The sequence below is a fragment of the Rutidosis leptorrhynchoides genome, chromosome 6 (assembly GCF_046630445.1).
Source record: "Rutidosis leptorrhynchoides isolate AG116_Rl617_1_P2 chromosome 6, CSIRO_AGI_Rlap_v1, whole genome shotgun sequence".
NCBI lineage: Eukaryota > Viridiplantae > Streptophyta > Magnoliopsida > Asterales > Asteraceae > Rutidosis > Rutidosis leptorrhynchoides.
In genome coordinates, this window is record NC_092338.1 from 256,259,915 (window position 1) to 256,404,093 (window position 144,179).

Here is a 144,179-nt window from a genome sequence, read left to right on the forward strand (position 1 = left end):
AGCATTTGATATGATTCTCAATTTGATGGAATTAATGTACATGTTATTTGTTAGTTGACTCTTAAAACTGTTCATCTCATAATAAGTAACTCCTTAATACAATTTATATAATGGTTATCAAGTGGGGATCAACTAATATAGCATTTGATTAACCATCTTCATCATTCTTTTATCTATAAACTAATAAACTAATTTCATTATTGTTTTCTCACATGCAATAATTTATATGTTTTTACTCTAAGATTAAAAAGTGACATTGCAACAGGTCTTCATGACTTTTTTTTTCTTTTTTTTTTTAAAGGTAAGGCTCCAAAGTGAGGTTGGTGAGGATTGAACGAGTCTCCTCTGCATTTTTAGCTTTTTTGCTATGAAAACATGGATGAGGGATGTTTCATAAGTCAACAAGTGTTAATCTCATCAAATGTGAGTTTTTAACATGACAGTTTATAGATAGAAGAATTGATAAAGATGGTTTGCTCAATTTGAATGAACTATAATGCGATTATGGTAAACTTAGTCTCTTTTAAATGATAAATATTCATATTGATTTTTTTTTGTTCAGTTCTTGCTGGATTCTTTTTTGTATCTATGATATCAAAGTAATTGGGTACTTTAGAAATAGTAAGGATGTCGATATATTCATGTTTTATTTTTTTCCAGTATGATGAATGATGATGGTGGCATGGTGAACAAGCCTCAGGTTACTTACATCATTTGCTTCCTATGACACTATTTTTTCTATTTTTAGGTAATTTATGCAAATTTTTGTTTACAATTTGATATGAACAAGCCTCTGGGATCTGTTGCTGGTTAGCTTACATATGGTACTAATTCTAAACCTACTGTTCAATGCTTGAATGAAACAAAACATGAAAACATTTAACTTTTTTATATCTTGATGTATAATTATCCATAATTTAATCAATGATTGTATAATTATATTGTATGTTGTCTGAAGTATTTCCAGATTTAGTTCTATCCTCACCAATAGTTTGTATCTTCCATTTTGTGAAATATATTAAAGACGAGAATTTAAAGAAGGTTGTGACTTATCGGCAATAAATGGTTGGTGACTTATTCGCAATTTTGGAGGCGATTAGGTAAGATAAAAAATTAATTTTCATTTGTATAATGTTCTTTATTGCCTTGATAAAATGTGAAGGTGTGAATGTAGCTATTGGGATAGTAGTTCAGTGATGAGGCGGATGGGCTGTAATGACATCGTTTAGATTGGGAGGGTCGGGTTAATATCGAGGGTAAGTGCTCTGTAACAATTATTTATACATCTTTAGTCTATGCTTTTGTCACGACCCCATTTCGATCCCGGAATGTGACGTGATAGGTGTCCCAGTTATAGTTAACGATTTCTAAAGACGACAGCGGAAACGTTTTTATTTCAACATACAAGTACAAGTTTTGAGTTACATGTCGGGACTTAAAAGTAATGTACAACAATTACAACCAAAATATAACAAAGTACAACACTTAAACATAGTGCATGATGATTTATTTTTAAAAGACATCCCGACATCCTGACGACATCCCAAAAGCCAACCTGAAAGTATGCGGACTCCTGCTTATGGACCTGAGAAAACACATGCTTAAAAAGGTCAACAATAATGTTGGTGAGATCATAGGTTTAATGATATAATTGTATGGACCATAAGATTTTCAAGTACAAACAGTTGTAAATATATTCTATATAAACATGAGCTCCCGATATCGAACTTAACAATCAAGAACCCGAAATCATGTAGTCTCACTTAGCTAGAGCTACAAAGTCGAAGGTTATGCATGAAGCGACTCGTCCTAATCCATCCGGACGAAGTCCATATCGATTTCAAATGATTCACAACAGTTGGTTACATCGCGAGGTACTTGACCTCTATATGATACATTTTACAAACATTGCATTCGTTTTTAAAAGACAAACTTTCTTTACATCAAAAGTTGACGGCATGCGTACCATTTCATAACATATTCAACTATAATTGACTTAATAATAATCTTGATGAACTCAACGACTCTAATGCAATGTCTTTTGAAATATGTCATGAATGACTCCAAGTAATATCCTTAAAATGAGCAAATGCACAGCGGAAGATTTCTTTCATACCTGAGAATAAACATTCTTTAAAGTGTCAATCAAAAGGTTGGTGAGTTCATTAGTTTATCATAATCATTCATTTTCATCGTTTTAATAGACCACAAGAATTTCATTTCCAGTTCTCATAAATATACGTCCCATGCATAGAGACAAAAATCATTCATATGGATTGAACACCTGGTAACCGACATTAACAATATGCATATAAGAATATCCCCTATCATTCCGGGAAATCCTTCGGACATGATAAAAACAACATCGAAGTACTAAAGCATCCGGTACTTTGGATGGGGTTCGTTAGGCCCAATAGATCTTTATTTAGGATTCGCGTCAATTAGGCGTGCACTAATTCTCAAAATTAGTGATGTTCCTTAATTCTTAGGCTACCAAGCAAAAAGGGGCATATTCGGCTTCGATCATTCAATCATATAATGTAGTTTCGATTACTTGTGTCTATTTCGTAAAACATTTATAAAAATTGCGCATGTATTCTCAGCCCAAAAATATAAAGGGTAAAAAGGCAAATGAAACTCACCTAATGTATTTTGTAGTAAAAATACATATGATTATATTGAACAATGCTGGGTTGGCCTCGGATTCATGAACCTATATCATTTATGTATTCATTAATATATAATCGTAATCAAATAAATATATATTATTATTAGTGATATAATTTTTATATTAATAACTTATTTATATATTTCATTATTTAATTAAATGTATTCATTTTGTATATACAATAATTAAATATACTTTAGTGTAATAATTCTTTTGTTTACAAAACACTAGTTATAATAATTTTAGAATAATTATACTGATAATAATAATAATTTTCATAGTACTAATAATATAAATGATAGTATTAATAATAGTTTTTATTAAAATATAGATTTAAAGTAATGATACCTTTAGTAATAATTATATTAATTTTCAATAATAATAGTACTTGTTAATGATACTCATGTTAACGAATGTGCTAATGTTAATAATAATACTTACATCAACATTGATAATACTAATATTTTAAAATGATACTAATACTATTATTAGCAAAAATACTAATAAGTTTTGTTATTTTCATAATAGTAATATTATTCCTAATAATAATAATGATATCAATACTTAAATGATAATATTATTAATGATAAACACATTAGTAATATTTAATAATAATAATATTATCAATAATGACATTACTTAATAATTACTTAATTACAATAATAATAATATTCATAATCTTAATAATAATAATAATAATAATACTAATAATACTAATAATAACAAAAAAAAAATAATACTAATAATAATAATAACAATAATAATCAAAATCATATTAATAATAATGTTAATAATTATAATAATAATCATTATAACAATAATAATGGTAATAATAATAATTTGTAATAATAATAATAATAATAATAATAATAATAATAATGATAATAATAATAATAATAATAACATAAAAATATTAAAAGGGCTACCTTAATGAAGTGAGCCTCAAAAAAATAAAAGTCCCAGCACGGGCTCGAACCCGAGACCTCTCGCTCACCATAACACCCATTAACCATCTGAGCTACTGCTCCTTATCTAATTTATAACCCAGCCTTATTTATTTAAACTATATATATTTTCTGTTTTAATTTCACCTTCTTCCTCACTTGAATTCAAATCAATCCAGGTTTCAAACCAATTCACAATAATTTATCGTTGATACAAAAACGTTTAGAGGTTGACTAACTAAATTAAAACAGAATCAAAACAAAAGAAAAAGATGGAACAGACATTCGATGAACAAGACTAAACCCAAAATCAATTTCGAATTTTTAAAATGTTTAAGACTATACTCATAACATTAAAAAGGTTTTAAATCGTCCATGAAAACTTTCTGAATCACCAATTAAACATAAAACATCAAAACCAGCTCAGATTTCACGATGAACAAATATGTTGACTTTTGAAAATTAAAGCTTTGACTCGATAATTCGTACTCGTTTCAAAGAATTGGAATTTGAGAATTTGCAGAAAGTTCGATTGAAAAATTCCTAACATAACTACATTTTTACATTTTTAAATTAGTTTCAAAATTGAAGTTTTCGAAAAAAAATCAAGAACAGAGTCGTAACAAGGTTTCAGCTCTTTTCTGGTTTAATTCAATTGAAAAATAATGCAGTTAAAATTTATGATTGATATTTTATTTTAGTAAGTGATATAGTATATCTTAACAACTTGTAATGCTCCCCTTAAATGACAATCTGGTGTCGACAGGTATTATTTCAATCAAGGACCGAATAAAATTAATTAAACTGTAAAGATAATTAGATTTGTACGATTGAAAGTGATACGTAACCGATTGGGGACAGAAACAAAAACGTAAAACAGTTTGATGGATATCTGGATTTGAATCGTACGAATATTTTGATTTTTAGTTTATATAATAATTACTAATAATTAATAATAATAATAATAATTATATTAATAATAATAAAAATTAATAAATAATAATATTACTAATAAATAATAAAAAATGATAATAATCATATTGTTAATGTTAATAATAATTAAATGTATTATTTTCTAATAAATATTAATAACACTAATAATAATTATATTAATAATCATTATAATAATACTATATAATAATAATAATCTTAACTATAAAAATGGTAAAAATATTATTCATAATACTAAAAAATACTAGTAATAGTAATAATAGAAATAGTACTAATATCAATATAATATTAAGATTAAGGATAAAAATAAAATAAATAAAAAATAATAATGATGATGATAATAATACTCTTAATTAAAACAAATAATAATTTTTGAGTAATTATGTTGATAATGATAATAAGAATGATAATAACAATAATAATGATTTTTAAATTATAATATTAACATAACAAATTATATGTATCAAAATTCATATCTATATATGTTATATATAACAACACTAATAATATTGATATAAATGCTAATATTAATATAAATAATTATAATAATGGATGTAATAATAACATGACAATTATATTGTAATTTGTAATTAAATTTAATATATTAATATCACATATTAATAATTATGTAATATTTGATAGCTATTTATATATTGAATTTTTAATATTTATTACAATATACATATAATAATGTTTTTATACATAAATCATATATATATATATATATATATATATATATATATATATATATATATATATATATATATATATATATATATATATATATATATATATATATATATATATATATATATATGATTTATGTATAAAAACATTATTATAACAACATCATTATCTTATATACTATTTTATATCTCTAATTCAAACCATTAATTTGTATTTTATCATTTCAAATTATTGTATATATATACATATATATATATATATATATATATATATATATATATATATATATATATATATATATATATATATATATATATATATATATATATTTTTTACAACAATGGTTCGTGAATCATCGAAGATGGTCGAAGGGTAATTAACTACATGAATATAGTTTCAAAATTTTCGAGATTCAAAATTACATACTTTGCTTATCGTGTCGAAGTCATATAAAGATTAAGTTTAAATTTGGTCAGAAATTCCCGGGTCGTCACAATGCATCCGTTAGCCTGAAGACTATGCCGGATGTGAGGAGTCACCCTCAAATAGATCTATCCACATTATTCGCGTTTACCTTAAACAAGTAATTAACGATATCAGAATCGGGGTTTAAGCTAAGTCATAAACTCAACACAATAGAATATAGCTTTAAGAACTTATGTCCATAATGTAAAACATAAAAGAAGCATGTTTCTCATCCCAAAATAATAAGTTTGCTAAAAGCTAGTAAAATGGGACTATGATACTCACAGGTGATGTTATGCGGTATAAAGCTTGGATTTATGGTTTAAGTACTTTGATGTACTTCGAGCTCGGGACCTAAATACATAAGTTAAGGTCAGAGGTGTGTTATTACTAACATTAGTAATACTAATGATTTTATTTATGTTCAAATGTAACATAGTGTACTCGGCTTTTAAAAGGCGGTTTCTCGGTTTACAAGTTAAAGTTTTTATGTGGACTGATTTTATAAGTAGTTTTAGGAGTTGATTTTCTTATTTAAAAGTAGTGATATAAGGTAATTCTTATTTTATATGTGAATGTATATGTGTTAGACTTCTAGGAATATAAGATTTGTAATTTATATCATAAAAATGAATTTTATAGAATTATTTTACTACAAGTGGACTGTTTTAACTAGTTTAAAGTTTAATACCACTAAAAATAGTAAATTAACTTATTTGGACTTATCCTTTTGAAGTCTTACTCCAATCTAGTTATCTATTAGTTCAAAAATTCGTTTTGCTCAGAAAACATCAGTTGTATACGTTTTTTATACAGTCTAAGTGACAACAGTTTTCAGTAAGTCTAAACCCATTGTCTAAATGTACAAGGCCATATCTTAATCATTTCTTAAGCTTTTTACATAATTCCAAAGCCTAACATGTTCTATTTTTAGTCTTCTTAACAATGAATATTTCGTAACTTTTCATATGTAGTTGTTGGTACCTCATTTTTGGTGAAACATGTGTGTTGGACAGAATCTGTCCAAATCAGTACCCATTAAAAGTAAAAATACAAAATAAATACTTAGACCACTTTATAATTCATGAGATTTTTACAGAAAGTCTAGGACTCATAAAAGTTTAAGAATCTCAAAAATTCCAGTAGCAAAAGTGAGTGTAAGTATTTTCTAAAAATTCCACCAAATGAAGACTGACTTGGTCCTTATTAAGGCTAAGGACTAGCTAGTAAACTTAATACATTTTATCTATATGCCTTTTCACTTTAAGTTTATTTTAGGTTGTTAAACATATGTAAAACATATTTTTAGTTATTTATGATCAAGATTAGAGTTAGCCATGTAATCATCATTGAGTGTTTTTAACACTCTAGATTGAGCTTTTACACCCATTTCTCTTGAAAGTAACTTAGTAAAGAGTAAAAGAATTGTACTTGATGATTATACCTTGAGTAATGATGATGTATGAGTTGATGAAGATGAACAATGAAGAAATAAATGGCTGAACTTGAGAGGATTTAGTGTGATAATTGAGTGTGTTATGAGAGTTTAAGAAGCAAAAGGTGGTCTTTTGGTGAGGATGTTGTAGTCGTGGCACAAGGAGATAAAAAGGGAAATATGACAAGCCAATTCTCATGCAAGCTCATGCAATTATGTTTAGTATCTTCAAGACATAAAGATAAAGTAATTGCATGTGTTTATGACAAGTATGTATGGAAGATTAATTTAATTAAGTACTTGCACATGAAGGTGATGATGGTGATTGACGTGTGGTTTAGAGGAGAAAAGGAGATGTTTAGTAAGCTTAGGTTGAGTGAGGTTTAGAAATGTGTCCATACATGTTTAAGACAAAGGAATGCTCATGATGATGATGATTAAGTTGTGGCACAAGGAGGAGAACAAGAGAAGATGACTAATCAATCTTTACTTAGTTAATTATGCATGTGAATGACAAGCGTTTATGACATGTTTCCATGTAATTAAGACTTAATATTATAAATAATTAATTAGTGTTAGTTAGTCCTATATTAATTTCAGTTTAAGTGTAAGTATATACCTAAGTGTTAATGACCTTGATTAGAGTTTAGTTAGTGGTTAATGTTGTGGTAGTTTGGTAACTAGATGTATTAAAGATTCAAGTCTTATAAAATATCAAGGTAATTTAGTTATATACCTATATGTATATTAGATATGTATATGAAATGTCATAGTCTTTTATTTGTAGTAACATTATGAGCTATAGTTTAAATGAAGGTATAGATTCATGAATACTTATGAAAAAGACCTATAAAATTTATAAAAGAGTAAAAGACTCAAGACATCAAATTTCTTATCGTGTCGAAACTTAAATCATTCAAGTTAGGTTAAGAAAACCTAGCCGGAAAAATCTTGGTTATCACATTACCCACCCGTTAAAGAAAATTTCGTCCCGAAATTTTAGGTGGTACCTGATGTTTGTCTGATATCAGTGAAAAGATGTGGATACTTCCGCCGCATATGGTCCTCCCGTTCCCAAGTAAACTCCGGTCCTCTATGAGCATTCCAACGAACTTTGACAATCAGAATACTACTATGCTTCAAGCGCTTAACTTCGCGATCCATGATTTCTGCTGGTTCCTCGATAAAATGAAGTTTATTGTCTATACGAATCTCTTCTAATGAAATAACGAGACTGTCATCGGACAAACACTTATTTAAACTTGAGACATGAAAAGCATCATGGATACCACTCAATTCTTGCGGTAGTTTCAAACGATACGCTACAGGACCAATCCTTTCAATTATCTCGAAAGGTCCAACATATCTCGGGCTTAGTTTTCCTCGCTTCCCAAATCGAATCACACCCTTCCAGGGAGACACTTTAAGCATGACTTTATCTCCTACCTGAAATTCTAAGGATTTTCTTCGACCATCAGCATAGCTCTTTTGTCGGCTCATGGCAGTCTTCAATCTCTCTTGAATCTGAAAGATTTTCTCGGTAGTCTCATGTATGATTTCTGGACCAGTGAGTTGTCTATCACCCACTTGACTCCAACATAGAGGTGATCTACATTTTCTACCATAGAGAGCTTCAAATGGTGCGACTTTAATACTCGCGTGATAACTGTTATTATATGAAAATTCTGCTAACAGTATATATTTATCCCATCCATTACCAAAATCAATAACACATGCCCGTAGCATATCTTTTAGGGTTTGGATGGTCCTTTCACTTTGTCCGTCAGTTTGTGGATGGTAGGCGGTACTCATGTCCACACGAGTTCCTAAAGCTTCTTGTAAAGATTGCCAAAATCTTGACGTGAATCGACTGTCATAGTCAGATATAATAGAGACAGGCACTCCGTGTGTTGAGATAACCTCTTTCAAATATAATTGTGCCAATTTCTCCATCCTATCCGTCTCTTTCATAGGTAGGAAATGTGCAGACTTAGTGAGACGATCGACAATCACCCAAATAGTGTCGTAACCACTCACGGTTCTCGGTAGCTTCATTATAAAGTCCATGGTTATTCTTTCCCATTTCCACTATGGAATTTTTGGTTGTTGTAACAACCCTGACGGTTTTTGATTCTCCATTTTGACTTTCGCACAAGTCAGACATTGGCTCACATAAGTGGCAACGTCAGCTTTCATGTTAGGCCACCAATAAAATTCCTTGATATCATGATACATTTTCCCAGTTCCAGGGTGAATTAAGTATCTCATCTTGTGTGCTTCATCTAACACAAGTTTTCTTAATTCACCATACTTTAGTACCCATAGACGTCCTGCAAAGTATCGGGTCCCATCACCATTTACTTCAAATTGCTTAATCAATCCTTTAATCGCCTCATCCTTCCAACGTTCCTCCTTCACAGCTTCTAATTGAGCATCTCGGATTTGCGAAACAAGATTTGCATGAATAGTTATATTCAGTGCTCTAACTCGAAGAAGTTTAATCTTTTCCTTTCGGCTCAACGCATCGGCAACCACGTTAGCCTTCCCAGGATGATAACGAATTTCGCAGTCATAATCATTCAATAATTCAACCCAACACCGTTGTCGCATATTTAATTGTTTCTGATCAAAAATATGCTGAAGACTCTTGTGATCCGTAAATATAGTGCATTTAGTTCCATACAAATAATGTCTCCACATTTTAAGGGCAAAGACAACAGCTCCCAATTCTAAATCATGAGTTGTATAGTTTTGCTTGTACACCTTCAGTTGTCGTGATGCATATGCAATGACCTTCTGTCGCTGCATCAAAACACCTCCAAGTCCTTGACGCGAGGCGTCACAATAAACCACAAAATCTTCATTTCCCTCAGGTAAAGATAATATGGGTGCAGTAGTTAGTTTATGCTTTAATTGTTGAAATGCAGACTCTTGTTCCTTTAACCATTCAAACTTCTTTCCTTTGTGAGTCAGTGTAGTTAAAGGTCGCGCAATCTTCGAAAAATCTTGGATAAACCTTCGGTAATATCCAGCAAGACCTAAAAATTGTCTCACTTGAGTTGGAGTCTTAGGAACTTCCCAGTTGCCAATAGCCTCGATCTTGGCAGGATCAACATGAATACCTCGGCTACTAACCACGTGACCCAAAAATTGTACCGACTGCAACCAAAAATCACATTTTGAAAACTTGGCGTATAATTGCTCTTTCTCTAGCAATCCAAGAATTATCTTCAAGTGTTCTTCATGTTATTCTTTACTTTTGGAGTAGATCAAAATATCGTCGATGAATATGATAACAAACTTGTCCAAATACGGCTTACACACACGGTTCATGAGATCCATGAATACCGCAGGTGCATTAGTCAAACCAAATGACATGACTAAGAATTCGTAATGTCCATATCGCGTCCTAAAAGCTGTCTTAGGAATATCATCCTCCTTGACCCTTAACTGATGATAACCAGATCTCAAATTAATCTTCGAATATACACTAGATCCTTGTAGTTGATCAAACAAATCATCGATCCTCGGTAGTGGATACCGATTCTTAATCGTCAATTTATTCAACTCTCGATAATCTATGCACATCCTCATAGATCCATTTTTCTTCTTTACGAACAAGATAGGAGCACCCCAGGGCAATGAACTAGGTCGAATAAATCCCTTATCCAACAGTTCTTGTAATTGGTTAGACAACTCTTGCAATTCTGAAGGTGTTAATCAATATAGTGGTCGAGCAACAGGTGCAGCTCCCGAAATTAAGTCGATTTGAAATTAAACTTGTCTATGCGGAGGAAGACCAGGTAAATCTTCAGGAAAAACTCCAGGAAAATCCTTTACTACCGGTACATCCTCAAGTCACTTCTTCTCCGACTCCATCTCCTTTACGTGCGGCTTGACATCCTTTCCTTAAATATTTTCGAGCCTTCATGCAAGAAATGATGTTGAGTTTAGTGCCACTCTTTTCTCCTTGAACTACCAAAGTTTCACCATTCGCGAGAGGAATACGAATGGATTTCTCCGCGCAAGCAATGTCCGCATGGTTCTTAGATAACCAATCCATACCAATAATAAAATCAAAACTACCTAACTCAACAGGCATAAGATCGACTTCAAATAATTTATTAGCTAATGTTAGAGCACAACCTCGAAAGATCTTATCTACTTTCCAAGTTTTGCCATTAGCGAATTCTATGATATATTTAGTGTCTAAAGCAGTTGGAGGTACGTTAATCACGGTACTAAAGTCCTTAGAAATAAAACTTCTATCAGCACCACTATCAAATAGTACATAAGCAATGCAGTTGTTTAGAAGAAATGTACCCGTGACTAAATCAGGATCTTCACGAGCTCCTTTTGCCGAGATATTAAATGCTCTACCTTTTGAATTTCCATCCTTCTTGGCATTCGAACACTGATTCTTCATGTGTCCTACTTGTCCACATCCATAACAAGTCTTAGGTTTGTTTCCAGTTGGCTGTGCGAGATTGACTCTACAATCTTTGGACATATGCCCCACCTTTTTTCACCTATCACAAATAATAGTACAAGCTCCATAATGATGCTTATAACATCGATTCCAATAAGGTTTCTTGCCATTATAATTCTTCTTGGCATTAGCATTCTCAAACTTGGTGGTATATTGTTTCTTCTGGTGAGAACTATTTCCTTGGTTCTCATTCCACTTACGCTTACCGCCTTGAGTTTTTGTATCCGCTGTTTCTTCTGGGTTTTCATGACGTGTAATCTGATCCATCAGACTGTGTGCCATTCGAATAGCACTTTGGAGTGTTTCTGGTTTGGATGACGTTACATTACCTTGGATTTCTTTCGAGAGTCCCCACACATACCTTTCGATCTTCTTTGCTTCAGTAGTAACTAACTCCGGACACAATAGGACAAGTTCTAGGAATCATTTTGTATATCCCGTAATGTCATTCCCCTGAATTTTCAAATTCCACAATTCCATTTCTAGTTTCTGAATTTCGTTTCTTGGACAATACTCGCTGATCATCGCTTGTTTGAATTCTTCCCATGGCATTGCATACGATGCGTCCATTCCTGCAGGCTGAGCATAATTGTTCCACCATGTTAGGGCACCATCTTGAATAGTACAAGTAGCAAACTTTACTCTATCCGTATTTGCACAGTTTCTTATTCGAAAGACTGACGCGAGCCTCTCAAACCACCTCATTAAACCAACTGGTCCTTTTATTCCAGTGAAAGTTTGAGGTTTGCAGTTGGAGAACTCCTTATAGGTACATCCTTGTGGAGCATTATTTCCACTTGAACCTCCAGCTTGACTCGCATTAGCTTGCACTCTCCATACCTCAGCAGCGGCTAAAGCTTCATTAACCCTTTGACTAATCATCTCGTCAACTTGAGCGTCAGTAAAAGTCCTTCGTGTTTGCATTATCCTTCATGATAATTAAAAGAGACCATCAATTACTTAGAGTAATATATACAAAATAAATAGTAGTGATTGTACATAATGGCACAATTAAGGAAATGAACTAAACTTCATAATAATAAAAGCCTTTTCCATTAGCATTTTATAATTACAAAACTTGGGTAATATCTACCCATTACAGTTCACTTAGATAATTTGCTAGTACAAGTTAAGTCACTACTACTATTCCTATATATATATATCCGATTAGGTGATAGATAGTCAAAATTTACTAATGTCATAGAACACTAGTAGGGATCACTACAATCTCCCAAAGCAATCTAAGATCTCCACTGGCGATCTTGAGCAAAAATTTGCAAGTCTGCTGAATGCATCGCCTCCATAGCACCCAACCTCGAATCGAAATCAATCATGTTACGCTCCATTCTATCAACATTACCCGCATATCGCTCCATCCACTGCCTAATGAGCTCTACCCTAGCATAAAGGTTATCATAGTCATCCCTAAGCCCATTGACAGAAGCCTCTAATACCTCTTGCTTATCGGAATCATACAATGTCTGAACAGAATGAAAAACCCTAGAGATACGGTTATCAAGAAGGCGAATTCGAGAAATAACGGTAAAAAGAGTGTCCCTAACAGTTTGGCCAGTCAAGACATCAACACCTCCTCGGGAAGGTGGAACGTGCACCTCATGATAAGGTGTAACTTCCTCATGTACCCAAGAGGAAATCATGGTTCTAACCCAACCCCAACGTCTCCAAAACGGCTGGTAAACGTTCGCGTCTTTGTCGGAGCTATCATCACCAGTTGAGCTTGAGTTCGCTATCGGGTCGGGATAGTAGTTGGAAGACATCGAGCTTTGTGAGGCGGCCATCTTAAGTCATCACACAAAAACATACAAGTTAACATATAGAAGTTTCGATAAGCAAAATGACAACAAAAGACTAAAATACGTGAAAGACGAAAAATGACTCCGTTATAGACCCGACTCACTAATGCATCCTAGAATCCTAGACACACTAATGCAGTCCTGGTTCCCTATAACGTGGGCTCTGATACCATGTCTGTCACGACCCCATTTCGATCCCGAAATGTGACATGATAGGTGTCCCAGTTATAGTTAACGATTTCTAAAGACGACAGCGAAAACGTTTTTATTTCAACATACAAGTACAAGTTTTGAGTTACATGTCGGGACTTAAAAGTAAAGTACAACAATTACAACTAAAATATAACAAAGTACAACACTTAAACATAGTGCATGATGATTTATTTTTAAAAGACATCCCGACATCCTGACGACATCCCAAAAGCCAACCTGAAAGTATGCGGACTCCTGCTTATAGACCTGAGAAAACACATGCTTAAAAAGGTCAACAATAATGTTGGTGAGATCATAGGTTTAATGATATAATTGTATGGACCATAAGATTTTCAAGTACAAACAGTTGTAAATATATTCTATATAAACATGAGCTCCCGATATCGAACTTAACAATCAAGAACCCGAAATCATGTAGTCTCACTTAGCTAGAGCTACAAAGTCGAAGGTTATGCATGAAGCAACCCGTCTTAATCCATCCGAACGAAGTCCATATCGATTTCAAACGATTTACAATAGTTGGTTACATCGCGAGGTACTTGACCTCTATATGATACATTTTTCAAACATTGCATTCGTTTTTAAAAGACAAACTTTCTTTGCATCAAAAGTTGATGGCATGCGTACCATTTCATAACATATTCAACTATAATTGACTTAATAATAATCTTGATAACTCAACGACTCGAATGCAACGTCTTTTGAAATATGTCATGAATGACTCCAAGTAATATCCTTAAAATGAGCAAATGCACAGCGAAAGATTTCTTTCATACCTGAGAATAAACATGCTTTAAAGTGTCAACCAAAAGGTTGGTGAGTTCATTAATTTATCATAATCATTCATTTTCATCGTTTTAATAGACCACAAGAATTTCATTTCCAGTTCTCATAAATATACGTCCCATGCATAGAGACAAAAATCATTCATATGGATTGAACACCTGGTAACCGACATTAACAAGATGCATATAAGAATATCCCCTATCATTCCGGGAAATCCTTCAGACATGATAAAATCAACATCGAAGTACTAAAGCATCCGGTATAAAAGCTAGTAAAATGGGACTATGATACTCACAGGTGATGTTATGCGGTATAAAGCTTGGATTTGTGGTTTAAATACTTTGATGTACTTCGAGCTCGGGACCTAAATACATAAGTTAAGGTCAGAGGTGTGTTATTACTAACATTAGTAATACTAATGATTTGATTTATGTTCAAATGTAACATAGTGTACTTGGCTTTTAAAAGGCGGTTTCTCGGTTTACAAGTTAAAGTTTTTATGTGGACTGATTTTATAAGTAGTTTTAGGAATTGATTTTCTTATTTAAAAGTAGTGATATAAGGTAATTCTTATTTTATATGTGAAGGTATATGTGTTAGACTTCTAGGAATATAAGATTTGTAATTTATATCATAAAAATGAATTTTATAGAATTATTTTACTACAAGTGGACTGTTTTGACTAGTTTAAAGTTTAATACCACTAAAAATAGTAAATTAACTTATTTGGACTTATCCTTTTGAAGTCTTACTCCAATCTAGTTATCTATTAGTTCAAAAATTCGTTTTGCTCAGAAAACATCAGTTGTATACGTTTTTTATACAGTCTAAGTGACAACAGTTTTCAGTAAGTCTAAACCCATAGTCTAAATGCACAAGGCCATATCTTAATCATTTCTTAAGCTTTTTACATAATTTCAAAGCCTAACATGTTCTATTTTTAGTCTTCTTAACAATGAATATTTCGTAAGTTTTCATATGTAGTCTTTGGTACCTCATTTTTGGTGAAACATGTGTGTTGGACAGAATCTGTCCAAATCAGTACCCATTAAAATTAAAAATACAAAATAAATAATTAGACCACTTTATAATTCATGAGATTTTTACAGAAAGTCTAGGACTCATAAAAGTTTAAGAATCTCAAAAATTCCAGTAGCAAAAGTGAGTGTAAGTATTTTCTAAAAATTCCACCAAATGAAGACTTACTTGGTCCTTATTAAGGCTAAGGACTAACTAGTAAACTTAATACATTTTAGCTATATCCCTTTTCACTTTAAGTTTATTTTAGGTTGTTAAACATATGTAAAACATTTTTTAGTTATTTATGATCAAGATTAGAGTTAGCCATGTAATCATCATTGAGTGTTTTTAACACTCTAGATTGAGCTTTTACACCCATTTCTCTTGAAAGTAACTTAGTAAAGAGTAAAAGAATTGTATTTGATGATTATACCTTGAGTAATGATGATGTATGAGTTGATGAAGATGAACAATGAAGAAAGAAATGGCTGAACTTAAGAGGATTTAGTGTGACAATTGAGTGTGTTATGAGAGTTTAAGAAGCAAAAGGTGGTCTTTTGGTGAGGATGTTGTAGTCGTGGCACAAGGAGATCAAAAGGGAAATATGACAAGCCAATTCTCATGCAAGCTCCTTCAATTATGTTTAGTATCTCCAAGACATAAAGATTAAGTAATTGCATGTGTTTATGACAAGTATGTATGGAAGATTAATTTAATTAAGTACTTGCACATGAAGGTGATGATGGTGATTGACGTGTGGTTTAGAGGAGAAAAGGAGATGTTTAGTAAGCTTAGGTTGAGTGAGGTTTAGACATATGTCCATACATGTTTAAGACAAAGGAATGCTCATGATGATGATGATTAAGTTGTGGCACAAGGAGGAGAACAAGAGAAGATGACTAATCAATCTTTACTTAGTTAATTATGCATGTGAATGACAAGTGTTTATGACATGTTTCCATGTAATTAAGACTTAATATTATAAATAATTAATTAGTGTTAGTTAGTCCTATATTAATTTTAGTTTAAGTGTAAGTATATACCTAAGCGTTAATGACCTTGATTAGAATTTGGTTAGTGGTTAATGTTGTGGTAGTTTGGTAACTAGATGTATTAAAGATTCAAGTCTTATAAAATATCAAGGTAATTTAGTTATATACCTATATGTATATTAGATATGTATATGAAATGTCATAGTCTTTTATTTGTAGTAACATTATGAGCTATAGTTTAAATGAAGGTATAGATTCATGAATGCTTATGAAAAAGACCTATAAATTTTATAAAAGAGTAAAAGACTCAAGACATCAAATTTCTTATCGTGTTGAAACTTAAATCATTCAAGTTAGGTTAAGAAAACCTAGCCAGAAAAATCCTGGTTATCACAGCTTTGATTATTGTATTTAAAATATATATTTATGTTTGATGGAAAACCGTGTGTACTTTTAAATTTTATAAACGCAGCGGAACATGAAAATAAACATCTTTTATTATTTATAATAAACTTTCAAGTAAAACATTCACACGATTAACAATCCCAACAAGATCCAATTACACCACTAATAATTGTCAACTAATAAATTCACAAAGAGGAGTTTAGATGTACCTTTAGCGAGCGATGCAAGAACGGTAGAAACAACTGTCCATGTCTATATTGAAACATATATTCAAAGTGTATGAATATCTCCATGGTTGATCCACACAGCACCTCAAACAACACCAAACGAATGCTAGTCCGTATATAACCTTAAAACAATATCAGTATATTGTTTTCACTTATCGAAAGCAAAATCAAGTTTATTTTGTTTAACTCCGTTGACCAAAAGAATAGAACCACACAGCATGTGGTGTTCGAAATCATTGAAAAATTAGAATTATCTTCTTTGATTTTATGTGAAACCAACATCCCATGATTGATTTGAGTGCTAGCCTTAATGAGCAAAAACATAAACACACACACAGTGTGTTGTAAATAAAAATGCAATTTTTAAAATACAAAAGTAGGGAAGGAGTGAATGAATTAATCAATGAATGAAAATGTGTGAAATGGTGGGCACATAGGATATTTATTTATTCATTTCTATCTCTAACTTTTCTTTACCAACACCCGTGACTTTAAAGGGTTAAAGGTATCAATTATTTTTGTAGACATGCGTAAACCAAAAGTCCAAGAGGCAACTAAATTTATTATATTTTATTTCATTTGTTTTCTTTTAACCTAAAGCCCATCCACTCCACTATTTAATAATTCAATGACCATTTATTTTAATACTCATATTAAATCTTTTTCTTTAATAAATTTAATTAAATCGTATTTGATTAAAGAATGCTTTTTAAATTGTAGGTTATAAATTATATATCAACAATATATAATAATTGGTGTCTAAATGCTAAAGTGTGTGACCCCATAGGCCTGTACATAATCGGTAGTATAGATTTGTGTTATGATATGCACACTGAACCAACAAACTCCCACTTGTGCATGACATAACATCTAGAAAACTATACAGACATATATTAGCGTCTAGCAACACGTCAATGCCCCCGAGAATATACAAGTGTTTGTTTCAAGTAAACGAACTATCATTATTATTAAAATGATTTTAATGATTGAGTGTCAGTCGTCCTTTTATTACTGATACTGAGTTGACATGAGACATAGATCCAGTCATTCTCATTTATCAACTAATTCTGTTTCTCGATCTAGAAAATTTGAATGTGATCACCAAGTTAAAATTGATCTACAATTAATATAGCTTGGACACGGCCTTGTAAATATCCACTCACTTTCATCGAGGGGCCCAGTGGTATCATACTCTCAAATAGAGGAATAAATCCCATTTTGATTATATGCGTTCGTCATGTACTTCACATCATACCTAATGATGGCCTTTATAACTACCTTGTTCAGGATAGCGTTTAACCATATCAAAGTATAATGTGTCACACAATCGAAAACCAACATACACACCTCAGGTCTAAGGACACAAAGACATAATCATTATGAGATTCACTATTGACGATGATCTATGCAGTGACATCTCATGATTGGGTCATTCCAATATTCATCATCAATGAATACACATGACTTTTGGCCTCAGCTAGTTAACTATTCACCATCAGTGAACAAAACCAAATTTTATAATAATCTTAATTCATGTTACTCCCATAACATGACCGATTATGGAGATTTAGAATAATCAACAATTATTCATGGATTAAACATGCTAATAGAACACGGTAATATAAATGAAAACGACCATACCGAGTATCTCAATTCATTTAGATAAAACTATTTAATGTTCCAGAGATATCCAAATACTAAATTACAAATGAAAAAGATTAGTAGCTTAACGAAGTCCAATATTACTAGCATGATCATCATGCTGATTGTGCATTAAGGGCTTTGTGAACGGTTCAGCCACGATATCATCTGGTTGAACCTTAAGAATACTAATATCATTCCTCTCAACGACTTCATGAATGTAGTCAAACTTTTGAAGAATGTGTCAGATGGATTAATGTTTATGTGATTCTTTCGCAAGTATAATACGCGACGAACTATCACAATACATTTTGATAGAAGATTTAATGTTGGGAACTACTTCGAGTTCAACGGTAAACTTCTTAATCCAGACAGCTTCCTGAGTAGCTTCTCAAGCAATAATGTATTCTGCTTTTGTTGTAGATTGTTCAACCGTGCTCTTCTTAGAGCTCTTTCAGTCAACTGTCTCGTCCATCATGACAAATACACAACCTGACTGGGATCGAGAATCATCTCGATCAGTTTGGAAACTAGCATCATGTATAAAACTTAATACTTGACTCCTTTTCCAAACCACCGTAAACCAAGAACATATCTTTAGTACTCTACGAATACTAAAGAATATTCTTAACAAAAATCAAATGCTCTTAACCTAGATTTTGTTGATAACGACTCGTCAAACTAAAAAATAACGAGACATCATTTTAGTACATAACATGACATATATAATGGATCCTATAGTCGAAATATATGGGATACATTTCGTTCATCTTATCTCATCATGTGTGATAAGACTTTGAGACTTGTTCAAGGATATGTCCTTTTGAACATGCAATTCTCCAAGGTTGGAATAATGCATGCTAAATCTTTACAAGATAAGATATGTACATTAATTCAAATCAATAAGCTATTTGAATCTATTTCTATAGATCATGATTCCTAGTATATAAGTAGCTTCTCCAAGATCCTTTATAGAAAACACATTTTCAAGCCAAGACTTGACATCTTGCAAGTTGAAATGCTATTTCCAATAAATAGTGTGTCATCAACATACAAGATCAAGAAGACTACTTTGATCCCACTAGATTTAATGTAAACAAATAGCTCATCTTGGTTTTGAGAAAAATTAAACTCTTTGATAATCTCATCAAACTTAAGATTCTAGCTCCTGAATGCTTGCTTTAATCCATAAATGGATTTTAGAAGTTTACATACTTTAATAAGATGCTTAGGATATATAGATCCTTTCGGCTGAACCATATATACGTCCTCGTTTAGGTCGCTATTTAGAAAAGCGATTATGATATCCATTTACCATACTTCATAATCATGAAAAGTAGATATGGCAATAAGTATCCTAATTTATAAAGCTCGCGATCAGTGGAAAAGTTTCATCATAACCTTTTGCCACGAATCTAGCTTTAAAAGTGTTTACATTACCGTCCATGCTAGTCTTCTCTTTGAAGACTCATTTACACCCCATTGTCTTACAATTGGGTGGAAGATCAATCAAGTCACATACTTTATTATCTTTCATGGACTGCATATTTGCATTCATAGTATCTCGTCATTTTTAGGATTCGTGATCTTATATGGCCTCACGGTAGCTAGAGGGTTCATAATCCTCTAGGTGAGGTTCATCTGAATTAATCAGATAATCAAAACTCTTATTCCGATGAGGAGTTCTACTAGGCATATGAAGTTCAGGTGCAACACATTCTGACTAACCAACAATGTGCTCAGATTCAACGTGTGGATTACTAGTGCTTATAGAAGGTATGTTACTTTGTGGTTCTTGAATTTGTTCAAGATCTACTTTGCTCCCACTAAATTCTTATAAGAGAAGATCTCTTTTTTAAGAATTCAGTAGACCGAGCAGAAAACACGTTGTTTTCAGCTTCATAGTAGAAGTAGTAACCCATTGTTTCCTTTGGGTATCCCATAAAGTGAAATTTAATACTTCAGGGTTTTAAATTGTTTGAAGTGTCATGCTTCACAAACCCAGAATTTCAAATAAGACAACTTGGGAATCTTCCCATGCCATACTTCATATGGTGTCTTTTCTACCTTCTTGGTTGGAACCATATTGAGTATGCCTGCAGCAGACTCTAATAAATAGCCAAAAAAGACGATGGTAGAGTAGTCAGACTCATCATAGATCAAATCATATCAAGTAAAGTTCGATTCCTCCATTCAGACTCACCATTGAGTAATGGTGTGTGAGGTGGAATGAATTGTAAGACAATCTCACAATTCTACATGTGGTCCAAAAACTCTTTACTCATATACTTACTTCATCCATTAGAGTGAAGTGATTTAATGATATTTCCAAGCTGACTCTTTACTTCATTTTGAAAAACTTTTGAACATTTCAAAAACTTCATGTTTATGTTTCAGCAATTAAAACATAACCATATCTACTATAACCATCGGTTATTGTAACGAAGTAAGACTTACCATTTCTAGACATTGTTCTAAAGGGCCACACACATCAATATGTATTAGTCCTAAAAGATATGTAGCTCTTTCACCTAAGTCGGAGAAATGAGCTTTTGTCATCCTTTCACATAAACATTACTCACATACATCAAATGACTCAAAGCTGAAAGGATCCGAAACTAATCATCCGGACGTTGTCCATATTGATTACAAACGAATTACAATAGTTGATAACATTGCGAGGTACTTTCCCTCTATATGATACATCTTACAAACGTTGCATTTATTCTTAAAAGGCAATCTATAGTTACATCCAGAATTGACATAATCGCCTGACATTTCATAATATTCAAATGACATAAACCGCCATTTACTTAATAATAGTCTCTATGAACTTCAATGACTCGAATGCAACGCCTTATGATATAAGTCCTTAATAGCCTCAAGTAGTATCCTTAGTACGAGCTAATGCACAGCGGAAGACTTAATTCATACCTGAGAATAACATGCTTTAAAATGTCAACATAAAGTTGGTGAGATATAGGTTTAATGCCGGCAGCGACATATATTTATATATAGACCACAAGATTTCATATATAAACATTTTCATAAAAATATTCTAAGTGGTTGAGCACTTGGTAACCATACTTAACATTCAATCACGTCGCATATTCCCTTTAATATGAAATCTTACTACACCGTACCAAGTGTAGTCACAAAACGAAGTACTGTGCAACCGTTGAATACTGGTCGTCCAGTCCGGTAGGGGTTGTCAGGCCCGATAGATCTATCAACAGGATTCGCGTTTACAATACCGCTGTAAATATTAGTTACCAAGCTACAGGGAAGTATGCCAGTGGTACAACTCAACGTAGAATATATTTTTCAGTTACTTGTGTCCATATCGTAAAACATAAAATACATGTATTCTCATCCCGAAATATTTAGAGTTTAAAAGTGGGACTATATACTCACCTAATGTATTTTGTAGTAAAAATACATATAACATCATTGAACACGTATAAGGTTGGCCTTGGATTCACGAACCTATATCATTTGCGTATACTTATCAATATTCATAGTTATATAATTATATATATGTATAAATTTATTAGTTAAATCCTTTTTATGAAATAAATGTATAGATATATATATATATATATATATATATATATATATATATATATATATTTTGTATATTCGTTTGTACATAAAAAAAATATCAAATTTCGTTATGTTATATGTATTAGGTATATTTATATATAAATATCATTTGTTTGTTACTATATGATAATATGTTAAGTGATAACAATATTTGTATAAATAATGATATTAGTAATTTTATAAATGATAACATTAACGATTTCTTTTATACTAATTCCCATAATAATGATAAAAAAATGGTAGTTTTTAATAAAACTTATAATTTAATAATAAGATTAATAATAATAATAATAATAATGATAATAACAATAATAATAATAATAATAATAATAATAATAATAATAATAATAATAACAACTAATGTTTATAATACCTAATCATAGTAATTTTTAATAATAATTATAATTTTTAATACTTAATGATAGTAATAATAATAATAATAATAATAATAAGAATAATAAAGACTACCTTTGATGAAATCATCCTAAAAAAATTATATTCTGCAGCTCCAGGGACTCGAACCCCCGTCCCCTCGAAACCCCGACACCCTTCCTAACCATCGATCTGTCAATGTTTTTATGTTTTAATCTCCCTTGTTATTTTTATAACCCGTTTACTTATCTGTTACCCCTTCATCTTCTACAACTCGACAACTGGAGATCCCCTCAACCACACATACAATTTAAATGACGTTTTAAAATTACTAAATTGAAACAGACCACATTTAATTGGGTTGAAATTGATTTGAACTAAATAAATAAAAAAAAAAATGCTGTAACAGCATATTATTATCGAGGATGAACTCGAAATTGCATCATGACTTAGAGACCGTTTTAGCTCAGGGTTTCTGAATGAAAAATGTTGCAATTCCTCTTTATAAACTATCTGAGTGATTAATTTAATTCAAAACATTAAAATGTTTACGAATTTCATTATGAACACTTGTTTAACTTTTTCTTTGACTTCGAAATTAAAAATCGTTAGGAAAAATCGAACCTTAAAACTTTGCAGATAGTTTAATTGGAAGATTTTGAACATAACTACATTTACACATTTTCAAAATTTATTCAAAATCGGTTTGTTGCTGTAAAGTTAAAGGAACAGAGGAAAAGGCTTCTGTATCAGCGGTTTGTTTCTTTTTTTTTTTTTAATTCGACAGATACAAGGGATGCAATTTATTCTTCTACATCTGAGGGAAAACAATTATGTATAAGGGATAGTATTCGGCAGCTGGGCATAAGTAAACAGAAGATGGATACGAAAAAGATTTTTGATAATGATGTTTTATAAAAAAAAAACAATCAACCTGTTTTGTGGCCTCTTGGATCGACAAAAGAAAATCACGGGAAAGCAGTAATCTCAGAAAAAAAACAGATCGTGATAATAATATGATACGTATAAATCTGATATTTATATTATTATGTTTAATAATTATAATTATAAATATATTAAATATAATAATATGTTAAATTTTATAATTCTATTAATATTTGATATTATTAATAATAATAAGAATACTAATAATATTAATAATAAGTATAATACTAATATTAGTGTTAACCATTGTAATAATAATAATTTTCATGTTAATAATACTAATTTGTATTATTTAGGATAATTATAATAATAATAATTTTTAATGATAATGGTAATATAATCACAATAATAATTCTTAATATATTTAATTTATAATACATAATTATTTACATATATATAATTATTTACATATATTTTTCGGTTTTACAACTAAAGGTTCGTGAATCGTTGAGCATGGTCAAAAGGTGATTGATTACACAAATACAGTTTTCAAAACTTTCGAGACTCAACATTACAGATTTTACTTATCGTGTCGGAAACATATAGAGTTAAAGGTTTAAATTTGGTCGGAAATTTCCGGGTCGTTACAGTACCCACCCGTTAAAGAAATTTCGTCCCCGAAATTTGAGTGAGATCATTATAGATAGTAATGAGGATGTTTTCATGATGAATATGAGGTCATAATGGAGTTTTATCATTATTGTTAGATATAGATAAAACGTTTCGATCATGTGAAGCGTACGAGTGAAGCTATCACGAAAGAGTGGAATGAGGGAATAAATATATTCGTTTCAACCGATGACGTAGTCACTATTGAATTCCGGGATTTAAGGGATTTAAAGAAAATCTTACGTAATACGATTTGGTTCTTCGGCGATCAGGATCTTCTTTGATTTAATGCGACAATCTGTTTCGATTCCTTTGTCGGATATTTCAATATAAATCCACTTCCTTCCCTTTCTTACTTCCATACCTCCCATCTTCTATCCCTTCTTCCTCAATTTATACCTTAGAGTATTCTTTAAAATGCTCCATCCCATTCTGATCCTTGATATACTCTTAATTTTCACATCTGTCATTCTTCTTTTTCATTTACCACCAGAAGAATCTATTCACTTCTACTATTTTCTTGGGATTATAGTGTTATTAATTCTCCCGTGCCTTTACGTGGCAATACGTATTGATATGCACGGTTTGTAGTTTCAGGGTTGCTATTGGGTTTTATATCTTCACTTATATTTCAATGTCCCTACTTCTGTTTTCTATAATCATTGTCATTCATAGTTAATATCTCCTCCCATTTGCTGCGATTTTTGTCCTAATTTCTATTTCGGGGCCTTGTCCCTTTTGTTTCTTCTTCCCGTCTTCGAGTCAAGCGAGCAATGGTCCGGAATTTGTAGGTATGAAATTTCGGAATGAACATAGCTGATGTTCTTAGAAAGAAATGGAAATGGCACGATTTTGATTTGTCAAATTACCAGAATATCCAGAAAGATGGAACTATCAAGATGATATGTTCTTGATATGTTTGGAGATTGGATAGAATGTAAGAGCCGTGTAACATGGCACATGATGATGGTACTGTGAATCATCACATTCCATTAGAAACTTAACATAACTTACTGTAATATAATGAAGTTGATCAAGTTTCATTATATTATACTAATTCATGCATCAGTTCCTAACACTACTTCAAAACATTCATATTTTAAATTCGGAGGTTTCAGAATTTAGAAACTAACACAGTTTCTTTTATGATGTGATACAGATAGCGCGAGAAGATAGATGATTTTCGATAAGAATAGTTATAAAAATATCTTCAGAAACATTGAGGATATTTATAATAAAAGATATGATAATATCTTGGAACTTCTAATGCCGAAGGATGATGATGAAGAATAGTGTCAGCAAAGGTTTTAGAGTAAGGAGTAGGGTATGTACTAAGGATTTCAGCAGGCACTGAATCTTTTAAATTCTTTGAAGTCAAACTTATTCTTTGTGATTTGTCCACGGCTTACTTCATAGTTTCACATAATCCGCTCTTTGATACTAAATTTTCTATTGAGTGTTTCCAATACTCCGTTCTTTATCATCAACTTTTGGCTATTAAGATCATCTACAACATGCTGCTTCGTCAGCATTCTCAAAGTTAACGGATCTGGGTCATCGGTTGTCAAACTGAGGTGATTTCAGGAGAATTGTGTTTTTAGATGGTTAAACGCTGATGGTGGAATATAAAAGATTCTCCGGTAACGACAGCGAAAGAATAACGTGTATATATATCGAAACTAACCTTTCTGAGAAGTCGAGGTTAACTTGCTGGAGCTGTGACAAAATTGGCTAATTTGAAAAGGGATTGCAAAGTTATTTTGGGTAATAATAACACTAAAGAAATTAACACTGCTGCGTGTTAAACGTTGACTCAGTCTCCGAGAGTCTTACAGGAGCATAAGTCTTTTCTTCCGTAGATGAAACGCGGTTGGTTCATCCTCTCGATTGAGGGGTTTTCAAGAATCATGAAAGATTTGAACACGCATTGTAATTGTCGAGATACAAATGAGGTTTAAGATGAAATCAAGTGGCAAGCTTGAAGAATTATTTAGTTTCATATGTTATAATCAATATTTTAATTTACTTCATTTTAATTGTCCAAAGTTAGCAGCCCAATAGTCCGATGGTTCAATGATTCATATATAATTTAATATATAATATTTGAATTAAATAATACGTATCGTGACCCGTGTACCGGTCTCGGTGTCGATCACAACTCAAAGTATATATATATTTTGGAATCAACTCCGACCCTGTATAGCCAACTCCCACCTTCACATATAGAGTGTCTACGATTGTTCCGAAATATATATATAGATGGGTCGATATGATAAGTCGAAACCTTGCATACGTGTCCCGTTATTTAAAGTGCGTAAAAGTAAATAACAGAAATTAAATGACGATAAATAAAATTGCGAGAATGTAAATTGCGATAAATTAAATGTTAATCAGTTAGCTGGGACAGTTAGCGTGAAATCCTATCACAATTCCAATTAATTAATTCGTTTGTTTCTAACACTTTTTATTTTTGTCCAATGTTTTCTTCGTTATGCCACTTGTTGGATTCTGATAGGTCAAAATCCAAATATGAAAATTGAATAGAAATGGTTATTCTGTGGTGAACGGATACGTATATCGGTAGTTGTAAGTAGGATAGTAAATGATCGTTGAATCAGATTCGAAGAATGTACAGTGTAACTTATTAATGTGAATTCTAAATATTCCTCGGGTACTACCCACCCGTTAAAATATTTTCATCATTAACAGTTTGTACAAAAGAATTTTTAATTACAATCTTTATGAAAATATACTTGCATATATATTTTCATCGGATGTAATCATGGATTTAATGAGTCAAAAACTCATCTGATTTACCGTTAATACTAGATTACATAACTTCTAAAGCATTAGAGATTACATAATCGCCAGGTCGAACGAAGATAAATGAGGTAAAACGATACGTAAAGCGAAGATAATCGATGTAGAACGATATATAGAACGAAGATCATACTCGAAGTTCCGATGAGGTTTTTGAGGTATGTGATGTTGATATCCGAGATACAGTTTGTGATGTTGAGATTTTGGGGGTGACAAAAGTACTGTCGGCGTTGTTGATAGTGATACAGATTATGCTGCTGGTGCTTGTAACCTTCGCACCGTATTTTCTAAAGCCACTACCCGAGCGCGAAGCTCGTTGACTTCTTCTATTATACCGGGATGATTGACAGTTGGAACAAGCAAATGAACAAGATTCGAAATATGGGATAGTATGTAATCATGACGAGATACTCTAGAAATGAGCGAGAAAATGGTGTTTCGAATAGGTTCGCCGGTAAGTGCTTCAGGTTCATCGTTAAGAGGACAATTTGGTGGATGGAATGGATCACCTTCTTCTTGCCTCCAGAAATTTAGTATATTACGAACCCATCCCCAATTCATCCAGAATAGATGATGGGAAATTGGTTGATCCATTCCGGTAACGCTGTTCTCGGAGCTCGAATGGAAATCCATATCGGCGAAGCTATCGAAGTCGGAGGAATTTGAGCTGGATGAAGAATCCATCTTGTATAGTCGGAGAAATGAATTTTTGGTTTGGAATAGATTATAGGAGTTGGGTTTGGTACTCTTCAATACATAATTTACATATGTATATATAATATCAAAATCCCATGAATTACGGAGAATCTTTGAAATACGTCAGGCAATGTCTATAGTAACAGATACGCTAAGATATGAATTTTGTCTATACACTATCGATGCACTAAATGCAGTAAGACGTGTCTAGACTTAAGAATGATAAGCAGGTAGTTCCCTAAGGATGATAAGCAGATGATTTCCGACTGGGATTGATAAGCAAAACTTTTGACAGGCAGACACGGTCAAAGTCCAGACTCACTTAATGTATCCTAACAACTACTAGTTAGACACACTAATGCAAAGCCTGGTTCGCTAAGACCAACGCTCTGATACCAACTGAAAGGATCCGAAACTAATCATCCGGACGTTGTCCATATTGATTACAAACGAATTACAATAGTTGATAACATTGCGAGGTACTTTCCCTCTATATGATACATCTTACAAACGTTGCATTTATTCTTAAAAGGCAATCTATAGTTACATCCAGAATTGACATAATCGCCTGACATTTCATAATATTCAAATGACATAAACCGCCATTTACTTAATAATAGTCTCTATGAACTTCAATGACTTGAATGCAACGCCTTATGATATAAGTCCTTAATAGCCTCAAGTAGTATCCTTAGTACGAGCTAATGCACAGCGGAAGACTTAATTCATACCTGAGAATAACATGCTTTAAAATGTCAACATAAAGTTGGTGAGATATAGGTTTAATGCCGGCAGCGACATATATTTATATATAGACCACAAGATTTCATATATAAACATTTTCATAAAAATATTCTAAGTGGTTGAGCACTTGGTAACCATACTTAACATTCAATCACGTCGCATATTCCCTTTAATATGAAATCTTACTACACCGTACCAAGTGTAGTCACAAAACGAAGTACTGTGCAACCGTTGAATACTGGTCGTCCAGTCCGGTTGGGGTTGTCAGGCCCGATAGATCTATCAACAGGATTCGCGTTTACAATACCGCTGTAAATATTAGTTACCAAGCTACAGGGAAGTATGCCAGTGGTACAACTCAACGTAGAATATATTTTTCAGTTACTTGTGTCCATATCGTAAAACATAAAATACATGTATTCTCATCCCGAAATATTTAGAGTTTAAAAGTGGGACTATATACTCACCTAATGTATTTTGTAGTAAAAATACATATAACATCATTGAACACGTATAAGGTTGGCCTTGGATTCACGAACCTATATCATTTGCGTATACTTATCAATATTCATAGTTATATAATTATATATATGTATAAATTTATTAGTTAAATCCTTTTTATGAAATAAATGTATAGATATATATATATATATATATATATATATTTTGTATATTCGTTTGTACATAAAAAAAATATCAAATTTCGTTATGTTATATGTATTAGGTATATTTATATATAAATATCATTTGTTTGTTACTATATGATAATATGTTAAGTGATAACAATATTTGTATAAATAATGATATTAGTAATTTTATAAATGATAACATTAACGATTTCTTTTATACTAATTCCCATAATAATGATAAAAAAATGGTAGTTTTTAATAAAACTTATAATTTAATAATAAGATTAATAATAATAATAATAATAATGATAATAACAATAATAATAATAATAATAATAATAATAATAATAATAATAACAACTAATGTTTATAATACCTAATCATAGTAATTTTTAATAATAATTATAATTTTTAATACTTAATGATAGTAATAATAATAATAATAATAATAATAAGAATAATAAAGACTACCTTTGATGAAATCATCCTAAAAAAATTATATTCTGCAGCTCCAGGGACTCGAACCCCCGTCCCCTCGAAACCCCGACACCCTTCCTAACCATCGATCTGTCAATGTTTTTATGTTTTAATCTCCCTTGCTATTTTTATAACCCGTTTACTTATCTGTTACCCCTTCATCTTCTACAACTCGACAACTGGAGATCCCCTCAACCACACATACAATTTAAATGACGTTTTAAAATTACTAAATTGAAACAGACCACATTTAATTGGGTTGAAATTGATTTGAACTAAATAAATAAAAAAAAAAAATGCTGTAACAGCATATTATTATCGAGGATGAACTCGAAATTGCATCATGACTTAGAGACCGTTTTAGCTCAGGGTTTCTGAATGAAAAACGTTGCAATTCCTCTTTATAAACTATCTGAGTGATTAATTTAATTCAAAACATTAAAATGTTTACGAATTTCATTATGAACACTTGTTTAACTTTTTCTTTGACTTCGAAATTAAAAATCGTTAGGAAAAATCGAACCTTAAAACTTTGCAGATAGTTTAATTGGAAGATTTTGAACATAACTACATTTACACATTTTCAAAATTTATTCAAAATCGGTTTGTTGCTGTAAAGTTAAAGGAACAGAGGAAAAGGCTTCTGTATCAGCGGTTTGTTTCTTTTTTTTTTTTTAATTCGACAGATACAAGGGATGCAATTTATTCTTCTACATCTGAGGGAAAACAATTATGTATAAGGGATAGTATTCGGCAGCTGGGCATAAGTAAACAGAAGATGGATACGAAAAAGATTTTTGATAATGATGTTTTATAAAAAAAAAACAATCAACCTGTTTTGTGGCCTCTTGGATCGACAAAAGAAAATCACGGGAAAGCAGTAATCTCAGAAAAAAAACAGATCGTGATAATAATATGATACGTATAAATCTGATATTTATATTATTATGTTTAATAATTATAATTATAAATATATTAAATATAATAATATGTTAAATTTTATAATTCTATTAATATTTGATATTATTAATAATAATAAGAATACTAATAATATTAATAATAAGTATAATACTAATATTAGTGTTAACCATTGTAATAATAATAATTTTCATGTTAATAATACTAATTTGTATTATTTAGGATAATTATAATAATAATAATTTTTAATGATAATGGTAATATAATCACAATAATAATTCTTAATATATTTAATTTATAATACATAATTATTTACATATATATAATTATTTACATATATTTTTCGGTTTTACAACTAAAGGTTCGTGAATCGTTGAGCATGGTCAAAAGGTGATTGATTACACAAATACAGTTTTCAAAACTTTCGAGACTCAACATTACAGATTTTACTTATCGTGTCGGAAACATATAGAGTTAAAGGTTTAAATTTGGTCGGAAATTTCCGGGTCGTTACAAAAGCCATTTGATTCCAAAAGTCCTTAAGAATGGAGTTTTGAAATGCGTTGTTTATATGACCAAGATGACAATGTCATAGATAGGTCTTATTCAAGCGTTGCTTGAATTGCATGGCGGTACAGGTATACATAGAATTCTCATTTGAAATCACACCATGCATATCAATTTCAAAAATACCATCACTTGGATAGGCATTAAGATAAAAAAAAATATTATCCTTAGAAATTGAAATATCAAAGTGCGTAAATGCAAGTTCAAAACCAGCATCTTTCAAATCATATTGCTCATAATACTAGGAGCATTATAACATTGTTTCAACAAAACAATAAGATCACTTGCAAGAGTAAGCTCATAGTGACCAATGGCTTCAACCAAAGCTTGATTCTCATTGTCCACTCGTAAATCTAGTGCGCCTTTCTTCAGTCTATTACTTCTTCTCATTCCTTTCATATTGTTAGGTGTGAAGGTCACAACCGGTTAACAAAGATTCAGGAATCACTAGAAAAAGTATATAACTGTATATGAAATATACCTGAGTTTGCCAGTCTTACCAGCATTTCCTTTTCTCATCTCATATTGGTAGATAGGACAACTTCCTTCTCCAATTGCCAATCTTTCTACAATGGAAACATTCGGCGTCTTTTGTTGGGATTTCCTTCTTGGAAGGTGGAATAATTTTCCTGAAAAATGATTTATCATTTCCTTCCACAAAGTATTCGGCTTATTCTTTTTCATCCTTTCATCATACTTCTCCTACTCATCGAACAACTTCCGATAAGCATTTTGCTGAGCAGCAGGAGCTGCGAAAACAGCAAGATCGGATAAGGGTTCTAATTTTGTTCCACTTCCATTCATGCTTGAGTGCAGTTCCCTGGTTGTTGTGCCAGTATAGGAAGTTTGAACATTGAGTTTATCCTTCTTCAACAAAGAAGGAAGTGTGTTTTGGTTTACGTTTTGATTATTTGACATCTACAACAGATATAAGATTCAATTTAGTATTTTCGATATTGAGCTTTAATAAATTAACTACCCAAGTTTTTATAATATTTTTAAAAACAATTAATTTACGAAAGCCTAAGATCTACATAGAGGTTCCATAGCCACATCTGTTGATCAGCTAGCAGTTATGGAGTCTATTGGTAGGTAGCGGGTACCAATTGCATTACAAGTGCAACTCTTAGATATTTATGGGACCTTGAGATATGTGTAGTCCAATGAACCACTATTATCTAATGGCATGTTTGTCCCATCCTTGCCTCGAACTCAGGTCTCACCGTGAATATGATTAAGTCGTCCAATTTGGAAACAGTGGAAATTAACGCTAGTCTCACTAGATCGAAAAATCCACCTCGTGGCTATAATTCAGCCTAGTCTCATTAGATCAGAAAAATAACGAGGAGTGTTTGCAAGCTCATTGGATGGCATGACTTAAATTTGACGGGTATTTTAGAAAATGTTCGTGTCAACGAATAATCATGCACACAAGATTCGCTACACTATTAGTTAAAAAACATTTTAACCAATTATATATATGTCAATCATGTTTATGCGTCTAGTTTGTTATTTTATTTTATATATAAAAAATAACAAATACACAAACTTGTATCGTTTTAAAACAGTTTTAAAAGATGTCGCCCATATATATTATTTGAGTTTTAAAAATAATTAAATCTAAACTCGTTAGAGTTTAACTTTTTAAAATCATCAATTTTAATCTTGAAACTTGTTACCGATTTTATTTGATATTTTCATAAAAAAAATATTTAGCATATATTATAATCAACAATTATATATAAATGCAAAAATAAAACACAACCATGCATCACACACACATAGCCTAGTCCAAAAATCCTATGCTTGATCCCATGAGCCGACATGGGATCAAGAGGTTAAACTAACGGTAATATCGTAGCTCCCACTTATTTCAAGAATCAAGTGAAAACTTGACAAACGCCATCATTGTCAACTTGACCTGTTCGCCATCTTCTAAGTCAAACTCCACGTTGTATCTTTATCTTTAATCGTCATCTTATTACATTTATTTAAAATTAAAAAATACAACTAATCTAATACTTTTACAATTTAGAATAAACGTAAATACAATACTATGAAAATGAAAAATAAATATAATACAACTTTGGCTTCAAAATGGCCTTTCCAATAAATACCCAACATGGCATAATATTTCCGTAATCACACATAGGTCGGGGCATTATGGCTATGTATGTAGTCACAATTTTAATAACTACATTATTAAAATCTAAGTATATGGCTTGTCCATGGTTACAATACATGTGTATAACCATGGAATACAACAATCAACAATTATAATAAATATTCAAACCATAATGATTAAATCTACAATTTAAAATAGTGATATTCTTTCAATCATATTTGTACGTCATGAGGTTAAGTCTAAATCAACCGGGTTAACTTTAAAAACCAAAAAGGTTTCAACTTTCACCAATACACCACAAAGCTAGATCTAAAGAATAAACACCCGACAATTAAAACGGTGTAAAAGCGGCTCGGAAACCACTGATGGAAAACCGTGTGTACTTTTAAATTTTATAAACGCAGCGGAACATGAAAATAGACATCTTTTATTATTTGTAATAAACTTTCAAGTAAAACATTCACACGATTAACGATCCCAACAAGATCCAATTACACCACTAATAATTGTCAACTAATAAATTCACAAAGAGGAGTTTAGATGTACCTTTAGCGAGCGATGCAAGAACGGTAGAAACAACTGTCCATGTCTATATTGAAACATATATTCAAAGTGTATGAATATCTCCATGGTTGATCCACACAGCACCTCAAACAATACCAAACGGATGCTAGTCCGTATATAACCTTAAAACAATATCAGTATATTGTTTTCACTTATCGAAAGCAAAATCAAGTTTATTTTGTTTCACTCCGTTGACCAAAAGAATAGAACCACACAGCATGTGGTGTTCGGATCATTGAAAAATTAGAATTATCTTCTTTGATTTTATGTGAAACCAACATCCCATGATTGATTTGAGTGCTAGCCTTAATGAGCAAAAACATAAACACACACACAGTGTGTTGTAAATAAAAATGCAATTTTTAAATACAAAAGTAGGGAATGAGTGAATGAATTAATCAATGAATGAAAATGTGTGAAATGGTGGGCACATGAGGATATTTATTCATTCATTTCTATCTCTAACTTTTCTTTGCCAACACCCGTGACTTTAAAGGGTTAAAGGTATCAATTATTTTTGTAGATATGCGTAAACCAAAAGTCCAAGAGGCAACTAAATTTATTATATTTTATTTCATTTGTTTTCTTTTAACCTAAAGCCCATTCACTCCACTATTTAATAATTCAATGACCATTTATTTTAATACTCATATTAAATCTTTTTCTTTAATAAATTTAATTAAATCATATTTAATTAAAGAATGCTTTTCAAATTGTAGGTTATAAATTATATATCAACAATATATAATAATTGGTGTCTAAATGCTAAAGTGTGTGATCCCATAGGTCTGTACATAATCGGTACTATAGATTTGTGTTATGATATGCACACTGAACCAACAATGTTTGTCAGTGGGGTGTTCAAGAATGGAATGTCATTCATAATAAGTTTAAGATATATGAGAAGGGTAAGGATGCAAGAATTGCTATATACTTTGTCTATGATTTTACAAGACATGACAAAATGAGCGAGTCATGTTGGGTTTTGTAAGTATGAGCTAGGAGCTATTGAAAATAAAACATGTTCAATCAACTTCATTTTATTATGATTACTTTGTTCTTTTACTAGGTACTCCTCAATGTAGTTGTTCCTTACTTATTCTAAAGGGATCAAAGGGTTCATGTGGTTTTATGTTCATTGGTTTCCCATCTTCATGTCAATATTCAATTTTCGTTATGGTCGCTTAGTACTTTAGAGCCTTTTGGATATATCTTATCATTATAAGGTTCAACTTGATGGGTTACAAAGTTGGTTTTAGCTATTCAAGTCTTTTACAATGCATATGCATGGAGGCTGCATTTTGGTTTTTATGCATAGGGTTTTTTAGTAGTATTTAGCATTTTAACTCATAAAGTGTTTTAGATTTAGGTTTGATAGCAACATTCTGTTTCTGTTCATTCTCCGTTGTACTTGGTTGGCAAGACCTCGTCTTTTGTTCTATGTATTGTTCTTTTTACTTTGTCTCATTTCTAATTTAATTCTGTTTTTGTCAACGAAAAAGAAGAATTCTCAAATGTGTATTTCTACATTTGACAATCTTGAACCAAAGGTTAAACTTACAGAAGTGGAAAGACCTAATCTTGAACCAAAGTTAAAACTTATAGAAGTGGAAAGACCTTATTTAAAGGTTAAGTGTAATTTCGACCAAAACTTTTACGTTTTCTATATTAACTTTTCAGTCAATTCTTATTTTATATTTTTCTTGAAACAACCCGTAAATTCACGGGTCATGAAACTAGTACACTTATAAATTTAAAATGTATACACACCTTTGTAAGTGTAAGTGTGAAGAATTTAATAAAAATTTCACACTTATGTGTAAAGATACTTCTGAATAAATTATCAATTTGTTGTATTGACCATTCAACGATTGACCATTCAACCATTGACCATATTGACCATATAACTATAAACATATCCAAAGTCCAAAGTATCTAATAAAATGGTGACCATACATTATTTCTCCCTTGATAAAAGAAAAATCTTGACATAAGAGTTCATGACTGGAGGCATGGCTTTAACAGGATTGCTAGGTTCCGCTCAAACTGTGTTGAAAGGCAACCTCCAGCTCCGCGAGTCCGCGGCTCAACGTGTCACACACTTATTGTTGAAAATAGTCGTAGCATCAGCACTCGAGATGGACTTGTTAGAACTCAATCCAAATACGGTGAAATGAAGATGAGTAGAAGAACTGTGCTACAGCTCGTTACCAGTGGGCTAGCCTCGGGTTCTTTCACACCGGTAGTACCTGCCGACGTTAAACCGATCAAGGTGGGCCCTCCGCTTCCATCCCTTATGTTTCTGGCCACTTCATGCCATCCTTCATCCGGTTACTCATATATTCTTTTCCCCATTTTTTTCATATGTGAATAGTCGTGATTCAACTCATTTCATGAATGATAAATATACACGTGAATTTAAAATATTTTTTTGGTAATTATACTACCAAACCATAAACTTTACTCGTAGCATTGTATGGATTAAACATGTATTTACTATTGGTGGTTGATGGATAATTTCAACATAATACAAATCTATCTATTCTATAGTTTCTATTATATTGCTAAAATTATGATGTCATTATTAGACTAATTGAAAAAATTAAAAAGAAAAAGAAAAAAATCTAAGCATGGTGGATGATGTCATTAATCTAAATAATTTTGAATTAAAATTAAATTTTATTAATTAATTATTATTATTAAATCTTATTAATAATTATTTTAATTATTAAAATTAAATAATTTTAAATTATTTTAATTAATTATTTTAAATTTAGTACGAGAAAGTATAAAAGTTAGCAAAAGGAACAAATTCTACATTTATATTTTAATTTACATTTTTAAAATAAAATGACAACCAATATTATCTCTTATGATTGGATGTGAATTGTTAAATATGCATTTTAGGTGTTTGATGAAATGTTCATCTGACAAGTTTCTTAGTCGGACTATGTGATTTCACGGGTCATTAAACTAAATAACTTTAGCATTTACGTTCACTTAGTACCTATCATTAAACTGTTTCGTTTAAACAAACCCGTGGTTCCACGGGTCATTTCACTAGTATATCATATTATTCTGGAGAGTATTTCTGGAGAGTATTCTATAAGGGTCATTTCCTTTAATTTCACGAGCCAATTAAAAACATCAACATTTTTCTAATTGACACATATGACATAAAAATTAGATATACTTCAAAACGAGATACAATGTCTAGATAGATATATGTGTTGAAATGATAGGAATGGTGATGTCATGGAGTTGGAGAGATGATAAGGTTTTTGATCCTTAACAGAAAAAACGAAATTCATGATCAACACTTACTAAAATGTGAATGGATTAATTGATAAAAAGAAACTGGGGGAGTTTATATATCATAATATTTAAGGAATCGGATCTTTTAAAGGAATTGTGAAAATTTAAGAAACAAGAATCTGAGAGCTTTTAGCCTTTGAAGTATTGAGATCTCAGATCTGTCATAGTTGAAATTTGAATTTTTGAAGTAATTGTAATATGTAGGAACTAATATATAAGGCTCGAGATTTTAATGAAGTAGATAACTCGATTACGAATGAAATTGTTGAGCTACAAAATTTATGTACAAGTATATAAATTAAGGAAACTTTAAACGGTCAGTTTTAAATGAGAGGTTCAAATTTGATAAATTGAATCGGGGCTTAAGCAATTTGTCCTAAGATGAAAAGACTTTGCGGACAAGATTTAAATTTTAGATCTCTTGAATCATATTCTATAATTCTTATCCAAAATAGCCAATTAGATGTATGAAGTAAGAGTTTGTATATACGAAAATTCATTAAGTGTTAAGTTTTAATTTCATACAAATACTAAAGTTCTAGTTCTGAATTACGACCTTGAAATGTTGGTTTCATCCTCAGTAGTTTTTTCTTTTCTTCGAACAGCTGGAAAATTTTATTAGAAAAAACTAGTGATAAGCTAAAAAAATTCAAAATATTTACAAGAATATTACAAGGAAAATAAAAGAAACTAGTGCAAAGATCCGTGAAATCACGGGTTTTTTAAGGAATTTTTTTTAACGATACGTTATATAATCACACGTAGATAAACTAACATAATTCATCAAGTTATATGAGATAGAAAACAACAACATTTAAACAAATACTTGAAAGAACAACGATGTTTAAACAAATACTTGAAAGTGTTGATGTTATATAACCAACATTGACATAAATGGGTTGAAATTGCCGTATCAAGACTATACACTTAACAAACCATAGGAAAAAAAAGGTGTTGGTACCTATGATTTGAATATAGTTGATCATCGAAAGGTAATTTCTCGTCTTCCATTTCAATTAAATCTTCTAAAAAATCATCTTCTTCTTCCAAAACTTGTTGTGATGCATCTTTAAGTGATACAACCATAAACTATTACAGAGGGGTCAGTTATAGTAGCAATGTATAAGCAAAACACTTAAATACATATCCATATCACTTTCTTTGCGTTACAAATCACTTCCTATTAATATGTGGTGTTGGGTCCTAATCACTTACAACTAATTGTATTGGGATCAAAGAGATTTAGTGTGGTTCATTATGAGTTGAAAATATTGATATTGCTAACTGGTACAACAGTAACTGCTACAACAAATAGCTTAAGAAGTCATCTCCAAATTAGCATGATTTCCAGTAACGTGTGGGGCTGCTACACTATCGTAAATGAGAAAACCACATCGTCCACCTCTGTTCAGGTAAGCTATGACCCTATCGCTTTTAAGGTGTCATCAACATTCTATCCTAGATTTTGTTAGCTCATTTGCAAATAGTAGTGTATGTTACCTTAAGAATATAAACATAGACAGGAACTTCTCTAGATTGGTTTTGTAGTGCTAACCTTTTCAGATATTAGAGAATGTTCTTTATCTTTCTTATTAGACCGGATGTAATCCCTGATGCCTTCGTAAACCCGCTTAGGTCTGATCCTTTCTTGTGTGGTGTTGAAACTTGAAACCAATTGTGCATTTGCTTCTTTGGTTGGCTTTTTATCTCCATCAAGACAGTAATTCTGAATAAAGGTTAACCCATTAGTCCATTACATTTTGTGACTCCTATGTAAAGTAAGGATTAACAAATGCGCAATTCACCTACACAACAGTAGGTTGCACAACAATGGGTGGCTATGCAAGGTGCTGATCCAGAGGATGTCATCTATATACATTAACACCACACCATGACCACCATCATCATGCTTAATTATGTTGAAGTAATTCACAACTAATGACACGAAAATATTCAACTCTTTCAAGTAATGACCTTTAATTTATATAAAGGCAACAGTTTCACATACTTAAAGCAAAGTATACACTTCGAGTCTATTAATCTCATAATGTGAAAGCAGCCACTTAGCAATAATCAAAACACTAAAGACTCAAGAATTGTAGCTTCACTACTTTTACATGATCGTAATTACCGACAATGCAGTTAAAAAGTCATTAACAAAAAACAAAATCCCAACTAAATAATATCAGTACAAGATGACATATAGATCAAACATAAAGAATCAATAAATCAAATGTTCAATCTATACATTTCCTAACATGGACGACCCAAAAACTCGGAGCGAAAAAAACTTACCTGATCTTTCAGCACTCAAGAAACAACGAGGCATATACTCGATTCTACATGATGACCATATGCTGACATCTTTAGACACATTTATCTCTTTAAAATCTGTAACTACAACGGCTTAATCTCAAGTATCTCATGAAACAATCTACTGGCTTACAATACATATCAACATACCCTTTTTTAACCTAACGTTAAGCGTAAATAATAGATACACACATCACAGTTATAATTTTTAATCAACTTATGTGCGAGCCTTGATTTTCAAGTACCAGGTCGTATATAATAATTGTGAATAATTAAAAAAGGAGAGAGATACATTAAAGAAGGTTACCTGGTAGAGTGATAATGATATTGAAGTTGTTGGATGACAGAAATAGACGATCAATTAAGAATTCAACAATTAGAAACATATACGGAGTATATACCAAGTAACAACAACAACACTGACAACCAATTTAGGTCACAAACAATAAATAACAACAAATTCAAACACAGCAACGATCAGCTTTAACATTAACATTAATATTAACATTTAACTTTAACATACATATTAAAACACAACAACAAGAATTAATAAATAGAGGCATAAGAAACAAAAGATATCTAAATTACACTTTAGGGTTCATAAATGATTTTTTTCTGGGCGGAAGATGCCCAGCGGAAGCGAGAAAGAAACAAAGAAGAAGGTAAATTGTAAAGGGAATTGATCGATCACAAAATTCAGCAGACGACAAGTTATAATTTGGTCGAATTAAAATGCTAGACGTGGCAATTGGCCAACAGCACGTGTAATGAAGCAAGTGGTGTCAATTGGTGAGGTTGATACCGCGTAGGGTGGAAGCAGGTGGTGTCAATTGAAAAGTGTCTGGCAAGTAGATGGGATGAAACCCGAACCAACTGGGTGACCCGACCTGTTATGTGTTCCGCGACTTATATGATGACACGTGTCAGAAGCGGGAAGTGAAAGATGGAAAAAAACTTCTTTATGTATAGTAGTAACTAGTTGTGTAGCCCTCGCTTCGCGCCGGGGGCTCCGTTTTGAATGCGAGTTAAAAAAGTCTTGATCTATTTTGTAAAAAAGAATTTTTTTCGACATCTAACATTGAAGGGTTGTTCCTTTTGTGAAAGTTGCTTCTTTTAGCGTTCGGGTTTTATTTAAAAAAAAAAGTTAGTAAAGTGGGGGTTCGATTTGTATTTTAATAAAAGTTAGGGGGTTAAGTTTGTGAAATTTGAAAAAAATATACGTATAAAGTGAGAGCTCGATTTGTATTTTAATAAAAGTTAGGGGGTTAAGTTTGTGAAAATTGAATATTAGTAAAAAAAAAAAAAGTTAGTAAAGTGGGGGTTCGATTTGTATTTTAATAAAAGTTAGGGCGTTAAGTTTGTGAAATTTGAAAAAAGGAGTAGTACTATTCATTCAACATGTGCCTTAAAAAAAGTTAGTAAAGTGGGGGTTCGATTTGTATTTTAATAAAAGTTAGGGGGTTAATTTGTGAAATTTGAAAAAAATATACGTATAAAGTGGGAGCTCGATTTATATTTTAATAAAAGTTAGGGGATTAAGTGTGTGGAAATTGAATGTTAGTAAAAAAAAAAGTTAGTAAATTGAGGGTTCGATTTGTATTTTAATAAAAGTTAGGGCGTTAAGTCTGTGAAATTTGGAAAAAGGAGTCTTACTATTCATTTAACCTATGTCTTTTAGATATAGGTATATAATGTATAGTAGTAAGATAAGATAAGATAATATATATATATATATATATATATATATATATATATATATATATATATATATATAACGTCATAATTAAGAGGGAAGTACTTTTTTGAAGGAAAAGATAAGTAAAATAAATTAGTCTTAAGGCAAACAGAATAAAGTGACAATAAACTCTTCAACTTTCCGATTTAAATAAATAATCCTTTTAAATAGAAAATAAAAATAGCAATGACTTATTGAAATCTCCATCTTCATATTCTAGCAGCATGAATCACCATTACACACAACATAAAGTATTTAATTTAAACGACCTCGATAGCACCAACAATCAATGACAAGATAAAAAATCATAAATATCTCTAAAGATAATATAAGCATATAATACTGCCCTTTTATATAATAGGTGCTCTTTCATATAATATTTAGTATACAACAAGTTTGCATAGCTTCAGGTGTAGTTAAATTTAGTTGTCACCTGAATACGATTAGATACTTTAGCTTGGGTTTAACTTTTATTAATCAATTTATCCTATGAATACCTATAAACATATGCCTGCAACCAAAAAAAAAAAAAAAAATTTGATCAGTCATGGAATATAAAAAAAAGACCATATGAACTTCTATTGCAGCATATACAAAAATTCATCTCCATCAATAATTTTTCAACTGCAAATATAGCTCTCTGCGAGCCAACCTTAATTTGGCTCAGCGGTAAGGAACCCAAACACAAATACAGAGTTAGATAAGAGTTAGATATGACGTATGAGATAGAGGACCCAATTAAAAGGTAGTTAGAAAATGCATCTTTTAGGTTTCCTCGACCATAAGTTCATGACTACATATAAGGTCATCCAAATATATGGCAACTTTCCAAGAAACATGTAATGTCACTAAAAGTACCAGCAATATAAAGGATGAAACTTACTACTGTTTTTTATAATATCTTCTTGCAAAACATCCTCAAACCATAACATGTGATTGTGCTGTGAACAATAGTTGCGTTTTTGCATTCGATCGAGACAGTTTCACTGTCCAAATTTTTTTTAAAAAAAAAGCTGATTAACTATATAAAGAATAACAAAATACGTTGAACTAAATTAAAAGTAGAACTACTGTTCTTGTTCAAGTATAACCGAATCTCATATCAAAGCATCTCTATTATCAAATAATGCCTACTATAATACTAAATGTAAAAAAATAACCTCTATTATTGCATAATGCCTATTAAAATACTAAATGTTTAAAGGTGTATATCCAGCACCATGTGATGATCATTCAAGCTTAACAATAGTAACACCAAGTGATGATAAATTACAATCAGGAAAACACTCCAGTATTTGAGCATGAATATACATACCTCTCGAAAGGTGTGTATCCAGCACCATGTGATGATCATTCAATCCCTATAACAATAGTAACACCAAGTGATGATAAATTACAATCAGGAAAACACTCCAGTATTTGAGCATGAATATACATACCTCTCGAAAGGTGTGTATCCAGCACCATGTGATGATCATTCAAGCTCTATAACAATAGTAACACCAAGTGATGATAAATTACAATCAGGAAAACACTTCAGTATTTGAGCATGAATATACATACCTCAAAACACATCTTGACACGGGATAATGTTTATTCTTCTCAAAAGTCAAAACCTCACCCGAGGCCATTGCAAATCTAACCACTATGATGTTTTCTCATCTTACAAATAACAAATCTCGAACGCATAATAATATCAGGCATCTAAAACCCTTTTATAAAAATAACACCAATTACAATTACATTTCTTAACCATAAAAAAGTTAAAACTAAATTTTTACAAATTTGGAAAAAGGATAGTACATGCCTTGAATCAAATGCAGCTCATTTCCTTTTAAATATGTTTAAGGTAGGCTTCACATAATACATATTAGTAACACATGGCATATTGAAATTTTAAAAGTTCATAACAGGTAGGCTTCACATAGTCGGTTTACATTTACCTTTTATTGAAGACAACAAATCTCGACAAATCTTGTTGGTCTGCTACCATTATTGTGATTTGGTGAAGTTGATAAAAAAGCTAGCAGTGGTTTTCCGGATTCAATCTCATCCATCTCCTTGACCAAAGATATAACCCATGTTCGTTATTATTACATAAAACCTTTGTTAGGTAAATTCGAAATTGAAATATTACCTGAACACAATCCCCATTTTGATCCTACCTTCTGATAAGTGAACAAATGATACATGAAAACAAAATCAAAAACCCTAAGTGAGTAAATTGTAAATAACTAGCCTTTAAGAGCCTGTGCGTTACACGGCAACTCTTAATCAAACAATCTAAAAACGTAAATGTACGTATGATTAAAGTTGAAAAGCCATTACAACAAACACCTAATATGCATGCATAGATATAATAATTGGATAGATTAAATGTAACTCAATGTGAGGTAAGGAGTAAGCTAAACTCCCCAAATAATATGTTTGAGAATACAATCTTGCTTCAGGTAAAAAAAAAAAAAACCTTTTAATTATTTCGAAAATGATTTCTTATCTAATTCGATTTGGTGTTCATCATCATTAATCCTCCAAGCATGACACACTAATTTATCTACATAAACCTCATCCTCTTCACTACTTATAACTTCTTGATATTGATTTTTTATCATCATCATCATCATTTCTATAATTCCATCTGATACTTCAAGATACCTCATAAGGGATACCAAGTCACCAAATCATATGTGCATTTACATCTGACTGGAACAATGTCATAAGTGAGTTAGAAAGGTTGTCAAAAGAAATATTTTTTGAATATTTTAAACAACTCATCTTATATAGCATATTAAGTGAATAACAGTTAAGTCGGCTAGAAACATACAAAGGAGACTGAAGTTTACCTTCCATTTTTATTGAGTCTTTCAGTTTTCATCACAAACTCACTACACCATAAAAATTAAGGTATGATGAAAATTTATACATATCTATTATGTGAATGTAATCATCCTCTTTCAAAATAGCATTGTTATTACATAGTCCCCTCTCTACTTTTAAGAGAAGTGTTTTAATATCAAAAATCCTACATGTACCATGTGGTAAATAACAATTTGTGTAAAAGTGTCATGAATAGTTAAAAACATTCACGATTTTTTAGTTCAACATTAACACTAATTTTTATTGACAGTGAATATTGTTATTGTAATATGTTATTCTTACTACATATAAATAAGAATTATATAATATTATATTTATAATTTATATTTATATATCGTACATAAAAGGAGAACATAAATTTAGTCTAATATCGACTTACATTAGTGATAAAAACAAATAGGGTACTTATTTGAACCCAAACATAGTAGTACAACTACTAAGTAAGATTAGTAACGAAAATCACATTACAACTATAAGCATCTTTTCTAAAATAAGCTTTACTGAAACACCTACCCATAAAGTTAGACAACTTCAGCATAAATAAATATGTAACAATAAAGAATAGGTTTACAAAAATTAGTGTCAAATACTCACCAAATAAAACCCATATTGCGAAATTGTATGCAGAGCATTATTATAATTAAGATGTATGTAAACATAGCGCTTACCATGAAAATTCAATGTATGCGAAATTCAAAGGAAACTTGCTTCATTAGATCAGTGTAGGTATAGAAATAAATATATATCAATTCTTTATAGTTGAAAATTACATAACTTACTTGTTAAGCATTCAACGGCATTTCTATTGCGCCTTTTTAGTCCTTAGGCATTTAGGCACAATGGTTGTATTACCAGCAAACAAAAACACAACAGAGTATAAGCATAATACGTAGGGACATCTCGACACAAATAAAATTAATTACTAATAAGTAATATATATAATCTACTTACAGTAAAGATAAATAAACATATAAGAGCATAATCATTGTTGAATTATTCTGCATTAATAAGCTTAATAATAGTTTAGTGAATTACCCCTATATTTTGCATTATAATTACCTGTTTCATCATTTCTAGATCCCCTTTCTTCTCATAATGAATAGCATTCCTACAAAATATATAAACATGTTAGTTCAAATAAATTTGTTACTTTAAGATATAACAAATTTAGCCTTTAAGCTTCATGCCATTTCATATCACCCGAGAGGATAAAAGTAGATGCCTGCAAAACATGTTATACATTAGGAGTACAGATGCACTAAACTAAATGATAGCATAATCACATCGATTAAACGTGGTCAACTATGGTCATATAACTGCAAAATGTAAGGTAATAGGTTATGCATTAAATTATAAGATTTCCCAAATTATATTGTACTGAAATAATGTAATCTAATTCTCAGTGAAAAACACATCTCGGACCATATGATTATATTATTTAGATCTTGATGTAGACTTTATATCACAAAGCCAAACCTTGAGTTCCGCCAAACCTTGAGTTCCTCACTTTCCATTATGATCATGGTCATAATATTCTCCAATTCGTGGTGGTCATAAGTATACCTCGCAATTGAGACCCAAACACTCAAATTCGAGTCAAATAGGTCGAGCATAAAAAGTTTCATTCGTCAAACATTTATAAAGCATTCATGTATATATCAATTATAATGTATATTAATGTTTCTTATGTATATTTAATGAATAATAATAACTAAAATAATGTAATAAATGTAAAAAAAGCGATGTAACCCATTTGACCCATTTGACATGTGACCCGTTTCGACCCGTTTCCCAAACCGACCAACCTGACCCATATTGACCTGTTTAAAAATTGACCCGTTTGACCTATGACCCATTTCAACCCAAAACCATTTTGACCCGTTACCCATACCGACCCAACCTGACCTGTTTGCCAGGCATAGGCATAAGTCACCACTAATGACACAAGTTCCAAAAGCGCTACCATGACTTGATCCCGTCAAATGAAACCGCACAGCAGCGCGATTCCAAATATTCCATCCAACACAGGATTTTAAAGCACTGAAAAAACATTCAGTATAACCACCTCCACAAATGTAATTTATCTACTACCAAACCCAGATATATCTACAGTCCTAAAAAATAATGTATTAAGTTAGAACTCAATGGCAGGAAGATACATACAAAGAAGACAGATACCCAAACTGAGAGTTACCCAACTTGTTAAGAGACGTTCGAGATATACTTGTGTAAAATCTCAAAATATTGTTTTAAATCCAATGGCCTATATCTCGAGACCTGTTCAAAACCTATATTGTGTAGAACGCCAATATCATAAACACACAAATATCACACAAGTTCTACGCATGGAGAAAAGGTAATCAAATGTTTCATATTCTGAAATTCTTACCCATGTATGTGAGAGTGGTTTGGAGAAAGGTCTGAAATAAACATAACATACCTATCATTGAAGAACAATACTCTGCCAATAATCTTCGCAATATTATCACAATTATAAACGTGAATAGATATAAAAATGAAAATGTCTAAGTAAATTCACTATTGTTGTAGAACAACTAAGAAAATGATCACTCCGTTAACTCAACTTTGAAGATAATCATCATTCTTTATATTCATATTTGAAAACAAATATCCCATGAATCTCATATTGTTTACCTAAAAAATGATTCTTTAGAGAAAATCCATATCAATTGCTGAAAATTAGTATTTCTTACGAAATATAAACACAATCAAACCTTGATATGGGCACAGTAGCAGTCGACCTACTTGGCGGTGGAGTTTTGCAGGTAACCAATCATCCAAAATACAAACATCATCATCGTCTTGTCGAAATGCATCATAAAACAATCTCGAAGAATATAAAGCTTCCAATAAGATCTAACCGGTAAAGCTAAACGTCCATTACAAAAACAAACATCTACTGATGTGCATACCTTCAGTAAAGTAGCAACAGGCAAGATATACAACAGAACACTTGGAGGGGTAATAAGAGCAACAAACTGTGGTGAAGTTTCTTGGTTGTTAACTGATGTTTCTGGCCTTTCTAATTCATTAGCTATTGCACACTTGATACAAGTGAATATTGGTGAGTGATTGTTCTTAATACTTTGTACCTATTAACAACCCAAACAGTTCACTAACAATATGCAATTGTTAATAAAGCAACTTACTATGGAATAAAGCCGTTAACAACATACACATCCACAACCACAAATGCATTTAGATGCTCACAACGACATCAGTATGCATTTACAAACAGTGGGAAAACTAATTGATCAATTATGTACTTGAAGCGTATTAAGTATTTCCAGGCCGATGTAAATCCAAAAACAATTTAATGAAAAAGTAAATTTGTAAATTCAACTCATACATACCTATTTGTTTACCCAACTCGGCCAAAGATATGTAAACCTAATTGATCAATTATGAACTTGAAGCGTATTCAGTTATTACAACACATTGTGCTTCTATATGACGATCATTAATTGAATCATGTCAAAACCCGTATGATTTGAGCATTTAGACCCAAGAACCATTAGAAACAAAAATGATAGATCATATTTAACCACATAAAATTGAAAATTGAATTCATCCTAGAAATCGAAATTCTGTAAAATAATCTACGAATAGAAGAATGAAAACGGGGTTATACTTATTCGCTTAATACCCACCTACAACTAAATAGAGACCTTCAAATTGACTTTAATTAACAACATTTGCAATTACAAAAATATTCTTTGTAAAATTTATGGATTCATCGTTGATAGTAACAAACCTGTGAAATTGATGTAGGGTTTTTCATACGCGATGAGTTACCGGAAATTATCTCCGGCAAATTTTAGCAAACCTGAGAAATTATATAAAATTTAAAAACCCTAATAAAGATACATACGTTGATTTTTGTACCAATTTTAGAATCAAAAACATCGACTAAAAAGCAGTGAATTAAAGCACTGCTAAAAACAGGCTGTAATCCCCGTGTTCTTCATAAGGCGTAACGAATAACCTTTCGGCGATTTGAAAAAAGTGGCTATAATTTATGAAATTGGTACCGTTAAGATGATAAAATTGCAACAGATTAATTAGTGATAGCGGCGTGATGATTTACGGTGGAAGTCAGCCGTAATCGACGGTTTGAAGATTGGGGTTTTTCTGTTAAGAAGAAAGAGGAGGGTGGTGTGTTTAAGAAGCGATATTGTTTGTAAAACCAATATGATCGACTCTTTTTGGACACGTGTATTATTTTGGTTATTTACTGGTTTAATTGCAATTAACAGAGTTAATTACACGTGGACAGTAATTAGTGGGGTAATTAGGAGTGTGACACGTCAGATTTGTATTTCATGCTTTGTAAAATGTAGAGAAAATTAATGAATGCAACAAACTAAAAGATTGAAGTAGAAAGAAATACAATGAAGAATTTAAAGAAGAAACTTTCAGACAGTAAAAATCTGGATGATAAGCAGATTCGAAAGCCCTAATCAAGATTCAACAATTGAATTGAAAAACTTTAGTGAACGAAGACGGTATTTAGGTTGATTTATACTCGTAATGTTTAATTGATGCATATCTTTACACTGATATGGTTAGCTATTTGAAAGATTTTCTTGGAATTGAAAGAAAATTTAGAGTTGTCGATTCAGTTTTCAATGGATTTGTGAAAGGAGAAAAGGTATATAGATATTTATTCCATATTAATAAATCGGAATCTGCTATTTATTTTTCACTGGTTCTGTATTCCATGGATTTTTTTATATATATCTACATCTACACATCTACACTTCTACACTATCTATCTATTATAGTAAAGTATTATTTACTTAAGATTTTTAAAAAAATTTAAGACAGGCGCCAATCACCACCCTTAGATGATGTTTTTTTGAAGAAAATCCAATGGATGATATTTATCAGATGTCAGAATACCTTCTCTTATGTCAGAATTATGTGACTATCCTAAATTACCCTTTTAACATCTAAAACAACAACCCGAGTCGCTCAATTCATTCTGCACAAACCTTCAAAAATCACACGCCGCATAAACATCCAAATTTCAGATACAATCGAAGTAAACCTATAACGCTAATTTAGTTTTCCATTGTTGACACTGATTAAATATGCTATACGCATTCAAGTCTGATGTTGCTTTCTTGGATTTGATAGAATCAAATCCTCAATCAATGCATCTTTAATCTAAACCCTATTCTATTTTATCTTCCAGACTTTGATCGAATCATCCGTTTGCATTCAAGTGTGTTCAAACGAAGGTATCTGATATTCGTGTTTCATAAATATAGCTGCAAGTTAGCTTACTTCAATCGATTTCACAATAATTTAATAATTAGTTGTCATAATTTTGCTGGTTTTATCAAAAATTAGATATGCATAATTCGGTTTTGTTCCTGATTATTTTTATATTTATTTAAATTAAATGTAAATTAATTATATTTTTATTTTTATTTTACGATTAGTGATTAATGATTTATTGTATAATTTTTTTTTAATTTTTTATTATACATATTTTTTTAGTATTTATTTACAATTTATATTTATATTTAAAATTATTTAAAAAAAATCCCTTACAACTGCTCTCTATTCTGGAACTGTATCTTAAAACTGTAAATCAATAACTGCCATCGTTTCCCTCCAATGGTTTTTTTAAAAAATGTAGGCAACCACTTATAAATATGAGCCATCGGTTCTCATTATTAACATTCTTTTACACATACAAAATTCACTTAAAAAAATGGCAGTTGCGGGAGAGTTTAGACCTCTGAAACGGCTCAACAATCAAGCCACAAATGAAACTCGTGTTCATGTTAAGGTGTTTCTTACTTGGAAAAAAACATACTTCAATAATCCAGTGTCGGCTATGTCCTACGAGTTAATCTTCATCGACTATGAGGTAGAATTTATTTTGTTTTGCTACATAATTTTACAACGGAATGTTATTGATATGTTTAGAACTTCCACATATTATCCTATGAAATTTGTAAATTGTAATATGGAATTATTTTATTCTTATTCTAATAATAAATTATGATTTATATAATATGTTGCAATCTGTATTTGATTTATCTCTTAAACTAATAGGATATTATGCTATTAGGATATGCTATTAGGACATTAGAATTAGAATATTCTGCCTTTGTACATACAGGATAATATGAAATTAACCTTGGTGATGTTCTTATAACTGATTTATTTATGACATTATAGTGAAGTAATAATAAGTTATAGTTTATATAGTTTATATGTAACCTGATATGAATAAAGTAACTGCCATATTACTAATGTTTAGTTAATTTTTTGTGTGTACCTGTGTATATTTGCAAAACAATAAAACATATTTTGTATAAATATTTTTTATAAATCATTTATCTCATCATGTACAAAAAAAAAAAATGGAAAACCAATTGTAACTACAAACATATGCGTAAACTTTCATGCCATAAAACTAATTTTCATCAGTAAACAATCAAGCATATCATGATATACAACCAATTTCTTCAACATATCTTTACAACTATTATCATTCACGTTACTGTCATTTTTGGTCAACAAGGTTAAGAAGCCCACTACATGATTGCAGTCAACCTTGACAATTCATTTGAAATACTGTTATCTAATACTTCATTATAAAATGTTTAATTTCAGGGTAACAAAGTTCGCGCTACTGTTACAAAGAACTTGATTCCTTTTTTTATCAACACTATCAAAGAAGGAGATTTCTTTGACTTATCCAATTTCGGAGTTGTTGCATGTGATGATAAGGTCATGATTGTTAATCATCCATGGAAGATAATGTTGTATCGAAACACCAATGTGGTTCGATGTCAACCTTTTGTACCGCTATCTGACGGGTTTAACACCGTGTCATTTCGTGATCTCATTGAGTGGAAGATTAACACTTCTCAAGTTTTCGGTATATGTTTATTTAATACTGTGCAACGAAAACTTAAAGCTATTAAATGACTAATTAACCTAATATCAAATACATCAAACTAAGATTATAAAAACATGTTATTTACATGTAATAATGTAAGTTGTTCCTTATGCAGATGTTGTTGGTCGATTGATCGAAATGAATCCGCTCCATGTTAAGCGCGAAAAAGGGGTCGACACTAAATCAATTGAGTTTGTTATGTCTGATAGCAGGTGAATTTAGATTCAGTCTTTTTGTCAAATTGTCTAAAATATATAACCCGATTAATTTTTTTGTACCATATTCACTACACTGACCATGTTTACTTTCATATATAAAATTTGATTGAAATTTGTATCTTACAGTGGAGATCGTCGCAAGTGTGCATTGTGGTCTCAACATGCGTCCAAGCTTTTTGATTTTGTGTCTGAATACAGACATCCTGATGTGCCAATCGATGTCCTGCACCATAACTGCAAAGTTCGTGATTGGCAAGGTACAATAAAAAGTACATCACAAAATTATATTAGTTGGCTCATAGTATAAAGAGTAGATATCTGTAATTAAAAAAACTATCTTAGCAGGGTTTGCTCAGGTTTCAAATCAATTGTGGGGCTGCTGCATTTACATCAACGAGGATGTTGCACCCATTCGAACTTTTAAGTCCGAGTACGTAAAACAACTTAAGATGCTTACAGTGTTGAATTTATGGTTTACCACGTACTTAAACAATTTAATACAATGCAAAAAATAAAAAAAATACAAATATATAATTTATTTAATAAAAACTACGTATTTGTACAGGTGTGATGTTATTGCTGAAAGTTCAACTAAAGGTCAGACTAAAGTTCCAGAGTTGGAAATCGAAACTATCTTACAAACTGCCGTGGATATATTTTCAAAACATCAACCAAAAACTATGGAGGAGTTGCTTCAAATCACTGAGGTGTGCTATGATTGACTTATCGGATCAATCTAATATTCAATACAATATTGTTACATCTGCGTTCGTTAAATTCAATTTCATATTTTGTTAAAATATAGTATGGTATATTGCAACTGTTTGATTTTCAAATACGTTATCTACTAGGTTACTAGCTGTGTTATAAGGGGTCGTGTTCAGAAGATTAATGTCAACGAAGGCTGGTTACTTATACTTGTACTAAGTGCAACAAGAAAGTTGCACCTAGGTTGTGTGTTGATTCCAATCAGACTGCTTATGATTGTGAAATCTGTGGAATTGCTGAAAATGTTTTCCCTAGATATTATTTAAAACAATAATAGTTTTTTCTAATTTTTTACCACAATCTATAATATCATTAGTTTTATTATTATTATATTATTCGGTAACAATTGTAATAAATGTTCAGAGTTAGGACAACTATTAGAGCTGTGGATGCTACTGGAGAGTGCACATTAGTTTTGTTCGATTCTCAGCTATCTAAGATGTTGAAGAAAAGTGTTTCGTGGTTGAGGGAGAAGGCAGATCAGGTTTTTTAACATATTGCATTATTTGAATATCAAATATGCTTCAAAACATTATATCTTAAACTGATATGTTATTCTTGCCAACCTAATGATTTGATTTCATGTCCACAGTCTTCCGATCCACAAAAATTCCCTGCAGAGTTTAATGAAATTTTGCTGAATCCCTATGTGTGGCAGATTAAAGTTTCTGATTTTAATCTGCGATTCAATTACCCCGGTTTGACGGTTGAGAATGTGACTGATGACAAAGAAGTCTTTCAAGTAATTGACGATAAGTTGCGTCGTGATTTTGATGTTACCACTGTTCCTAACACTCAGACTGTTGCTGTTGCACCACCCGGTATATAATCATTATACTAATAACATTCCTAATTCTATATCTTAGATCTAATATCCATAAATATATTGATGCGACATATATATAACCATATTTATTATTCGTGATCTTTTGTTTATCCTCTGGATACTCAGGTTAGGACTCTACAAAAACTTTCTTCAACTGCTAATGTAACACCCTCATCGGATGATCAATTGAAACTTTGGAATAAATGCTCAGTTATAACTTGCAAACAGCTCCAGAACATGTTTGAGGTACGTATTTCGATATATTAACAAACTATCAGAAATGTGTAAAGAATTTTTATCTTATAATGCAATCTGTTGATACATTCCACATATACTTATATTCTTTATAATTGTAGCAGCTTGGTAAGTATGTTGTTAAGGCTAAGGTTGCTTTCATCGATGAGGACGAAGGATGGATCACATTTGCATGTAATAAGTGCCACAAATATGCCGGTCCAAGGTTCCCTTCTGATGCTTCGAAAGCTGAATATGAATGTGATAATTATGGACCTGTCACTGATGTTAACCCACGGTATCATTGCTTATGGCATATAAGATTTATGGTGTACTTACTTAATGTCAAGTATTCAGTTTTTGTCATATCCCGATGTTTCTATAATCTTCATTTATTTAACTTATTAATTATTTATATTTACATTTTTTTCTATTTCAAACAGAATCAGATTAGTTGTTCACATTGAAGAGTCTACTATAACGACCCGTCCTAATCCATCTGGACGAATACATTACATTTGGTTACATCGCGAGTGTAACATCCCGTTTTCCCCGTACATGACTTATAGGTGTATTGTGTATGTACGATAGGTGTATGAAGGGTTCGGAACATGTTCGGGTGTTGAGGTCTTGTATGCAAGAAAATTACTCAGATCACGCCGTGTGTCGCGGCGCGACAAATGAGGCCGCGGTGCGGCAATCAACTAGAATTCAGATCAGAAATTGTGGTAAAGAAGGCACCAGACTCAGGCAAAGGTCGCGGCGCGACCATTAATGCCGCGGCGCGGCATACTACACGAACTGGCACCAGATTCTTGTAATTTCAAATGAAGTTCAAGGGTAATTTGGTCTTTTCGCGTTTGAGCCAGATTTGAGGATTTAACTGAAAGGACCCGTCCTAATCCATCCGGACAAAGTCCATATCGATTACAAACGATTCACAATAGTTGGTTACATCGCGAGGTACTTGACCTCTATATGATACATTTTACAAACATTGCATTCGTTTTTAAAAGACAAACTTGCTTTATATCGAAAACTGATGACATGCAAATCATTTCATAATATATTCAACTATAATTGACTAAATAATAATCTTGATGAACCCGACGACTCGAATGCAACATCTTTTGAAATATGTCATGAATGACTCCAAGTAATATCTTTTAAATGAGCAATTGCACAGCGGAAGACTTCTTTCTTACCTGAGAATAAACATGCTTTCAAGTGTCAACCAAAAAGTTGGTGAGTTCATTAGTTTAACATAAATAATCATTTCATAATTTTAATAGACCACAAGATTTCATATTTCCATTTCTCATAAACATACGTCCCATGCATAGAGACAAAAATATCATTTATATGGATTGAACACCTGGTAACCGACATTCACAAAATTCATATAAGAATATCCCCATCATTCCGGGATCCTCCTTCGGACATGATATAAATTTCGAAGTACTAAAGCATCCGGTACTTTAGATGGGGCTTGTTGGACCCGATAGATCTATCTTTAGAGTTCGCGTCAATTAGGGTGTCTGTTCCCTAATTCTTAGATTACCAGACTTAATAAAAAGGGCATATTCGATTAGATAATCCAACCATAGAATGTAGTTTCGATTACTTGTGTCTATTTCGTAAAACAGTTATAAAAGCAGCGCATGTATTCTCAGTCCCAAAAATATATATTGCAAAAGCATTTAAAAAGGGATTAATGAAACTCACCTAATGTATTTTGTAGTAAAAATACATATGACTTCATTTAACAAGTGTAGGGTTGACCTCGGATTCACGAACCTATATCGTTTTTATATATATTAAAACATGTAATTGTAATCGAACAATTTATATACGTATCTATTAGTGATATCATTTTATAACATATGTGTTTCATTAAAATATTTTAATATTACTAATAATGATATATTAATAATAATAATACTAATTAATGATAATGATATTACTATTAAGGATAATAATGTTAAAAATAATAATACTAATATTGTTAATAATAATGGTTTTAATAGAAATGATAGATAATAATAATAATAATAATAAAAATAATAATAATAATAATAATAATAATAATAATAATAATAATAATAATAATAATTACTACGGCTTTAATAGTAACAATAATAATCATACATATATATTATCTTATATAATTATTAATCTTAACCATAATAACAATAGAATTAATAAAAATATTATTAATAATAATAAAGATAATAATAACAATAACAATACTTAATAATAATCTTAATAATGTCAAATAATACCTTAGGAGTATTAAAAAAAAATAAGCTGCCAAGGACGGGACTCGAACTCGCGACCTCCCGCTCCCTCCTAACATTTTAAACCATTGCACTATCCATTCTTTTCTGTAATTATACCGAAACTAATAAATATATTCTGCCCTTAAATCTGTTTCTCATCTTCTCCTTCTTCTTTAACAAACTCAGTCGATCACCCCTAAAGCCTGGCCCAATCCTTTGGCCCAACAGCTGAACAAGTACTCGGCCCAAATCAAAACAAATCACGGCCCGATCATTAAAACTGTCCAACTGATGTAGTTTTAAACCCGACCTAAAAGTAATTCGTGGGCAAGGATTATACAGCCGACATTCTTCGTCTTTGATCATCATCAACATCATCATTATCGAATCACGTTCATCATCATCAATTTCCATTATCGTTTCCCCATCGTCATCATCATTCATGTTTTCTATCCTCATCATCTCTTCTTGGTTAATGTAACAGAACTAGAAAAGATCGAGTAGCAGGTGGTTTGGTTTTGATTATTAAAACAGAAAACAAAAACGGCAATAACAGTGATATTGTTCAAGAATTTCGCAAATGGCGTAATATGAGGAAAAATTATGTGGATCATTTAGGTTGAAAGCTGTATACTTCAAATTTACGCGGAACTCGTATTGTTTTGGCTAAGTTACGCGAAATGCGTACCATTAATCATCTTCTTTAACATATCGTTTTCGCAGTTTGCATATTAACTAAGGTTGTTGTTGTTGCACGATTAGCAACAGAAACGTGTAATGGTTGGAAATCTCTTCAAGGTGATGTAGTGATTGGTGGTGTGTGGCAGAATTAAAGTGGTGATTGGTTTATGGTTAACTGTCGAATCCACATCATAGCAGCGAGTAGGGTAACCACGATGATGGGGCTGTTTTGGTGGGTTTTATTGTGCAGGAACAACAACAAACGATTTGGGTTTTTGTGGTGATGAGCTATAATAGAAAGAGAATAGCGGTAGCAGTCCATCGATCGAAACATGATCATAGTATAAATCGTGGTGGTTTGTTCACGGATTCAACAAGGCAGACGTAGGAGAGGGAGAGAGAAATCGATAAAGAAGTAGAAGGTGGCATGAGGTGGTATCCGGTGATTGTTCATAATGAAGTGGCGGATGCTTGTGGTTATGAAAAAGAAAAGTGGTTCTTAACTCTAAAAAAAAAATAATAGAATTTAAAGAGATGTTTGATCATGATTCCCGGTTGTAACATTAGTAGAGAGAGAGAAAATGTTGGCGATTGTTTGTTGCTCGAGGTGGTAAGTCGTAGTGGGTTTGTTAATGGTGATGATATTTTGTGAAACTTGTTCTTGGAGAAACCGAGACAAGCAACGAAAAAAATAAAATAAAAATAAAACCAAGTGATGATGGTGACTAAGGTGGCCATGGGATGAGAGATGTGAGAATGTGTTTATATCATCTCTAACTTCCTGTATATGTAGTAGGTACATATATATGTAATTTACTATATAATAATAATAATTAATAATAATAACTTAATAATACTTCCAATATGTGAATGGAAATGAAACAGTGACCATACAGTTAAAGCAGCTGAAGGTTTTGTTATTTACTGCTGACAGATTATCACAGATATGATATCGTGTCCATTGCTAAACAGTTAATGTATAAAAGTGTCCCTAAAAATCTCAAATTTTTAGATTAAACATATTTAATTATTTCACTCATTATCTGTTTGAAATCTGATAAAAAAGGTTCGAAAATTATTTATTTTCTGTTCCGATTTATATGTACGGAGTACTAATATTTAAACTTAAAAAAGTAAAAATACATTTAACAAATCTAAAATCTTCATAATCAATTTACAGTCCAACTTTTGTTTCAATCCTTCCTGAACATGTACAATATCTATATTAAAACTAACAAAACATCAACCGAGTGTTACCGACTTTTACCAAATAAGCTCAAAATCATTTATCTTTAATATATGTTCTTTCTATATATATAACCAATCTTAATTAAAAATTTTAAGTAAATAATTATATTAATTATATCTTTTTAAATAAATAAATATAATATTATATATTTACAAGTATTATAAAATATAAATATCTATATATATATATATATATTTAATAACATAATAGTTTTTATTACATCGCATATTATTTTACATATTTATTTCCTACCATTAAATCATATAATATTTCAAATAACATTCCAAATTATTATTTATATATACATTTAATTATATATGTATTTATTTACAATTAGTTGTTCGTGAATCGTCAAGAATGGTCGAAGGTCAATTGAATATATGAACATTGTTCCAAAATTTTCTAGACTCAATTCTACATACTTTGCTTATCATATCGAAATCACAGTAAGATTAAGTTTAAATTTGGTCGGAAATTCTCGGTTCATCACAGTACCTACCCGTTAAAGAAATTTCGTCCCAAAATTTGAGTGAGGTGGTCATGGCTAACAATAAAAATGTTTTCATGACGAATATGAGTTGATAACTTGAGTTTTATCATCATTGAGTAATATGGATAAAAATAATTCGATTATTCGAAGAGTACGAATGAAGCTATCATCAAAGAGTGAAATAGGAAAGTAAAGATTCATCTTAACTTTTGACAGAGTCAGGGTTGAATTCCGGAATTCAAGGGATTTAAAGAAAATCTTCGAAATCTAAAAGATTTGATTCTTCGGCGAGTAAGGAAATTAAGATCTCTATAATTGAATACGGTGATTTGCCTTGATTACTCTGTCTGATATTTCCATTATAAATTAAGCTCTTCCGTTCCATTATTCTCATCACTCCTATACTTTCTTTCTTAGTTCATACATCCAAAAGATTGTGAAAATGCTTAGTCCAGTTCTAATCCCTAATATTTTCCTAATTATTATTTCTGTCATCCTTTTTTCAATCTTCCATCAGAAGAATCTGTTTACTTCTACTATTACCTTGGGGTGATACTATTCTTAATTATACCGTGTATTTATATTGCTATTCGTATTAATATCCAAGGTTTGTAATTTCTGCGTTGTTGTTGGATTTTATATCTTCCCTTATATTTCAATGTCCCTGCTTCTGTCTCCTATAATTACTGTTATCCACAGTTAATGCGTTCTCTTATTTGCTGCGATTTATACCCCCTTTCTATTTCGGAGCTTCATGCTTTTGTTTACTTTTCGCAAGTAATGGTCCAGAATTCATAGGTAGTGAGTTTCGAATTATCATAATATACAAGGTAGAAAGAAAAGGTAGTTGCACGATTTGTTTTGTCAAATTACCTGAATCACTGAGAATAGAACTATCAAGAATATATTTTCTTGATATGTTCAGAAGTTAAGCAGAATGAAAGAGTTATGTAACATGTCACATGATGATGTTATGATCTGTGAATCATCACGTCCCATTAGAAACTCAGCATGACTTACTGTAATATAATCACGTTGATCAGTGTCATTATATTATACTAACTCATGCATCAATTCCTAACATTACTTCAATAACATACATATTTTAAGCTCGAAAGTTTACAGAATATAGAAACTAACAGTTTCTATATGATGTAAAACTGATAGCACGAAGAGATTAATGATTTCAGATAAGAATAGTTAAAAAAAATATCTTCAGAAATATAGAGGATATTTATAATGAAAGCTACGATGATATCTTGGAATTCTTAATATCGAAGGATGGTGAAGAAAATTTGTCCGCAAGAGTTTGGAGTCAGAAGCAAGGTATTCGCTAAAGATTTCATCAGAAACAGAATCATCAGGATTCTTAATGTACAAGTTTAGTCCTTGTGATTTGTTCAGAGACTCCTTCGTAGTTTGCTCAATCAGTTTTTCAGTTTCAAACTTTTTCTGAGCTTTGCCAACATACAATTCTTTATCATCAACTTTTAGCTGTTGAGGTCGTTTACAGTTTTTGTCGCTTCATTCAACATTTTCAAAATTCAGAGCATTAATTTGCAGACTGGGTGCTTTTCAGAATTTCAGAATTGGAATTCGTACATCCAGGAGATAGAGGTTATATTTATATATATATATAAATTGTTGTCGTAGAATCGCTAAGAATTTCGAGATCATCAATTGATGCCTTCCGGTACTTGGTATAGTAATTATCGTTACAGAATACCGATGAGTTCATGATAAGACTTCAATAGATAAATATATGGAGTTCATGATAAGACTTCAATAGATAAATATATTGATTTGTCGTAGAGATTTGAGCCAAGGAGCAACGAGGTTGCTGGTACATCTGCTGGTAATATGATGGAATATAAAAGAATTCTCCGGTATCAAAAAGGGTAATCGTATATATCAAGATTATAGTAAGGCTACTTCAAATGAAAAGTCGAAGGTAACTTGTTGGAGCTGTGACAAAATTGGCTACTTTGAAAAGGGACCGCAAAGTTATTTTTGCTAATAAATGCCAAAGGATCTGACGCGGCTACGTGTTAAACTTTTACTCAATTGTCGAGAGTTTCTCAGGTGCATAACTATATGCATAAATTTTTCCTTCCGTAGATGAAGTTCGGTTCGTTCATCCTCTCAATTGAGGTGTTTTCAAGAATCATGAAAGGTTTAAACACAGAATGGAATTGTCAAGATACAAATAAGGTTTAAGATGAAATCAAGTGGCAAACTTGAAGAATTGTTTAGTTTCATATGTTATAATCAATATTTTAATTCATTTTAATTGTCCAATGTCGGCAGTCCACAGTTGATAGTCCACAGTTTACAGTCCAATAATTCATATATAGTTTAATATATAATATTCGAATTAATTAATACGTATCGTGACCCGTGTACATGTCTCAGACTCGATCACAACTCAAAGTATATATATTATTTGAGAATCAACCTCAACCCTGTATAGAGAACTCGATCATTACTGCATATAGAGTGTCTATGGTGATTCCAAATAATATATATAGATGCGTCGATATGATATGTCAAAACCTTGTATACCTGTCCCGATATTTGAAGTGCGTAAAATAAATAACAGAAATTAAATGACGATAAATTAAATGCGTAAAGTAAATAAAGGAAATTAAATAACGATAAATAAAATTGCGATAATTAAATTGCAATAAATAAACTGCGATAACTAAAATGTAATCAGTTAGCTAGGAACAGTTAGTTATGAACAGTTAGCGTGGATTCTTAACAAGATTTCAATTAGTTAATTCGTTTGTTTCTAACAATTTTTATTTTGTCCAATGTTTTCTTCATTATGCCACTTGTTGGATTGTGATAAATCAAAATCCAAATATGAAATTGAATAAAAAAAAATAAAAAAAAATGGTTATTCTGCGGTGAACGGATTTGTATCTCTGTAGCTGTAAGTAGGATAGTAAATGGATGTTGAATCAGATTCGAAGAATGTACAGTATAACCTATTAAAGTGAAATCTAAATATTCCTCGGGTATTACCTACCCGTTAAAATATTTTCACCATTAACAGTTTATACGAAAGAATTTTTAATTACAATCTTTATGAAAATATACTTACAGACATATTTTTTTTTCCAGATGTAATCATAGATTTAATGAGTTAATATAATATTAATCTCATTTGATTTACCGTTAGAACTAGAATATATAATCTCTAAAACATTGAAGATTACATAATCGTCATGTCGAACGAAGATAAATGATGTAGAACGATTCGCAGATTGATGATTATACTCGAGGTACATAATTAGATGTTAAGGTGTATGATGTGAACTTGAGTCGTTGGTGGTACTGGTATTGATGTTGATGCTGGTGATGTTGCTGGAGCTGGTACGTTTTGCACCATATTCTCAAAATTTATTACTAGAGCGCGAAGTTCATTGACTTCTTGTATTATTCCGGGATGATTGTCGGTCGGAACGAGCGGATGAATAAGGTTTAGAATCTGAGTTATGATTTAGTCGTGGCGAGATATTCGAGAAATGAGGGTGAAAATGGTGTTATGAACAGGTTCACAGGTAAGTGCTTCAGATTCTTCGCCAAAAGATGAATTCGGTTAGTGGAAGGGATCGCCTTCTGTGCGTCTTCATTGATTAAGTCGACTAAGAAACCATCAGATGAATTGGGGATGGATGATTGGTTGATTCATTCTGCTGACGTTGCTTTCGGAGCTTAGATGACTATCCATTCGGAATAACTGTCGGGATAACTATCGGAATAGCTGTCGAAATCCGAGGGACTCGAACTAGTTGAAGGATTCATCTCGTACGATCAGATGAAGGATTTTCGATAAGAAATAGATCATAGGATGTAGATTAGTATCCTGCAATACATAATTTACATATGCATATGTAATACTAAAATCTCATAAGTTACGGAGGAATCTACGGAAGCTGTCAGGTAAAGATAACAATAACAGATACGCTAAGATATGAATTAGTAGATACGCTAAGATATGAATTTTGTCTATACACTATTCATGCAGTCAATGCAATAAGATGTGTCTAGACTAAGAATAATAAGCAGGTAATTTACTAAGGATGATAAACAAATGATTTCTGACAAAAATGATAAGCAAAACTTTTGACATGCAGACACGGTCGAAGTCCAGACTCACTAATGCATCCTAACGACTTATCAGTTAGATACACTAATGCAGACCCGGTTTACTAAGACCACCGCTCTGATACCAACTGAAAGGACCCGTCCTAATCCATCCGGACAAAGTCCATATCGATTACAAACGATTCACAATAGTTGGTTACATCGCGAGGTACTTGACCTCTATATGATACATTTTACAAACATTGCATTTGTTTTTAAAAGACAAACTTGCTTTATATCGAAAACTGATGACATGCAAATCATTTCATAATATATTCAACTATAATTGACTAAATAATAATCTTGATGAACCCGACGACTCGAATGCTGTGACAACCAGGAAATTTCCAACCAAATTTAAACTTTATCTTTATATTATTCCGACACGATAAGCAATGTTTGTTAAGTTAAATCTCAAGAATTTTAAATTGTGTTCATACATTCATTATAACCTCGACCAAATTTCGACGATTCACGAACCGTTATATATAAATAAATATGTATATATATGTATATATATATATTATAACTTGAGAATATTAATAAAGTATTAAACGTATAATACTTTACATGAACGTATTTGTTTCAATATGTTTATCGATGGAATTAGAAGATAATATCAAATGATTGATTTATTAGATACATTATGATATGATTACGGGTCTATGTTATGAGGTCCACTGTGATTTAAGAAATCTATTGTTTTTGACAACATTCATAAGTAAGAACGTGAAGTGTAAATAACTTAGATGTTGGATATCGACAAGTTAAGTAACTCGACATTTTTCATTAAGATGATTTCATACGTTTATTTAACCTTTGAACTTTATCCCATGCTTCACCAACAAACTGTAATTTAAAAACTTGAAACCTATTATGAATATATATGATTCTACTTTTCTAAAACATTTTATGATATAACGATTTCCATTATTTTAACCTTTAAACAAAATGATTCTTAAAAATATATTTGGTTTTGGAAAACAAAATTATTATATTTATTTGATTTAGTTTCAAACGTACAAAAACGTTTTCAGTTTAAAAAGAACTTTATTATTAAAACGTATATAACTTTTATAAATATCTAGAACCACTTTTTACAGCTCATTACTTAACCAGTATGATAAAGATAACGATATTTATATTTTATTTTATTAAATATATATAACAATTTAAATTAATATTATATATATTTATACGCGTATTATACGTACATAGTTTTATATTTTTACTATACTTAAACTTTACCTTTACTTTATTTTTACTTTACTTTAACTTTAATAATTCACTTTAATAATTCATACTTTAATAATTCACTTTAATAATTCATACTTTAATAATTCACTTTAATAATTCACTTTAATAATTCATACTTTAATAATTCACTTTAATAATTCAAAAATCTATTATAAATAGAATTCAATAGGTTTCATTATTTCATAGAAACTTGAAAATATTTTTCTCTAAACTCTCTCAATCGATTTACATATATATATTTACTCCGTATTATTTCAAGATATTATTAGTATACATAAAATATTACGTCAGAGTGCTGTTCGAGTGATTTTGAAATTGTTTTTCGAGTGGGATTGGATTAAGGAAATTATGGGTTATAGCTATGGAGGTGATTGGGTATGGTTCATGGGTATGCTCGTGAGGTCAATATAGTGTTTATCATCTCCGTTGCGTCTACGTACCTTTCCTGCAATATTGAATCTCAATATTGATACGTGAGTACTCATAATTTAACTTTTACATACTAATAGTGTATCCTTGACTAGTGCTCGAGTATATAGGATTATGCATATTTGTACTTTTGATATTGCCTTTAGTTAGGTTATGTTGAATCCTGAATTAGTTATATATGCGACTGAGATAAGGTATAAGATATGCATGTCGTTGGAAAGCTAACGAAAAATTAAGAACTTTTCATTTAGATATCGAATGATTTCGATGAACGGATTTGAAGTTATAGTCCATCGAATTTTTGTATTATTATTAAAAATGATTATTATTATCGTCGTTATTATCGTCGTTCTAGTTTTATCTTATTATTATTATTATTATTATTATTATTATTATTATTATTATTATTATTATCTTTATCAATAAAAGGATTTATCATTAAAAAAATTGTTATTTTTTATTATTATTACTATCGTTATTATCGTTAAAGTTATAATTAGTATTATTATTATTATCCAATTATTATTATTATTATTATTATTATTGGTATTATTATTACTATCATTATTAATATATATATCATTATTTAAAAATGGTTATTGTTATTGTTAATATTATTATTACTATATTATCATTAAGATAATTATTAGTATTATCGCTAATAATGTTATAGTAACTATCATTATTAATATTAGTGTAATTAAAACAAATATTTGTAACACCTAATTATTTTGATTACTATTATTATCATTATTACGAACACGATATAAAAGACGATTAAAAGCAATTAAACGAAACAATTAGGAAATAATGGGTAAGAGTATCATGATGAAATTAAAATATTATAAGATATTGATTTAGATAAAATTATCGTTCTTATTATTTTTATCATTACTATTATTATTAAAATTATCGTTAGTATTAAAACTATCATTTTAACAAAAATTATCATTTTAATAGAAATGTCATTGTTACTATAAAATATCATTATTATTATTATTTTAAATAGAATTATTATTTTAAAGATAATATTAAAAATTATCGTAAATATTAAAGTTATCATAATTAGAATTATCGTTTATCATAATGTCATCTTAGTAATTATAAATATTGATATTTTTATAATAATAATTATTATTACAAAATAATACAACTTTTACTTACTATCATTATAGATATTATTTTATCAAATAAATATTTGATACAAACATATTTTACTAAGTGTAATAACTTACTTTAATAATACCTATCATATTATCTTTATAATATTAAATGAACCCTATAAATTTTATTACTTAATATATATAAAAGTATATTTTATTATATAAATATAGTATAAAATTTTATTTATTAATAAATAAATTATATTATTTACTCTAATAAATCTTTTAAAAATATTTAAAAATATAAAACGACGATATTTAAACTATATATTAATCATGTATAAATTTTTGGAAATTATTTTGAGTCAAATTTACTTTTGTTGACTTTTGCATATTAGTCTCGAGCATTAGGATTGTGGTACACTATGACTTGATCTAATTTGTTAGACAAATATTGACCAACACATAAATATATATAATTAATTTAGGTTCGTGAATCCGAGGCCAACCTTGCACTTGTTCAATGACGTTATATGTATTTTTACTACGAAATACAGTATGGTGAGTTTCATTTGCCTTTTTACCCTTTATATTTTTGGGACTGAGAATACATGCGCTTTTATAAATGTTTGACGAAATAGACACAAGTAATTGAAACTACATTCTATGGTTGAATTATCGAAATTGAATATGCCCCTTTTTATTAAAGTCTGGTAATCTAAGAATTAGGGAACAGACACTCTAATTGACGCGAATCCTAAAGATAGATCTATTGGGCCTAACAAACCCCATCCAAAGTACCGGATGCTTTAGTACTTCGAAATTATATCATGTCCGAAGGAGGATCCCGGAATGATAGGGGATATTCTTATATGTATCTAGTTAATGTCGGTTACCAGGTGTTCACCATATGAATGATTATTTTTTGTCTCTATGCATGGGACGTATATTTATGAGAACTGGAAATGAAATTCTTGTGGTCTATTAAAATGATGGAAATAAATGATTATGATAAACTAATGAACTCACCAACCTTTTGGTTGACACTTTAAAGCATTTTTATTCTCAGGTGTTAAAGAAATCTTCCGCTGTGCATTTGCTCATTTTAAAGATATTACTTGGAGTCTTTCATAGCATATTTCGAAGAACGTTGCATTCGAGTCATTGAGTTCATCAAAGATTATTATTAAATCAATTTATAGTTGGATAGTGAATATTATGAAATGGTATGCATGCCTATCAATTTTTGATGTAAAGAAAGATTGTCTTTTAAAAACGAATGCAATGTTTGTAAAATGTATCATATAGAGGTCAAATACCTCGCAATGTAATCAACTATTGTGAATCGTTTATAATGTATATGAACGGGTTCTTTCAGTTGGTATCAGAGCAGTGGTCTTAGCGAACCAGGTCTGCATTAGTGTGTCTAACTGATAAGTCGTTAGGATGCATTAGTGAGTCTGGACTTCGACCGTGTCTGCATGTCAAAAGTTTTGCTTATCATTTCTAGTCGGAAATCATTTGCTTATCATCCATAGGAAATTACCTACTTATCATTATTAGTCTAGACACATCTTGTTACATTAATTGCATGAGTAGTGTATAGACAAAAATTCATATCTTAGCGTATCTGCTAAATCATATCTTATCGTATCTGGTACTTTAAACTTTGCCTGACATATCCCGCAAATTCCTCCGTAATCTATGAAATCTTTTGATATCTATATATAGATATCCTATGTAAATAGAATACCACCCGATAGCCGAAAAATCATTTTATATCGAAAATCCTTTATCCAATCGTACAAAATGGAATTTGTCATCAGTTCAAGTCACTCGGATTCTGAAATGGAATCTCACTCAAGCTCCGAAAGCAGTGTGACCAGAATGGATCAACCAATCAGTCATCACCTATTCTGGATGAATTGGGGATGAGTTCGTAGCCTCTTCAATCATTGGAAATAAGAAGAAGGCGATCCTTTCCATCCACCACATTGCCCTCTTGGCGAAGAACCTGAAGCACTTACCGGCGAACCTGTTCGAGACACCATTTTCTCTCTCATTTCCAGGGTATCTCGTCACGATTATATACTACATCAAATTCTAGATTTTATTTATCCGCTCGTTCCGACCGACAATCATCCTGGAATAATAGAAGGAGTCAACGAACTTCGCGCTCGGGTAGTGGCTTTGGAGAATATGGTGCAGAGATTACAAACACCAGTAGCAGCACCATCAACATAACCAGTACCACCATCATCAACGCCAACAGTACCATTACCACCTCCAACCACAACCACGTTGTAAACCTCAACTTCACAATCTGTCCCACTAGTATTAACGTCATACGCACCATAGATACCAAGGAGTACCAACAAAAATAACTGACGAAGTATTAATTCATAACTTCATTGGAGAAACATTCCGCGGCGATTATATAATCTCTAAAGTCTTAGAGATTATCTAATCTAGCCCTAACCATAAATCAGTTAAGCGAACCAAAATGATAGAAGGAAGAGTAGAAACCCTGAAAAAAAATGGTGTGTGATTAACAAGTTAAACTTGTTTTACCAACGGCATCAACAGTACCGTCAACGTCACCAGCATCGTCAGTATAGTCAACATCAGAATCAACAACACCTATAATATCACAAACTCCGTCAGTTCAAGAATCACTGTGGATATCATTACGAATCAATAACGTGTATATTGTATCAACAAGTTATGAAGAATTAACTCATTCCCTCGGAAGAAATTATATATATATTATATATATATATATATAAATATATATATTTTGAAATAAAAAATAAATCTTTCCGTGCTAAGCTATTGTGTGTGAATCTTAACTACTCGATTAATTCATATTACAACTATGCAATAATGTACGTCCCTCGCCCGTGACTTAACCATCGTTAACTACAATCTCTGTCTCAATTCAACAAATTCCAATTCCTAATAAATCAAGTATATATTTGATTTTACACTTCATCATTGATGTAACCGAAACTTTTCAGATAACATCATTCGTACTTTGCGAAGTTCACAAGAATTTAACAAAAACCAACATCACATCTCAACAAATAACGAAGTATTGATTCATAATTTCAATATTATTGAAGAAATACTTATGTAACCTCTAAAGCCTTCAAGGAATTATTCAATTCTAGTTCCAACCGTAAATCGAATGAGTTTAATTTAGTATTAACTCATTAAAATCTATGTTACATCTGAGGAGAATATATACATATATATTTTCATAAAGACTGTAATAAAATTCTTATGTACAAAATATTAATTGTGAAAATTTTTTAACGGGTAGGTAATACCCGAGAGATATATATAAATTCACAATTAATATGTTACATTCTTCGAATCAGATTAAGCAAATTATCAATTATACTTCCTACTTTCACAATAATATACATTCTTTCATAGAAATCAGAACAATCATACTCATTCAAACCCAATTACATATTCTGATTTTAAAATCTCAGAATTCAATTCGAGATATAACCGGTACCATCACTTTTAGATTCCTACATCTTTCAAAGCTATATTTTGACTTCAAAAGTGTGTTAGAACATCAAATGTATACAAACAATTACAATCTGTGTTCAAACCCTTTGAAAATCTCTGAAGACACTTCAAATAATGAGCAATCGATATGATGATCCAACCACATATTACCCACAGTTATGTACTTAAAAAGCTCTCGAAACCAAAGTCATAATTTAACACATATCTGTGTCAGATCTTTTGGCATTTATTAGCAAAAATAACCTTGCAATTCCTTTGCAAAGTAGCAAATTATATCACAGCTCCAGCAAGACAACTTCGATTTTTCATTCGGAGTAGCCTTATCATAATTTTGATATATGTGATTACCCTTTTGTTACCGGAGAACCTTTCATATTCCACCACATTAGCAATAAACTTACCAACAACTTCACTGATCTTGGGCATTCCGAAGAATCTTTATATTTATCGAAACCTCATCATTTACTCTTCTGCCTCTTGTAACGAGAATTAGCATACGAATCGTTGGAAATTAGCAATTAGTATTTTGAAATCTCACAGCATGTTGAAGCCAACAGTTATACATAACGTCTATTTCCAAGGCTTACATACTTCGAATGTGAAGTTTCTGAAAAACACTCTGAACCGCGAACTAGTTCTCGAAATGCTGATGAAGCAACAAAAATTGTAAACGACCTTAGCAGTAAAAAGTTTGATGATAAAGATTAGTGTATTAACAAAGCTCAGAAATAGAGAAGTTTTGGAACTGAAAAACGGATTGAGCAAAGTATGAAGGAGGCTGTGGACAAATCACAAAGACTGAACTTGCCTTCAAAGAATCCAAATGATTCAGTGTCTGCTGAAGTCATTAACGAATATCTTGCTCCTGACACTAAACCCTTACAGATAATATTCTTCATCATCCTCTGATATTAGAAATTCTAAGATATCATCGTATCTTTCATTATAAATATCCTCCATATTTCTGAAGATATTTCCATAACTATTCTTATCTGGAATCATTTATCTCTTTGCGCTATCTGTATTACATCAAAAAGGAAACTGTTTAGTTCCTATACTCTGTAAACCTTTGAGTTTAAAATATGAATGTTTTTGAAGTAGTGTTGGAAACTGAAGCATGCGTTAGTATAATATAATGACACTTGATCAACGTGATTATATTACAGTAATTCATGCTGAGTTTCTAAATAGAACGTGATGATTCAATCATCATGTGCCATGTTATACGACTCTTGTATTCTATTTAACCTCTAAAATATCAAGAAAATATTTCTTGATGATTCGGCCTTTTCCAAGGTATTCTAGTAATTTGACAAGTCAAGATCGTGCCATCACAATTTCCTTCCTAGAACATTAACAATGTTTATTTCGAAATTCATATCTGTGAATTCTGGACCATTACAAGCGGTGCTTAATCGCAAGAAGAAGAAACGAAAGGACAAAACTCCGAAATAGAAATTGGGGTATAAATTGCAGCAAATAAAAGAGAGCATTAACTGTGGATGACAATGATTATAGAAGATAGAAACAGAGACTTTGAAATATAAGGGAAGATATAAAGCCCAACGACAAACCAAAAATTATAAACCATATATATCGATGCATATAGCAATATAAAGACACGGGAGAACTAGAAACACTATAAACCCAAGAGTATAGTAGAAGTAAATAGATTCTTCCGGTGGTAGATGAAAAAGAAGAATGACCGATATGAAAGTTATAAATATATCGAGAATCAGAACTGGATGGAGCATATTGATGAACACTTTAAAATATGAGTTGAGGGGGAAAGAATAGAAGGTGATGAAACATGACTAGGAACTTAGAAATCAACAGATTTAACTCACACAATGACGGAATAAGTGAATCAAACCCTCTAGTAAATAGGTTAAGCTTTTTGGGATTAATTTAGTCATACCATAACTAAATCAAGTGTGATTAGATCAACACCTAGAGCTATTATTCACCACCTGGGTGATTTGGGTTGAGAGAGAATCGGAGGAGCTCACCAGATCTGAGTGTGTGTAACAAATGAGAGGCTTAACCTAAAATGATGAACATAAGACTTTATATACCCCTGCTGTTGACTCACCCGTACGATTCATCCATCACACATACGAGTTGGCTTCATCAGCCGTACGAGTGATCACTCACTCGTGTCTTCTCATTTAGGTTGTAATTGTGACTTAGCTCAGTATCAACCGTGCGTATGAGCCTATCAGCCGTACGAGTGAGGCTTCACTTGGACGTCTGACTAAGTGTAACATAGTCAAACATCTAAATCTCGTTCCTGCAGTTGCTGTAACCACATACAAACACGGATAGGATAATAACGAACGATCATGGTGGCCCAAAAACTGTTGTACCTGCAATAGACGTGGGTAGATGTCTAGGGACTTGCATAAAATGCATCAACAGAAGGTGTGAGTTGTAAGAAAACGAAGGAGGTGAATTTATAAGAAAATCTCCGACAAAACAATTAAAATGGACTATCGCATTTAAAGCGGATCCAAATTCCTTTTGTTACCGGAGAATCAAATCTTATTACAAAGATTTTCTTCAAATCCCTTGAAATCTGGAAATCAATCATATCTACGTCAAATGATAAGATGAATCTACACTTACTCATTTCACTCTTCTATGTTAGCTTCATTCGTACTCTTCATATAAATGGATTGTTTATCCAAATTATTCGCTGATGATAAAACTCTAATTTTCAGCCTGTATGCATCATGAAAACATACTTATTATCATTCACGACCTTTCTACTCAAATTTCGGGACGAAATTTCTTTAACGGGTAGGTACTGTGACAACCCGGAAATTTCCAACCAAATTTAAACTTTATCTTTATATTATTCCGACACGATAAGCAAAGTTTGTTAAGTTAAATCTCAAGAATTTTAAATTGTGTTCATACATTCATTATAACCTCGACCAAATTCCGACGATTCACGAACCGTTATATATAAATAAATATGTATATATATGTATATATATATATATTATAACTTGAGAATATTAATAAAGTATTAAACGTATAATACTTTACATGAACGTATTTGTTTCAATATGTTTATCGATGGAATTAGAAGATAATATCAAATGATTGATTTATTAGATACATTATGATATGATTACGGGTCTATGTTATGAGGTCCACTGTGATTTAAGAAATCTATTGTTTTTGACAACATTCGGAAAATGGTAAAGTGATTTATAAGTAAGAACGTGAAGTGTAAATAACTTAGATGTTGGATATCGACAAGTTAAGTAACTCGACATTTTTCATTAAGATGATTTCATACGTTTATTTAACCTTTGAACTTTATCCCATGCTTCACCAACAAACTGTAATTTAAAAACTTGAAACCTATTATGAATATATATGATTCTAATTTTCTAAAACATTTTATGATATAACGATTTCCATTATTTTAACCTTTAAACAAAATGATTCTTAAAAATATATTTGGTTTTGGAAAACAAAATTATTATATTTATTTGATTTAGTTTCAAACGTACAAAAACGTTTTCAGTTTAAAAAGAACTTTATTATTAAAACGTATATAACTTTTATAAATATCTAGAACCACTTTTTACAACTCATTACTTAACCAGTATGATAAAGATAACGATATTTATATTTTATTTTATTAAATATATATAACGATTTAAATTAATATTATATATATTTATACGCGTATTATACGTACATAGTTTTATACTTTTACTATACTTAAACTTTACCTTTACTTTATTTTTACTTTACTTTAACTTTAATAATTCACTTTAATAATTCATACTTTAATAATTCACTTTAATAATTCACTTTAATAATTCATACTTTAATAATTCACTTTAATAATTCAAAAATCTATTATAAATAGAATTCAATAGGTTTCATTATTTCATAGAAACTTGAAAATATTTTTCTCTAAACTCTCTCAATCGATTTACATATATATATTTACTCCGTATTATTTCAAGATATTATTAGTATACATAAAATATTACGTCAGAGTGCTGTTCGAGTGATTTTGAAATTGTTTTTCGAGTGGGATTGGATTAAGGAAATTATGGGTTATAGCTATGGAGGTGATTGGGTATGGTTCATGGGTATGCTCGTGAGGTCAATATAGTGTTTATCATCTCCGTTGCGTCTACGTACCTTTCCTGCAATATTGAATCTCAATATTGATACGTGAGTACTCATAATTTAACTTTTACATACTAATAGTGTATCCTTGACTAGTGCTCGAGTATATAGGATTATGCATATTTATACTTTTGATATTGCCTTTAGTTAGGTTATGTTGAATCCTGAATTAGTTATATATGCGACTGAGATAAGGTATAAGATATGCATGTCGTTGGAAAGCTAACGAAAAATTAAGAACTTTTCATTTAGATATCGAATGATTTCGATGAACGGATTTGAAGTTATAGTCCATCGAATTTTTGTATTATTATTAAAAATGATTATTATTATCGTCGTTATTATCGTCGTTCTAGTTTTATCTTATTATTATTATTATTATTATCTTTATCAATAAAAGGATTTATCATTAAAAAAATTGTTATTTTTTATTATTATTACTATCGTTATTATCGTTAAAGTTATAATTAGTATTATTATTATTATCCAATTATTATTATTATTATTATTATTATTATTATTATTATTATTATTATTATTATTGGTATTATTATTATTATTATTATCATTATTAATATATATATCATTATTTAAAAATGGTTATTGTTATTGTTAATATTATTATTACTATATTATCATTAAGATAATTATTAGTATTATCGCTAATAATGTTATAGTAACTATCATTATTAATATTAGTGTAATTAAAACAAATATTTGTAACACCTAATTATTTTGATTACTATTATTATCATTATTACGAACACGATATAAAAGACGATTAAAAGCAATTAAACGAAACGATTAGGAAATAATGGGTAAGAGTATCATGATGAAATTAAAATATTATAAGATATTGATTTAGATAAAATTATCGTTCTTATTATTTTTATCATTACTATTATTATTAAAATTATCGTTAGTATTAAAACTATCATTTTAACAAAAATTATCATTTTAATAGAAATGTCATTGTTACTATAAAATATCATTATTATTATTATTTTAAATAGAATTATTATTTTAAAGATAATATTAAAAATTATCGTAAATATTAAAGTTATCATAATTAGAATTATCGTTTATCATAATGTCATCTTAGTAATTATAAATATTGATATTTTTATAATAATAATTATTATTACAAAATAATACAACTTTTACTTACTATCATTATAGATATTATTTTATCAAATAAATATTTGATACAAACATATTTTACTACGTGTAATAACTTACTTTAATAATACCTATCATATTATCTTTATAATATTAAATGAACCCTATATATTTTATTACTTAATATATATAAAAGTATATTTTATTATATAAATATAATATAAAATTTTATTTATTAATAAATAAATTATATTATTTACTCTAATAAATCTTTTAAAAATATTTAAAAATATAAAACGACGATATTTAAACTATATATTAATCATGTATAAATTTTTGGAAATTATTTTGAGTCAAATTTACTTTTGTTGACTTTTGCATATTAGTCTCGAGCATTAGGATTGTGGTACACTATGACTTGATCTAATTTGTTAGACAAATATTGACCAACACATAAATATATATAATTAATTTAGGTTCGTGAATCCGAGGCCAACCTTGCACTTGTTCAATGACGTTATATGTATTTTTACTACGAAATACAGTATGGTGAGTTTCATTTGCCTTTTTACCCTTTATATTTTTGGGACTGAGAATACATGCGCCTTTATAAATGTTTGACGAAATAGACACAAGTAATTGAAACTACATTCTATGGTTGAATTATCGAAATCGAATATGCCCCTTTTTATTAAAGTCTGGTAATCTAAGAATTAGGGAACAGACACCCTAATTGACGCGAATCCTAAAGATAGATCTATTGGGCCTAACAAACCCCATCCAAAGTACCGGATGCTTTAGTACTTCGAAATTATATCATGTCCGAAGGAGGATCCCGGAATGATAGGGGATATTCTTATATGTATCTAGTTAATGTCGGTTACCAGGTGTTCACCATATGAATGATTATTTTTTGTCTCTATGCATGGGACGTATATTTATGAGAACTGGAAATGAAATTCTTGTGGTCTATTAAAATGATACAAATAAATGATTATGATAAACTAATGAACTCACCAACCTTTTGGTTGACACTTTAAAGCATGTTTATTCTCAGGTGTTAAAGAAATCTTCCGCTGTGCATTTGCTCATTTTAAAGATATTACTTGGAGTCTTTCATAGCATATTTCGAAGAAAGTTGCATTCGAGTCATTGAGTTCATCAAAGATTATTATTAAATCAATTTATAGTTGGATAGTGAATATTATGAAATGGTATGCATGCCTATCAATTTTTGATGTAAAGAAAGATTTTCTTTTAAAAACGAATGCAATGTTTGTAAAATGTACCATATAGAGGTCAAATACCTCGCAATGTAATCAACTATTGTGAATCGTTTATAATGTATATGAACGGGTTCTTTCAAATGCAACGTCTTTTGAAATATGTCATGAATGACTCCAAGTAATATCTTTTAAATGAGCAATTGCACAGCGGAAGACTTCTTTCTTACCTGAGAATAAACATGCTTTCAAGTGTCAACCAAAAGGTTGGTGAGTTCATTAGTTTAACATAAATAATCATTTCATAATTTTAATAGACCACAAGATTTCATATTTCCATTTCTCATAAACATACGTCCCATGCATAGAGACAAAAATATCATTCATATGGATTGAACACCTGGTAACCGACATTCACAAAATGCATATAAGAATATCCCCATCATTCCGGGATCCTCCTTCGGACATGATATAAATTTTGAAGTACTAAAGCATCCGGTACTTTGGATGGGGCTTGTTGGGCCCAATAGATCTATCTTTAGAGTTCGCGTCAATTAGGGTGTCTGTTCCCTAATTCTTAGATTACCAGACTTAATAAAAAGGGCATATTCGATTAGATAATCCAACCATAGAATGTAGTTTCGATTACTTGTGTCTATTTCGTAAAACAGTTATAAAAGCAGCGCATGTATTCTCAGTCCCAAAAATATATATTGCAAAAGCATTTAAAAAGGGATTAATGAAACTCACTTAATGTATTTTGTAGTAAAAATACATATGACGTCATTTAACAAGTGTAGGGTTGACCTCGGATTCACGAACCTATATCGTTTTTATATATATTAAAACATGTAATTGTAATCGAACAATTTATATACGTATCTATTAGTGATATCATTCTATAACATATGTGTTTCATTAAAATATTTTAATATTACTAATAATGATATATTAATAATAATAATACTAATTAATGATAATGATATTACTATTAAGGATAATAATGTTAAAAATAATAATACTAATATTGTTAATAATAATGGTTTTAATAGAAATGATAGATAATAATAATAATAATAATAATAATAATAATAATAATAATAATAATAATAATAATAATAATAATAATTACTACGGCTTTAATAGTAACAATAATAATCATACATATATATTATCTTATATAATTATTAATCTTAACCATAATAACAATAGAATTAATAAAAATATTATTAATAATAATAAAGATAATAATAACAATAACAATACTTAATAATAATCTTAATAATGTCAAATAATACCTTAGGAGTATTAAAAAAAAATAAGCTGCCAAGGACGGGACTCGAACCCGCGACCTCCCGCTCCCTCCTAACGTTTTAAACCATTTCACTATCCATTCTTTTCTGTAATTATACCGAAACTAATAAATATATTCTGCCCTTAAATCTGTTTCTCATCTTCTCCTTCTTCTTTAACAAACTCAGTCGATCACCCCTAAAGCCTGGCCCAATCCTTTGGCCCAACAGCTGAACAAGTACTCGGCCCAAATTAAAACAAATCTCGGCCCAATCATTAAAACTGTCCAACTGATGTAGTTTTAAACCCGACCTAAAAGTAATTTGTGGGCAAGGATTATACAGCCGCCATTCTTCGTCTTTGATCGTCATCAACATCATCATTATCGAATCACGTTCATCATCATCAATTTCCATTATCGTTTCCCCATCGTCATTATCATTCATGTTTTCTATCCTCATCATCTCTTCTTGGTTAATGTAACAGAACTAGAAAAGATCGAGTAGCAGGTGGTTTGGTTTTGATTATTAAAACAGAAAACAAAAACGGCAATAATAGTGATATTGTTCAAGAATTTCGCAAATCGCGTAATATGAGGAAAAATTATGCAGATCATTTAGGTTGAAAGCTGTATACTTCAAATTTACGTGGAACTCGTATTGTTTTGGCTAAGTTACGCGAAACGCGTACCATTAATCATCTTCTTTAACATATCATTTTCGCAGTTTGCATATTAACTAAGGTTGTTGTTGTTGCACGATTAGCAACAGAAACGTGTAATGGTTGGAAATCTCTTCAAGGTGATGTAGTGATTGGTGGTGTGTGGCGGAATTAAAGTGGTGATTGGTTTATGGTTAACTGTCGAATCCACATCATAGCAGTGAGTAGGGTAACCACGATGATGGGGCTATTTTGGTGGGTTTTATTGTGCAGGAACAACAACAAACGATTTGGGTTTTTGTGGTGATGAGCTATAATAGAAAGAGAATAGCGGTAGTAGTCCATCGATCGAAACATGATCATAGTAGAAATCGTGGTGGTTTGTTCACGGATTCAACAAGGCAGACGTAGGAGAGGGAGAGAGAAATCGATAAAGAAGTAGAAGGTGGCATGAGGTGGTATCCGGTGATTGTTCATAATGAAGTGGCGGATGCTTGTGGTTATGAAAAAGAAAAGTGGTTCTTGACTCTAAAAAAAAAAATAATAGAATTTAAAGAGATGTTTGATCATGATTCCCGGTTGTAACATTAGTAGAGAGAGAGAAAATGTTGGCGATTGTTTGTTGCTCGAGGTGGTAAGTCGTAGTGGGTTTGTTAATGGTGATGATATTTTGTGAAACTTGTTCTTGGAGAAACCGAGACAAGCAACGAAAAAAATAAAATAAAAATAAAACCAAGTGATGATGGTGACTAAGGTGGCCATGGGATGAGAGATGTGAGAATGTGTTTATATCATCTCTAACTTCCTGTATATGTAGTAGGTACATATATATGTAATTTACTATATAATAATAATAATTAATAATAATAACTTAATAATACTTCCAATATGTGAATGGAAATGAAACAGTGACCATACAGTTAAAGCATCTGAAGGTTTTGTTATTTACTGCCGACAGATTATCACAGATATGATATCGTGTCCATTGCTAAACAGTTAATGTATAAAAGTGTCCCTAAAAATCTCAAATTTTTAGATTAAACATATTTAATTATTTCACTCATTACCTGTTTGAAACCTGATAAAAAAGGTTCGAAAATTATTTATTTTTTATTCCGATTTATATGTACGGAGTACTAATATTTAAACTTAAAAAAGTAAAAATACATTTAACAAATCTAAAATCTTCGTAATCAATTTACAGTCCAACTTTCGTTTCAATCCTTCCTGAACATGTACAATATCTATATTAAAACTAACAAAACATCAACCGAGTGTTACCGACTTTTACCAAATAAGCTCAAAATCATTTATCTTTAATATATGTTCTTTCTATATATATAACCAATCTTAATTAAAAAGTTTAAGTAAATAATTATATTAATTATATCTTTTTAAACAAATAAATATAATATTATATATTTACAAGTATTATAAAATATAAATATCTATATATATATATTTAATAACATAATAGTTTTTATTACATCGCATATTATTTTACATATTTATTTCCTACCATTAAATCATATAATATTTCAAATAACATTCCAAATTATTATTTATATATACATTTAATTATATATGTATTTATTTACAATTAGTTGTTCGTGAATCGTCAAGAATGGTCGAAGGTCAATTGAATATATGAACATTGTTTCAAAATTTTCTAGACTCAATTCTACATACTTTGCTTATCGTATCGAAATCACAGTAAGATTAAGTTTAAATTTGGTCGGAAATTCCTGGGTCATCACATTAACCTCATCCATTCATTTCATTTCTCATTTTAATTTCCCTTTTCTTTTCATTTTTCCTCTCAACTCAAACACCCATTTGATTTCAAAAGGATTTTTGGAAAGGAAGGATCGGGAGTTGATCTTTGGCGTAGTTGACAAGTGTGTTCTCCTCGTTCTTAGCTACACGGTAATACTAGTGGTAAGCTCTAACTCTGAATTTCATTTTCGTGTTCATCATTCAAATTTGGGGCTTTTGATTGTATGATTCATAGGTGAAACCCATTTAGTTGTTAATTGGAGATTAACACCAATATTCGGGTTTATTGTTGTTAAAGGCGGGTTTTGGGTTGGTTAATGATATATAATCACTAGCATTAGTGATTATTGGTGTTTTGGAGACTTTTAGGGTTTTCGTGGTTGACTAATTTTGATTAGAGTCAAAATTAGAGTTTGTTGAGGATTATGACCCGATTGTTGATTTAATAAGGTTTGTAAACTTAAAATGGATTAAGTTGAAGTATAAAATCGAGTAAAATATGTTTTGGTGTCAAAACTTGTAAATGGTGAGATTTTGACCTTATGGGTCAAAATTAGGGTTTATGGGCGATTTTGAAAATGATAAGTGTTTAACACTTGTGTTCGGGTTTAATTGGCATATTAGGACCATTATCACTTGTGTTAGTGATTATTGGTTAGTTTGGGAGAGGTTTGTACTTGGAGGTGCATTTGGGTCGAATTTGCACTAAGTGTCAAATTGGGTTGGTTTGTAAATCCAATCTAAGTGTGTTGTTGAATTTGTGATAATGGATTAGGTACTTTCCATTGACGAGTTGCGGATTACTTGGAAGCATTCATCAAGGCAACAAGGTGAGTGTTAATATCCTATATGCATATGTATGTGTAGGATGGGTGCGGGTCGGGTGAAGTGATTCTCGGCTATAGAGCTCACTTTACATATAGGTGGATTTGATGGACTTTTGTATGAGTCCAATGGGCACGGTTGTGCATTTTGGTTGACCACCTTTGGCGAGGTACACGTTTTGTGTGTACATTATCATACGTGGTTGTGATGTGGATGTTATAACCCCAATGGCAAAGGGTTGATATTGTCGTGATGTGGATAACCCCGATGGGGTGGATTTTATAATCCCGTGACCGTGGATTGAGTTGGAGAAGTGAATCGCGTGTAGTTCAGATTCAAGATAACGCATGTAGTTCGGTCATCTTATCTAATATGAATCGTGTGTAGTTTGGATTCATGGTGACTCGTGTAGTTCGGTCATCTTATTGAGGTAGTAATCTCGTGTGGTTTCGGATTACTAAGGCTCGTGTAGTTCGGCCAACCTCGATGTTGTGAAGATAGTAATCTCGTATGGTTTCGGATTACTAAGGCTCGTGTAGTTCGACCAATCTTCATTGTGGCGTTTGGTATTCGTTTTATATTGTTATATATATTAATCTAATGTTGTTGCAGCTAACCCTCAGGGTGTAGCTTATTGGCGTTGTTCACATCGTCGTTGGTGAACTTATACCTTGTTGATATCTTTAGCTTGTTGCTTAGAGATCGTACGGTATGCTTAGTGTAGTTGCCTTATACATGGATGTTTCGGTATGCGGTATGATAATTGTGTGGCGTGTCCATTTTATACATATATATATATATATATATGTATGTAGTATATTTTCATTCACTAAGCGTTAGCTTACCCTCTCGTTGTTGATATTTTATAGGTTCGCATGCTTGGCGGCTCGGGTAAGCTTGGGGATTAGAGATCTTGGCTAGGTTGCTTAGAAGATCTTGCTTTTGTATTCGATTAGGATTTGGGTAGCGTAGTCCTAAATCACCATGCTCGGTTTTGTTGGAAACTAAACTAGTCGGGTCGTGTATGTCCGTTTGGACAATTAATTAATGTTTTAAATGTTTTAAGGTTATTAGACCTTCTATTGTAATTAAAGATGTTTATAGAAAAACAATTGGGACCTAAAGTATTATTTAACGCGTATTAAAAGGAAAAATTTTTATGGGCCGGTTTTAATACGGGTTGGGTTGTTACAAGTGGTATCAGAGCATGGTCTAAGGGATTTAGATGACTTGAGATATGTGCCTAGACTTAGACTTTTGTGTGTGCTTAATTTGTTGCGGGACTTGTAGGATTACGGGTTGGAATAGGTTATAGTTAGTGCCTTGTTGTAGGTGGACTAACATCGATATTGGTAATGCGGATATTATTAATATAGTAATTGTGTTGTGATAATAATTCTCGCGTATGTGTATATCGCGTAGAATTTTGTTTGTGTTTGTTTATATCATCGAGCGAGGCGGTCGTTGTACTAACGAGTTGATACGACGTGTGTGCATAATAAGGACTTGCAAACCTTATTACGGGTGCAAATCGTGTCAAACAAGTGATGTACGACGAGTGTTTAGCAAGATGGACCGGTGTGGAGTGTGTGTTTTATACGTTCGTGATCTAATCGCTTTGCATTCCTTAGAATGGCGAAGGGAAGTGGGATCGAGATGAACGATTTGGAGTTTAACGCTAGAGTTGCGGCCGCCGTTGCGGAGCAAATGAGTGCGTTTCGAGAAGAAATGGATAGGAAGTATTCCGAATCTCGGAGTAGTGGTGAAATGGAGCATTGTCTTAAGAGCTTCATGAGGACTAAACCCCCGATGTACGACGGAAAACCGGATCCTTTGGTAAGCACAACTTGGATCTCGGATGTCGAAGGGTGTTTTCGTACTATTGAATGCCCTCCTGAGAAGAAGACGAGACTCACTACTAGTTTGTTGCGGGGTAGGGCGAAGGATTGGTTGGATGGCAAGATTGATCTTGTCGGTGGCGAAACGTTTATGGCGTTATCATGGGACGGGTTTAAGAAGGAATTCTTCGAGGAATTCCGGACTTCAGCCGATTTGTCGGAAATGCGTAATGAGTTGCGAAATTTGCAACAGGGTTCTATGGATTTGAATACTCTCAAGACGACCTTTATGGCGAAGGCTCGTTTTTGCCCGGAGTATTTGGGGAATGATAATTTGTTGATGCAAGATTTCTATCGAACCTTGAATGATGACTTGAAGAATAAGATTAGCCGGGGTCAACGCGAAATCGTTTGCGGAATTATTCGCCGTGGCTAGAGGTTTCGAGTCGTATACGCGATCAAAGATTGGTGAACCTTCAAGTGAGAGAAGGGTTGTTTCGTATAATGCTCCGAGTAAGAGGACTAAGGGTCCGAGTGTGAGCACGGGTGGTACGCAGATGGTATACCGGATTCTAGTACGTCTCGATGTTACAATTGTGGCGTGAGGGGTCACAAGTCGTGGGAATGTTCGGTGCCAAAGGGTGATGGCATGGTGTGCTTCAACTGTGATAAGGCTAAAAAGGAACACATATTTCATAGCAATATCCCTCCTAAATAATAGGTTTTCATATGTAATTGTATTATATTTTCATTGTAATTGTTTAAATAAATAAGTGCGAAGACAAAAGGCGAAAACGAAGATTTGAAGACACAAACGTCCAAAAAGCTCAAATGTACAAGATACAATTCAAAAGGTTCAATTTATTGATAAGAAACGTCTCAGAATTACAAGAGTACAAGATTCAAAACGCAAAGTACAAGATATTAAATTGTACGCAAGGACGTTCAAAAATCCGGAACCGGGACCAGAGTCAACTCTCAACTCTCGACGCAACGGACTAAAAATTACAAGTTAACTATGTATATAAATATAATATAATATATAATTAATTATATCAATTATATATATATTATATTTATATATTAAAACCGTCGGCAGACTAGGATCCAAACTTGTGTGAGCTGGATTTACGAACTCCGCGACTCGCGGAGTTTGAAGGGTAAAAGTGCCGCAACTCGCGGAGTTTGAAATTTCAGAAATGTCCTATAAATATCAACGTTTTCTGCCGAGTTTTAAAGACACCAAAATAATATTAATAATACTCCTTTTGTAATAATAATATATATATATAGTATAGGTTAGTTTTATATTAGATTAGTTTGGGTTAATGTAAAGGTTATTTTACGGGTTTTAAAGTTGGAGCTCTGTCCGTGTAACACTACGCGATAAATAGTCAATGTAAGCTATGTTCTCCTTTTTAAATTAATGTCTCGTACTTAAGTTATTATTATGCTTATTTAAGACGAAGTAATCATGATGTTGGGCTAAAAATATTAAAATTGGGTAATTGGGCTTTGTACCATAATTGGGATTTGGACAAAAGAACGACACTTGTGGAAATTAGACTATGGGCTATTAATGAGCTTTATATTTGTTTAACTAAATGATAGTTTGTTAATTTTAATATAAAGATTTACAATCGGACGTCCCTATAAATAACCATATACACTCGATCGGACACGATGGGCGGGGAATTTATATGTACGAATAATAGTTCATTTTACCGGACACGGGAATGGATTAATAGTCTATGGAATTATTAAAACAGGGATGAAATTATGTACAAGGACACTTGGCGTAATTGTTAATAAAGTATTAAAACATTGGGTTACACGCAGTCGATATCCTAGTGTAATTATTAAATAAAGTATGAAAACCTCGTTAAAGTTTAAGTCCCCAATTAGTTGGAATATTTGACTTCGGGTATAAGGATAATTTGAAGAGGACACTCGCACTTTATATTTATGACTGATGGACTGTTATGGACAAAAACCAGACGGACATATTGAATAATCCAGGACAAAGTGTAGCGACCCGACCAAATCATGTTTGACGGTGCCGACTACTTCGGTCCCGTTGCGTGGTCATAAGTCTTTATCATGACGTTTGACCAAAATATGTCGCATCTATTTCATAAGTAAAAGGATGTATTAAGTTTACAAATGTAGTTCAAAGACTAGTTACATTACAATGTTTAACGTACGAATGAAACCTATGCGACACAATTTAAAGTAGTCAAAAGACGCTCAACCTATGCATGTATACTCGACATCCAAGCAAGTATCAAAAAGAGTGCGGAAGCATGTATCAAGTAGCTTTCAAGGACCTGAGAAAAACATAGAAATCTGTCAACGAAAACGTCGGTGAAATCATAGGTTTGGGTAAGTAAGTACAAGTGAACCACAAGATTTGCAACAATGATATAATAGTAATACATTCCAAAAGTTTGTTTCACGAGCACCCAATTATCAATGCTTAACATTCCTTCCATAGAACCCCATCACAATAGTGTTAGAACATACACTGTTTCTCGAAAATACATTTCATTCGTAAACGGTAGCGAACCGTTTGAATGAGGGTTTGTCAAACCCATATGGCCATATAACATAAGTTCTCGCTTACACCCGGCAAGTGTAACTAATGATAATCGAATTGAGGATTTTTGTTCAAACTCGTATGTAGAATGTTTGTTTTCCTGTACTTGTGTTCACTTAATAAAAAGAAACGTTTATGTTTTCTCATCCCAAATGTAAGTGCAAAAGAGTAAAAGTGGGACTATGATCTCACCTTGAGCGGAAGAGTAAATAAGTATTTCGACAAGTAACGTGTGCAAAGAACAATGCTAGCCTTGACCTAAACAAATAGGTCGTATCAACAACGGTAACACAAAAGGTCAAAGATGTTCAATTAGTCCTATGGCTCGTTACGACTCGATTACGTAGCACGTGAATCAATTTGTCAAGTTTCATGCAAGATACAAGTATAGAAACAAGTTAGGAATGTTGCATAATCATTTGGTTAAGTTTGACAAAAAGTCAAACTTTGGTCGGTCAAAGTCAACGAAAAAGTCAACACGTTCGGGTCGGGTCCCGAACTATTTTTCTGAGGTTTTTAATCATATATGAGCATGTTAGAACAAGTTACATATGAATCGGAGGTACGTAGCATAGCAAACATTTTCCAAAAATGGACAAAGTTAGACAGCCTACTTTGGCGCGCCGCGCCATTACCTGTGCAGAGAAAACTGGCAGTTTTTAAGTTTTGTGCACGAACCTAACTTCAAACAATCACCATTTATGACCCGCAAACAACCAAAGCATGTATCTTATATCATCGGAAAGGTATTTTGACAAGGAAAACAACTAAACACATTTCATCAATCAGTTTTACATTTACAACAACCAAAATCACATTCAAAGCTCCTCATTAAATGCATTCAAGTTCATAAATGAAATTCGATGATTCGGCAACCAATTTATATGAATGATATGTCGTTTCGAAGGTGATCAAGCATACAATACAACCTAACACTTACAATTAACATTTCATGTCATTCAAAGCATCAAAAGTTCATTTCAAGTTCATCAAACCCTAACCCAAATCCACCAAAACCAATAATCAAGTTTATGAAGTTTTCTAAAACAACCTACACATCAAATTGAAGCTAGTGTTACTAGTAACACATTTAATACTTGCACTTTACCATAAAAACAACATTTAAGCTACCAAATTACCAAATCAAACACACCAAAGTTCATATTCAAGCTAGTTACTTCAAATAACGAAATCGAGCATATAAATCATATAATCAGGTTAGACTTGAGCCATAGACACTAATTAACAACTTTATAAGTTAAAAACATCAAGAACACAAAATCTAGTGATTTTAGAAAGTTACCCAAACGAGATGTAATCGGTATGGAATCGAAGAGGAAGTTGCAAGGATTCCAAATATGTAATTAGTTTAGATTGAAGCTTGCTAGATTTTGATTAGATGATGAATCTTTGAAATGGTGTTTGAGAGAATTTGTGAAAGTATTAGAGAAAAATGGAAAAGAAAAGAAATAATGAATGGAGGAGGAAGAGTGTTGACTCTTTTACCTAGTCACCTCTTTGCTCCTTTGTCAAACTTAGTCCCTCAACTTTGGAAACGGGTTCGTGAATTACCTAAATGAGATAATTTAAAACGCGTATTAATGGGAGATGTTATAAACATATAACGGAGTTTAAAATAGTATAACAGAAAAGTAAACGGAAAAAGGCGGGATGTTACATTACCTACTCCTTAAAAGAAATTTCGCCCCGAAATTTAAGTAGGCGTAGTAGTCGTTGTTTCTTCCTCGGGATCTTGCGTTTCCGGAGCCGGGAATAAATGAGGGTATTTCTTTTGCATTTGATCTTGCCTTTCCCAAGTAAACTCGGGCCCCCTTTTGGCGTTCCAACGGACTTTAACAATCGGGATTCGGCTTTGTTTCAATGTCTTGACGGAGGTGTCCACAATTTCAACCGGTTCCTCCACAAAATGAAGTTTGTCATCAATAGTAAGTTCCTCGAGAGGGATGACGATATCGGGTTCGGCAAGACACTTTTTCAAGTTAGATACATGGAAGGTAGGATGAACGGAGTTCAATTGAGGCGGAAGATCTAAACGATAAGCAACGGTTCCAATACGCTCCAAGATTTCGAAAGGACTAATATACCGCGGATTTAGCTTCCCGCGTTTCCCAAAACGGATTACACCCTTCCAAGGTGCGACTTTTAACATGACGCGGTCACCGACTTGAAATTCAAGGTCGTTGCGTCTTTTGTCGGTATAGCACTTTTGACGACTCCGGGCCGTCCGAAGCCTATCTCGGATTTGAACGATCTTCTCGGTGGTTTCGTGAATAAGTTCGGGTCCGATGATTTGTACGTCGCCTACTTCGGCCCAACAAAGAGGAGAACGGAATTTTCGGCCATATAATGCTTCGAATGGGGCGGATTTTATACTCGCGTGATAACTATTGTTGTAAGAGAACTCGGCGAGAGGTAAGTGCTTGTCCCAAGCTTTTCCAAAATCAACCACGCAAGCTCGTAACATGTCCTCTAAGGTTTGAATTGTACGTTCGCTTTGTCCATCGGTTTGAGGATGATATGCGGTGCTCATGTCTAAACGCGTTCCTAACGCTTCTTGCAAGGTACGCCAAAATCTAGAAACAAAACGGCCATCTCGGTCGGAGATAATCGATAAAGGTACACCGTGTCGGGCTACGATCTCCTTGATATAAAGTCGTGCAAGGAAGTGTGCGGATTTGGTGAGACGGTCAACAATAACCCAAATGGTATCATAACCGCCCATCGTTTTTAGTAGCTTGGTGATAAAATCCATCGTTATCCTTTCCCACTTCTATTGCGGGATCTCGGGTTGTTGAAGTAGTCCGGACGGTCTTTGGTGTTCGGCTTTGACTTTGGAACATGTCAAATATTTGGAAACATAAGTAGCTACGTCCCTTTTGATGTTCGGCCACCAATATTGTTCCTTAAGGTCGTGGTACATCTTATTGGCACTGGGGTGAATCGAGTATCGTGACTTATGGGCTTCATCTAAAATAAGACTTCGTAGGTCCCCATATCTAGGCACCCAAATCCTTCCGGCGAAATATCGAAGTCCGGTCTCCCTAACTTCGAATCGAGAGACGAGAATGTTCAAGAGCTCATGTGAAACATTTTCATCCTTGAGAGCCTCATCTTGGGCTACCCGAATTTGGCTATTAAGGTTGGTGTGAATGGTGATGTTTAAAGCTCGGACACGAAGAGGCACCGCTCTTTCTTTTCGACTTAAGGTATCGGCTACTACATTTGCCTTTTCGGGATGGTAACGAAGCTCGCAATCATAATCGTTTAAGGTTTCAATCCACCTTCGTTGTCTCATGTTTAGTTGCTTTTGATCGAAAATGTGTTGGAGACTTTTGTGGTCGGTAAAGATAGTACTCTTGGTTCCATAAAGATAGTGTCTCCACATTTTAAGTGCAAAGACAACGGGTCCGAGTTCGAGATCATGCGTCGTGTAGTTTCGTTCATGAATTTTGAGTTGTCGAGAAGCATAAGCAATGACTTTCGTTCGTTGCATCAATACACACCCAAAACCATGTTTCGAGGCATCGCAATATACAACAAAGTCATCATTGCCTTCGGGAAGTGACAAGATAGGAGCGGTGGTTAGCTTTGTTTTCAAGATTTGAAATGCGAATTCTTGTTCGGTCGCCCAAACGAATTTCTTTCCCTTGTAAGTTAACGTGGTTAGAGGACGAGCAACCAAAGAAAAATCCTTGATGAATCTACGGTAGTATTCGGCGAGACCCAAGAATTGACGGATGTGAGTAGGAGTAGTAGGAGTCTCCCATTTACTAATGGCTTCGATTTTCGTTGGATCGACTTTAATACCTTGGTCACTTACAACATGACCAAGAAATTGAACTTCCTTTAACCAAAATTCACACTTGGAGAATTTGGCATAGAGTTATTCTTGTCTTAAAAGTTCAAGCACAAGTCGGAGGTGTTCCTCGTGTTCTTCTTCGCTTTTTGAATAGACTAAAATATCATCGATGAACACGATAACGAATTTGTCAAGATACGGTTTGCACACGTGGTTCATAAGATCCATGAACACCGCCGGTGCGTTAGTGAGACCAAATGGCATTACAAGAAATTCATAACTACCATAACGAGTTCGGAAAGCGGTTTTGGAGACATCTTCCCCCTTAACCCTCAATTGATGATAACTCGAGCGGAGATCGATTTTTGAATATACACAAGACCCTTGTAATTGATCAAAGAGGTCATCGATGCGAGGAAGAGGATATCGGTTTTTAACCGTCAATTTGTTTAGTTCACGATAATCAATGCACATTCGTAGGGATCCGTCTTTCTTTTTAACAAACAAAATTGGAGCGCCCCAAGGTGAATGGCTAGGTTGGATAAAACCAAGATCAAGTAGTTCTTGGATTTGAATTTGCAATTCTTGCATTTCGGATGGAGCGAGTCTATATGGTGCACGTGCTACGGGTGCGGCTCCCGGAATAAGATCGATTTGGAATTAAACCGGTCGATGAGGTGGAAGACCCGGCAATTCATCGGGAAATACATCGGAATAGTCACTAACAATTGGCACATCATCGATGTGCTTCTCATCGGACTCAACTTTCTTAACGTGAGCAAGGATCGCAAAACAACCCTTACGGAGTAGTTTTCTAACTTTAATACACGAAACGAGGTTGAGTCCGGTGCAACTCTTATCGCCATAGACGATCAAAGGTTCACCATTCTCGATAGGGATTCGGATTGCGTTAAGATCACAAAGGATGTGAGATTTCGTTTTGGCTAGCCAATTCATACCGATTATTACATCGAAGCTCCCTAGTTCCATGGGTATCAAGTCAATTTCAAACTCATTACCCAAAATGTTTAACGTACACCCCCGGTAATATGTGTCGGCACTCAATAGTTTTCCGTTGGCCACTTCAATGGTATAAGTGGTATCTAGTGGACGTGGTGGAGTATTAAAAGAATGAGTCAAAGTCTTGGATACAAAACTCTTATCGGCACCCGAATCGAATAAACAAGTAACATAAGTGTTGTTGAGAAGAAACGTACCCGTGACCAATTCATTATCATCTCGGGCTTCCTCGGTGTTGATGTTGAAAGCTCGGCCGCGCGTATTGGTGTTATCTTTCCTCTTCGGGCATGCATTTCTATAATGGCCCGTTTGGCCACATTCATAACAAGTGCCTGTTTTTGGTGCATTGGGCCCCTTTCGAGCGATGGGGGCAACACTTTTACACTCATTGGCCTTATGACCAACTCCTTGGCACCGGTGGCAAATTAACTTGCCACATTCACCAAAGTGATGTTTGTTGCATTTGTTGCAAAGAGGTAGGTTCCCGGCATAACCCTTCTTGCCGTCGAAGGTGTAAGGCTTCTTAGCAAAGTTGTTGTTGCTTGATTGGGAGGGTTCCCACTTTCTTTTGTTGCCGCCCGATTTATCCTCGGCCTTAGGTGCCGGAACTACGATTTCGTCAACCGTTTCTATCAATTTGCGGGCTATGTTCAAAGCTTCTTGATGATTAGTGGGTTTGGATGACATTACTCCGTGTTTGATACTCTTTGGAAGACCATCCATGTAAAGTTCAACCCTTAAAGCTTCGGGGTTCACAAGATTTGGGCACATCAAGGCTAGTTCGGAAAATCGTTGATTATAAGCCGTGAGATCATTTCCGATCGCCTTTAAAGTTCTTAGCTATTGTTTGAGCCTTCGGGTTTCTTCACAAGGGAAATATTCGACAATCATCTTTTCCCTCAAGTCGGCCCAAGAGAGGGCGTGAGCTTCATCGGTACCCACCGATTGTACATAAGTATTCCACCATGTAAGAGCAACACTGGTGAAGGTGTGAGTGGAGTATTTAACCTTGTCTTGGTCCCGACAACTGCTTATGCTAAAGACGGCTTCCGTTTGCTCAAACCATCGGGTGAGCACGACCGGTCCCCCGGTTCCATCAAAAGTGTGAGGTTTGCACCCCATGTAGGATTTGTAGGAGCACCCTTCGTTTGAGTTACCGGCTCCATTATTGTTGTTGTTGTGGTTGTTGTTATTGTTGGAGGAGTGATCGGCCATGGCCGCTTCCACGGCGGTGGCTATCATTCGTTGTAGAGCTTGTTTGGGAGTCTCATGGCGTGGCACACGACGAGGAGGCATTGTTCCTTCAAAACACAAGAATACCGTTGATTAGTATTTTCAATAATACTAATCATGCTATGGAATAAGGATAGAGAGAAATTTTTTTCCTTGACTCACCTTAAATTCTTTATGCCACAATATCGGAACGTTCATATGAGTCACCGTAATATAATCCCGAAAATTATATTACCCTGATTCATATGTGCATTCGACATCATTTCACTAAGTCAAGGTGGCGCGTCAATCAAATTAAACAACGTAAGATTAAGATGAAATAAAAGTAGATGTGAGTAGAAACGTTCGAGTATAATGCACAAGTAGTCAAGTAATTCCTACTTCAAGTCTATATGCCGGTTGTAGTCTAGACTCACTAATGTACCCTATGACTCGGGGTTGACACCAGTGAACTCTAAATTCCTACAACCAACGCTCTGATACCATCTGTAGCGACCCGACCAAATCATGTTTGACGGTGCCGACTACTTCGGTCCCGTTGCGTGGTCATAAGTCTTTATCATGACGTTTGACCAAAATATGTCGCATCTATTTCATAAGCAAAAGGATGTTTCAAGTTTACAAATGTAGTTCAAAGACTAGTTACATTACAATGTTTAACGTACGAATGAAACCTATGCGACACAATTTAAAGTAGTCAAAAGACGCTCCAACTATGCATGTATACTCGACATCCAAGCAAGTATCAAAAAGAGTGCGGAAGCATGTATCAAGTAGCTTTCAAGGACCTGAGAAAAATATAGAAATCTGTCAACGAAAACGTCGGTGAAATCATAGGTTTGGGTAAGTAAGTACAAGTGAACCGCAAGATTTGCAACAATGATATAATAGTAATACATTCCAAAAGTTTGTTTCATGAGCACCCAATTATCAATGCTTAACATTCCTTCCATAGAACCCCATCACAATAGTGTTAGAACATACACTGTTTCTCGAAAATACATTTCATTCGTAAACGGTAGCGAACCGTTTGAATGAGGGTTTGTCAAACCCATATGGCCATATAACATAAGTTCTCGCTTACACCCGGCAAGTGTAACTAATGATAATCGAATTGAGGATTTTTGTTCAAACTCGTATGTTGAATGTTTGTTTTCCTGTACTTGTGTTCACTTAATAAAAAGAAACGTTTATGTTTTCTCATCCCAAATGTAAGTGCAAAAGAGTAAAAGTGGGACTATGATCTAACCTTGAGCGGAAGAGTAAATAAGTACTTCGACAAGTAACATGTGCAAAGAACAATGCTAGCCTTGACCTAAACAAATAGGTCGTATCAATAACGGTAACACAAAAGGTCAAAGATGTTCAATTAGTCCTATGGCTCGTTACGACTCGATTACGTAGCATGTGAATCAATTTGTCAAGTTTCATGCAAGATACAAGTATAGAAAAAAGTTAGGAATGTTGCATAATCATTTGGTTAAGTTTGACAAAAAGTCAAACTTTGGTCGGTCAAAGTCAATGAAAAAGTCAACACGTTCGGGTCGGGTCCCGAACTATTTTTCTGAGGTTTTTAATCATATATGAGCATGTTAGAACAAGTTACATGTGAATCGGAGGTGCGTAGCATAGCAAACATTTTCCAAAAATGGACAAAGTTAGACAGCCTACTTTGGCGCGCCGCGCGGGTATATGGCGCGCCGCGCCATTACCTGTGCAGAGAAAACTGGCAGTTTTTAAGTTTTGTGCACGAACCTAACTTCAAACAATCACCATTTATGACCCGCAAACAACCAAAGCATGTATCTTATATCATCGGAAAGGTATTTTGACAAGGAAAACAACTAAACACATTTCATCAATCAGTTTTACATTTACAACAACCAAAATCACATTCAAAGCTCCTCATTAAATGCATTCAAGTTCATAAATGAAATTCGATGATTCGGCAACCAATTTATATGAATGATATGCCGTTTCGAAGGTGATCAAGCATACAATACAACCTAACACTTACAATTAACATTTCATGTCATTCAAAGCATCAAAAGTTCATTTCAAGTTCATCAAACCCTAACCCAAATCCACCAAAACCAATAATCAAGTTTATGAAGTTTTCTAAAACAACCTACACATCAAATTGAAGCTAGTGTTACTAGTAACACATTTAATACTTGCACTTTACCATAAAAACAACATTTAAGCTACCAAATTACCAAATCAAACACACCAAAGTTCATATTCAAGCTAGTTACTTCAAATAATGAAATCGAGCATATAAATCAATAAATCATGTTAGACTTGAGCCATAGACACTAATTAACAACTTTATAAGTTAAAAACATCAAAAACACAAAATCTAGTGATTTTAGAAAGTTACCCAAACGAGATGTAATCGGTATGGAATCAAAGAGGAAGTTGCAAGGATTCCAAATATGTAATTAGTTTAGATTGAAGCTTGCTAGATTTTGATTAGATGATGAATCTTTGAAATGGTGTTTGAGAGAATTTGTGAAAGTATTAGAGAAAAATGGAAAAGAAAAGAAATAATGAATGGAGGAGGAAGAGTGTTGACTCTTTGACCTAGTCACCTCTTTGCTCCTTTGTCAAACTTAGTCCCTCAACTTTGGAAACGGGTGCGTGAATTACCTAAACGAGATAATTTAAAACGTGTATTAACGAGAGATGTTATAAACATATAACGGAGTTTAAAATAGTATAACGGAAAAAGGCGGGATGTTACACAAAGAACAATTAACCCATGGGAATAAACTAAAAATCAACACGTCAAACATCATGATTACGGAAGTTTAAATAAGCATAATTCCTTTATTTTCATATTTAATTGCACTTTTAATTATCGCACTTTTATTTATTGTCATCGTATATTATCGTACTTTTTAATTATCGCACTTTTATTTTATCGCACTTTTATTTATCGCAATTTCATTATCGTTATTTACTTTACTTTTAAAATTAAGTTGTATTTATTTTTAATATTTTACATTAGGTTTTAACTGCGACTAAAGTTTTAAAATCGACAAACCAGTCATTAAACGGTAAAACCCCCTTTTATATATTATTATATATATATATATATATATATATATATATATATATATATATATATATATATATATATATTTATATATTTTTGTACAAATGTAATTATATAAAAATATAGTGTAACCGTCTTCCTGTGGAACGAACCAGACTTACTAAAAACTATACTACTCTACGATTAGGTACACTGCCTATAAGTGTTGTAGCAAGGTTTAGGTATATCCCATCTGTAAATAAATAAATAACTTGTGTAAACTTGTATCGTATTTCATATTAAAAATTAATGCTATTTCATATACCCCTCGCATAACATCAAACTACCAAGAAGAAGGACATCGTAAGTCGGAATGTCCCAAGTTAGCGGGGACGGGTGCGGCAAGGAGACGTTAAGGTACGTTTCGTTTTAATAAATATGTTCTTTGATTATTTATTAAGTGCCGTTGAATTTGAGTTTGTAAAATGCCTTGTGTTGTGCATATTGTTGTTATGGGTGGCGTTCCTAATGGAAGTACCCTATGGTGATGTTGTGATTAATGGCTGAAGGGCGTAAGACTTGGTGCAACCAAGCATTCCTTAGTATTTGGAAATGTTTCTACCAAGCCATGGAAATGGGTTTTGGTGTTCGATTGTTAAGCGTATGTTCGCTATAGTGTGGAAGTTGATGAACTATGAGGTTTGTCGGGTGGTTGGAAAACCTTGAGATCGAGTGTTTTGAATCTCGATGTATGTTGGTAATGGAGTATATAAGACGTGACATTAGGTGTCTCTTTTATACCTACTAGCGTGGAGTTCAACTCCGATTGTGTTGTGGTTACATTGTACTTAGGGTACCGGAGTGAAACCCTTAGGTACATGAGTGACTAGGTGGAAAATGACAAACTAGAGCAATTGGATGATTGCGAGGGTGTTGTTTGTGTAATCGTGGTACACTTTTTGTTCGAAGTGTTTAAGGATTGATTGAAATCCTTCGTGTGCTCAAGGCTGGAGCAAGATATGGTGATGGGTCGTGTGAGCCCAATCGTTTGTAAAGTCTACCTTTGGTAGCGTTGTACGATTGTACGAGTTGTGGATATGGGACGTAGTTCCAAGTGGGGGAGTTACACTCCCGCACGAGGAAGTTTTAGTGTGAGATTTCGGATGATGCGTTTGGTAGATCCGGAAAATGTTTTCGAGACCTGGTTTTGGTCGATTTGTGGTAGATTATAATTTCGGATAAATTTTACTTATGGTTTGGATTTAAATTACCACTGAGGTGGTAATGTGGAAAATCTCGTTGAGAGATAAAGGACGTGTTTGGCTAGCAGGGTGAAATCCCTCGGTTAAGGGATGTGCGTGCCAGGTTCTCTTATGGAGAATTGTTATTTTGTGCCTATGTGCGATATAGGTAGTTCTTGCTCGATTGTGTTGGCGTTGTGTACGCATACATATGGTGATGGTTAGTGGTATCCGTTAGGATTCACTATGGTGTAGCAGTGCGTGATGTTACACTACTCGTTGATCGAGGCCAAAAGAGCATGTGTTGATGGTTAGTGTATTCCGTTAGGATGCACTATGGTGTAGCAATGCGTGATCCGTGATGGAGGACAAAAGAGCATGTGTGATGGGAGTAGTGTTATATCCGCATGGTATAACATTATCGTGAAATGCGAGTACCGGTGGGAAATGCGAGTACCATTCCTGTGTTGAGATTGTGGATCGCGTATGTTTGCGGATTCACGATGACGCGTGTAGTTCGGTCATCTTATTATGGAAGTGAGTCGCGTGTAGTTCGGATTCACAAATGACTCGTGTGGTTTCGGTCATTGTATTGAGGAGTGAGTCTCGTGTAGTTCGGATTCATAAATGACTCGTGTAGTTCGGACATTCCTCCGGGATAGTGACTCTCGTGTAGTTCGGATTCACTAAGGCGCGTGTAGTTCGGCCAATCCCGATTGTTGTTGTGGTGAAGGTAGTGAGTCGCGTGTAGTTCGGATTCACTAAGGCGCGTGTGTTTTCGGCCAGCCTTCGTGATGTTTGATCTATTGGTTGTTTTATACACCAATGGTGGGGTCGTAAGGACCATGTTGTGGGAACTATCGGTTGTTTATACGCCGATGGTGGGGTCGTGAGGACCATGTTGTATGATTAGTGAGGCGATAGCCGTGTTTCACTCACATGATGTTACGGGTGTGACGATAGTTGATTTTGTACACCTTGAGATTTGCGTTCCCATAGTCGTTTTGGGCGCTATCGGTTTTAGCCGTTGGATTATGATGTTACGATAGTTGCGTATTGGTCGTATTGCGCACTATAAGATATGTTTAGTGATTGGTGGTATCCGTCAGGATTCGTTTGGTTCGGTCTTCATCGTTTCGGGTTGTTGACCTTAGGTTGAGACTTGGTTGTTTTTAGCGTCGTACTCGGTAAGGGTATGCTAAGGAATTGATATCTCGATATGAGATTGGTTGAGTTTTCCCGATGTGAGGGATTGAGTTAGTGCTAGTGCTTGGAATTATGGAATTTGATAAATCACGGGTGACGATTTAGCTGTTAAAGGTAACTCTTTGAGAAGAATTGTCAAAGGGATCGTTGTAGACTTCGGTTGTTGCATGTATTGTACGTCTCGGGATGCATGTTCGAAATGCATGTTCGACGACCATTGAGTGTGGGTCCATTTGGGTTCGTGACTAGGATCACGAGGACGTGATCAAATCTAAGTGAGGGAGAGTTGTAACACCCCGTTTTCCCCGTACATGACTTATAGGTGTATTGTGTATGTACGATAGGCGTATGAAGGGTTCGGAACATGTTCGGGTGTTGAGGTCTTGTATGCAAGAAAATTACTCAGATCACGCCATGTGTCGCGGCATGACAAATGAGGCCGCGGCGTGGCAATCAACTAGAATTCAGATCAGAAAGTGTGGTAAAGAAGGCACCAGACTCAAGCAAAGGTCGCGGCGCGACCATTAATGCCGCGGCGCGGCATACTACACGAACTGGCACCAGATTCTTGTAATTTCAAATGAAGTTCAAGGGCAATTTGGTCTTTTCGCGTTTGAGCCAGATTTGAGGATTTAACCTCATCCATTCATTTCATTTCTCATTTTAATTTCCCTTTTCTTTTCATTTTTCGTCTCAACTCAAACACCCATTTGATTTCAAAAGGATTTTTGGAAAGGTAGGATTGGGAGTTGATCTTTGGCGTAGTTGACAAGTGTGTTCTCCACGTTCTTAGCTACACGGTGATACTAGTGGTAAGCACTAACTCTGAATTTCATTTTCGTGTTCATCATTCAAATTTGGGGCTTTTGATTGTATGATTCATAGGTGAAACCCATTTAGTTGTTAATTGGAGATTAACACCAATATTCGGGTTTATTGTTGTTAAAGGTGGGTTTTGGGTTAGTTAATGATTTAACCATGTTTAAGACTTGTAAATGGTGTATAATCACTAGCATTAGTGATTATTGGTGTTTTGGAGACTTTTAGGGTTTTCGTGGTTGACTAATTTTGACTAGAGTCAAACTTAGGGTTTGTTGAGGATTATGACCCGATTGTTGATTTAATAAGGTTTGTAAACTTAAAATGGATTAAGTTGAAGTATAAAATCGAGTTAAACATGTTTTGGTGTCAAAACTTGTAAATGATGAGATTTTGACCTTATGGGTCAAAATTAGGGTTTATGGGCGATTTCGAGAAGGATAAGTGTTTAACACTTGTGTTCGGGTTTAATTGGCATATTAGGACCATTATCACTTGTGTTAGTGATTATTGGTTAGTTTGGGCGAGGTTTGTACTTGGAGGTGCATTTGGGTCGAATTTGCACTAAGTGTCAAATTGGGTTGGTTAGTAAATCCAATCTAAGTGTGTTGTTGAATTTGTGATAATGGATTAGGTACTTTCTATTGACGAATTACAGATTACTTGGAAGCATTCATCAAGGCGACAAGGTGAGTGTTAATATCCTATATGCATATGTATGTGTAGGATGGGTGCGGGTCGGGTGAAGTGATTCTCGGCTATAGAGCTCACTTTACATATAGGTGGATTTGATGGACTTTTGTATGAGTCCAATGGGCACGGTTGTGCGTTTTGGTTGACCACCTTTGGCGAGGTACACGTTATGTGTGTACGTTATCACACGTGGTTGTGATGTGGATGTTATAACCCCAATGGCGAAGGGTTGATATTGTCGTGATGTGGATAACCCTGATGGGGTGGATTTTATAATCCCGTGACCGTTGGTTGAGTTGGAGAAGTGAATCGCGTGTAGTTCGGATTCATGATGACGCGTGTAGTTCGGTCATCTTATCTAAAATGAATTGCGTGTAGTTCGGATTCATGGTGACTCGTGTAGTTCGGTCATCTTATTGAGGTAGTAATCTCGTGTGGTTTCGGATTACTAAGGCTCGTGTATTTCGGCCAACCTCGATGTTGCGAAGATAGTAATCTCGTGTGGTTTCGGATTACTAAGGCTCGTGTAGTTCAGCCAATCTTCATTGTGGCGTTTGGTATTCGGTAATGGGTTAAGGGGTTAACCTTATTCGTTTTATATTGTTATATATATTAATCTAATGTTGTTGTAGCTAACCCTCTGGGTGTAGCTTATTGGCGTTGTTCACATTGTCGTTGGTGAACTTATACCTTGTTGATATCTTTAGCTTGTTGCTTAGAGATCGTACGGTATGCTTAGTGTAGTTGCCTTATACATGGATGCTTCGGTATGCGGTATTTGATAATTGTGCGGCATGTCCATTTTATACATATATATGTATGTAGTATATTATCATTCACTAAGCGTTAGCTTACCCTCTCGTTGTTGATATTTTTATAGGTTCGCATGCTTGGCGGCTCGGGTAAGCTTGGGGATTAGAGATATTGGCTAGGTTGCTTAGAAGATCTTGCTTTTGTATTCGATTAGGATTTGGGTAGCGTAGTCCCAAATCACCATGCTCGGTTTTGTTGGAAACTAAACTAGTCGGGTCGTGTATGTCCGTTTGGACAATTAACTAATGTATTAAATGTTTTAAAGTTATTAGACCTTCTATTGTAATTAAAGATGTTTATGGAAAAACAATTGGGACCTAAAGTATTATTTAACGCGTATTAAAAGGAAAAATTTTTATGGGCCGGTTTTAATACGGGTTGGGTTGTTATAGTGAGGTACTTGACCTCTATGTGATACATTTTATAAACATTGCATTCGTTTTTAAAAGACAAACTTTCATTTCATCGAAAGTTGACAGGCATGCATACCATTTCATAATATATCTAAACTATAAATGACTTGATAATATTCTTGATGAACTCAATGACTCGAATGCAACGTCTTTTGAAATATGTCATGAATGACTCCAACTAATATCTCTAAGATGAGCAAATGCACAGCGGAAGATTTCTTTCATACCTGAGAATAAACATGCTTTCAAGTGTCAACCAAAAGGTTGGTGAGTTCATTAGTTTATCATAATCATTCATTTCAATCATTTTAATAGACCACAAGATTTTCATTTTCATTTCTCATAAATATACATCTCATATCAGGCATTTCGCAAACTGCATAGAGATAAAAATCATTCATATGGATTGAACACCTGGTAACCGACGTTAACTTTAATGCATAGAATATCCCCACAAACATATCATCTTTATAATAATAATAATCTCGAAGTACTAAAGCATTCGTACCCCGAATGAGACTTGTCAAGGTCCATAGATCTATCTTTAGGATTCGCGTCAACTATGGGCCATTTCTCTAAATTCTTAGGTTACCAGACTTGAAGGGCGATATTCGATTTAGATAATCCAACCATATAATGTAGTTTCGATTTCTTGTGTCTATTTCGTCAAATATTTATAAAAGCGCATGTATTCTCAGTCCCAAAAATATATATTGCAAAAGCATTTATAAAGGAAGCAAATGAAACTCACAAAACTGTATTTCGTAGCAATAATGCATATGACGGCACTTGAACAAGTGCAAGGTTGGTCTCGGATTCACGAACCTATATCATTTATATATATATTAACACATATAATTGTAATCTAATAGATTTATAAATTATATCTTAGATTATGTATTATATATATTTAATTTGTATATATACTTAAAATGATTAATATTTTTATAGTTATATCAATATATATGTATATATTAATAATACCTAATTTGCTAAAAATGTTAATATGATTAGTACATACTTATATGTAATATTACTATAAGTATATTTTTATATCAATAATAGTAACAAAGGTTGTATTCAATTATAATGATAATATTAACAATAATAATACTGATAACAATATTAATTATAGAAATAATAATAATAATAGTGATAAAAATAATAATAATATCTCTAAAAATAATACTGATAATAATAGTGATAATAATGATAATCCTAATAGTAATAAAAATGATAATTTTACTAAAAAAGTTATTTTTTAATAATATTGATAATAATAATTTTTAATAAAAATAATATTTTTACTAACATGATACTTTTCATAATAATGCTGATAATGATAATTTTAGAAATAATGATGTTTATAATAATAATGATAATAATCATAACAATATTGGTTATAATCATAATAAAGGAGGCCTAAAACAAAAATAATGCCCCATGCCAGACTCGAACTCGCGACCTCCCGCTATCCCACTAACACCTTTAACCATTCACACTATCTTGTTTTTCTGATGTAATCCGTATACCATATATACTGAACTAGTTTCTTTCGCCCAACATAAAGTCCATAAACTCATTGGTTAAATTACCAGAAGTTACGGGAAAAGATAGAACTATCAAGAAATATGTTCTTGATATGTTTATAAGTTAGATAGAATGTAAGAGGCATGTAACATGGCACATGATGATGTTATGATCTGTGAATCATCACGTTCCAATAGAAACTCAGCATGACTTACTGTAATATAATCATGTTGATCAAGTGTCATTATATTATACTAACTCATACATCAGTTCCCAACACTACTTCAATATCATTCATATTTTAAATTCAAAATTTTCAGAATTTAGAAACTAGAACAGTTTCCTTTCTGATGTAACACTGATATCGCGAAGAGATAAATGATTTCAGATAAGAATAGTTATGAAAATATCTTCAGAAATATCAAAAATATTATAATGAAAGATACGATGATATCTTAGAATATTTAAGATCAGGGAATGATGAAGAATATTGTCCGCAAGGGTTTAGAGTAAGGAACAAGGTATTCGCTAAAGACTTCAGCAGACACTGAATTGTTTGGATTCTTTGAAGGCAGGTTTAGTCTTTGTGATTTGTCCACAGCCTCCTTCATGGGTTGCTCAATCCGTTTTTCAGTACAAATTTTCCATTGAGCTTTTCCAACGTATCCTTCTTTATAATCAAACTTTTGACTGTTTTGGTTGTCTACAGTTTCTGCTGCTTCATTCAGCTTTTTCAAAGTTCAATGTATTGATTCGTAGGCTGGGTACTTTTCAAAATTTCAGAATTGGAGATCGTAATTCTAGGAGATATATGTTATATGTATACATATAATTGTTGACGTCGAAATGCTGCGAGATTCAAAATACTGTTTGCTAATTCTCAGTAATTGATATGGCAATTCTCGTTACCAGATGCGGATGAGTATATGATGGGGTTTTGATAAAAATAATGATTTTTCGGAAAGTCAAGATCAATAAAGTTGTTGATAAGTTTACTAATAATGCGGTGGAATATAAACGGTTTTCCCGGTAACGAAGGCGAAAAGACAACTTATATATCACGGTTATAATAATGATACTAATACTAATACTAATACTAATACTAATACTATTACTAATACTAATTACTAATACTAATTCTAATACTAATACTAATACTAATACTATTACTATTACTAATACTAATATTAATACTAATACTAATACTAATACTATTACTAATACTATTACTAATACTATTACTAATACTAATACTAATACTACCTCAAAGTAAAGGCCTAAAACAAAAATAATGCCTCATGCCAGACTCGAACTCGCGACCTCCCGCTATCCCACTAACACCTTTAACCATTCACACTATCTTGTTTTTCTGATGTAATCTGTATACCATATATACTTAACTAGTTTCTTTCGGCCCAACATAAAGTCCATAAACTCATTTAAACAAGAATGGCCCAAGTGTTTAATTTTGATCTCGGCCCAACAATTAATCATTCCCTGGCCAAAAAAAAAATCTGATCCAAAAGTAACATGGGATATATTTTCTAGTAACTTTCAAACGTCAAAAAAAAATGTGGGAAACAGGAAACCGTACTCCATATTCGCGTATTATGAATTCGTCGCCATCATCATCAATCATGTGCATCATCATCTTTATTCTCATCATCATCATACTTCATTTTTATCATCATCATCAAATCACCACATCACCATCATCAGCGTCATAACCGTAATCATCAACATCGTCCTTCATCATACATTAACTCGCTATCATAATCATCACAGTCGCCATTTATCTTCATAACATCACCACTGTTCATCGTCTTCTCCGTTTATCATCATCTTCATTTTAACAGAAACATAAACAAGTTCATATATAACATCAACTATTCACCATCTTCGTTGTGGGTTTCTTGTCGATAGAAAAACAGGAAGCAGCTGCAGCAGTAATAACAGTTTTAATGTGGCGGTTTTGGGTGGTTTACGAACAAAACAAAAAAAAGAAAACAATGAGTAACAATGGTGTCTTGGTGGTGGCGATTCGATGGTTGCAGCACCTGTTAGCTACAACAGAAGCAGTCCACCATGATTAAATGTTCGTGGTGGTTTAGGAGGTGATGGTTGCGAATGGAGAAGAAGGTGGCGGGTTAGTTTACGTAAGAAACAATAAACAAAATAGTGAGTTTATGTGATGTTTGATGGGGTGTTTGATGGTGTTCTCTCGACAGAAAAAGAAGCAAAAACACGAATTACAACAGTAGCAGTTGGGGTTGGTTTAGTGTCGATTGAATCGAAAGAAAAAAAGAAACAGGAACATGATAGTAGTGGCTGCAATACATATTATGTGTGTGCTCGAGAAATAAGTGTTTTCGAATGGGTGTGTTAAGTGACGGTTGAATCAGAGGTTGTGACGACCCAGAAATTTCCGACCAAATTTAAACTTAATCTTTATATGATTTCGACACGATAAGCAAAGTCCGTTATGTTGCGTCTCAAAAATTTTTGAACTATTTCCGTACATTCAATTGACTTCGACCATTTCTGACGATTCACGAACAACTAATTGTAAATAGATATGTGTGTATGTATATATAAATAATAATTCAATATATAATTTGAAGTATTATATATTGTTGTTATTAAAAATTAATAAAGTAAAAATAGGATATTAAAATAATTATTATTTAAAACATATCTATATATATAAATAAGGTATATTAAAAATAAATATTAAATGATTGTAATACTCGTTTGATGTTCCGATTGATATTAAGCAAGTTAAATTCAAACATATATAATTTTAAAATAAACGGTGATCCGAAAATGAGTTCTATAAATTTTTGGCTTACTAAAAATGTATTTAGGATCTAGTTATTAAATTTTAACACTTTTTATATTTTACCCAGAATCGAGAGTGACAGTTGATGTAATTTTTTATTTAATAGTTAATGATCGAATTTTATACCATAATGACCAAAATAAATAAATATAGTTAATTTAAAAATATGGAATTTTTCTGAACACTTTTATCTGCCACTGATTTAGCACGATACACAGTCTGTGAAAACTGTCGATAGCATACTCCCAAATTAACTTCACGAGAATTAAATTATAACACTGTGCTAATGTTTGCTTTTGGTTCTTTTCTTCTTCCCACTAAAACAACTCCCTATATATGTACACATCTGCATTTGAGAAAGAATCAAACCAAAAATCTCAGAAAATAAGCTCGTATCTCTGTTCTTCATCTTTTTAGCCAAATTTTAATTTAGTGTCAAATTTCAAAATCCTTAAGTGCAGAAGTGTTAGAATTCATCTAACTAAACTATCTGTAAGTTTTCAATCCTCAATTCTTTCTATTAATTTCTAATTTGAGAGTTAAAGTTTTGATTTTAAAAGTCAACTGAGTGTTCTTGAATCAAATTCGAAATTGTTTTGATGTTTTCAGTTAATTTGATGATCCATAAAGATTATAGGAATGATTTGTAACACAATTCATGTTGTAATCATAACCTATAACATTCTTAATCTCAAAACCAAATTTTGAGCTCATTTGTTCTTGACAGTGAGATACACAAACTTGAATTCGAAAAAAATTTCAAAAACTAATAATGCAGAGTTGTTAGGAATCATTTACTTAAACTTTCTGTAAAATCTCAAGTTCCAATTCTTAATAACGAATTCAAATTTGCGAGTCAAAGTTATTTTGTCAAAAATCAACTAATTTGTTCATCTAGAAATTAGAGCTTGTTTTGATGTTTTAAGTTCAATTGACGATTCCAATAGTTTTTAGGAATGATTTGAAACATATTTCATGTTGTAAAGATTGTCCAAAACGAACTCAAAATAGAAAACATTAATTTTTTTTTAAGAAGCTACCAGCTTCAGCAGTAGGTTCTTTTTCATTTTTTTTTTCAATTTTCTTAATTACAAGAACACTTCTATTTTTTGTTTCATGTTTGTATAAAAGTCCTAAAACCATTTTGATGATTGACTATTAAGAATGAAGTTGTTTGATTGTTTAGATTTTGGTGAAGAAGATGAAGTGGGTTGAAACATATAATAGATAAGTATTTGGGTTTGTATTATAAATCAGAAAAACTGAAATGGAGGAATGGTTAAGGGCGTTGATGAGTGAATGAGAGGTCTCGGGTTCGAACCCTATTCGGGACATATTTTTTTTAGAAAGACTTTGGAAGGTAGATTTCATTACCAAAATTATTATTATTATTATTATTGTTATTATTACTAAAATTATAATTATTATCATTATTATTATTACTAGAATATGTATTATTAGTATTACTATCATTATTTTAGTATTATCATAATTATTATTTTAGCAAATAAAAGATATTTATATAAAAATATAGTTATTACGTATATCATAAGTATATCTAATTTACTACTTTAATATAAAAATAACATATATATATATATATATATATATATATATATATATATATATATATATATATATATATATATATATATATATATATATATATATATATATATATATATATATATATATATATATATATATATAACATCTGAAATAATAAATACATTACTATTTTAAATAAGTAATATATTATATAATTAATATATATAAACTGAATTGAATACCATTATATGTTCATTATATGTTTTAATATATATAATTGATATAGGTTCGTGAATCCGAGGCCAACCCTGCATTGTTCAGTTTCGTCGTATGAATATTTTTACTACAAAATATTGGATCGTGAGTTTCATTACTCCCTTTTTATATATATTTTTGGGACTGAGAATACATGCGTTGAATTTATTAATGTTTTACGAAATAGACACAAGTGATCAAAAACTACATTCTATGGCTGCATTATGAATATTGAATATCACCCCTTTTTAGCTTGGTAACCTAATAATTAGGAAACGGGTATGGCCTCTAATTGACGCGAATCCTAAAGATAGATCTATGGACCTCGACAAGTCCCATCCGGGGTACGGATGCTTTAGTACTTTGAGATTATTATTATTATACAGATGAGAGGTTCTGTTTTGGGGATATTCTATGCATTAAAGTTAAGTCGGTTATCAAGCGTTCACCATATGAATGATTTTTAATTCGCAGGTTATGCGTATTATTTTTGTACTCGGGTTACGTGTACAATTAAATATCTGAAATCTTGTGGTCTATTAAAATGATGAAAATGAATGTTTATGATAAACTAATGAACTCACCAACCTTTTGGTTGACACTTGAAAGCATGTTTATTCTCAGGTTTGAAAGAAATCTTCCGCTGTGCATTTGCTCATTTTAGAGATATTACTTGGAGTCATTCATGACATATTTCAAAAGACGTTACATTCGAGTCGTTGAGTTCATCAAGATTGATAATAAGTCATTCATAGTTTGGATGTATTATGAAATGGTATGCATGCCGTCAACTTTTATTGTAATGAAAGTTTGTCTTTTAAAAAACGAATGCAATGTTTGTAAAATGTATCATATAGATGTCAAGTACCTCGCGATATAACCAAATGTAATGTATTCGTCTAGATGGATTAGGACTGGTCGTTATAGAGGTGATGATGGTGGTAGTGTTATAATGGTGATGGTGGCCGGAGAGGATGGTGGTGGGAATGCCGATGGTTGTGATGGTGGTGACTAAGGTGGCTATGGAATGAGAGATGTGATAATGTGTTTATATCCATCCCTCACTTCTGTATATGTAGGTAGGTATATATATATATATATATATATATATATATATATATATATATATATATATATATATATATATAATTTACTTTATATTAATAATTAATAATTAATAATTATAATTAATAATAATAACATAATAATACTTCCAATCTGTGAATGGAAATGAAACCAAGACCATACAGTTAAAGCAGTCGAAGATTTTGTTATTTTCTACCGACAGTTTTCACGGACTGTGTATCGTGCGAAATCGGTGGCGGATAAAAGTGCTCAGAAAAATTCCGTATTTTTGGATTAACTATATTTATTTATTTTGGTCATTATGGTATAAAATTAAATCATAAATTATTAAATAAAATTTACATTAATTATTCACTCCCATCTCCCAAGTAAAATATAAAAAGTTTTAAAATTTGACAAACAACTTCTAAATATATTATTAATAAGCCTAAAATTTATAAAACTCATTTTCGGATCATCGTTTATTTTAAAATCATATAAGTTCGAATTAAACTTCTCTAATATCAATCGGAACATCAAACGAGTATTACAATCATTTAATATTTATATTTAATATACTTTTATGTATATATATAGATATGTTTTAAATAATAATTATTATAATATCATACTTCTTAACAACAAAATTCAATATTTCAAATTATACTTCCAATTATTATTTATATATATACACACATATCTATTTACAAATAGTTGTTCATGAGTCGTTGAGAACAGTCGAAGTGTAATTGAATATATGAACACGGTTCAAAATTTTTGAGACTTCATCATTACAGACCTTGCCTATCGTGTCGAAAACATATAAAGATTAAGTTTAAATTTGGTCAGAAATTTTCGGGTCGTCACATCTACTGGCATTGTTCCTTGTGTTATATTCCAGCATGAACTTTCGCAGCTGTTGAACAGGAGTTCTGAATGGTTACTGCAGCTGGCTTTAAAGGTATGACATTCACAACAAATATAATGTAAATTTTACCCACTATTGCATAATAAGTATTAGTTTGTTTAACTTATAAAAAGAAGACCTTTTAGGAGCTCAATTATTAACTTTTCATATTTGTGTTGAAGTGTGGTGCTAAAAAGAAGCTTCCGACTGAGCTGTATGAGGTTGTCAACAAGTATTGTGTTTGGATGATACGTGTCACAGATTGGACCAGGAGTCGCACTTACACTTCAATGATTGCGTACAATGTTTCTAACTCACCGGGTGTTATTGAATATGTTGATCGCATGCTTAAATTGAATGAACCACCTGCTGAACCATCAGCTGAAGCTGACAAAGAGGTTACACCAATTAAGGTATTCTTCCATTATTTCCTTTTTATTTAATAAATCAAGTTTCTTTTTTTAACAAACCACGCATACTAATATTTTGTAGATTCATCTTCAGTTAACGAAATTTGTGTATACATTTGTGTTTATCTCTATTATGCAGGCTTCAGTAATACCTACACATGAAGGAAATCATTCATCAGTCGAGAATCTGACCCCTAGCCCGAGTTTCTCCAAACACAAATCAGATTCACCAAATGATAGTGAAGATTATGAGAATCCAACTGCTGGTACTACCGATGGGATTGCAGCTATCAAAATTCCAAGGATGGAACCTCTCTAATGTGTTATCTGAGTTGCTACGTTTCTGAATGTTTTGCTTATGTAAGGTGCTAAGTGTTTTAAATAAATACGTGATTCAAAATGTTTGGTCATCATGATCTCTCATTATGGTAACGTCTCGTGTTCTTAGGTATAGGCATTATTGTTATCTTAACAAACAATGTTACCCGTTGTGTTTTCCCTTTTTTTCTGTTTTTGTTGATGTAATGTTAAATACCTTTTGTTTATCAATGAAAGACCTATGTTTGTTTTTGTTTTATATAATGTTCGGTTCATATATAAGTATAGTACATCTAAACGTTATGATTGTGCTATTTGTTTAATCTGATTTTGAAGTTCATATATAATGAAATCCATACATATGTTATATAATTTACACCAAACTGATTCTTAACACATAATTCATTATTATTGTACACTTAACTTAAATTGATAACTGGTGTTTCTATTTTATAACATGTATCATTCATAAACATTATGTATTTAATTTATGCACTTGTGGACTTGTGGTACAAAAAAAAAAAAAACAAAAACAAAAAAAAACCTTTTCTTTTTGTTGACATGTTTAATATGATTGAGTAACTTCAACAAGTAGAATGTAACATCCATATTGATACATGTAGTGAGTACACTTCCAGCATATAATATAAATAAATATCAATGAAATCAAATATGATGACTCGACAATAACAAATACTAACATAAACCATCAACAACTGGATACATTAATTCTACTAATTTAAACAAGCATGTTTTTTAACCAATATCAACATACTTAGGATAGTTAGGAAAACCATAACCATAAAATGTACCCTAACATTAATCTTACATAACACATACCCATTGTCTAAAACATAAACAAAACACTGACCAACATCCAACTTAAAGTCATATCTGAAAACATCCAACAAAAACTTCAAAACGCAGCATATGCTATCCATGTTGAACCACTTAATACGCCCTATATCCAGTTGTTGAATCTACCTATTACCAAAAGGTTGATGTGGTATGCTGTTTTCAAACATTCGACCCATTAACCGTCACAGCAGACATAACAAACTTATCTTCCTGCGTGTTGTATGTCAAGTCAGCTTCATCATTAGGTTCTAAACGATTGAAACGCACAAAATTGTACCAACTAGGCGAAACATATAAGTTTTGGGTAGCCCTTTTGTCGTCGGTACGTAAACCCCATGTGTAGCTGTTTCCATCATGAGTTGTTACATTTATTTGCCTTCCAGCAATCAACTTCCTTACAGCTAGCAATTCAGGTGGTAGACGCTATATTAAGAATAATGTAAATTGTGATAACACGATAATTCAATATAAACAAAATTGTAAATACTAAATGTATAATGCTAATAATTGAAACATGTTGAGTTTAAACTTTAAAAATCATTCATATACATATACGTGACCGGATGGCATAATAAATTTCACAGTAACATCTTCAGTTGTCTCCTCCTCAGTAACATCTTCAGTTGTATCCTCATCTCCAGACCAATCCTTATCAGAATCATCAAGTGAGTTAGATTCATTCTCATTATCGATGTCATAGTCAATGTTGTTACAGTCAGAACTGTCCCAAAGCTCAATGATTTCAATTGGCTGCGATGTCGAAGCCTGATTACACCTTCCAATGTCAGTTGACATGTATTTTTATCACAAAAAAGTGAACTTTAAGTTATTTTCATCCATCAACGTGAAGCACAACACATCGTACCACATCACTTTAAGGTCTTTTAACAAGTCAGAAAAACCTTGTGTTAAAAACAGATAGTCACCAGTGCATCGCAACCCCACTTCACGTTTATAATCACGTCCAACGTTAATGGAGATCTCTGATTTATTTTTCCATTGTGGATAATGATATTTCACCCATTGATGAGGGAATACCTAAAAATTAGAACACAAAAATCTAATGATAATGAAATAAAATAAGTGAAATAAATTATTTTATCCAACAGTGTTAATGACAAACACATTACCAGTTTTTTAGGGTTTTCACTGTAGAGTACACTTAGAAAGGATATTGGTGGCTTATTTTTTGTACTTCCCTCGATTAGGTCATCTTTATATACATAATGGAACACTTCAAACTTACGGTAAATTGTTTCATTTAATCGAAGATAGTCTTTAGGTCCCAAATCAAACAATTGGTGTAACTTTTCACTACCATTTGTCAAGCGAATTCTTTGACCATCCCAATTTATTCCAAGCTTGATTTTAGGTCCTCCGGTATATCTTTTCACCTTGATATCAATATCTCCAATGTTTGTGAAGTTGTTTCTTATAATTTTTTTTGCCAGTAACTATAAAAAACAATAAAAATCAAATTAATCATCACACATGTATAAAAAAGAAAGAATACTTTGAAATGTGAAGATGATTCAGATATGCATCAACACAATGTATCAATGGAAATACCAAGCTTGGCAGATAATATTTATTCCCATTGTTAGCCATAGCAAATCCTCCTTTGTTAAATTCCAATTTAGCAAATAACCTGATAACAATTTATTTTATTTATAAATTATATATCATATATAGTGAAAAACAATACATGAAATTACCATCAAATTTTGATATAAAAGTTAACATTTTACCAATATAGTTTTAAAATAGTACATAACCCAAACAAAATCATATCATTACATCTATTACATTTAAGTAAATCAAATGTGTGTATAAACTATGCATATGCATGAACATCAGTAATTACCGATTTAAAAGCCTTATAATCAACACATTGAAATGTCCCGTTCATATTGATTATAAACGTTTCATATTAATTGATTTCATTGCGAGGTTTTGACCTCTATATGAGACATTTTTCAAAGACTGCATTCGTTTTTAAAACAAACCATAACCTTTATTTTATCGACAAGGTTAAAAAGACACCACCTAGATTATCCAGAAATGATAATCTAAAAATATCACACTTACACACTACCAATACATATTGGTTTACAATATTAATATGCTACAACAAAGTAAATCTCAAATGCAGTTTTAAACAATATTATACAATCATGCTGACACCGAATCTTGTCCATATTTTAGCATGCAACAACGGAAGCTCTTAATAATCACATGAGAATAAACATGCTTTAAACGTCAACAAAAAATGTTGGTGAGTTATAGGTTTAACCTATATATTTATCAAATCGTAATAATAGACCACAAGATTTCATATTTCAATCTACATCCCATACATAGAGATAAAAATCATTCATATGGTGAACACCTGGTAACCGACATTAACAAGATGCATATAAGAATATCCCCTATCATTCCGGGAAATCCTTCGGAAATGATAAAAATGAATTCGAAGTACTAAAGCATCCGGTACTTTGGATGGGGTTCGTTAGGCCCAATAGATCTATCTTTAGGATTCGCGTCAATTAGTAGATCGATTTACTAATTCTTAGGCTACCAAGCAAAAAGGGGCATATTCGGATCCGATCATTCACCCATATAATGTAGTTTCATTTACTTGTGTCTATTTCGTAAAACATTTATAAAACTGCATGTATTCTCATCCCAAAATATTAGATTTTAAAAGTGAGACTATAACTCACTTTCACAGATTTTTACTTCGTCAGGAAGTAAGACTTGGCCACTGGTCGATTCACGAACCTATAACAAATATGTAAATATATATCAAAGTATGTTCAAAATATATTAACAACATTTTTTACTACGTTTTAACGATTTGAGTTTATTAAGTCAGCTGTCCTCGTTAGTAACCTACAACTAGTTGTCCACAGTTAGATGTACAGAAATAAATCGATATATATTATCTTGGGTCAATCCACGACCCAGTGTATACACGTCTCAGGCTAGATCACAACTCAAATTATATATATTTTTGGAATCAACCTCAACCCTGTATAGCTAACTCAAACATTACTGAATATAGAGTGTCTATGGTTATTCCAAATAATATATATACATGGGTCGATATGATATGTCAAAACATTTGTATACGTGTCTATGGTATCCCAAGATTATATAATATATTAGAATATATGTATTATACAATATAAGTTAGCTAGGATATGATTAATATAGATTTGTTACCAATTTTCACGTAGCTACAACAAGTATAATTATCCAATCTTGTTTTACCCATAACTTCTTCGTTTTAAATCCGTTTTGAGTGATTCAAGTTGCTATGGTTTCATATTGAACTTAAGTTTATGAATCTAAACAGAAAAAGTATAAGTTTATAGTCGGAAATACAGATTACAAGTCATTTTTGTAAAGGTAGTCATTTCAGTCGAAAGAACGACGTCTAGATGACCATTTTGGAAAACATACTTTCACTTTGAGTTTAACCATGATTTTTGGATATAGTTTCATGTTCATAATAGAAATCATTTTTCCAGAAGAACAACTTTTAAATCAAAGTTTATCATAGTTTTTAATTAACTAACCCAAAACAGCCCGCAGTGTTACTACGACAGCGTATATCCGGTTTTACGGTATTTTTCGTGTTTTCAGGTTTTAAATCATTAAGTTAGTATATCATATAGATATAGAACATGTGTTTATTTGATTTTAAAAGTCAAGTTAGAAGGTTTAACTTTTATTTGCGAACAAGTTTAGAATTAACTAAACTATGTTCTAGTGATTACAAGTTTAAACCTTCGAATAAGGTAGTTTTATATATATGAATCAAATGATGTTATGAACATCATTACTACCTCAGGTTTTGTGGATAAACCTACTGGAAATGTGAAAAATAGATCTAGCTTCAAAGGATCCTTGGATGGCTTGAAAGTTCTTGAAGTAGAATCATGACACGAAAACAAGTTCAAGTAAGATTTCCACTCGAAATAAAATTGTTAAAGTTATAGAAATTGAATCAAAGTTTGAATATGAGTATTACCTTGTATTAGAAAGATATCTTACTGTAAATAAGAAAAATTTCTTGAGGTTGGATGATCACTCAAAGTGGATTTGCAAGATTGGAAGTAAGCTAGCAAACGTTGTTGGTGTGTTCTTGAGTAGTTGTTTTATAACTTGGTTTATGTATGGATTTATGAACTAGATTGAGCTAGATTTTGATGAAGATGATGAAGAACACTTAGAACAATGGAAGAACACTTGAGAGAGAGTAGTTTGATGTATGTAAGTTGCAAAATGAAAGTGTGTGTTCATTCACGTGAATATGGTGTCACCATATAGGCTCCATTAGTTTGTTATTTTGTGAGATATTTCATGCTAGATGTTAAATGATGGTTCCCATATGGTTAGGTGACTCACATGGGCTGCTAAGAGCTGATCATTGGAGTGTATATACCAATAGTAAATACATTTAGAAGCTGTGTATTGTACGAGTACAAATACGAGTGCATACGAGTAGAATTGTTGATGAAAATGAATGAGGATGTAATTGTAAGCATTTTTGTTAAGTAGAAGTACTTTGATAAGTGTCTTGAAGTCTTTCAAAATTGTTTGAATACATATTAAAACACTACATGTATATACATTTTAACTGAATCGTTAAGTCATCGTTAGTCGTTACATGTAAGTGTTGTTTTGAAACCTTTAGGTTAACGATCTTGTTAATTGTTGTTAACCCATTGTTTATTATATCTAAAGAGATGTTAAATTATTACATTATCATGATATTATGATATATTAATATATCATAGTATGATATATATATAGTTAAATGTTGTTACAACGATAATCGTTACATATATGTCTCGTTTCGAAATCTTTAAGTTAGTAGTCTTATTTTTACATATGTAGTTCATTGCTAATACACTTAATGACATGTTTACTTGTCATTTATCATGATTAAACATAGTGTATCAATATCATAATATGATTGATATGTATTTAGTAAAACGTTGTTATAACGATAATCGTTATATATATTGTTTTCGAGTTTCTTAATTCAATAGTCTCATTTTTATGTATATAACTCATGGTTAAAATCCCTAATGAGATACTTACTTATCATAATATCATGTTAACTATATATATATATATATATATCCATATATATTTCATCATATAGTTTTTACAAATTTTTAACGCTCGTGAATCACCGATCAACTTGGGTGGTCAATTGTCTATATGCAACTTATTTCATTTAAACAAGTCTTAACAAGTTTGATTGCTTAACATGTTGGAAACACTTAATCATGTAAATAATAATTTCATTTAATATATATATAAACATGGAAAAGTTAGGGTCACTACAGTACCTACCCGTTAAATAAATTTCGTCCCGAAATTTTAAGTAGTTGGAGGTGTTGACGTATCTTCTGGAAAGAAGTGCGGGTATTTCTTCTTCATATGATCTTCTCATTCCCAGGTGAACTCGGGTCCTCTACGAGCATTCCATCGAACCTTAACAATTGGTATCTTGTTTTGCTTAAGTCTTTTAACCTCACGATCCATTATTTCGACGGGTTCTTCGATGAATTGAAGTTTTTCGTTGATTTGGATTTCGTCTAACGGAATAGTGATATCTTCTTTAGCAAAACATTTCTTCAAATTCGAGACGTGAAAAGTGTTATTTACAGCCGCGAGTTGTTGAGGTAACTCAAGTCGGTAAGCTACTGGTCCGACACGATCAATAATCTTGAATGGTCCAAAATACCTTGGATTTAATTTCCCTCATTTACCAAATCGAACAACGCCTTTCCAAGGTGCAACTTTAAGCATGACCATCTCTCCAATTTCAAATTCTATATCTTTTCTTTTAATGTCAGCGTAGCTCTTTTGTCGACTTTGGACAGTTTTCAACCGTTGCTGAATTTGGATGATCTTCTCGGTAGTTTCTTGTATTATCTCTGGACCTGTAATCTGTCTATCCCCCACTTCACTCCAACAAATCGGAGACCTGCACTTTCTACCATAAAGTGCTTCAAACGGCGCCATCTCAATGCTTGAATGGTAGCTGTTGTTGTAGGAAAATTCTGCTAAGGGTAGGTGTTGATCCCAACTGTTTTCGAAATCAATAACACATGCTCGTATCATGTATTCAAGCGTTTGCATCGTCCTTTCACTCTGCCCATCAGTTTGTGGATGATAGGCAGTACTCATGTCTAGACGAGTTCCTAATGCTTGCTGTAATGTCTGCCAGAATCTTGAAATAAATCTGCCATCCCTATCAGAGATAATAGAGATTGGTAATCCATGTCTGGAGACGACTTCCTTCAAATACAGTCGTGCTAACTTCTCCATCTTGTCATCTTCTCTTATTGGCAGGAAGTATGCTGATTTGGTGAGACGATCAACTATTACCCAAATAGTATCAAAATCACTTGCAGTCCTTGGTAATTTTGTGATGAAATCCATGGTAATGTTTTTCCATTTCCATTCCGGGATTTCAGGTTGTTGAAGTAGACCTGATGGTTTCTGATGCTCAACTTTGACCTTAGAACACGTCAAACATTCTCCTACATATTTAGCAACATCGGCTTTCATACCCGGCCACCAAAAATGTTTCTTGAGATCCTTGTACATCTTCCCCGTTCCAGGATGTATTGAGTACCTGGTTTTATGAGCTTCTCTAAGTACCATTTCTCTCATATCTCTAAATTTTGGTACCCAAATTCTTTCAGCCCTATACCAGGTTCCGTCTTCCCGAATATTAAGATGTTTCTCCGATCCTTTGGGTATTTCATCCTTTAAGTTTCCCTCTTTTAAAACTCCTTGTTGCGCCTCCTTTATTTGAGTAGTAAGGTTAGTGTGAATCATTATATTCATAGCTTTTACTCGAATGGGTTCTCTGTCCTTTCTGCTCAAGGCGTCGGCTACCACATTTGCCTTCTCCGGGTGGTAATGAATCTCAAAGTCTTAATCATTCAACAATTCAATCCACCTGCGCTGCCTCATGTTCACTTGTTTCTGATTAAATATGTGTTGAAGACTTTTGTGGTCGGTATATATAATACTTTTGACCCCATATAAGTAGTGCCTCCAAGTTTTTAATGTAAAAACAACCGCGCCTAATTCCAAATCATGCGTCGTGTAATTCTGCTCATGAATCTTCAATTGTCTAGACGCATAAGCAATTACTTTTGTTCGTTGCATTAATACACAACCGAGACCTTGCTTTTAGGCGTTACAATATATCACAAAATCATCATTCCCTTCAGGTAATGACAATATAGGTGGCGTAGTTAACTTTTTCTTCAATAATTGAAACGCTTTCTCTTGTTCATCTTTCCATTCAAATTTCTTCCCTTTATGCGTTAATGCAGTCAAGGGTTTTGCTATTTTGGAAAAATCTTGGATGAATCTTCGGTAGTAACCAGCTAGTCCTAAAAATTGGCGTATATGTTTCGGATTTTTCGGGGTTTCCTACTTTTCAACGGTTTCAATCTTTGCTGGATCTACCTGAATAACTTCTTTGTTCACTATATGACCGAGGAATTGAACTTCTTCCAACCAAAATGCACACTTTGAAAACTTAGCATACAGTTTTTCTTTCCTTAACAACTCTAGCACTTTTCTCAAATGTTCTTCGTGCTCTTGGTCATTCTTTGAGTAAATAAGTATGTCATCGATGAAAACAATGGCAAACTTGTCAAGGTATGGTCCACATACTCGGTTCATGAGGTCCATGAACACATTTGGTGCATTAGTCAACCCAAACGGCATAACCATAAACTCGTAATGACCGTAACGCGTCCTAAAAGCAATCTTTGGAATATCATCCTCCTTCACCCGCATTTGATGATACCCAGAACGTAAATCAATCTTCGAATAAACCGATGAGCCTTGTAGTTGATCAAATAAATCATTGATTCTTGGTAGTGGGTAGCGGTTCTTGATGGTAATTTTGTTCAACTCTCGGTAGTCGATACACAACCTAAATGTACCATCCTTTTTCTTGACAAACAAAATAGGAGCTCCCCATGGTGATGTACTTGGTCGAATGAAACCACGCTCTAAAAGTTCCTGTAACTGACTTTGTAATTCTTTCATTTCACTGGGTGCGAGTCTGTATGGAGCACGAGCTATTGGTGCAGCTCCTGGTACAAGGTCTATTTGAAATTCAACGGATCGATGTGGGGGTAATCCCGGTAATTCTTTTGGAAATACATCGGGAAATTCTTTTGCGATGGGAACATCACTGATGTTCTTTTCTTCAGGTTTAACTTCCTCGATGTGTGCTAGAATGGCGTAACAACCTTTTCTTATTAGTTTTTGCGCCTTCAAACTACTAATAAGATTTAATTTCACGTTGTTCTTTTCTCCGTTCACCATTAAAGGTTTTCCTTTTTCACGCATAATGCGAATCGCATTTTTGTAACAAACGACCTCTGCTCTCACCTTTTTCAACAAGTCCATGCCAATTATTACATCAAAACTCCCTAAATCGACTGGTATTAAATCAATCTTAAATGTTTCATCACCCAGTTTAATTTCTCTATCCCGACATATGTTATCTGCTGAAATTAATTTACCATTTGCTAATTCTAGTAAAAATTTACTATCCAAAGGTGTCAATGGAAAACTTAATTTAGCACAAAAATCTCTACTCATATAGCTTCTATCCACATCCGAATCAAATAAAACATAAGCAGATTTATCGTCAATAAGAAATGTACCCGTAACAAGCTCCGGGTCTTCCTGTGCTTCTGCTGCATTAATATTGAAAACTCTTCCATGGCCCTGCCCATTAGTATTCCCTTGTTTCGGGCAATTTCTAATACTGTGGCCTGGTTTTCCACATTTATAACAAACAGCGTTGGTATTACTTGCTCCGACACTATTTGTTCTGACACTATTTGTTTCGACACTATTTGTTCCTTTAGTTCTGTAAAACCTTGGTCCGTAAAACTCACACTTTGTCGCGCTATGACCATTTCTTTTACACCTGTTGCAAAATGTCGTGCAAAACCCCGGGTGATTTTCTTCACACCTATGACATGACTGATTTTGGTTTTTGTTGCCATTGTTGTTATTGAGGTTGTTGTTGGGATTGTTATTGTTGTTAAAACGGTTGTTGTAGTTGTTGTTGTTGTTGTTGGGACATTTGTTGTAGTTATTGTTAGGATTGCGGTTATTGTTGCGATTGTTGTTGCGGTTGTTGGGATAGTTGTTGCGATTGTGGCTGTAATTGTTATTGTTGTTGTACTGGTGATTCTTGTCACCGTTTTCCTCCCACTTCCTCTTGAGTTGTTTCGTGTTAGCTTCTTCGGCCGCCTGCTCTTTAATTCTTCCCTCAATCTGATTTATGAGTTTATGAGCCATTCAACTTGCCTTTTGTATGGAAGCGGGCTCGTGTGAACTCACATCTTCTTGAATCCTTACTAGTAACCCTTTTATAAACGCGTCGATCTTCTCTTCTTCATCTTCGAACGTTCCCGGACACAATAGGCACAACTCTGTGAATCGTCGTTCATATGTGGTAATGTCGAACCCTTGTGTTCGTAACTCTCTAAGCTCTACCTTGAGCTTATTGACTTCGTTTCTAGGACGGTACTGCTCGTTCATCAATTACTTGAATGCCGACCATGGTAGTGCATAAGCAGCATTTTGTCCTACCTGTTCAAGATAGGTGTTCCACCACGTTAACGTAGTACCTGTGAAGGTATGCGTAGCGTACTTAACTTTGTCCTCTTCAGTACACTTACTTATGGCAAACACCGATTCGCCCTTCTCGGTCCACCGTTTCAATCCAATTGGTCCTTCGGTTCCATCAAATCTCAAAGGTTTGCAGGCAGTGAATTCTTTGTAGGAGCATCCTACATGATTTTGTAACGACCCAACCCGTTAACCATCCGAAAACGTGCCACAAATTTTTTTTTCTGGAGCAGTTGATCTGGACGGCGTCCAAAAGCTTGGACGACGTCCAGCTCTTAAGACTGGGACGGCGTCCAGACATCTGGGACGGCGTCCAGATGTACTAAAACATTCTGATCAGTTTTTCGAACTCACGCGGGCGAAAACCCGCTTCCCGATACTTTTAAACCAAAACACTTTCACAATATATTACAATAGTTTAAACTAAGAGTTTTTCACAATAAAAACCGAGTTTTACGACACCGGGCCCACATCGACCCAAAATACCATAAGTGACTATTTCAACCCATTAGTTTATACAAAAACATAGACCGAGCATGGGATTGGGGACACGCTACCCAATCCTAATCAAATCCAAAAGCAAGTCTTCTAAAGCAACTACGCAAGTCCACTAGTCCCCGCGCTTACCCGAGCCACCGCATCCGTGCAATCTATAAAAATATAAACAACGAGAGGGTAAGCTAACGCTTAGTGAATGAGAATATACTACATACATATATATGCATAAAATGAAATGCGCATCGCTAACACACAAATACGAGCCACATACCGCATGTAACATCCCGCGTTTTTCCGTTAAATTTAATTTTAACACCGTCTTTTTTTTTAAAACAAAATCTTTCGTATTTAAATTAATAGTTTCCGTGAGTAACGTTCATTATATTTCCGCTATTTAATTTTGACATCACCCGTTTACTCGAGCGTTTTAAAAATATTCGATCGGTTAAATCCCGCACCCGCTTTGAAACTCGAGGGACCGGAGTTGCCAAATGGGCAAACTAGTTGACTAGGTCAACTAGTCAACCCATTTCACCACCATTCAATCCCTCCATCTCTCTCTCTTTCTCTCTAGCAAGAACACCCACAAACCCCAACTTCATAGAATCATCATCTAAATTCGGGATTGGAAGCAAACTTCAAAACAAATTACATATTTGGAATCCTCTCTTCATCCTCTACAATTTGATACCAACTTCATCTCGTTTGGGTAACATTTCTAAAACTCTAGATTTCTCTAAATTCGTGTTTTTAATTTGAAATGGTGTTAGTTAGTGTCTATGGCTCAAGTCTAACATGAATATATGTTTGGTTTGCTCGATTTGTTGTTTTTGGAGTAACTAGCATGAACTTGAAATGGGTGTGCTTAATCCTTGATTTTGGATGAGTTAATGTTGTTAGATTGTTAAAGTGCATGTTTTAATTGTGTTACTAGTATCACTAGCTTCGTTTTGATGCGTAGGTTGATTAAGAAAACTTCAAAAACATGAATATTGATTTTTTGATGTTTGACTAGGGTTTGATAGTTCTTGACATGAACTTTTGATGCTTGAATGCCATGGAATGTTAATTGTTAGTGTTTAGTTGTAATGTATGCGTTATTACCTTCAAAACGGCATGTCGTATGTGTAAATTGGATTCCCGAATCATAAAATACATTTTACGAACTTGAAACTTTGAAAATAAACCTTTCTTGATCAATTGACGAGTTTTCGGTTATTGTAAATGATGTTTTTGATTGATGATATGTGGTTAGTTGTATTCCTCGTCAAAATACCTTTTCGACGATATATGATAGGCATTATAAGTGTTTGCGGGTCAAGAATTGGGTTGGAAAAGGTTTTGGTTCGTGCACACTTGGAAAAACTGACCAGAATTCTCTGGCCAGGTAGTGGCGCGGCGCGCCACATACCCGCGCGGCGCGCAGAATCGCCTGGCCAGATTCTGCTCACTTTGTCACATTTCACGCGAAATGTTTGACTAGCTACCGACCTCCGATTCACATGAAACTTGTTCTAATATGCTTATATATGAATAAAAACCTCAGAAAAATAGTTCGGGACCGAACCCGAACGTGTTGACTTTTTCGTTGACTTTGACCAAGTTTGACTTTTAGTCAAACTTAACCAAACTTTTATGCAAACGTTCTAACATGCTTTATTACGTGATTCTTGCATGAAACTTGACAACGTGATTCACATGCTATACTATTCGAGTCGTAACGAGCCATAGGACTAATTGAACACATTTCACCCGACCTTGTGTCGTAACCGGTTAATTGATATAACTTACTTGATTAGGTCAAGGCTAAGCAACTTTCATGCACACGTTTACTTGTTGAAGTACCTTTATACTCGTGCACTCGAGGTGAGATCATAGTCCCACCCTTTTCAACAACTTTTTATACTTTCAAATTGTGGGCTGAGAAACATATACTTTGTTACATTTTGTACTACTTACTTTTATACTTTGAACACAAGTACAAGGAAAACAAACATTCCACAGCGAGTTAGAACAAAAATCCTCAATTCGATTATCATTAGTTACACTTGCAGGGTGTAAGCGAGAACTTATATTGTGTGGCCATACGGGTTTGACAAACCCTCATTACGGACGGTTCGCTACCGTCTACGGATGAAATATATTTTCGGGAAACAGTGTATGTTCTAACACTATTGTGATGGGGTTCTATGGAAGGAAACGTTAAGTCTTGATAATTGGGTGCTCGCGAACCAACTTTTGGAATGCAACTTTTGGATGATCAATTTATGGAAATACTAAATCTTGTGGTTCAAAATATAACTTTTACTAATACACCTATGATTTCACCAACGTTTTTGCGTTGACAGTTTTCTATATGTTTCTCAGCTTCATACTTGGCTATTTGATACATGCTTCCGCGTACACTCATTCTTGCTTGGAGTCGAGCATACATGCATACACTCTGATTTCTTGCTTGGGGTCAAGCATACATACATACATACGCTAGGGATAGCACTTTTGGATTCAAACATATTGTTTACATACTTACGTTATTTATAGCAACTGTGTTTTTAAACTAATTATGTCGCAAGTTATTTCATTTATACTTTATGACTTTTGTAAACTTAGACTTGTTGTCGAACGGTTTTGTAAACTAAACTTGCAAGTCTTGTACCTTTCAAATGAATGCGACATAATTTTGGTCAAACGAGTCTCATATAGGGACTACGACCTCGCAACGGGACCAAGTAGTCGGCGCCGTCAATGACGAATTGGTCGGGTCGCTACAGATGGTATCAGAGCGTTGGTTGTAGGGAACTAGGACGTGCATTAGTGTGTCTAACCGAGTCGTTAGGACGCATTAGTGAGTCTAGACTACAACCGGATAGTTAGCATTTGCATTCTGACATACATTTGCTATAGATAGCACTTACTTGACTACTTGTGCATTATACTTGAATCATTCTTAGGCAAACTTTTTAATGGTACCCAACCTTCATCATACGAACTCGTATTCCGCCACTTTTTGGTAACACACGTAAATTCATGATTCATACACGTATGGATGACGACGACTTCATTAGTCACACTTGTTCGGGAACTCTGTCTCCCGGATTGTTATTTGCCACCGTTTCAACTTACTATCGGTTTCCCACTGGTGTTTCCTACTATCTACTTTTTGGTGTTACTACCTTCACTACTCTAGGTGAGTATCGTCATCAACATTTATCACTGCGGTTGCGTACTACTCGTTATCATGACTCATTACTCTTTTCATACCTGAATACATTTTTGTCTGACTCGAACCGCATTGACGTGAACAATCATTTATACACTTCCCTCGGGGAACGCTTCCTTAGATTTGCAGAAATTCTTTCGATTTAATACGAGTCACGTTTGAGACGTCGTTACATTTTGTTCATTTTAGGTCTTCACGATGACACGAACTTGAATCTATAGAGTGATGTGGGAATGGAGGTATGAGTTAGCGTAATATAACGACACTCGATCAACGTGGTTATATTACGGTAAGACATACCAAAGTTCTAGTGACGCGTGATGGTGGTTAGACTCGATCAACCTAAACACCACCATGTGCCATGTACATGACTTCATCTTTTCATGTTTGGACATCCGAAAACTCCGAGAATATTGATAACAACCATACCGGGGACACCCCTTCGACTTTTGTCGAACTATACTTATGCTTCCGAATGAATTACCGATTCCTCTCGACTTCAACCGTATGTTACACGTGTATACTATCTCGTCCTCGCACAGTCTTATTGGCTAATTACGAGTTACTCGTTATGCTCGCACCGAGGCGGAAACTTCTCTCTCATCACACTCGTACTTCCGGTTCAGGAAATCTTTACTCTAAACTCTCAATGGGGGGAGAGACTCTCCACGTTATACTAGTATTCACCTCGAGGGTGAATAGTTCCGACGAACGTTTTTCTTTCAGAAACCGATGAGAACTTGCCCCGACGAACGTTTTTGGAAACTGATAAATCTTTCGCGACGCGAATTTTCTTGAGAAACTTGTCCTAACAAACTTGTCCAAATATACCTTACGGAATGTACTCCGTTTCGGACCGAGATCCTCGTTTCACTTCTAGATTTTGGAGTGCCTCACAAAAAGTCTCGGGACCACGTTTAGACATGAGTACCGCACGTCAACCATAACCCGACGGACCGAACAAACATACGATTTAAGTCTTGAAAACCATAATACGAATTTGTATTACCAACTTCAAATTTACTTGAGAAAAGTATTTTCCTTAAACCGAATCCTCGTACTACAATGATTTTCATTCGAGTTTTAACGTCACTCCTTTTGAAACCACATGTGACCGGAAACGTCATTCTCCTTTGTCGAACCAAGTAAACGATGATCAATTCACCGGGACCGAGGTTATTCATGAGCAACCGAGAAAATTTATTCATATTCAGGTAAAACCCTACGCGACTCGTAATCACCAAGAGCTACGCCGATGTTAGACGTAAACATTTCAAATTCCACGTGGGAAACCGCGTCACGTTAAGAGTCGCACCTTGGAAAGGTGCAATCCGTTTCGGGAAAACGTAGGAAGCTAAATCCGCGATATTTTGATCCTTTAAATTCTTGGGGCGTTTTGGACCGTCGCTAGCCGTATAGACTTTTCCGACTCGTTTTGGGTCTCCGTTTATCCTACATTCGATGTATCAACTCAAAGACGTGTTTTGCGAAACGAGAACTTGTTATCTCCCTTGATGAACTCACTATCGACGATAACCCTCACTTCCTAGGAGGACCGGTTGAAACCATGAATCATGGAAGCCAAACCTTAAAACAACATATGATCCCGACCGTCAAAATTCGTGGAAATACTCAAGGACGTACCTTCACTTATTCGTAGAATTTACAACGCAAGATCTCGAGTAAGATTCAACAACTACTACTTCCAACTAAATTTCGGGACGAAATTTCTTTTGAGGTGTGGATAATGTAACATCCCGCGTTTTTCCGTTAAATTTAATTTTAACACCGTCTTTTTTTTTAAAACAAAATCTTTCGTATTTAAATTAATAGTTTCCGTGAGTAACGTTCATTATATTTCCGCTATTTAATTTTGACATCACCCGTTTACTCGAGCGTTTTAAAAATATTCGATCGGTTAAATCCCGCACCCGCTTTGAAACTCGAGGGACCGGAGTTGCCAAATGGGCAAACTAGTTGACTAGGTCAACTAGTCAACCCATTTCACCACCATTCAATCCCTCCATCTCTCTCTCTAGCAAGAACACCCACAAACCCCAACTTCATAGAATCATCATCTAAATTCGGGATTGGAAGCAAACTTCAAAACAAATTACATATTTGGAATCCTCTCTTCATCCTCTACAATTTGATACCAACTTCATCTCGTTTGGGTAACATTTCTAAAACTCTAGATTTCTCTAAATTCGTGTTTTTAATTTGAAATGGTGTTAGTTAGTGTCTATGGCTCAAGTCTAACATGAATATATGTTTGGTTTGCTCGATTTGTTGTTTTTGGAGTAACTAGCATGAACTTGAAATGGGTGTGCTTAATCCTTGATTTTGGATGAGTTAATGTTGTTAGATTGTTAAAGTGCATGTTTTAATTGTGTTACTAGTATCACTAGCTTCGTTTTGATGCGTAGGTTGATTAAGAAAACTTCAAAAACATGAATATTGATTTTTTGATGTTTGACTAGGGTTTGATAGTTCTTGACATGAACTTTTGATGCTTGAATGCCATGGAATGTTAATTGTTAGTGTTTAGTTGTAATGTATGCGTTATTACCTTCAAAACGGCATGTCGTATGTGTAAATTGGATTCCCGAATCATAAAATACGTTTTACGAACTTGAAACTTTGAAAATAAACCTTTCTTGATCAATTGACGAGTTTTCGGTTATTGTAAATGATGTTTTTGATTGATGATATGTGGTTAGTTGTATTCCTCGTCAAAATACCTTTTCGACGATATATGATAGGCATTATAAGTGTTTGCGGGTCAAGAATTGGGTTGGAAAAGGTTTTGGTTCGTGCACACTTGGAAAAACTGACCAGAATTCTCTGGCCAGGTAGTGGCGCGGCGCGCCACATACCCGCGCGGCGCGCAGAATCGCCTGGCCAGATTCTGCTCACTTTGTCACATTTCACGCGAAATGTTTGACTAGCTACCGACCTCCGATTCACATGAAACTTGTTCTAATATGCTTATATATGAATAAAAACCTCAGAAAAATAGTTCGGGACCGAACCCGAACGTGTTGACTTTTTCGTTGACTTTGACCAAGTTTGACTTTTAGTCAAACTTAACCAAACTTTTATGCAAACGTTCTAACATGCTTTATTACGTGATTCTTGCATGAAACTTGACAACGTGATTCACATGCTATACTATTCGAGTCGTAACGAGCCATAGGACTAATTGAACACATTTCACCCGACCTTGTGTCGTAACCGGTTAATTGATATAACTTACTTGATTAGGTCAAGGCTAAGCAACTTTCATGCACACGTTTACTTGTTGAAGTACCTTTATACTCGTGCACTCGAGGTGAGATCATAGTCCCACCCTTTTCAACAACTTTTTATACTTTCAAATTGTGGGCTGAGAAACATATACTTTGTTACATTTTGTACTACTTACTTTTATACTTTGAACACAAGTACAAGGAAAACAAACATTCCACAGCGAGTTAGAACAAAAATCCTCAATTCGATTATCATTAGTTACACTTGCAGGGTGTAAGCGAGAACTTATATTGTGTGGCCATACGGGTTTGACAAACCCTCATTACGGACGGTTCGCTACCGTCTACGGATGAAATATATTTTCGGGAAACAGTGTATGTTCTAACACTATTGTGATGGGGTTCTATGGAAGGAAACGTTAAGTCTTGATAATTGGGTGCTCGCGAACCAACTTTTGGAATGCAACTTTTGGATGATCAATTTATGGAAATACTAAATCTTGTGGTTCAAAATATAACTTTTACTAATACACCTATGATTTCACCAACATTTTTGCGTTGACAGTTTTCTATATGTTTCTCAGCTTCATACTTGGCTATTTGATACATGCTTCCGCGTACACTCATTCTTGCTTGGAGTCGAGCATACATGCATACACTCTGATTTCTTGCTTGGGGTCAAGCATACATACATACATACGCTAGGGATAGCACTTTTGGATTCAAACATATTGTTTACATACTTACGTTATTTATAGCAACTGTGTTTTTAAACTAATTATGTCGCAAGTTATTTCATTTATACTTTATGACTTTTGTAAACTTAGACTTGTTGTCGAACGGTTTTGTAAACTAAACTTGCAAGTCTTGTACCTTTCAAATGAATGCGACATAATTTTGGTCAAACGAGTCTCATATAGGGACTACGACCTCGCAACGGGACCAAGTAGTCGGCGCCGTCAATGACGAATTGGTCGGGTCGCTACACCGCAATCCAAGCATAACTAAGCAATGTTATACCTAACGTACCACCAAGTCAAACCGCAAGATTAGTTACAACAATATAAGTAAATACGCGTACATAAATGGGTAACTAAACTACAAGGTTAACCCCTTAACCTCAATCATACGAACATTGGCCGAACAACCCGAGAGTTAGTGAATTCGCACAACCCGAAATTCACTTCTCTACCAATTCAACAACCGAGGTTGGCCGAACTACCCGAGCCTTAATGAATTCGCACAACCCGAAATCCATCACCTCATAAAAAGGATGACCGAACAACCCGAGTCATCATGAATCCGCACTACCCGAGATTCACTTCCCAAATGCCAAAACCCACGGTCACGGGATTATAAAATCCACCACATCGGGGTTATCCACATCACAACAATATCAACCCTTCGCCATTGAGGTTATAAGATCTACATCACAACCACGTGTGATCACGTACACTCAAATCGTGTACCACGTCAAAGGTGGTCAACCAAAACGCACAACCGTGCCAATTGGACTCATACACAAGTCCATCAATCCACCTATATGTGAAGTGAGCTCTATAGCCGAGAATCACTTCACCCGACCCGCACTCATCCTACACATACATATGCATATAGGATATTAACACTCACCTTGTCGCCTTGATGAATGCTTCTAAATAATCCGCAACTCGTCAATGGAACGTACCTATTCCATTATCACAATACAAACAACACAATTAGGGTTGACTTACAAACCAACCCAATTGACCCTTAGGGTAAATTCGACCCATTTGCACTTCCAAGCACAAACCGCGCCCAAATTAATCAATAATCACAATACACGTGAAAATGGTCCTAACACACCAATTAAACCCTAACACAAGTGTTAAACACGTGTCATACCCATTTTTACACCAAAACCCTAATTTTGACCCATTTCAAAATTAGTTAACCAAACTCACCCAAAAGAGTTTCACCACTTTCATAATCACTAAACCTAGTGATTAAACTCAAGATCAAACCCTAAACAACGCTAAAACGTCAACCTACCCAAAACCCGCCAAGTGACAAGAATAACTAGTCACCATAAACCCATTTCATCACCTAAAAGGGTTTCACAACAAACTAACTCAAAATCCTAACTTGAATATCAAATTTAACAAATGAAATTCGGAGTTTGAGCTTACCAATACCACCACAACGTAGCTAGGAGCGAGATGAACAACTTTAGAACCCGAGCTTTTGCGAGAATCCGACTCCTTCTTCTCCAAATCCACCTCTCTCTCTAAAACTCTTACTCTCCCACTAGAACAAGATGAGAGTGTTTGTGTGGGTGTTAGTGGAGAAAATGAGGCTTCTAGAACTGATCTTGTGGCCTTAACTCGTTCCATAAGTGAAAATACCATTTTGCCCCTCTAAAAATCTTAAAATAACCCAGCTGGCCCGACAGACAAACTGGACGGCGTCCCAATTTCTGGACGGCGTCCTGCCTTTAACATCTGGACGGCGTCCCACTATCCTGGACGGCGTCCCGAACAACTAAAAAGTCAGAAACAGGATTAGGGTCTTACAACTCTCCCCCACTTAGAATCGATCAAGTCCTCATGATCCTCGTCACTTAACTAAACGGACCACACTCCACGGTCCTCAACATAAGTCCCAATCCGACTTTCCTAGGCAACTCTTCCCAAGGAATCACCTTTAACAACTAAAATCGTCTCCTGCGATTTATCAAACCCACTATCCGAGCACTAAAACCATGCTCACTCCCTATCATCAGGAAAACTCAACCAATCTCGGACCGAGATATCAATCCCCTAGCGTATCCTTACCGAGTACAATGCTAAAAGTAACCAAGTCAACCTAAGGTCAACAACACGAAACGATGGAGACCGAACCAAACGAATCCTTACGGATAACACCAATCACTAAACATCCCTTGTAGTGCGCAATACGACCCATACGCAACTACCGTAACATCATAACAAACGGTTAAAACCGATAGCACCCAAAATGACTATGGCAATGCTAATCCAAAGGTGTACCAAAATCGACAATTCGTCACACCTGTAACAACATGTGAGCGAAGCACGGCTATCGCATCACTAATCCTACAACATGGTTCTCACGACCCCACCATCGGTGTATAAATCAACCGATAGTTCACACAACATGGTCCTTACGTCCCCACCATTGGTGCATAAAATAACCAATAGATCAAACCAAACGGTCCTTACGACCCTACCATCGGCGTATAAAACAACCGATAGATCACAACTCAACATGGCCGAAACAACCCGAGCCTGAACACATATGGAGGATGGTCGAAACAACCCGAACCTTAGTGAATTTGCACAACCCGAAATTCACCTACCCAATCCATATATCTCACAACGAAATGACCGCACAACCCGAGTCATCGTGAATACGCACAACCCGATATTCACTACCACCGCCACATAGTATAACCGAGGATGGCCGTACAACCCGAGCCTTAGTGAATCCGAACTACCCGACATTCACTACCTCAAACTATGAGTCCAACCAACAGGGACAATCGTACTACCCGAAATATTGTGAATACGAAAAACCCGATATTCACGTCCCGCAACACAACTCAGGAATGGTACTCGCATTTCCCACCGGTACTCGCATTTCATGATAATGTTACACCATACGACATAACACTACTCCCTTGATGAAGTCAGCGGACCCCGATGGTCATGCTCCACCAATCTCAACACCGGATGAAGTCAGCGGACCCCGAAGGTCATGTTTCACCGATATCACACCTCGCTCATGATGAAGTCAGCGGACCCCGAAGGTCATGCTTCACCAATCGCATACTCCCATGATGAAGTCAGCAGACTCCGAAAGTCATGCTTCATCAATCAACACCCTTTTGGCCTCGATCGACGAGTAGCGTAACATCGCGCTCTATTACGCCATAGTGAATCCTAACGGATACCACTAACCATTCACACACTCGAGCAAGAACCACCTATATCAAACATAGGCACAAGACAATAATTCTCTAGAAGAGAATCCGACACACACCTCCCTTAACCGAAGGATTTCACCTTGCTCACCAAACACGTCGATTATCTCTCAACGAGATTTACCACATTACCACCTTGGTGATAATTCAAATCCAAACCATAAGTACAATTTATCCAAAATTGTAATCTACCACAAATCGACCAAACTAGGTCCCAACACAATTTTTGGATCTTACTAAAACGTCATCCGAAATCTCACACTAAAACTTCCTCGGGCGGGAGTGTAACTCCCCCACTTGGAACTACATCACATAACCACATCTCTTACAACCGTACCATGCTACCAAAGGTAGACTTTACCAACAATTGGGCTCTCGCGACCCATCACCACATCTTTCTCCAACCGAGAGCACACGAAGGATTTAAATCAATCCTCAAACACTTCGAACGAAAAGTGTACTACAATTACACAAACCACACCCTCGCAATCATCCAATTGCTCTAGTTTGTCAATTTCCACCTAGTCACTCATGTACCTAAGGGTTTCACTTCGGTACCCTAAGTACAATGTAAACGCAACACAATCGGAGTTGAACACCACGCTAGTAGGTATAAAAGAGGCACCTAATGTCGCGTCATATAAACTCCATTACCAACATACATCGAGATTCAAAACACTCAATTTCAAGGGTTCCAACCACCCGACGAACCTCATAGTTCATCAACTTCCACATACAAGCGAACACGCTCTTAACAATCGAACACCAAAACCCATTTCCATGGCTTGGTAGAAACATTTTCCAAATACTAAGGAATGCTTGGTTACACCAAGTCTTACGCCCTTCGTCCAAAAAAAACAATCATTACCATAGGGTACTTCCATTAGGAACGTCACCGTTAACAATAACATGCACAACACAATGCAATAACAAATCCGAACTTGAACGCCACATAAATAAATATTCAAATGACATATTTATTAAAATGAAACGTACCTCAACGTCTCCTTGCGGCATTCGCTGCCAACTCGGGACAATCCGGCTTGCGATGCCCCTCCTTATTACAATAGTAGCACATCCCGTCATCACTTCTCGGCATTGTGCACTCCCACAACTTGTGGCCCCTAATACCACAATTGAAACATCTAGGTGCACGAGAATCCACCGTGCCAATTCCCACATTACCTGTACTCGCACTTGCACCCTTATTTTTCTTACCCGGGGCGCCGTACGAATCAACCCTCCTCTTACTTGAAGGTTCACACATCTTTGATCGCGTATATGACTCAAAACCTCTAGCCAAGTTGAATAATTCCGCAAACGATTTCGCTTGACCCCGACTAATTTTACTTTTCAAGTCATCATTCATGGTCCGATAGAAATCCCCCATTAACAAACGATCATTCCCCAAATACTCCGAGCAAAAACGAGCCTTCGCCATAAAGGTCGTCTTGAGAGTATTCAAATCCATAGATCCTTGCCGCAAATTTCTCAACTCATTACGCAATTCCCACAAATCGGCCGAAGTCCGGAACTCCTCGAAGAATTCCTCCTTAAACTCGTTCCACGATAAGACCATAAATGTTTCGCCACCGACAAGATCGATCTTACCATCCAACCAATCCCTTGCCCTGCCCCGCAACAGACTAGTAGCGAGTCTCGTCTTTTTCTCGAGAGGGCAATCAATAGTACGAAAACACCCTTCGACATCCGAAATCCAAGTTGTGCTTACCAAAGGATCCGATTTCCCGTCATACATCGGGGGTTTAGTCCTCATGAAGCTCTTAAGAAAACGCTCCATTTCACTACTACCCCGAAATTCGGAATACTTCCTATCCATTTCTTCTCGAAACGCACTCATTTGCTCCGCAACGGCGGATGCAACTCTAGAGTTAAACTCCTCGTCATTCGTCTCGATCTCGTTTCGCGTCGTCATTCTAAAGAATGCAAAACGATTAGTCCACGAACATATAAAACAACACGCATAACACCGCCCCATCTTGCTCAACACTAGTCGTACATCACTTGTTAAACACGATTTGCACCCGTAATAAGGTTTGCAAGTCCTTATTACGCACACACATCGTATCCCCTCGTTAGTACAACGACCATCTTGCTCGATGATATTCGCAATGCAACATAAACATAAACATAACACAATCGTATATTAATAATATCCACGTATTAATATACACGTTAGTCCACCTATCAATTAAGGCACTAACCAAATTCCCATTCCGACCAGTAATCCTACAAGTCCCGCAACAAATAAGCACATACAAAAGTCTAAGTCTAGGCACCTATCTCAAGTCACCTAAATCCCTTAGACCATGCTCTGGTACCACTTGTAACGACCCAACCCATTAACCATCCGAAAACGTGCCACAAAAATTTTTTTCTGGAGCAGTTGATCTGGACGGCATCCAAAAGCTTGGACGGCGTCCAGCTCTTAAGACTGGGACGTCGTCCAAACATCTGGGACGGCGTCCAGATGTACTAAAACATTCTGATCAGTTTTTCGAACTCACGCGGGCGAAAACCCGCTTCCCAACACTTTTAAACCAAAACACTTTCACAATATATTACAATAGTTTAAACTAAGAGTTTTTCACAATAAAAACCGAGTTTTACGACACCGGGCCCACATCGACCCAAAATACCATAAGTGACTATTTCGACCCATTAGTTTATACAAAAACATAGACCGAGCATGGGATTGGGGACACGCTACCCAATCCTAATCAAATCCAAAAGCAAGTCTTCTAAAGCAACTACGCAAGTCCACTAGTCCCCGCGCTTACCCGAGCCACCGCATCCGTGCAATATATAAAAATGTAAACAACGAGAGGGTAAGCTAACGCTTAGTGAATGAGAATATACTACATACATATATATGCATAAAATGAAATGCGCATCGCTAACACACAAATACGAGCCACATACTGCAATCCAAGCATAACTAAGCAACGTTATACCTAACGTACCACCAAGTCAAACCGCAAGATTAGTTACAACAATATAAGTAAATACGCGTACATAAATGGGTAACCAAACTACAAGGTTAACCCCTTAACCTCAATCATACGAACATTAGCCGAAAAACCCGAGCCTTAGTGAATTCGCACAACCCGAAATTCACTTCTCTACCAATTCAACAACCGAGGTTGGCCGAACTACCAGAGCCTTAATGAATTCGCACAACCCGAAATCCATCACCTCATAAAAAGGATGACCGAACAACCCGAGTCATCATGAATCCGCACTACCCGAGATTCACTTCCCAAATGCCAAAACCCACAGTCACGGGATTATAAAATCCACCACATCGGGGTTATCCACATCACAACAATATCAACCCTTCGCCATTGAGGTTATAACATCCACTTCACAACCACGTGTGATCACGTACACTCAAAACGTGTACCACGTCAAAGGTGGTCAACCAAAACGCACAATCGTGCCAATTGGACTCATACACAAGTCCATCAATCCACCTATATGTGAAGTGAGCTCTATAGCCGAGAATCACTTCACCCGACCCGCACTCATCCTACACATACATATGCATATAGGATATTAACACTCACCTTGTCGCCTTGATGAATGCTTCCAAATAATTCGCAACTCGTCAATGGAACGTACCTATTCCATTATCACAATACAAACAACACAATTAGGGTTGACTTACAAACCAACCCAATTGACCCTTAGTGCAAATTCGACCCATTTGCACTTCCAAGCACAAACCGCGCCCAAATAAATCAATAATCACAATACACGTGAAAATGGTCCTAACACACCAATTAAACCCGAACACAAGTGTTAAACACGTGTCATATCCATTTTTACACCAAAACCCTAATTTTGACCCATTTCAAAATTAGTTAACCAAACTCACCCAAAAGAGTTTCACCACTTCCATAATCACTAAACCTAGTGATTAAACTCAAGATCAAACCCTAAACAATGCTAAAACATCAACCGACCCAAAACCCGCCAAGTGACAAGAATAACTAGTCACCATAAACCCATTTCATCACCTAAAAGGGTTTCACAACAAACTAACTCAAAATCCTAACTTGAATATCAAATTTAACAAATGAAATTCGGAGTTTGAGCTTACCAATACCACCACAACGTAGCTAGGAGCGAGATGAACAACTTTAAAACCCGAGCTTTTGCGAGAATCCGACTCCTTCTTCTCCAAATCCACCTCTCTCTCTAAAACTCTTACTCTCCTACTAGAACAAGATGAGAGTGTTTGTGTGGGTGTTAGTAGAGCAAATGAGGCTCCTAGAACTAATCTTGTGGCCTTAACTCGTTCCATAAGTGAAAATACCATTTTGCCCCTCTAAAAATCTTAAAATAACCCAGCTGGCCCGACAGACAAACTGGTCAGCGTCCCAATTTCTGGACGGCGTCCAGCCTTTAACATCTGGACGGCATCCCACTATCCTGGATGGCGTCCCGAACAACTAAAAAGTCAGAAACAGGATTAGGGTCTTACAGATTTCTTGTGAAATTAGTTCCACTGCAAGATCCAGAGTTATTGTTATTTTGCATCGCAACCTATACTGCGGCTATGTTTGCTGCAAGGAAAACACGGAAGTCTTCCTCGCTCATGTTCAAATTCTGACGATTCGTCGGTGCCATTTCCTTCAAAATAGCCCAAAAGAATTAAGTTAATCATATAGAATTTTAAGAGTAGTCAATAGTATTTCGTAGCATAGTATAACTCATTTATAAAAGCTTTTTCTTCATATTAGCGTTTTATAGTTTTAATTCGGGTAGTACCTACCCGTTAAGTTCATACTTAGTAGCTAATATACAATTCAACTACTACAATTCTATATGAAAAACTGATTATAATAATATTTCACGTTCAAATTTTATACAATATTTTACAAACTTACAATACCGCTATTATACATATAGGATGAAATATAGCACATAATAACTTTGCTACTTGGCAGCTATAAAGGCAATCCTAGTTAATACGTAATTCGTTCAGCAAAAGAAATAAAGACACGTAATTCATAAGTCCAGAAACAAGTCATGCATTCTGGTTTTACTAAGACGACTTCCCATCCTTGTTCTTGTGGAAAGTAACCGTTATGACCATTAGCTAGGCAGCATGTTGTAATGTCATCAAAAGGACGAGGGTTTCGTAATGTCCAACAGCCCCGTAATAATCTAAAAACTTTGTTTCTCACCCCAACTACTGAATCCATCACTTGTGGGAAGGTTTTATTTAAAAGTTGTAATCCGATGTTCTTTTTCTCACTTTGGTAAGAAGCGAACATCACTAACCCGTAAGCATAACATGCTTCTTTATGTTGTATGTTAGAAGCTCTTTCTAACTCACGAAATCCTATATTGAGATATGTTGAGTCAAAATAGGTTCTTAACCCGTAGCATAAAATTGCATTTGGGTTCCCCGCATTTAACGCGTTAAAGAAAACACGGCGTAACTTACGGTCTCCACAATGTGATAAACCCCACCTATCAAAGGAAAGCCTTTTATAAACTAAGGCATTTCTGGAAAGTCTTTCAAATGTTTGACAAGTTAATTTCGCCATAACTAATTGTGCTGATGAATTCTGACCGACTCTAGACAAAATTTCATCAATCATATCCTCTGGTAGGTCTTCTAAAATATTCGGTTGTCTACCCTTAACGTCCATTTTGTGTTTTTATACTATAGAATAGACAAGGATTTGATTAGTAAAAGATAATTAACAAGCAATACAAGCAATTTTTACATAGAACATAAAAGTACAAGCACACTACAATACATATAATACACCACATGATTACAACCCTCTAATCTGAATCACTGGTTTCTTCTTCTTCAGACTTGGTTCGTTTTCCTAATTTTCTAGGGATATATGGTGTTCCTCTAATACAAGCCGTCATTTTCCACAATGGTTTAGAAAAACCTGGTGGTTTAGAGGTTCCCGGGTTATTGTTACATTTTAGGAAATACGGATGTTGCCGATACATATAAAGTTCATCGGGGTTGGAATCAGGTTTCTCTATTTTTATACCTTTTCCCTTATTATTTTCTTTTGATATATTAAATTGGGTCGAGGTAATTTCTATAACATCATCGGAATCCTCATCGGGATCCGATTCATCGGAAAATTGGTAATCTTCCCAATATTTTGTTTCCTCGCCGAAAACACCATTGACCATTATTGACTTTGGTCCGTTGGTAGAGAATTTTCTTTTATTTAATCGATTTACTGTAGGTATCAATATTTCTTCCTCTGGAACCTCTTATTCTTCCGGTTCTTCCTCTTTCGGTTCCTCCTCTTTCGGTTCCTCTTCTTCCGGTTCCTCCTCTTCCGGTTGCTCCTCTTCCGGTTCTTCTTCGGGAATTTGTGAATCTTTCCAAAATATATTCTACTCTTCATTATTATTAGGTGAGTAGATGGGATTTGTACTAGTGGTAGACATCTATCACACAATATCAAACACATTAAGAGGTTAATATATCACATAATGTTTACATGTTAATAATATATAGTTTCCAACAAAAGTGTTAAACAATCATTTTTAAAGAAAACACGGTCAAAGTCCAGACTCACTAATGTATCCTAACAAACTCGATAAGACACACTAATGCAAATTTCTGGTTCTCTAAGACCAACGCTTGGATACCAACTGAAATGTCCCATTCATATTGATTATAAACGTTCCATATTAATTGATTTCGTTGCGAAGTTTTGACCTCTATATGAGACGTTTTTCAAAGACTGCATTCATTTTTAAAACAAACCATAACCTTTATTTTATCGACAAGGTTAAAAAGACACCACCTAGATTATCCAGAAATGATAATCTAAAAATATCACACTTACACACTACCAATACATATTAGTTTACAATATTAATATGTTACAACAAAGTAAATCTCGAATGCAGTTTTAAATAATATTATACAATCATGCTGACACCGAATCTTGTCCATATTTTAGCCTGCAACAGCGGAAGCTCTTAATAATCACCTGAGAATAAACATGCTTTAAACATCAATAAAAAATGTTGGTGAGTTATATGTTTAACCTATATATTTATCAAATCGTAATAATGGACCACAAGATTTCATATTTCAATCTACATCCCATACATAGAGATAAAAATCATTCATATGGTGAACACCTGGTAACCGACATTAACAAGATGCATATAAGAATATCCCCTATCATTCCGGGAAATCCTTCGGACATGATAAAAATGAATTCGAAGTACTAAAGCATCCGGTACTTTGGATGGGGTTCGTTAGGCCCAATAGATCTATCTTTAGGATTCGCGTCAATTAGTAGATCGGTTTACTAATTCTTAGGCTACCAAACAAAAAGGGGCATATTCGGCTTCGATCATTCACCCATATAATGTATTTTCATTTACTTGTGTCTATTTCGTAAAACATTTATAAAACTGCATGTATTCTCATTCCAAAATATTAGATTTTAAAAGTGGGACTATAACTCACTTTCACAGATTTTTACTTCGTCGGGAAGTAAGACTTGTCCACTGGTCGATTCACGAACCTATAACAAATATGTACATATATATCAAAGTATGGTCAAAATATATTAACAACATTTTTTACTACGTTTTAATGATTTGAGTTTATTAAGTCAGCTGTCCTCGTTAGTAACCTACAACTAGTTGTCCACAGTTAGATGTACATAAATAAATCAATATATATTATCTTGGATCAATCCACGACCTAGTGTATACACGTCTCAGGCGAGATCACAACTCAAAGTATATATATTTTTGGAATCAACCTCAACCCTGTATAGCTAACTCAAACATTACTGCATATAGAGTGTCTATGGTTGTTCCAAATAATATATATACATGGGTCGATATGATATGTCAAAACATTTGTATACGTGTCTATGGTATCCCAAGATTACATAATATATTAGAATATATGTATTATACAATATAAGTTAGCTAGGATATGATTAATATAGATTTGTTACCAATTTTCACGTAGCTACAACAAGCAAAATTATCCAATCTTGTTTTACCCATAACTTCTTCGTTTTAAATCTGTTTTAAGTGATTCAAGTTGCTATGGTTTCATATTGAACTTAAGTTTCTGAATATAAATAGAAAAAGTATAAGTTTATAGTCAGAAATACAGATTACAAGTCATTTTTATAAAGGTAGTCATTTCAGTCGAAAGAACGACGTCTAGATGACCATTTTGGAAAACATACTTCCACTTTGAGTTTAACCATGATTTTTGGATATAGTTTCATGTTCATGATAAAAATCATTTTCCCAGAAGAACTACTTTTAAATCAAAGTTTATCATAGTTTTTAATTAACTAACCCAAAACAGCCCGCGGTGTTACTACGGCGGCGTATATCCGGTTTTACGGTATTTTTCGTGTTTTCAGGTTTTAAATCATTAAGTTAGTATATCATATAGATATAGAACATGTGTTTAGTTGATTTTAAAAGTCAAGTTAGAAGGATTAACTTTTATTTGCGAACAAGTTTAGAATTAACTAAACTATGTTCTAGTGATTACAAGTTTAAACCTTCGAATAAGGTAGTTATATATATATATATATATATATATATATATATATATATATATATATATATATATATATATATATATATATGAATCGAATGATGTTATAAACATCATTACTACCTCAGGTTTTGTGAATAAACCTACTGGAAATGTGAAAAATATATCTAGCTTCAAAGGATCCTTGGATGGCTTGAAAGTTCTTGAAGTAGAATCATGACACGAAAACAAGTTCAAGTAAGATTTCCACTCGAAATAAGATTGTTAAAGTTATAGAAATTGAATCAAAGTTTGAATATGAGTATTACCTTGTATTAGAAAGATATATTACTGTAAATAAGAAAGATTTCTTGAGGTTGTATGATCACTCAAAGTGAATTTGCAAGATTGGAAGTAAGCTAGCAAACTTGGAAGTGTTGTTGGTGTGTTCTTGAGTAGTTGTTTTATAACTTGGTTTATGTATGGATTTATGAACTAGATTGAGCTAGATTTTGATGAAGATGATGAAGAACACTTAGAACAATGGAAGAACACTTGAGAGAGAGTAGTTTGATGTATGTAAGTTGTAAAATGAAAGTGTGTATGTGTGTGTTCATTCACGTGAATATGGTGTCACCATATAGGCTCCATTAGTTTGTTATTTTGTGAGATATTTCATGCTAGATGTTAAATGATGGTTCCCACATGGTTAGGTGACTCACATGGGCTGCTAAGAGCTGATCATTGGAGTATATATACCAATAGTAAATACATTTAGAAGCTGTGTATTGTACGAGTACAAATACGAGTGCATACGAGTAGAATTGTTGATGAAAATGAATGAGGATGTAATTGTAAGCATTTTTTTTAAGTAGAAGTACTTTGATAAGTGTCTTGAAGTCTTTTAAAAGTGTATGAATACATATTAAAACACTACATGTATATACATTTTAACTGAGTCGTTAAGTCATCGTTAGTCGTTACATGTAAGTGTTGTTTTGAAACCTTTAGGTTAACGATCTTGTTAAATGTTGTAAACCCATTGTTTATTATATCTAAAGAGATGTTAAATTATTAAATTATCATGATATTATGATATATTAATATATCATAGTATGATATATATATATAGTTAAATGTTGTTACAACGATAATTGTTACATATATGTCTCGTTTCGAAATCTTTAAGTTAGTAGTCTTGTTTTTACATATGTAGTTCATTGTTAATACACTTAATGACATGTTTACTTATAATTTATCATGATTAAACATAGTGTATCAATATCTTAATATGATTCATATGTATTTAGTAAAACGTTGTTATAACGATAATCGTTATATATATCGTTTTCGAGTTTCTTAATTCAATAGTCTCATTTTTATGTATATAACTCATGGTTAAAATACCTAATGAGATACTTACTTATCATAATATCATGTTAACTATATATATATCCATATATATATGTCATCATATAGTTTTTACAAATTTTTAACGTTCGTGAATCACCGGTCAACTTGGATGGTCAATTGTCTATATGCAACTTATTTCATTTAAACAAGTCTTAACAAGTTTGATTGCTTAACATGTTGGAAATACTTAATCATGTAAATAACAATTTCATTTAATATATATAAATATGGAAAAGTTAGGGTCACTATACACAGTACCTACTCATGCAAACACATCAGTAACTTGAAAACATACTAATATCAATTAAAGGATTATTTAATTTTAACAATAATTCAATCATCTGTTGCAGATTCGAATTTAAATACAAGAACAGTGAAGCAAAAATTCTAACCCTTATAATATTATAACTAAAATATTTATCTCATATATATAACTATTTCATTTTATAAGGTCAATATTATTTGTTTTGGAAACCCTAAACCTAAAAAATTAGGACCACTACATAATACCTAAGGTTTTTACGAACGCAAATCAACACTGTTGTAACGACACTGTTGTAAACGTTGTTCGTTGTTTCAGTTTTACTTGCCTTTTGCGGCGTTTTTGTGATTGTATCTGTAGTGACCCGAACTTTTCCATGTTTATATATATTAATTGAGATTGATGTTTACATGATTAAATGTTTCCAACATGTTAAGCAATCAAACTTGTTAAGACTTGATTAATTGAAATAGGTTTCATATAGACAATTGACCACCCAAGTTGACCGGTGATTCACGAACGTTAAAACTTGTAAAAAAACTATATGATGACATATATATGGTTATATATATAGTTAACATGATATTATGATAAGTAAACATATCATTAATTATATTAACAATGAACTACATATGTAAAAACAAGACTACTAACTTAATGATTTTGAAACGAGACATATATGTAACGTTTATCGTTGTAACGACATTTAATGTATATATATCATATTAAGAGATATTCGTACATCATAATATCATGATAATATAATAATTTAAAATCTCTTTTGTTATTATAAACATTGGGTTAACAACATTTAACAAGATCGTTAACCTAAAGGTTTCAAAACAACACTTACATGTAACGACTAACGATGACTTAACGACTCAGTTAAAATGTATATACATGTAGTGTTTTAATATGTATTTATACACTTTTGAAAGACTTCAATACACTTATCAAAATACTTCTACTTAACAAAAATGCTTACAATTACATTCTCGTTCAGTTTCATCAACAATTCTACTCGTATGCACCCGTATTCGTACTCGTACAATACACAGCTTTTAAATGTATGTAATATTGGTATATACACTCCAATGATCAGCTCTTAGCAGCCCATGTGAGTCACCTAACACATGTGGGAACCATCATTTGGCAACTAGCATGAAATATCTCATAAGATTACAAAAATATGAGTAATCATTCATGACTTATTTACATGAAAACAAAATTACATATCATTTATATCTAATCCATACACCAACGACCAAAAACACCTACAAACACTTTCATTCTTCAATTTTCTTCATCTAATTGAACTCTCTCAAGTTCTATCTTCAAGTTCTAAGTGTTCTTCATAAATTCCAAAAGTTCTAGTTTCATAAAATCAAGAATACTTTCAAGTTTGCTAGCTCACTTCCAATCTTGTAAGGTGATCATCCAACCTCAAGAAATCTTTGTTTCTTACAGTAGGTTATCATTCTAATACAAGGTAATAATCATATTCAAACTTTGGTTCAATTTCTATAACTATAACAATCTTATTTCAAGTGATGATCTTACTTGAACTTGTTTTCGTGTCATGATTTTGCTTCAAGAACTTTGAGCCATCCAAGGATCCATTGAAGCTAGATCCATTTTTCTCTTTTCCAGTAGGTTCATCCAAGGAACTTAAGGTGGTAATGATGTTCATAACATCATTCGATTCATACATATAAAGCTATCTTATTCGAAGGTTTAAACTTGTAATCACTAGAACATAGTTTAGTTAATTCTAAACTTGTTCGCAAACAAAAGTTAATCCTTCTAACTTGACTTTTAAAATCAACTAAACACATGTTCTATATCTATATGATATGCTAACTTAATGATTTAAAACCTGGAAACACGAAAAACACCGTAAAACCGGATTTACGCCGTCGTAGTAACACCGCGGGCTGTTTTGGGTTAGTTAATTAAAAACTATGATAAACTTTGATTTAAAAGTTGTTATTCTGAGAAAATGATTTTTATTATGAACATGAAACTATATCCAAAAATTATGGTTAAACTCAAAGTGGAAGTATGTTTTCTAAAATGGTCATCTAGACGTCGTTCTTTCGACTGAAATGACTACCTTTACAAAAACGACTTGTAACTTATTTTTCCGACTAGAAACCTATACTTTTTTTGTTTAGATTCATAAAATAGAGTTCAATATGAAACCATAGCAATTTGATTCACTCAAAACGGATTTAAAATGAAGAAGTTATGGGTAAAACAAAATTGGATAATTTTTCTCATTTTAGCTACGTGAAAATTGGTAACAAATCTATTCCAACCATAACTTAATCAACTTGTATTATATATTATGTAATCTTGAGATACCATAGACACGTATACAATGTTTCGACGTATCATGTCGACACATCTATATATATTTCAGAACAACCATAGACACTCTATATGTGAATGTTGGAGTTAGCTATACAGGGTTGAGGTTGATTCCAAAATATATATAGTTTGAGTTGTGATCAATACTGAGATACGTATACACTGGGTCGTGGATTGATTCAAGATAATATTTATCGATTTATTTCTGTACATCTAACTGTGGACAACTAGTTGTAGGTTACTAACGAGGGCAGCTGACTTAATAAACTTAAAACATCAAAATATATTAAAAGTGTTGTAAATATATTTTGAACATACTTTGATATATATGTATATATTGTTATAGGTTCGTGAATCAACCAGTGGCCAAGTCTTACTTCCCGACGAAGTAAAAATCTGTGAAAGTGAGTTATAGTCCCATTTTTAAAATCTAATATTTTTGGGATGAGAATACATGCAGGTTTTATAAATGATTTACAAAATAGACACAAGTACGTGAAACTACATTCTATGGTTGAATTATCGAAATCGAATATGCCCCTTTTTATTAAGTCTGGTAATCTAAGAATTAGGGAACAGACACCCTAATTGACGCGAATCCTAAAGATAGATCTATTGGGCCTAACAAACCCCATCCAAAGTACCGGATGCTTTAGTACTTCGAAATTTATATCATATCCGAAGGGTGTCCCGGAATGATGGGGATATTCTTATATATGCATCTTGTTATTGTCGGTTACCAGGTGTTCACCATATGAATGATTTTTATCTCTATGTATGGGATGTGTATTGAAATATGAAATCTTGTGGTCTATTGTTACGATTTGATATATATAGGTTAAACCTATAACTCACCAACATTTTTGTTGACGTTTTAAGCATGTTTATTCTCAGGTGATTATTAAGAGCTTCCGCTGTCGCATACTTAAATAAGGACAAGATTTGGAGTCCATGCTTGTATGATATTGTGTAAAAACTGCATTCAAGAAACTTATTTTGTTGTAACATATTTGTATTGTAAACCATTATGTAATGGTCGTGTGTAAACAGGATATTTTAGATTATCATTATTTGATAATCTACGTAAAGCTTTTTAAACCTTTATTGATGAAATAAAGGTTATGGTTTGTTTAAAAATGAATGCAGTCTTTGAAAAACGTCTCATATAGAGGTCAAAACCTCGCAACGAAATCAATTAATATGGAACGTTTTTAATCAATAAGAACGGGACATTTCAGTTGGTATCCGAGCGTTGGTCTTAGAGAACCAGAAAATTTGCATTAGTGTGTCTTATCGAGTTTGTTAGGATGCATTAGTGAGTCTGGACTTCGACCGTGTTTTCTTTAAAAATGATTGCTTAACATTTTTGTTGGAAACTATATATTTTTAACATATGAATATTATGTGATATATTAATCTCTTAACGTGTTTGATATTATGTGATAGATGTCTACCTCTAGAACAAGTCCCATTGACTCACCTAATAATAATGAAGAGTCAAATGTAAATTGGAATGATTTGTGGACTGATTCACAAGTTCCCGAAGAGGAACCGGAAGAAGAGTCGGAACTGGAAGAAGAATCGGAACCGGAAGAAGAATCGGAACCGGATGAAGAAATAGAACCGGTGGGGGAAATAATAAAACGGTTAAGTAAAAGAAAATCCTCAACCAACCGACCAAAGTTAATTATGGTCAATGGTGTTTCCGCCAAGGAAGCAAAATATTGGGAGGATTACCAATTCTCCGATGAATCGGATTCCGATGAGAATTCCGATGATGTTATAGAAATTACCCCAACTGAATTTAAAAAGGCAAAAGAAAATAATAAGGGAAAGGGCATAAAAATAGAGAAATCTAATTCCAACCCCGATGAACTTTTTATGTATCGTCAACCCCCGAAGTCCTTAAGTTGTAACAATGACCCGGGAACCTCTAAACCACCAGGTTTTTCTAAACCAATGTGGACAACGACGGCTCGTATTAGGGGAACATCATATATCCCTAGAAACTTGGCAAAACGAACCAAAACCGAAGAAGAAGAAACGATCGAGTCGAAATAAGATAGTTGTATTCGTGTGGTGTAATATATGGAATATAGTGTTCTTATGCTTTATGATATATGTAAAAATTGCTTGTATTAATAAGTATTTTTTTTTTTATGAATCTAACTCTTGTCTATTTTACAGTTTAAAAACACAAAATGGATAGACAACCCAATATTTTAAGAGACCTACCCGGAGACATGATTGATGAAATCTTGTCTAGAGTCGGCCAGAATTCTTCGGCACAACTATTTAAGGCGAGATCAGTTTGTAAGACATTCGAAGAACGTTCCAAGAATGTCTTGGTTTATAAGAGACTTTCGTTTGAAAGATGGGGGATATCACATTGGGAAACCCATAAGTTACGATGTGTTTACTTTGACGCATATATTTCGGGGAACCCAAATGCTATTTTACGCAACGGGTTAAGAAATTATTTTGACTCAATATATCCGAATATTGGACTTCGTGATTTAGAAAAAGCGGCTAACATGCAACATAAAGAAGCATGTTATGCTTACGGATTAGTAATGTTCGCTTCTCACCAAAGTGAGAACAAGAACATCGGGCTACAACTATTAAACAAAACGTTTCCACAAGTGACGGAGTCGGTAATTGGGGTAAGACATGAGGTTTTTAGATTATTACGGGACTGTTGGACATTACGTAACCCTCGTCCCTTTGATGACGTTACAACACGCTGTCTTATCAACGGCCATAACGGTTATGTTGCACAAGACCAAGGATGGGAAGTAGTCCTAGTAAAACCAGAATGCATGACTTGTTTCTGGACGTATGAATTACGTGTCTTTATTGCCTTTGCCGAACGACTTGTGTACTAGCTAGAATTGTCTTCACAACTATCTTGTATCAAAGTTATTGTGTGCTATATTTCATGCTTTATGTAAAATAAGCGGTATTGTAAGTTTGTAAAATATTGTATAAAAGTTTGAACGCGAAATATTATTATAATCAGTTTTTCATATAGAATTGTAGTAGTTGAATTGTATATTAGCTACTAAGTATGAACTTAACGGGTAGGTACTACCCGAATTTAAACTTATAAAACGCTAATATGAAGAAAAAGCTTTTATAAATGAGTTCATATTATGCTACGAAATACTATTAACTACTCTTAATATTCTGTATGATTAACTTGTTCCATTTAACT

The 144,179-nt window shown here is 33.2% G+C and overlaps 3 protein-coding genes and 1 long non-coding RNA gene across 5 annotated transcripts in view; 3 read left to right on the forward strand and 1 right to left on the reverse strand.

Moving 5' to 3' along the window:
* The window catches only part of LOC139855418 (uncharacterized), a 1,807-nt gene extending 784 nt beyond the window's left edge, over window positions 1-1,023 (forward strand). For both annotated transcript variants that reach the window (XR_011761438.1, XR_011761437.1), the window contains exons 2-3: window positions 302-507; window positions 661-1,023. This is a non-coding gene — a long non-coding RNA (uncharacterized lncRNA). The remainder of the gene's footprint in view (window positions 1-301; window positions 508-660) is intronic.
* An 11,039-nt stretch (window positions 1,024-12,062) lies between these two features.
* Window positions 12,063-12,563, reverse strand: LOC139854470 (uncharacterized). The gene has a single exon (XM_071843773.1). It carries the CDS (start codon window positions 12,561-12,563, stop codon window positions 12,063-12,065), a length of 501 nt encoding a protein of 166 aa, XP_071699874.1.
* A 38,564-nt stretch (window positions 12,564-51,127) lies between these two features.
* LOC139854471 (uncharacterized) lies at window positions 51,128-52,468 on the forward strand. The gene is made up of 6 exons (XM_071843774.1): window positions 51,128-51,201; window positions 51,334-51,464; window positions 51,553-51,688; window positions 51,773-51,914; window positions 52,059-52,219; window positions 52,339-52,468. Exons 1-6 carry the CDS (start codon window positions 51,128-51,130, stop codon window positions 52,466-52,468), a joined length of 774 nt encoding a protein of 257 aa, XP_071699875.1.
* LOC139854472 (uncharacterized) lies at window positions 52,421-105,185 on the forward strand. Its single transcript, XM_071843775.1, has 5 exons — window positions 52,421-52,459; window positions 52,568-52,796; window positions 52,928-53,047; window positions 53,161-53,333; window positions 105,074-105,185. The coding sequence occupies exons 2-5, from the start codon at window positions 52,749-52,751 to the stop codon at window positions 105,183-105,185; spliced, it is 453 nt and encodes a 150-aa protein (XP_071699876.1). The 5' UTR covers window positions 52,421-52,459; window positions 52,568-52,748.
* The last annotated feature ends 38,994 nt before the right edge of the window (window positions 105,186-144,179 follow it).

What these genes read in the sequence shown, in the direction of transcription:
- LOC139854471 (XM_071843774.1), top strand. Translation starts at nt 51,128, where the DNA reads ATGAATCCGCTCCATGTTAAGCGCGAAAAAGGGGTCGACACTAAATCA. An exon ending in CAAAGTTCGTGATTGGCAAG is followed by an intron (nt 51,465 to 51,552) that starts GTACAATAAAAA and finishes CTATCTTAGCAG; the next exon opens with GGTTTGCTCAGGTTTCAAAT. An exon ending in TCTGTGGAATTGCTGAAAAT is followed by an intron (nt 52,220 to 52,338) that starts GTTTTCCCTAGA and finishes ATAAATGTTCAG; the next exon opens with AGTTAGGACAACTATTAGAG.
- LOC139854470 (XM_071843773.1), bottom strand. Translation starts at nt 12,563, where the DNA reads ATGCAAACACGAAGGACTTTTACTGACGCTCAAGTTGACGAGATGATT.
- LOC139854472 (XM_071843775.1), top strand. Translation starts at nt 52,749, where the DNA reads ATGTTACCACTGTTCCTAACACTCAGACTGTTGCTGTTGCACCACCCG. An exon ending in AGCTCCAGAACATGTTTGAG is followed by an intron (nt 53,048 to 53,160) that starts GTACGTATTTCG and finishes TAATTGTAGCAG; the next exon opens with CTTGGTAAGTATGTTGTTAA. An exon ending in GTCACTGATGTTAACCCACG is followed by an intron (nt 53,334 to 105,073) that starts GTATCATTGCTT and finishes GTATTCGTCTAG; the next exon opens with ATGGATTAGGACTGGTCGTT.